The sequence below is a fragment of the Pristis pectinata genome, chromosome 2 (assembly GCF_009764475.1).
Source record: "Pristis pectinata isolate sPriPec2 chromosome 2, sPriPec2.1.pri, whole genome shotgun sequence".
Lineage (NCBI taxonomy): Eukaryota > Metazoa > Chordata > Chondrichthyes > Rhinopristiformes > Pristidae > Pristis > Pristis pectinata.
Window position 1 is genome coordinate 65162524 of NC_067406.1, and position 144179 is coordinate 65306702.

Consider the following 144179-nt stretch of genomic DNA (forward strand, 5'->3'; position numbering starts at 1 on the left):
ATAACCCATTTATTCTTACTCTCTCTTTTTGTTAGTTAGCCAATATCCCACCTGTGTGAATATATCGCCCCATACTCAAATCCTTTTACCTTATGAAGTAAGCTTTTAGTTTGCACCTTTTTGAATGTCTTCTGGAAGTCCAAATATACCACATCTACTAGTTCCACTTTATCCATTCTGATTGTTAAAGTCGCAAAAATCTTTAGCAAATCTATCAAACACAATTTCATGTTCATAGAACCATGTTGACTCTGTTTGATTATCTTATGATTGTTTTAAATGTCTTGCTATGATCTCCTCAACGCATTTCAGTATCTTCCTAAAAATAGATGTTAGGTTAGCCAGCCTAGAGTTGCCTATTTCCAATCCTCTAGGGCCTTACCAGAATCCAGGAAATTTTGGTAGATTACAACCAAGACATCTACCAGGTCTGCCACCACTGGAGGCCATCAGGTCTGGGGGATGCATTGGCCTTTAGAGCCATTGGTTTGCCTTGTATTTCTTCTCTAGTGACATAAATTGTTTTAGGTTCCTCCTCCCTATAGCCCCTTGTTTATTTATTATTATTATTATTATTACTGGGATGGTTTTAGTGTTTTCAATGAAGACTAATCCAATGTAATTATTTAGAATTTCTGCCATTTTTCTACTTCCAACTATTAATTCCCCAGTCTCATCCCCTAAGGTTCCCAAGCTTGCTTTAGCTAATCTTTTCCTTTTCAACAGTGCATGACAATGTTTTTTCTTATTTACTATATCAACTTAATTTCACCTCTTCTTTTGGGCTTTCCCTTTTATTTTAGTAAAAGAGGATAATTTGTTTTATAGCTGCTGATATTTTTAGAAATATTCCATACTCTTTCAATAGCTCAACATTCTTGGTGAAGATTTTCCGAAACGGGGCTTAATAGCAGGATGTAGTCCTTGATCATTATGTGCAATAACATTTATACTGACAGACAGAATTCCAGAATTTATCTGTTGTGGAATCATTTGAGAAGAAAGTATATTTGCATAAACAGACTAAGTTACTTACTTCAAAGATATGTTCCTCTAACACAATTTCCTGATCTATCTGTTGTTGGATTTGTTTGAAGATTTGATCTATCAGCAGCTTACCTTTCTAAGCAACTTTTCTATTTTATGGTTAGTCTCTCTGCATGTATTCATTAATCCAGTCATGAAAGTTATCCTTTAATCACACATGGGAGGTGTCTTCCCAGTCATCCTGCTGTTTCTCTTGGAACCACTTTTGCTCTTTGATGTGTTAAACAGGTTATTAACACTTTGTTCTCAAGGGTGTCCAGTATATGCACTGCTTTTTATTTCTGTTGTATACAGTGAAGGACTGTACACACATTATAATTCCAATTTGAGCAGGGTAGCTTTTTCACTTTGTTAATAATTTCCAAGGGAAGACATCATTTTTTTTCACTGTCGGTTACAAGCAAGTACAGAGGTAGGGAATGGAGGAAATTGAGAAAAGAGCAAAGCGGAAGGACTGTGAAAGGCTGGAAAAATAAATAATAGGAGGTATGATGGAGCAAGGTTGAAATTGATGGTTATGGGATAAATTTAGAAGAGGTGAAAATGGGAATGACAAAATCATTGAATGAAATTGGAGCTTAAACACTGAGTCTGAAAGGCTTTAGCTACCTAATCAAAAGATGAAGTGCCATTCCTGAGACTTCATTGGGTCAGTGCAAGAGATTGAGGTCAGAGGGCCCAGAATGGGCGTGGTATGACAAGTTAAAATGGCAGTGAACGGGAAGCTCTGGGGCACACTTAAAGTCTGAGTAGACATTGTTCAAGGTGATCAACCAAATAACATTTGATCTCCTCAATGTAGAATATTTCACATTGTGAGTAGTGAAAACTGTACTAAACAGAAAGAAGTAAAAGTAATTTGTTGATTCAACTGGACAGAAGGAGACTGTTAAACCCATTGGGTCCTCATTTCCCAGTCACCTTCTCTGTCGCACACTTCAATTCCCCTTATTCTTTTTGCCAATTGCCTACAGTAATGGGTAATTACAATAGCCAATTAACCTAACAGGTAGGTCTTTGGAATGTGGGAAGGAACCAGAGCACTCAGTTGAAGGGAAGAAGGTGCAAACTTCACAAAGACAACACTCAAGGTCATGATTGAACTTAGATCCCTGGAGATGTGAGGCAGCAACACTAAATACTGAAGTTTCCTGCTACCTGAAAGAGTGTTTGACCCCTGGACTTTGGGGATGACTGAACTGTTCAGTGAATTGTCCTTTTGGAGTGCTGGGAAGGGAATTATGATCAGCTGAAATACAATCCTTTGTATCCATCCTCAGTTCTAGATATCTCCAAGATATCTGGCATTCCTCAAACAACTGCTCTCAACAAGTTCCACTCAATGCTCTCTTCAGCAGCTCTGGGGACACTCTCAAAGCTGGCCTGGCTGCAGCTCCACTTAATCCTTCTCCTTATATAGTACTTCAACAAATTCTTTCTCCTTCCCTTCTTTTTCTGTACTTCAACAAATTCTTTCTCCTTCCCTTCTTTTTCTATCTACTTTAAACCCTAGCACTTTTTCCAATCTCACCCTGCACCATGCCTTCACTGTCCTCTGATCCTCAGTTTCTGGCTGTAAACTATCAGTCCCCAGCAAAGCCTCCCCTGTTATCCCTCACCACAGTGGATGCTACGCTTGGCACAACACTGTGCTCCTCTTCCACTGCTTTCACCTGACCACCAGATCTTCGGACAGATCTTGGCAAGGTAGAGAACACAGTTTTGCACCAAGCCTCATATTCACTGAGGGAGGAGATGAGAGGAAAAAGCTGACGTTCTGCTGAGGATTAACAGAAAGTGAAAAACGTAATAAAGGATGGATTGGAAGGAGTGCTGGGATTCAGAATAAATTGGAAGGAGAAAAAGGAATTTAGAGTGTGTCCATGTCCCGGAGTTGTAAAAGCTTACAATCCTTTGCACCCAAAAAGGAAGAAGAAAGCGATTTCTTCATATCTTTGTCCTATTTTGCCCCTCCTTGTCCACTCCCTTTCCCCATTTACATGCCTCTTTTGAAGTCTTCTGCCTTTTTAACCATTTCCATTATCCTGACACTAACTCTCTTTCACTCTTGAGATTCAATCCCTCTGTACCTCTGACTGCTCTGGATGGCCTGAAAGTCTATGCCTTTTACTTGAAAGGAGTACTATCAAGTCCCCTTCCACCATCACCCACTGGCTGAACTCAATCTCTCGCTGAAGTAATGGGTTGCTTTTGGAATTCATATGAGTTCTAGGCATGTCTCTTTTGTGGAATAAGGAATGTATCATCCCTCTCAGACCTCCTTCCTCATCTCCTTTGCCAGTAATGTATTGGTTATTGGTTCCAGACCTTCCTCTCACCTCAAACTCCAAATTTCATAAACTCCTCCCTCCCCCCACAATATGTTCCATTTTTAATATTTTTTTCACCTCTTCCTCTATCTCCATTACTGGGGATAGATTAATGACCAGAATTCACTCTAAACCAACTGACTCCCATAAACCACTGTAATTCCATTTTCTCCCACTCTGCTTCCTGCCAGTACTCTGTATTACTCTCTCAGTTTTTCTGTATGAGGGGGACTGTTCTAATGATGTATGGTAGCTGGATTGCTCTCACATAAAACCATTATGGACCTAATGTGTTGAATGTTTTTTCTTCCATGCTATAATGATTCTGTGGTTCTGTGATTCCTAATTCAGCAACCTTTGCATCCTAGCCCAATTCATCAACACTTCTTAAAACTAAATGGTTCTTGTAATGTCTTTTCCAAAATATTACATTATATTGTGCCCAACTCCATTCTATAATAACCTAACACCAGAAAGGAGTTTATCCTTCAAGATGACAGATGTTAGTTACATTTAGCACAAGAGATTCCCTGCTCAGCAGCAGGTACAGGTTCAAGCTAAATTGATATTGCTGCTGGACTGACACGACCTGTCAATGTTCATTTTCATTCATTTTAAATAATATTTTCTTCCTCAGTACATAGGTTTGGAGGGAAGACTCAGATTCAAACTCAGACACTTCTTTTCTTCCAAAATAAAGTTTATTTTATTCTCTAAATGTCAGATTTCTCCCTTCCCAAGTGTTTGAACTGCAACTTGTTTTATCTGAAACAAATTACACCAAGGTTGGATTTTCTGTCACTGTAGTAGATCATCCACTTAAAGTCAAAGTCAATGCCCGATATTTGATTACGTTAAGCCAAATTGTGCTTAGTACAGATTGAAGCACAGTTAATCTGATACAAGAAAATTAAAAAAAAACACAGCTGTCTGTGGAAGGGGTTAACAGTTCTGTATTGAAAAAGAATAGATTCTGATGTCATCAGTCAGTATTGCTTTAATCACTTCTCATAGCTCTCAAGGCTATTTTAAAAGAATTGTCAGACTAAAAACAACCAAAATCCACTTTACTTTTTCAATGTCTTTGTGAATTTTTATTTTTGGGGGCTGATGCTAGTGGATGCTAGAATATAGGCTACGAATTGCCCTTCACCCCTAACAGTGAAGCTACTGAAAGTGAATTGGAGTACATTGGATGGCAGATCTGTTTAAAGCTGGCAGCAAAAGGTAATTTCCACTCCATTTTACCTTCAAGATTTACACAAACACAATTACCTTCAGATATAATGTTCAGCTCTCCTTTTCTTCTAATCTTCAAAACATGAGCCATGAAGGCACAGAGATGTGAACACATATTTATCTGTCACTAGGAATTAAAGTCTGCTAAAAGGGCAGAAATAATTTGGAAGAGCATGATAACTCTAAAAAAAAATTCTGTGGCATAATCCAGCTGCAAGTTATCTCTAGACCTCCACATCCTTCAATCATTCCCCTTTTAAATCCTGGGTAACTGTTTTGATCACAGTCAATTGCATGATCAAACGGTTGCTTTCAGTATGATAACGGCTATCAGATTCCAACGCTATTAAATGATAAATAATCAGAATCTAGTTAAATCATTGAGACCTTGGCATAGATGAGAAATTCAAAACTCTTATTCTTAGGTCCAGAACTAGAGACATTAAAATGATGTAGAATAACAAGAATTTCACCATTGCCAAAATAAATGTTTAATTTTCACAATTTAAAGGGGCTAATTAACTTCAAAAACTACAATTTTGTTCAGAAATATTTTAAATATGACTCAAGACAGAATAGGTGTTTCAAAACTGCATGTTTACAGAAAGATAACGGTGTTTGATGCCTTTCATTTTTTTCCTTTCTTGTATATTTTTTGAAATGACAGTGGAAAAATACTTGATTGAAGAAAAAGTTAGCCTTCATCTTCAGAACTGGTGTTGAAAAAGGAGACACAGCTGTGTGGAAATTAAGTCTGTTTGCAGATTGCATGTTGAAGAGCAGCATTTAGATGAAGAACAAGGCAGGGAAAAGAATAGATTCCTTAGAAACTCCAGAGGTAATAGTATGAGGATGGGTTATGTGGACACCAGTTCTAACTGTAGCGAGATCAGTAAAATATAGCACCATGAGGGTAAAGCCATAGGGCTGGGCAACAGAGAGAAGGCAAATAATTGGAGATCTCTTTAAATAGCTCTGGTGAGGTATTCTTTCTATGGCTGAATTTATTTTAAGGGAAGATATTAACTTGAGTGTGCATCTCTACTTTGGATAGCACGTATTACATCAGCCATCATAATCTGTCCATTCTACATATTTCCACTGGCAATTAACAGCTGGTATGATGTGCCATAAATGCACACACCCACACTGGCTGCAATAATGGAACTAATCTGGCACCTGTCACTCACAAGTAGCGGCTAGTTCTGTTTTGTGGAAGTTTTTCAGTTTTCAACAGTCTGTCTCCCGAAAGAGCCAGTCTCAATGTTTCTTATTCTATGTCTAGTATTCCTGTAAATAATTGCATAGGTTTCTTTGTACCTGGCATTTTGAATTTTAAAATCACCTTGCAGTAAAAATCATTTGCCTACTTATGAAAGGATTTTAAAATTCTCAGTACTGCTTAGTTTTTAATGCAATTTTTGCATGTTGGTTTTGCTGGCAAGGCCAACATTTATTTCCTGTTCCTTATTGTTCTTCTTTAAGTGTGAACTAGACTCAGGTTATGATACAATTGAAACAGCTAGGCCAGTTTAGAAGGCAGATAAATGTCAACCACATTGCTGTGGATCTGGAGTCACATGTAGTTTGGACCAGGTAAGGATAGCAAATTTAACCCCATCAAGAACATTAGTGAAGCAGGTGGATTTTTACTGCAACCAGGTAATTTCATGGTCACAATTACTGAGTTCAATTTTTTTTCACAATTACAGATATTCTTAATTTTAAAAAATATAAATTTCACTGCTGCTATCATGGGATTGTTAGTCTATTCCTAAAACTACCACTGCATACCACATATGTTTAGTGATAAGGTTTTAAACTAAATTTCTTCATGGTGTACACAAAACTGCATGAAAGTATTCTTACCCCATTGGATCCCATTAAATTTCTTTTTAAATATTTAAGGCCTTGTTCTATCAAATGTGTATCTGTGTACTTAAAATTTCTCTACACATTTAAAGTTTAGTCGCTTAGTGTTGTTCCTTCCAAAATGGTTTATTTTACATTTCTTTGCCTTTTAGTTAATCTAACATCAATCTACTCAATGAAAAACAGATAATTCTGAAAATACTCAGAAGGTCAGGCAGTACCTATGAAAAGAAATACAGAGTTAATGTTTCAGGTCAATAAGCTTTCATCAATCTGAAACATTAACTCTCTTTTCCTTTCCACAAATGCTGCCTGGACTACTAATTGTTTCCAGCATTTCCTGTTTTTATTTCACATCTCCACCTTCTGCCGTGTTTTGCTTTTCAGCCTACTTAAAGTACTTGCCCAGTTATGTGGTCCTGAAGTTGGTTACAGTCCTACTTTGCAGTTTACTGCATTTGTGCCACTTATTTGGTGTTGTACTCCATCTCCTTAGTTGAGTCTATTTTCTACTTAGTAAGCAGAGCAAGAGTCTTAACATTTGGGACACCTCTGTTTACTTTCCTCCATTCATGAAATAACCATGAATCACTGCCCTGTTTTTTTTATTCAACATTAGCTCCACAGTATAAAAAAACCAGAAATGCTGGAAACACTCAGCAGGTCAGACAGCATTAGTAAAAAGAGAAACAGAGTTAATATTTTAGGTTGAAGACCCTTCCTCCTAACTGCTTTTGTTTCTCTTTCTTCAGATGTTGCCTGACCTGTTGAGTGCTTATTGCATTTTCTGGATATACTTCAGATTTTCAGCATTTGCAGTGTTTTGAATTACGTTTGATCCATGGTGCTATGTTCACTTTAATACCATACTAGTTAATTTTATCAATGGCCTTCCTCAGCAATAATTTCCTTTCCAAAATTCATACCGATATTAACCAATATTGGTGGAATTGGTTGTTATTTAATTATATTGCAATAGTCTCTCTCATTTCTTTCAAGAACTCTTAAGTTTGAGAGACATGATCCTCCTTTTGTAAATCCATGTTGGCTATTCCTGAGTAATCTGTATACAAGTGACTCTATTCTAGTTTCAGAGGAGGGTGTTTTGAAAAGTATGAAGAACCTAGAACTGGATTACAGGGAATGAATAGATAACCAATTTTAGGAGCACATAGCCAGCTAAGTAGACAAGTGGACAGTGCCCTAGGTATTTTCAGTATCCATCAGAAGAAAGATAAAGTCATAATACTGCAAATGCTGGAAATCAGAACTAAAAACAAAAGAATGCTGTAAACATTCATCAGGTCTAGCAGCATCTATGGAGAGATAAACAGTGCAGGTGAAAACAGAAATTATTTACAAAATGGATAGATTCAGAGTTGGAGTCCTTTTGGAAAGATGAGTTCATATGAACTAAATGACCTTCCTGCTTCATGTTCATGCTGTGTTGTCTATGAAGCACCTTGAAGATATTTCTGGTGCTCAGTGCTGCCAAAGTCCATGACATGGATATCCAAAGTTATAAATCAAGGAAATTCAAATGTAATTGTCAGTAATTGCTAATGAACATATCAGTACTTATAGCAATTAGCAGTCTGTCTATTATTTCCTTGATCAAATGAACATATGCAACCAATTTGTTAGTGTGCTCACCAAATATAGTATTTTTACTTCCTATCTTAAATCAAATAATAATTTGAAGCTTGCTTCAGTCCAGTTCTGTCATTTAAACATGCTGAACCACATTAAAATGTTACTACCCATGCTAATTAAAGAATATTTATATGCATGTTGTAATGTAAAAATTACATCTTTGGCTAAGAGGTATTTAAAGCAGTTTATCAGTAATGTTCCTTTAACAGAAGCACAACAAATCTTCAGTGTAATGGATTGTGAACCACAGTCATATTGGAAGTCCCACCCCACTCAGCTCTGATTTGCAGAAAGGCTCATTGCTATAATTTATAGAAAGGATCTGCAATCCCTATGGTTACTTTCCCTGTCTATTAACATTTGTCTGTACAGTTCCGGTTGCTGGCTGGTTTGGATTGTTCTACAGCAGTAGAGTCAGGGATTTTCCACCAATACTGTTTCTGCGATGGGTTCAGAGAAACATTATTTTTCCATCTTTTTCCTTTGTACACCTTTTTGCTTCAAATTATATCTCTCTGTCTTGGTGGTGTTTGTTTTGAGAGCCTGGTAAGTGCTTGGTCAAAGATGTATTGCAATTGTGCTCGACAAAGGGAGCTTGCCTTTTTTTTGCTTAGTACACTGCTTGCACACCAATTGAATTTTGTAAATGCATGCAGCAGTGTCCTTGAAAGCTGTTTCAGGATAATTGCTATAAGATTTGCAATATTGCATTTATATTTAGCCTCCATATGTAAATTGATTCATAGCTGAAATGGTTGCCTGTTCTTCTATGTTAATATTCATTTATATTATCAAACATGGCACTAAATTGCTCATAATACCATACTGTAATATATACTAATATAATTTTATACTGCCATCCATGAATTGCCTTTTGAAATGCTTTAACTTTCACTCTTCTGCGAGATATATGCTACAGTTATTTGATGAATTTCGATCTTGATTAATGGATACTATGCAATGTTGCTACTCTATACTGATTGTTTTAATTAAAACTGAATCTTTGAACTGCATTTTAAGGTTTGCTTTAAAGCATTTATCAGAACAGCAATTTTCTGCATTTTCTCCACTGCAGTGGTTGATGCAGGTGTTTAAAGTTTGCTCCACTAGATGACATTTACTCCTATGCCTACAAATGATATTTGCAATACATGGTGTTAATACCTCCACTCTATGGTTGGTTGGGGAGTACCTTACATTTTGAATTGCTGAAATTATCATATATAATTTGGCCTGGTTAAGTAAAAGACAAAACGGTAGTGATCTCAAGACCTAATTCATTTTAAATCATTCACTGAGGTATTGTACCTTTTTTGAGCATGTCAGATGTTGCCTCACTTCTGCTAAAGAGAGCAGCCATCCTGAAAGTTCATTTATTGAAATTAATATCTACTTGTGTACATGTCAGGTTTCATTGGTTGTTCCTGTCACACTCTGCGCATTGAATGCAAACTCTCCTGCTTCATTACTCCTGTAAATCTTTTCAAAAAGAAAAAGGAAATGTAAAGCTTTTCTGATTCAGCATCATAAATTTGGATGGAGCTACAATTACTCTCTTACTGATCTCAGGAGTTAACAAGCTGTTGCAATTGTCAGCCTTTGTCTGTTCAGGCCATACTTAAACAGTGACCAACCTCAACCAAATATTTTTAAACTATGGTATCTGGGTTGTGACATCAAAGCTTCATTCTGTCACCATTTTCTTTTCTTTAGAATGTCTCCTCAATCCCTCTGCTCAAACATCTCCTCTTTAGACTAAGACACCGCTCTGTTTCTGAGACCACCACAGTGCTTACCTCCCACCATCACCCAATATATATGTCCAAACCTTCACTGCCTGTTATGTTACCCTGCTCTGCCCTGATTGCTCATCCTTGCTGAACAGTGTGCCTGGTAATCCCCAACACCTGAAGTTTAAAACTCCCCTCACTGTGCTTTTGTCCCTTCAAGGCCTGATACATTCAAGTATTTTGTAACTATTAATACTCTTAAAACTCTCCAATTATTTGATTCTTGCCACATGCGCCACCCATTTAAAGGAAATAAAAAATGCAAGGCTCTTAAATCCTGATAAAGAAGTATCTTGATTTTGAAATTGTTATCCTTCTTTTCCCCTCCCCATCCCTGTGATCTCTTCCAGCTCTTTTGGGAGACTATCATTTCTAGTTTCACGTTCATCCTTGAATTCAGTTGGCAATCATGTCTTAAGCTGCAAAGACCCAAAGGAATGGTATTCCCTCCCTAAGCCTCTCTTCCTTCTCTTTCAGGACCTGAACTTGCATGTTTATTCGATCCTTGTAATCTTCTATTGCTCTACTCGATCATCATCCAATAAACAGCTCAATGACATGAGAAATGAGAACCAATATGGCTCATGCAATGGACCTGGTGGCTGAATATTCTGCTCAATTATGAAGTCATATTCATAGAGTCATACTGCACAGAAACAGGTCCTTTGGCCCACTATGTTTATGCCTACCATTTATACTATTCCCATTTACCAGCACTTGGTCCGTAGCCTACTATGCCTTGGTGATTCAAGTGGTCATCCAGATGCTTCTTAAGTATTATGAGAACCTGCTCCCCCACCTTCTCAGGCAGTGCATTCTGGATTCCAAACACCCTCTGGGTGAAAAGATTCTTCTTCAGATTCCCTCTAAACCTTTCACTCTTCACCTATGCCATCTCATCTTAGACTCCTCTGCCATGGGGAAAAGATTCTTGCTAACTACTCTTTTTATGCCTCTCGTGATTTTGTCTATTTCTATCAGGTCCCTCTTCAGCCTCCTTTGTTATCATGTGGTGTTATTGGGCACACGATTCAGCTGCTATCTTTGTTTCTTTATAACTGGCAAATCACCAGCTCTACTCTTATTGTTTATTGGCAACTCATTGGTTGGTAGGCTGGGAAATGGCAAAGTATGATCATAAGTAAGGAAGTGCCATTTGACTCTTTCACTCCCTGAATTTTAGGACTGGCATTCAGCTAATTAGTAAATTCCATCCCTTAACTCCACCACCTTTAGAGTTTCCTCACTGCCCTTCTCCACTGTTTCTGACCAAAGTCTAATAACTCTGTCTAATCTATGTATCTGTCCATATTCTGATTTTGCACATGTAAAGATCCTCGGGATATCTTTCAATATTAAATGCAAGCTGCTTTAAAGGCAGGAGCATAGTTCTATCCAGGATGTCCCATGTAAGCAGATGAACTGAACCAAATTGCAGACTGCAAGTGAGAGAACTTCTGCATATGCAGGAAACTGGCATAGAATGGGCATATTATCGCTGAATCCTGTGCCTAAATGGTGCAAGGTGGGCGAGATAAGTTAATGTTTGAACCACATTTGATTATGATTGGCAAAAAATCAGTGCTACTTTTGCTCCTTAATTCGTGCAGTGGGAAATTGAAAGTCAGTGGTGCCATTCAAAGGAGGCACACTCATGCTTTTGAATCATGTCCTTAGCCATTCTTATAAAGAGAAGATGGTTACTAGGAGACGTTCCTCCAGCAGTTGCACGTCTCTGCAATCTGACCTGCTGCTCTTCCTCCTCATGTTCTTCCAGTCTAGGAACTCCCAACGCAGTCAAACGCATCTCCACAAATTTTGAACTCAGTTAGATCAGTGAACATGAGCAGAAATTGGCCTGACATTCTGCCAGCAGTCTAATAAAATAACTAGGAGCTGTCTGAATACAGTTGAGGTCCATTCAAATAGGAATATCCTTGTTCTTTATAACTGCCAGCAAGGATTATGGGAGTTTTTAAATGTGAACAAATGCAATGATTTTAAATACTAATTAAGGAATGTCTTAATTTAGAAAAGATCATCCTTGTACCCCCTCCCCACTTCTGTAATTTCCTCCAGCTCTATTGAGAGACTATTGTATCTGGGTTAATTTTCATCATTGAATTCAGTCGCTCTATCATTGCTGCAAAGACTCTAAGGTATGGAATTCCATCCCTAAGCCTCTCTGCCTCCTCTTTCAGGACTGGAACTTGAATGTTTATTAGACCCTTGCTGTTGTTAAATTGTGTGGGAGGGGTTGTGAAAGTGCCTGTGTAGGAAGTGCAAATTACAGCCGTGATGTTCTGGAGTGTATAGTCATAGACTATACATTCCAGCACAGGCTCTTCAGCCCAACTTATCCATACTAACCAAGATGCCCGTCTAAGCTAGTCCCATTTGCTCATCCAAGGCACTTTTTCCTTGGACAGTGTTGATCTGCTTGAGTTTTGTTGGAGCTGAACTCATTCGGACAAGTGGATAAACACTCCATCACTCTTGAGTCTTGTTTATGATGGGAAGGCACTGGAACATCAGGAACAGGAGTTAGGGCAGGGCGTGGTGGGCTGTGATTGAGGATCCCTAGCTCTAATCTATTCTTTTAGCCTCAGCATAGAGAAGTTTCTGGTCAATGGAAATCCCAAGGATATTGATGCTAGAACAGTAATAGAACATAGAACATAGAACACTACAGCACAGTACAGGCCCTTTGGCCCACAATGTTGTGCCAACATTTTATCCTGCTCTAAGATCTATCTAGCCCTTCCCTCCCACATAGCTCCCCATTTCACTATCATTTATGTGTCTATCTAGGAGTCTCTTAAATGTCCCTAATGTATCTGCCCCCACAGCCTCTGTGGGCAGTGTGTTCCATGCAACCACCACTCTCTGTGTAAAAAAAACCTACCCCTGACATTCCCCTTATACCTTCCTCCATCACCTTAAAATTATGTCCCTTCGTGTTAGCCATTGTCACCCTGGGAAAACGTCTATGACTGTCCACTCAATCTGTACCTCTTATCATCTTGTACACCTCTATCAAGTCACCTCTCATCCTCCTTCTCTCCAAAGGTAATGTTGAGTATCAAGGGTAGATGATTAAACTGTATCACTTTAGAGATTCTTACTTATTGCTATTCAGAAGGCGGCTGTTCAGCCCATCAGATATATCCTGGCTCTTAGCAGAGCATTCCGATCAGTCACATTGATTCTCTTATTTCTCTGTAACCCAACAATTTATTTGTCTGTCCACTTCTTATTGATTCTTTTGGCATTTGCCAAAGACGGGGTTAGTTTACAGTCTGCAATTAGCATAACAATGCATCCTTAGAGTGTGGGAAAAACTGGAGCACCCAAGGGAAACCCAGGGATTCACAGAGAGAATGGTCAAACTCCACACAGAATATGAGGTGAGGATCAAACCCTGGTCACTGGAGCTGTGGGGCAGTAGCACTAATTATTGCACCACTGCAATATCATTGTTTGTGATTTGTCTGGTGTGAATGTTCCTTACCAGTAATGTTGAAGCCTCAATGTTGTCCAGGTCATACTGCGTGAAACAGGCACTGATTTATTACCTGATGACTGGCAAATGGAAGAGCAGACAGAAAGCAGGAGCAAACATCCTCAACTCTGACCTTATTATGGAGGAACATCATGAAAAAAATGGCTCAAGATGGTTGGACCCAGGACACTGCCTTGAACTCTGGCAATGATGTCTGACCCTGAGATGATTGGCATCCATCTTCCTTTGTGATAGATATTTGATGAAAGATGCATTTCCTTCAATGGAAGTGCAGATATTGTTCAGAATTTCCATGGTAAAAGGTCCATTGTAGTCTAGTATGTTCACACTAAGAATCCTCAGCTGCTCCCCTTGCAGCATCCAACTGTACCTAACATATTTCAAAGTTATAATCCTTTTAGTCATTCAGAAATCCATTTTGCATTTTGATTACTTATTGTGTAAAGAACTTCCCAGTTAAGTAAATCTAGAGTATGTATTTTAGGTTTGTGGGTTGAATGGAGAAATATTTATCTTAAACGACAAAAGCACTCGGGCGTATAAGTTTAAATAGTAGCAGATTGTATTGCTGTTACTCAGTAGTGGTGAAATAGTTCTGTATGGATAAGGATCATAAATCTTCTGGTCTCCAATACTCTGAGCAAAATGGTGCAAGTGGCTAAAACTGTGCTGTTTCTCTGTGGTTTTCACTAACATTATGGGATGAGACTTAAAGAATCTCGTGATACTTCAGGACTATTGTAATCAAAAGTATGAAGAATATCAAACAACTCTACATGTGTTCTATGCACTTGGGAGTTAGTATTGTGTGTCAGTTCGGTTACACTAAGGAACTTGTAAATGAGACAAAAACTAGCCATTGTAAAAATATATTTTTGTTGATATTGCAGATTTATTCTCCACTAGACAATGGAATATTACATGGTTTTAAAATAATGTGATGTGTAGTAGACTGCAGTCATGCATTCCAGACAAAATCAAAGTACCAGCATGAAGTACTGAGGGTTTAATCATACATGTTCTGCACAATTGCTATTGTTTGTAAGGAAAAAGATATGAGAACAAAGGTAAAATGGTAGTAAGCATGTCTTTGGATGCCACCATATTTTGACAACGCTATGTAAAATGTTGAAATTGTTTCCAAGTTGGTATTCACCCAAATTATTATTTTAAATTAATCCAATTTGAATAATTTAAAGTTCAGAATTTCATCAGCTGCTAAATGGTGAATTAAATGATGATCACTACAGTGTAATATGTTTGACCTCACCAAACATTACACAACAATACAAACAATGAGCATCAAGTGATGGAGTGCTCCTGTATAAATATTAAGGTGGACTTCTTAGTGATAGTGTAGCAGATAGTGTGACACTATTACAGCGCCAGTGACTCAGGTTCAATTCCAGCCACTGTCTGTAAGGAGTTTGTATGTTCTCCTCATATCTGTGTGGGTTTCCTCTGGGTACTCTGGTTTCTTCCCACATTCCAAAGACGTATGGGTTAGGAAGTTGTGGGCATGCTATGTTGGCGCCAGAAGCATGGCGACACTTGCGGGCTGCCCCCCAGAAGACTCTACACAAAAGATGCATTTCACTGTGTGTTTTGATGTACATTGGACTAATAAAGACATCTTCTCTTCTTCATCTTCTCTTATATTGGTGCCCTCTGGACATCCAATGGCTGCAATGCACCTCACTGCAGTGGAATGGAGCAGCTGCTTCATCTCTCCTGCCTTGGGTCTTTTGCAGAAGCACTTTAACATTTTTAGGATTTTTGGATATTTTGCAGCTAACTGTATATTAAAATAAGGGAGGTTTATCTTGGGATTATGTCCTCATTAGTCTATCCCAGGATTTCAAGGGTCTTCCTTCCTTCCTTGCATTTGTGCCTGTAGTACTAGGTGCACCTCAGTACCAAGCCATGGCTGAACCCTGTCTGTAAGCATTAGGCATGTACAGGAGGACATCTGCAAGCCTTGAGGCCTTCTGACTGCTGCAGAGCAGCGTGCATCAGCAGAATCTCCATCTTGTCCCTGGGATGTCTGCAGACATTCCTCCCCAATACTGGGATGACCAATGATTTTTTCTGCTTCGAAATGAAGCAAAAGGTCGTGAGTTATCCATTTTCCCTCATTAAGTTATGACTTCTGGGCCTGTAGCTACTGCAGATACAAGCCCAAGAGCAAATAGTAAGGAAGCCCCTTGAAATCCTGGGGCAGGCTAATGAGGATAGAATCCCAAGGGAAAAGAATTGGCATTATTTTCTTTTTAGTGTCTTCAGAATCAGAATCAGATTTATTATCACTGACATATGACATGAAATTTGTTTTTTGTGGTAGCAATACAGTGCTAAGACATAAAAATCTATAGATTACAAAAATAAATAAACAGCGCAAAAAAAATAAATAATGAGGTAGGGTCCATGGATCGTTCATAAATCTGATGGCGGAGGGGAAGAAGCTCTTCCTGAATCATTGAATGTGGGTCTTCAGGCTTCTGTACCTCCTCCTCAATCATAGTAATGAGAAGACGGCATGTCCTGGATGGTGAGGGTCCTTAATGATGGATGCTGCCTTCTTGAGGCACCACCTCTTGAAGATGTCCTCAATGGTGGGGAGGGTTGTGCCGTGATGGAGCTGGCTGAGTCTATAACCTTCTGCAACCTCTTGCGATCCTGTGCATTGGAGCCTCCATACCAGAGTGTGACGCAACCAGTCAGAATGCTCTCCACCATATATCTATAGAAATTTGCAAGATTCTTTGGTGACATACCAAATCTCCTCAAACTCCTAATGAAGTAGAGTCTCTGGTATGCCTTCTTCGTGATTGTGTCAGTATGTTGGGCCCATGATAGATCCTCTGAGATGTTGTTGCCCAAGAACCTGAATCTACTCACCCTTTCCACCGCTGACCCCTCAATGAGGACTGGTGTGTGTTCTCCCGACTTCTCCTTCCTTAAGTTCACAATCAGTTCCCTGGTCTTTCTGATGCTGAGTGCAAGGTTGCTGTTGCGACACCACTCAACCAGCTGATCTATCTCACTCCTGTAAACCTCCTCATTACCATCTGAAATTCTACCAACAACAGTGGTGTGATCAGTGAATTTATAGATGGCATTTTAGCTGAGCTTATTCACATAGTCATGGGTGTAGAGAGAGTAGAGTGGTGGGCTAAGCACACATCCTTGAGGTGCACCTGTGTTGATATTTAGAGAGGAGATGTTATTGCTGATCTGCACTGACTGTGGTCAATAAGGAAGTTGAGGACCCAGAGGGATGTACAGAGGCCCAGGATTTGAAGCTTTGTTATTAGTACTGAGGGAATGATGGTGTTGAACACCGAGCTGTAATCAATAAACAGTAGCCTGACATATGTCTTGCAGTTGTCTTGATTGGGGGGTGGGGGGAGGGGTGGGTGGATGATTCCCTGAGCAGAAAGAGCAGGGGAAACTTCCTGTATTTTAATATACTATGAGTTGTCAGATATTCCAACATTCTAAAACTGCTGAAGTACTGTTACTGATAAGTTGGCTGTGCAGAAACACTTATTGTTCCTTTTTAAAATAATTGCTCCTTGCAAGTAACATTGTCAATGCTGTTCATTGGCTCATGTAGCAGCAGTGGCCTAGCTATCAAGAGTAATTAGTGCTGTCTAAAGTCAGTATTTACCTCTGAAAGGGAACGTACAATGTGGTTGCAAGAACGCTGATGGCTTATTTTGAAAGGCAAATCTCCAGTGAGCTACTTTGAGGAATGCCAAACCATGCATTCCTCAAAGTAACTCACTGGAGAGACCAAGCACAAAGATTTTTGACAATCTACTGGAAATATGGAGAAAGGTCCTGAATGTGCAAAGTAGCCAGAAGATCTTCTAACACGCTTAGGGGGCAAACGGAGAAAGGGATGGAAGCCAATGGCAGGAATATTACTCATTGAACGTGGATGTGATCCAAGAAGATGACTAATGAAATGACAAGGTGAAAGACTTGATCTTCAAGGGAAGATCCAATCAACATATTATAGCATTGGCCTCAACAATCCTGAATTCATCATGTCCACTTAACTCACTTATGAACAATCTCATTCCATCTGCACTTAACCTTGCCATTTGCATGCATTTCATCAACTTCACACACTCGGCACCACTGCAAACCACACTTACTGCCGCTGCAACTCACATACATGCGAGTCAAAAAACTGCAGATGCTGGAAATCTGAAATAAAAACAGAAAAGGCTGGGAACATTCGGCAGGTCGGGCAACATCTGTGGACAGAGAAAAAGAGTTAATGTTTCAACTGGGAATGAGAGAAATCAAGTTAATTTAAGGTTGCAGAAAGGGCAGAGAAAGGATAGATAGGACAAAGGGAATATTTTTAATAGGGTGGCCCCAGCGGTGCCATTGGGGGATAATCATTTGATGAAGTCATCCAGCTGATCAGATAATGAGGGAAGTTAGAGAGAGAAAGTGTGAGAGAGAGAGAAAACCACAAACAAATGATATAGAGAGCTTAGTAACATGGTGTCATGACAACAACCTTTCCCTCAATGTCAGCAAAACAAAAGAGCTGGTCATTGACTTCAGGAAGGAGGGCAGTGCAGACGATCCTGTCTACGTCAATGGTACTGAGGTCAAGAAGGTTGAGACCAAGTTCCTGGGAGTGAACATCACCAATAGTCTGTCCTGGTCCAACCATATAGATACCACGGCCACAAAAGCTCACCAGTACCTCTACTTCCCAGGAGGCTAAAGAAATTTGGCATGTCCTGGTCAACCCTCACCAATTTCTATCGATACACCATAGAAAGCATCCTCTCCGGGTGCATCATGGCTTGGTATGGCAACTGCTCTACCCGTGACTGCAAGAAATTGCAGAGAGTTGTGGATAAGCTCAGAACATTATGGAAACCAGCCTCCCCTCTGTGGACTCTGTCTACACTTCTTGCTGCCTCGGTAAAGCAGCCAGTATAATCAAAGACCCCATCCACCCCAGACATTCTCTCTTCTCCCCTCTCTTATCGGGCAGAAGATACAAAAGCCTGAAAGCACGCACCACCTGGCTCAAGGACAGCCTCTATCCCTATTCTGCTGTTATAAGACTATTGAATGGTTCCCTAGTATGATAAAATGGACTCTTGACCTCACAATCTACCTCATTATCACCTTGCACCTTATTGTCTACCTGCACTACACTTTCTCTGTAGCTGTTACACTTTATTCTGCTCTTGTTTTACTGTGTACTACCTCAATGCACTGTACGAATGGTATGTAAAACATGTTCTTCGCTGTACCTCAGTACATGTGACAATAATAAACCAATTCCAATTCCAAAGGAGTATAATAACTGTGAAATAAGGGCAGGTTGAGAGAACTTTCTCTCTAATTTCTCTTATTTCATAGCATTTAAATTCTTTTGTTTGCATTTTCTCTGTCTTTCTGTCTGTCTCTCTTCATCAGCAGCTTAACCCCATGGCAATCCTGGCCTCACTCTTTGCCTTTTCCATCTATCTCCCACCCTCTCTGTAACTTAAAACTAATTTGCTTTCCCTCTCTCGTCCAGTTCTGATAGAGCCATTACTCTATTTCTTTTTCCACAGATGCTGCCCGATCTGCTGAGACTTTCCTGCGCTAACTTTTTTTAATTTGAGCTCGCACATATCGCTGGTTACTCAAGCATAATAGCCACATTGCTGAACAGATTGTGTGACGTATCCTGAAACACTTCACTCCTTTGTGCTGGAAATATCACTGCACAATTGGAAGCAGCATGAAAGAACAAGAGAACAATGAACAAATCTGAATACTTAACCCCATGGAGGGGGAACTGTTGGCTATTGAGAGAAGGTCATCACTGAGGACCTGGCCTCTGGCAGAGTTTGCATGCATAGGTGATGAAGGTGTCCATGCATCTAATCCACCATCTGTCTTCCTATTTCCACTCATTCCACAATCTCTTCTGGCTCACATGTGCGCATGAAAACACTTCAAAGTGCTTTCTTTGCCTCACCACAACCCAAGTCTTGTCTAGTTTTCTTTTCCGATGTAGCAGAACCGTACCCAGCCTAGACAGTGAAGGAAGAGGAAGAAGAGTGAAAGTGCGGAAATGTCTTGTGAAGTTTCTTTTCATTCATTTATGGATGAAAGCATTATTGATAGGACCTAGGTATATTGCTTATCCTTGAGAAGGTGGAAGTGAGCTGTTGTATTCCTTTGGTGAAGATAATCTGGCAGTGTTCTGAAATGGGGACTTATAGTATTTACAACTAGTGACAGTGAAGGCACGATGATATATTTCCAAGTTAGGATAATGTGTGACTTGGTGAGCAATTTGCAGGTGGTGGTATTCTATGTACCTGTCATCTTTCTAGGTGGTAGAAGTTGCAAATTTAGGAGATTTTTTTTTACTGAGTAAGCTTTGGTCAGTTGATTAAATCTATTTTGTGTGTGGTAAACACTGCAGCCAAGACTGAGGATTGAATACTAATCAAGTGGGCAACTTTGTCTTGGATGGTGTTGAATTTCTTAGGTGTTGGAGCTGTACTCATTCAAGAAAGTGACATGTGCATCATAAATGAAAGAAAGCAATTGGGGAGTTAGGAGGGGTATCACTCACTGCAGGAGACCAACCTCTGGCTGCTTGTAGACACCTTATTTATGTGGCTTTGTTGCAAGAACTTTACATCACTTATTAGCCCATGTGTGAATGTTGTTTAGGTCTTGCGCTGTGTAGATAGGAACTGGTTCATTTGTTGAGGATTGCAAATGGAATTGAACATTGTGTGATCATCACTGAACTTCTAACATTATGATGTAAAGAAGGTTAATGACGAAGTCGCTGATGGTTGGGACTGGGCTCTGCCCTGAGGTACTCCTGCAGCAATGTCCTGGGGCTGAGATGCTTGACTTCCAACAACCACAACCAACTTCTCTTGTGTAAGGCATGTCTCCAACCATTGAAGCTTATTGCTCCTTGATTCCCACTGATTTTAATTTTACAAAGACTTGATACTTGGTCAACTGCTGCATTGGCACTGTAGGTAGTCAGAACTTTGCCTCAGAACTTCACTCCTTGATTTATAGTTTTTGACAAAGATTGCGTTGATATCTGGCATTAAGTGATCCTGGTGAACCCAAGTTGGGCAATGGTGAGCAGGTTGAGTAAAGGCCATTTGATAGGATTGTTGATAATTTCTTCTATCACTTTGTTAATGACTGAGTATACTGACTGGGCAGTGAGCAACTTGTCTGGATTTGTGTCATTTGTTGTGGTCAGAATATACTTGGGTAATATTCCCTATTACTAGATATGCTGTATATGTTGGTGCTATACCTGTACTGGAAGATGGGTGTGTAGCTAGTTCTGGAGCACAGGTCTTCAGCAGTACAGATGGATGTTGAAAGGGTTCCAACCTATGCTGTGTCGATATACAGCTACTTCTTGAAATTACACAGCATGAGCTGACTTTCCCACACTTTATAACATAGGGTTCCATTCAGCCTATCAAGTCACAGAAGAAAATACCATTAGTGTGTCAAACAAAGGGAATAAAGAACAAAATGACTGGGTTTGGAGTGGGAAAGAGGCTGCATTGGTATAGAATGGAGATAGCGTTCTGGAGGATGTGATAGAGATTTGATTGCATTGGAGAAGGGGCCAAGAGAAATCCTGTCAGGTGCTATTGTACTGATCTTTGTGCTCTTGTGAGGTTATCGAGGAGGTGGGAAAACATGCTGTGACTCTTTTGGGCATCTGAATAGATTGGCCATGCCAGCAGGTAATCAGGAGGCAATTATTAATAAGGACCTGAAGATAAGATGCCTGGACCTTCACAATGCTTCTTACTTTGCTGATTTAAAATGAGCCCTCAAAAGTCAAAATCATCCCCTTAAATACGAAGTGAGCATTTGAGGCATTCAGAGGAGATCCACTGAATGTTTGACTAAAACTGAATGCAGTTGACTGAATAATTTGTGCTAATCAGAGGAACCATGAGTGGAATGAGCTCAAGCTGAGTTGCCCAGAAGCTAAAATGATCTTATTTGGGAGCCGACTTTACAAATTCACATTCTTCCTTTGGGAGTGCACATTTGGAAAATAGTTCCAGATATTAATGGGTCTTACTGATATTTCTCAAAATCCTGAAGACCTCATTATCTCCCAGCCTCATTTTCCTGAAATGTACTCCAAGCTGTTGTGAGCTACTTCAGAAATGACAATTTATTGAAGTGAATGTTAGGTGCCAAGAGTCTTGCATTATGTCTCTACAATGGTGCATAAAGCTCATTGTGATCTGGAAACAATCAGGGTATGAGACACAGATGTTTATTTTAGTCCTCAGAGCTGTCAGATGAACACTTTATGCAAACACATTGTAGGAGAAATAAGGGTCAGTGCTAAGTTTTCTGACGTGATTGTGAGGGAATGTCTCATATCCAATTAAGCTGTACATTCACAAATACAACAGAGCCTCTCTGGAGGATGAACTTCCTTTATACTTAGCTAAATTTATGGCCAGTCAAGTGTGTCCAAGTAAAAACTCAAATTAGTGTGGTAATATTTAGCTTCTTTTATTTCCTGATGTTCTAGATCACAATGTTAAAGAATTAAAATGTAGTGTCTGAGAGAAACTGAAGAGCAATTGTTTTTTTGTTCTCACTCTATTGAAGCTGGAAGAAGGTGGCAGTGAAGGAGGGGCATAAGGTGGGCTACTCATGATGTTGTTCATCCCTGGCATTGCCTTGTCACACTATTTGAAGAATCCAATGGCTAAAAGACTTTTGAGCTATTAAATGGACAATGATTGCTTAACTGGATTCATAACAATGAAGGTTATCAGTGAAGAAAATAAGAATCATAGTAGTGCAAAATCAAAGTTGAACCAATAAGATAAGATAAGACATTTATATATTAGTCACACGTACATCAAAACACACAGTGAAATGCGTCTTTTTGTGTTACTGAGAATGTGCTGGGGGGAAGCCCGCAAGTGTCGCCACTCTTCCAGCACCGACACTCTTCCAGCACTGCTCCTAACTTGTACGTCTTTGGAATGTGGGAGGAAACCAGAGGAAACTCACGCAGACACGGGGAGGATGTACAAACTCCTTACAGACAGTGGCGAGAATTGAACCCGAGTTGCCAGCGCTATAATAGCATTACGCTAACTGCTACACTACCGTGGAAATTGTAAATGGTTGATATGTAAAGGGATTTCTGTCTTCTTAAAATGAGTAAATTGCAAAGCGCTAACATGCAGATACAGCAAGGTATGTTAGCCTTTATTGTAAGATGTTGGAGGATAAAGATATAAGGTTTCTTTGGTGAGATGGGTGTCCAATGAGGAGAAAGCATTTGTGTGTACTCTCTAAAGTTTGGAAGAGTGAATGTGATCTTACTGATATTCACACAATTCTTTCTGGGCTTGCTGGTGAATCCTGATGGGCTGACTCACCTGGCAGGAGATCCACAGCCTGGAGTCATAGTTTGAGGATTATGTGTGGCCATTTAGCTCTGAACTCAGGAGATTTCTTACTCAGAGCATTGCAAATCCATGAGATTCTCCATCCCAGAGGGTAATGGATGCTCAGTAGTTGAGTGTAGCTGAGAAGGAAAGCAGTTTTGGATAACTTGGAAAATTAAGGGTGTGAGGGATAGGTCAGGAGGATGTAGGGGGTTAGGTCAGGAGGATGGAGCTAAGGTAGGGAATCATCCATAAGTTACTCTGAAGGAGCAGATTTTAGGTGCCACATGGCCAACTCCTACTCATATTTCTTATTTACCTAGAAGGGTCGTGCCTGAATCAGATATGCAGAATTTGACCCACAAGTGATCTGTTAGGTGAAAGCTTTCTTGTTTAATCTATTGTATATGAGAATAAGGGTATTATTAAGAAATGAGGCAACCACATTGTGTGATCTTCACTCACTGTAGGTTGATAGTTACTGTCTTCAATAAAAAATATTCGGTTTGTAGATCTGCCACTGTCTAATTGCCTTGGCTTGCAGCAAAACAAAGAAACCCTCATCACTTTATCAGCATTGAGTTTGGGATGTTGCTGCTTAAGAGTCCAATTTATTGTTTTGGGCTTCTTTAAGAGTAATACATAAAACTTTCTCCTTTGCATACAGCAAGTTTACCATCTAACAGAAGCCTTTGTTAGGTGTTATATCCATCAGCTGGGCTGTCCACTCTATCTTTTCACAAGCCTGAAAATATAAAGAGTGGACCAGCCCAGCTGACAGATGATGGAAAAAGTGGAATAATGGAAATACTCCTGCATCAACATCCTGGTCTCATCTGTGTTTCCCAATGTGTCCAAAGAGTGCTGGTTCCTAACAGGGTAGAGGGAGCAGCAAACCTGTCAGACTTCTGCATGTGCATTCTTTTGCTGGAACATTTGTTACATATGCATGGATTTTTAGTCAAGGAATTGGCAGAATGTACAAGCCACAGATTATTTGCAACTCCTTTTATAAGTCAATATACCTCCTCTAACTTGGTAAGTGTCTCCCACTCCCTCCAATTCATTTTTTTCTGGAACTTCAGCCATTTTGCATTTACTTTCTGAATCCAGTGTCTATTTAGAAGAGTAGGAACATCACTGTTGATACCTTAATCATTCCATTTTGAACATCCTCTCAAAAAGCTACTTCACACACTGCTTACCTAATAGGTACTGCTTTCTTTTCTTCATCTAATTGCTCATCCCTGGCTAGGTGTTACTTTCAACTGCTTCAAAACTCTTGAGTTTCAAAAACAATTTACCAAATGGTACAGAAATATCTAAGGACTTCAAGTCATCTGAAAAAATTAAAGAATGGTCACAATGGATTTTCTGTAACTCTCTTGTTTGCTTTTTTCCTTAATCCTTAACATACATTTACCTCATAACTCTGTTTCTGAGAATTAATGTTGTTTAACCAGCAGTATTGTAATATCTCCATGATCAATTTTGCATGGTTTTCCAGTCATAAACTTTATGGCTGATAAAAACTCCAGGGATATTTCAATACCATTAGTCATTTAAATACCTCTTCCAAGGTCTTCGCATGCCTCTTGTTGCACTTTTCCAAGTGTTACTTTGCAATTAATTGTTCTTTAATGTATTATCATCTTTTCATTTAACTGTTTTAAATATTAAAGTCAAAGTATGCCCCTGCATTAAAATTCAAATGCTTTTCTTAACAAACACTTTACAGTGACTGTATCCTTAATTCAAGACCCTCTTTATGAATTCTACATTTCGAGCTATAAAAATCACAAACAAATTGTTCTTGAAAAACTCATGCAGTGATGAAAGTAGCTAAGTAATTTAACTGACATTTTAAAACAAAAAAGAAATGAATTGCATTGTCGCAATAACTGTTGCATTTTATATTGTGGCCAAATAATTGATGCTTACATTGAAATTGCCTGTTGAAAGTAAACATGCTCACTGTGTATGATAGTGGGGATTATATATTTCTTCAAGCATCTCTCTTGATGCTTCCTCAATGTTAGTAACATTTCTTAATGGAAACTGGAATGTATTTCTCCCCTGGCAACATAAGTATCTATGGGAAAATATTTCCTTCATTGCCATTTCAGGTCTAGTGCGGATGAACTGGATCTTTGAAATGCAGCCACTTGTCTGAATCCTATGTGTAATTATTGTTTCTGTTATGCGGTCACATTCTTTCAAAGGCAGGTTCTGCTTTGCAGAAATCAAATGGCATTTTCTGTAGGCAGAACTGCAGGCATTAATTGGTGAGCTGGGGCTTTGTGTTCACCCAAACATCTCAGCATTGACCTGTGGTAAGTTGTTCGGGGAGAATATTATTTGAATGTTGTGGTTGGGCTGTTGACAAGGCTTGTAGCTGTGCAGAGAAAGGCAACCCAATGTGGTCAAATAATAATGACCGGAATTGCTTGCAGGATTCAAAGTGGTAATCTCTAAAAAGTTCTAGTTCAATCACACTGAAGCTGAAGTAGGAAAGAAGGAAATATATCTCCACAGATGCTTGTGTTGCATAGTTCTAGTTGTTTTGACAAAGGATTCTTTGACCTGATAAGGTTAATTCTGTTTCTCTATCCACAGTTGTTGTCTGACTTGTTGAGAATTTCCAGCATTATCAGTATTTTTTTTATTTCAGAATTCCAGCATCTGTAGTTTTGTTTTCTCCAATCTCATCCAGCTGTTACTATCACCTCTTATGAAGTTCTGGGCTCTATGGTTTGAATTCTTTCTGGATTTCTTGTCCCTAGCTCCACTCCTGCATGAGTGGTAAAGTAGAAATTCCAACTCTTAGCTCCAGCATCAGTTTGAAACCTGACTCAAAGGGAAGTGAGCATGTAAAGACCTTAGCTGGTGGAAAGATAGTGGCAGGGTTGCAAATAGATCACATCACTTCTCTGCTGCTTAGTAATTTCACAATGTTTACAAGCTAAGACTAAGAGATGATTGGAGGATCTGGAAAGCCACTGGGGCATCTTGATAAATGTATTGAATGCTTTCCAGTGCTTGGAGAAGATGGATACAACTCTGTGAACTTTCAGGATTTGTGGGTGGGGGTGTTGGGGTAGTCTTTGGGTGCATGGCAACACAGTGCTGCAGAGCTCTTAAGATTCTACTATGTGATGGGATAGTGTGAGCAGTGTAACGGCTGGCTGGAATTAATTCTAATGAGAGGGCTAGAGGTGCAAAAGAAATGCACTTCTATTTGACAAAGAGTGAGGGGAAATTTCTTGGAATCCTTCCTGTCTTTCAGCCTGCAGACAACACTATCAAAGCCACTTGATGCAGTCAGTTTTCTAATTGTTGTTTGCAGGATCTTGCTGTGTACTGCTGCTTTTCCTCATGTTACCAGGATGACTTCAAAGGTGCTTCACTGATTGTGAGGCTCTTTAAGATTTCACAAGGGCATGAAATGATATTATACTAATGTTGGTCTATTCTTTAATTGCTTGGTGCTCCCTTGATTGCGTAATGCACTTAGCCAGTGCTTTAGATGTAATGTGATGTCTGTCTTTCTGTATGTTGATTAATTGCACAATCCCGATTCACTAAGACATGGTGGCTTTTCTAATGAATAGGAAATTCCCTTAAGTTCTCATTCTTAAAGGAGTATTGTTTTTGTAAACCTAATATTTACTGTTGGCATATTACAGGGTGAATATGATTGAATATTTAATGCATTTATACGATATTCTTTTGAATATGATCTTGATAAATGGATTAACGCCTTGGCTAAAGTGTTGGAAGAGTAATGTCATAGAGTGTTAGCATTTGCTTACTAATCTCAACTACTAATCTAATTTCAGCTCTTGACTTCCTTATAGCAATATCCCCTTTATTACTCAGTGGACTTGATTTTAATTTCTGGCCAGCAGTTTGAGAGACTGCACTTTCAGATTGCCCTGCCGGCAAAAAAGAGACTGGCCTCTTTATTGGAACCCATGAGCTGTTTGTCCTAAATGGGTATTTGATACCCTTTAATGTCATGTGGATGGTGCAATACCAGACAGTTTGGAGGGTACAACAAATAGTTGAGGGGGATAAGGGTCTCAATGATTTGGATAAACTGGTTGGTGGGCAGAGCCTGTTGTGGTCAAAACCAAGACTCAGGCAGCAAAAGCTGACATCTGTTGGCTCAACCATCCACTCCCCCGGGAGAAGCATTGCTAATGTATTGGGAGCTAGAGTATTAGCAGAAGACTGCATAAAGAAGACTGTGCATATAGCAAAAGGAACAGCATGACCCAAATGCAGGTAGCCAATGATCTTCGGACAATGGAAGATCTACCCCATTATAATTTTCTAAAGGCTTTAATATTGGATTTCAGCTTTTCCTTACAACTGATACCATTCATGGCTTCATTCATTTATGATGTGCTAGTAGTGCTGAGACCATTATTTATTGCATTTGAGAAGTTGGTAGTCATGCAGCTTTTCGAAATTTTGCAGTTTATATGATGAAGATAATCCCACTGTTCAGGAATTTAATCCAGCAATGATGGAGATTTTCAAGCCAGGATGTTGTGTCACTTGGAAGGAAACATGCAGTGCTGGTTTCCCCATCTACCACCTTGTCATATACAGTGCAATTAGTGAGTTTCAGGGGGTGCTATTGATGAAGCAAAGTGATTTGTTGCAATGAATTGTGTAAATGGCATACACTGCAGGTTTGTTCCACCAATGCTGGAAGAAATCAATGGTTAGAGTAGTGGATGGGGTGCCAATCAAATGAGCTGTTTTGTCTTTGATGATATTGAATTTAGGATTATAGAATTGAAGAGAACCACTTTGCCTATCAAGTCTAGTTCTGGTCCCAGAAGGGCAATCCCATCACCATCATCACATCCCCTACCACTAAGATTTTCACATAGAGGATTCCTCTGCAACCTCCCCGGAACAATCATATATTTATTATGGTCTTATGGTTACTTTTATTGTGGTTTCACACAATTGAGTAACTTGCGAGGCCATTTCAGATATCATTTATGGATCAACCACATTGTTGTTGGTCCACAGCCACAAAGAGACCAGACCAGTTAAGGAAGGCAGATTTACTTTCCAAAGGGGATTAGTGAATCAGATGAGTTTTTAAAGACAATCCGGTGGTTTCATTGTAACCATTGTAGGTACAAACCTCTTGTTGCAGATTTAGTTAATTAACTAAATTTAAATTTAATTTTTTTTTCTCTGTGAACAGGAATGGTCCAATTCTATTTTTCTGCACTGAAAAACAATAAGAACACAAAATGCTGGAAATACTCAGCAGGTCAGGCCGCATCTGCGGGAAGAGAAATAGAGCTAACATTTCAGCATTTTTAGTTTTTATTTTAGATTTCCGGCATCTGCAAATTTTTTGATTTTCCACAATAAAACACTTCTGTTAATGTGTTGGAAAGGTTGTTCTCATTCCCAGGAGATAAAACCAAGGATTAACCACTTTGTACATTCACTAGGTAGATGACACCAAAATCCAACCTAAATACAGAAATTGACTATACAAGACAATGTTTCTACATTATGGAGCACAGGGAAATTATCTGGTACACCAGTACAAGCGAGGTGATTGTGAGATAAGGTATAATGTGAAGGCAGTATGCACAGAAAAGAAACACAACGTGTTTTGTTGGCAAGCTTTGTATGGATAAAGTTATAAATATCCTATGCAAAGAGAGAAAATACAATGTAAGACATCTCGTTGAGCTGGGCCCACTGCCTGGAATCACTGCCTATGGTCTTATTCCACTCGCGCTTGCCTGGGTTGAGTGTGAAGGATTGACCTTGCTGACTCACTGAACCTGGGAGCTGGGCTGTGAGGGGTAGCAAAGCGTCAGCAGTGAGTAGCTCTCAGGTCGCGAACTTCTGATGCGTGTCCCCCAAAAGATCCAGACAGCCTTTGTCTGCGGTCAGTGCTGGGGGTGGAGCCTACTCTTTTGTCAAAGCCTATGGGTGCTGCCATGTCTTTTATATTTTCGTGTCATACGAAAACAATGGAAAATTATGTAAATCATTTTTAAAAAGTTAAAATTATTGAAAAATAATTCAAAACACATGCATGTCAATAGAAAAATATAATTAAAAAATCATTTATATTTCTTTTTAAGAATCTCCATCCAAATGAAGGGGAACTCTGATCCCATGCAGGGTTCAAGTTGACACAGGATTGGGGGAGGTGGAATTCCCAGCTTGGTACTGGGGAAAGCCAGCAAGACTGGGCTCCCCTGTGTGACTCATAAAACATAGAACAGTACGGCACAGGAACAGGCCCTTCAGCCCACTATTTTGTGTTGAAATAATTAAAATAGTAATGATATAGTAACACCTAACTAAACTAGACCCTTCTGCCTACACAAGGTCTGTATCCTAAAATTCTCTGTATATTCATTCACCTATCTAATAACCTCTTAAATGCCCGCATTGTATTTGCCTCCATCACCACCCTATGGCTGCCCATTCCAGGCACCCACCATTCACTGCATAAAAAAACTTGCCCCACACATCTCCTTTGAACTTACCCCTTCTCACCTTAAATGCCTACTCCCTACGTGGGAAAGGCCCAACACTTTGCTAAATAATGTAATTTCTGGAGTGGGAAGAAGAATCAGAATCAGAATCAGGTTTATTATCACTGACATATGTCGTCAAATTTGTTGTTTTGCGGCAGCAGTACAGTGCAAGACATAAAAACTACCTAAGTTACAAGTATATAGTGCGAAAGAAGAATAACAAGGTAGTCTTCCTGGGTTCATGGACTGTCTAAAAAGAAGGTCCACTACTTTTAAACTGTTATTTTTAATATACAAAGAATTGTGTATCGTCCGGAGAAGGCATAAAATGAATATAAATATGGCCAAAGACCTCTATTGGATGTAAGGACTGCAAAGATGTAATGCTATATTTTGAAACTGGTACAATATTTTAACTATTAAAATCTCAACTTATTGCCTTAGCAAACTAAGTGTTGCTAAAGCACAGTGTCCACCTGCCCATCACCCACACACCCCTCCCACTGCTTCCCCTCCCCCACTGCTCCCATCTGCTCTCTCCACCTCCCTCACTTGATTCCATGCTCCACCTTCCTATCCTATCAGACTCCATCATCTTCAGCCCTTTGTTACTTCCACCTATCACCTCCCAGCTTCTGGCGCCATCCCCTCCTCCGTATGCCTATCACCCCTCCTCACCTGTATGCCTAGATCTTGATCCACCCCTTCCCCCCATCTTTTTATACTGGCTATCTCCCCTCTGTCTTTCAGTCCAGATGAAGGTTCTTGACCCAAAACATCAACTGTCCATTTCGCTACATAAGTGCTGCCTGACCCGTTGAATTCCTCCAGCAGACTTGTGTGTCGCGAGAGCACAGATTGAATGTAGAAATATGCCCTATCATGGCCAACTTTAACATACCATTCTCATTAAAATATGGCTGCATGTATTCAAAATTTGCCAGCAAAGATATGAGATGGCAAGAGAAACCCATTGTCTTACTTCCCTGCTGATGACAGTCAAAGTGGAAATAGAGCTGTCTCAGGTTCTTGTGAAGGCAGTGACCCTCAAAGCTACTCCATAGTTACAACCTGTCACTGGCTATGCCAACAAAATTCTGCACAGTATCTGTAAGTCTCTCTGCAACAGATGGCACAGCTTGGATTTCGGTTCTCCAGCTGAGAGCCAACAAAGGCAGTTCCTCACGCCAGGTAGATGCGCCAGAGGCTTCAGATGGACATTTTGTGGATTGCTGGCTGGTAGGCCAATTAGAGAATGTTGGCATGCCTTTCTTCATGCAGCGCCATTAAAGCGGGACATATTGTGATTTTGTTGTTTCCAAGAAATCATCCAGCATGACAGCTACGCTTTTGTGTTTCAGTGCTGGCAGTATGAGCCCTGTCCTTCCAGCCTCCTTTGGGAATTAAAGGCTTGGCATTGCTCTAAACCCAACCATGTAACAGGAGGTATGCTCAGCTCTGTTTGTGACTGTGGGTGTGCATATATATGTAGGTGAGGAGAGAAGACATATCATCTGCATGTCACTCCAGTCTTCCTGTTCTCCCAAATACGTCAGATAGTAATGTGGTTGGGGAGGGGTAGGCAGGGATCAAGGGGAATGGCTGGTGCAGAAGAAGGGAATCCCCATTGATTCCTGTATTAGTATAAGTAGAGTAATTTATAGTAAGAAAATGAAAAGAGAAAATAAACAGATTAATATTTTTGAAGCTTTCCTTGTGGATAAAAATTCCAAGCAGCCATGGTTCAGAAAGCATATGTGTTTATTCAATATTTGTTTCTAAAGAAATTATACATGATAGTAAGCCTCAAAAAGGCTGCATTTGAAATCCTTTAATTTCCATCAAGGGAAATTCTTCTGGTGAACAAATGGTGGTTGTCTTATATGACAGTTAATTTGCCTCAAAGGCTGATCACAGTCAGTGTTTGACATTAGGAAGGTGTTGCTGGCATGAACATATCAATTGGATTTATTTTAACATTTCTGTAGCTGTAATTGTGGGATTGTCAGAGTCTGGAAGTTAATTAGGGAGTAGGCGTAGATTAGTAATGAGTTTTACTTAATTTTAAAAAGCATACACTGAGATTCCTACAGACAAGATTTTATTATTGTGCCCAGCTATAAAGTTTCATGCAGACTATTGGCGTTTTTATGTTTAGGTTTTTGTGTCCAATTATTTTCTGGTGCTGGAAGTGGATTTCTGACTGGCTGCAGCCTCTTTGCCACTGTGGGGAATCAATGGGAATTTGCACCATCCAGCAGAATATAGAGAAATGTGAAAGTGACATGAATAACCTAAAAGATTAGAATAGATTGCAAACCTAGCTTGGAGCTAGTGGCCTAAAAACATGTTGACATTGTGCATGTACTGGGTGCTGAAGTGTTCATTTTGATGGACAGTATGCAAGATGGAAGTATCCTACCTACCTTATCGGTTAAGGCTCCAGTATAACTGTATGGAAATAGGAGACGTAATGCCTTTCTGAGGCTAAAAATGGTCTATAAGGCTGCAACAGCTGTCATAATCATGACTACATATTCCTTAACTTTGGCCCTTCAAGATGCTAAAAAAAATTTACCTGAATGAGGAGCTATAGATCATAGCAGGTGATTTTACTTAGAATCCTCCCAGTTGTGACCCCTCTCCTGATTGGTCTCTCCACCTTAAGCAACCTCCTCTTGTAATTATTTTACCAATTGCCTCACCACCCTCATAGGAATATCCCTTTGGGTTCTTTGGCAGATAGCTAGTCAGATGCAACCTTTAGCAAAAGGGAGATGAAGCTCGTTGCTGGCTGACTGGTTGCCAGTCTATAGCTTGCTGGTAGGATGCTGATGAGGGGGAGGGCCAGTTTTGGGTGAGTCTTCGGCCTGTAATTGGATATCAACAATTTTCTCTCCGGCTGTATTTGACAAAGGTTAACCTTTTGTGCTTGTTTTTGCAAATCATATTTTCATGTACTTTAGCATTTAATTTAATGATTGCATTGTATTATGAATCATAGTTCCAATGTGGAATGCAAACCTATTTAGCAGGGACAGAATAATCACATGGGCTAAAAGTGAATGGATTAATAGATGAACTCCATGAGGCAAGTTTTCAGAATCCACAGCCAGTAATAAAGTCTCTGTGTCAGAAGTGTGTGTCTGGAAATCCAGACCTCTAATGTACTTGCCAACTATTTTAGCGAGGAATACTTTTCAAAGGTTAGATGAGTTACTTCCATATGAAAGAGGAAGAAAGAACAATTTGGATTGTAAAGTATCTCAGGATGTTCCAAAGTGTTTTACAGCTGTTTTTATGGATGAAACATGACAGCCAATTTGCACTTGGTAAATTCCCACAGACAGCAATAGTTGGATCATCTGCTTTAGCGATTTTGCTTGAGGGATAAATATTGAGGACAATTGATTTGCTCATTTAAATTAACCTATATCACATTCAATGATGACACTGGTATAGCAGCTGGGGACAGAGTGGCTAGTTCATGAATCCCTGGGGCACAACTCTCTAGATCATCTTTCAATAGGTCAGAAAGCACTTATGTATTAAATTATCAGGATGCATCAGAGCTTGGTATGACAACTGCTCTGCCCAAGACTTCAAGAAATCATCACGCAAACTAGCCTCCTCTCCATTGACTCTGTCTGTACTTCCCGCTGCCTTGGGAAAACAGCCAACGTAATCAAGGACTCCTCCCACTCTAGTCATTCTCTCTTCTCCCCTCTCCCCTCTCCTGTCGAGCAGAAGAAAAGCCTGAGAACACGAAACACCAGACTCGAGGACAGATTCTATCCCATTATTAACAGACTCTTGAAATGACCTCTCATACGCTAAAATTGAACTCTTGATCTCCCAGTCTACTTTGTCGTGTCCCTTACACTTTATTTGTCTACCTGCACTGTACTTTCTCTGTAATTGCAACACTATCTTCTCCATTCTGTTTTCTTTTTGCTACCTCGATGTAATTATGTATGGCATAATTTGTCCGGATGGCACACAAAACAAATGTTTTTCACTTTATCTCTATACATGTGACAATAAAGAACCAATACCAATTTAAATCCCTTTGACAGAGTATTTCAGCTTGGCTGATGAACGTACATAATGAATGGAAAATCCAACACGATGCTTGCCTTTTCCCAGTGTGAGTAAAACAATACTGCCCGTACTTGCACACTATTTAGCTACATCAAGATGCTTGTCTGGATCTTAAGAAATATCACTGATATTTTAATAACAGGACCATTGAAATGAGTGGATTTATTAATATAGCAGCATTTTCAATGCATTGTCAAACAATGAGGGAGAACCTTTACCCATTGAATGAAAAGCAGCCTGCTCAGTTCCATGATAGTAGAATTTAGCCTACATTTATAAGGTTGCTTATTGGCTCCAAACTTCAACAGGAGGCCTACATTGTGAGTAGTTATCTTCGGTTAAAGCTAGATTACTTTGCTTAAAGTAATTCCACACCTCTTGTGGTTTTATGACCTCAGAAACAATGAAGAATAGGAGATAGCACTGATTCTGGGACCTTGGACACTATATTCAAGGCCTAAATGGAGGAGAGGGAAAGAGAAAATATCCAGGGTCCTGGGCAGTCTTCTAGAAGGCAGTGGGAACAAACAACCTCCGAGGCTAGTGCCAAGAAACAAGTCCCGAAGACCTGGATGCAGATCACTGACTTCACACGAATAGTCAAGGAAATGAACATAGCTTGAAATGATTTTTCTACTAACTAATTTTAGTATTGGGCAATGATCAATTGGGCCTTTGGGTTTTAAGAAGAATATCTGCCAGAATCTAGAGGTGCCATTCTTAAGTATTGACATAAGACTGCATTGATATTAACAAGGCAGATTGTTACTTTAACCAATGGCCCAAGGTGGGAAACCATTGCAGTTTTCCTACTAGCTGAATTGAAGCCAGTAGAAGCCCAAAGCCATACATTCTAAAACGTATTAATTTTTACTCCTCCTGATTCCAAAAAGAATGTTTGTTCTTTTGGTCCTCAGCATCCATCTCTAATATCCTATTTTTACCTACTGGTCATCATTTACTCCTACGTGGATGCACATGAGACCAGGAAGTTAGACTGACCAAGCTTCACAGTGCCTAGATCAGGGAGATTTGAGGCTTGTTCTGGCCTTCGATCGTCAGATTCCCACCAGCTTGATTCCTGACCCAAGTGTAAGGCAGGGCAATGGAGTAATTGTTGATTCATATATCACCAGCATGAACTCTACCATCTGTAGGATGCCCATCCTTGACTTGGGTAGTTATTCTGTTTCATTCTGCTTATTAAACAGATGTAAGGATACAATCTAGAATTCCCTGTGTATGACATAGTGCAAGATGAGGATAAAATATCAGTTCTACTTGAATGCCGGGGACAATTCTCACTCAAGTCATTCAATTCCCATCTTATATTTTGATTTACCTTCTAATGTACTTTGGTGGGGATATCACATGCTTCAGGCTGGAACTTGACCTATGGTGGGCAGGCATATAAAATATCTGTGCATATATTTCCAGAGGCAGTGATTTACTTGCAAGTTGAAACACTTAGGCAATTGACATGTTGAGTCTTGTTTCTGCAGACTTAATGTTCCAGACATTTGGTGACAGTTTTATATTGCTATGAAGCATGCACATCGCATGATGTCCCTATCCAATCAGAATTACAGTATGAACACACATATAGGTACACAGAAACAGCATATTCGTGCTTAATGATACACAGACTATCCCTTTTCAGCTGGATGAAATGACATAAAATTGTCCACTATTATGTGAGAAAGCATTTCAGAACTTGAGCATTATCGAGTTTGGTCACGACTCCGTAGGACTGCTGACAAGCAAAGCAGTCAGTTGTAAACATTTTAAGTGTTGACTTGATGAATACATTGCACTTTTAGATTTTGTTCTTGTCCTTGCATGTGTTTTGCAAATCATTATATGCAGTGACAAATCCAGAAATGTAGGTGTTATTCTCCTCTATTGGCATTTTTGCCCGATTTAGACATGTTAACATTTACTGGCTTCTGCCTGATACTCGCTTATTATTTACAGCTTCTTTTAACACAGTTCCCTGGTTCTCTTAAACTTCAGGGTAGCTGCTAAAATTGTGTCTATCAGTCCTCTAACCAGATGCACTTTGCTCTGTGGTGTCCTAAGCTACAAAGAGTTCTGCTGACATTTCACTCAAGTCACCAACCAGCAATCCCACCTCCCTAGAATGCAGTTGCTTTTGCTGTCCCCTCACTTGTACTTAAAGCCTTTTACTTCAAAGCACAAGTACGTACACGGCAGTTTCCAATGGTAATATTTGTACAGTGACATTTTCCACACTTGACTTCTTGATGCTGATTAGCATCTGCAAAATGTCACTTTATGCAATTTGATCAATCACTCTGAGGAAAGCTGCAACTATTCACTTTGCAAAAAACAGAAGTTTTTTGTCTTTGGTACTAATAAGAAAAACAGAGGTCCAGTTTTGATGTAACCAAGGTAATTGCAATATACTTTCCATAATTGTCATTTCTAAAACTCTGATTTCCATTTAGAAATTCATACGTAAATAGCAAATATGAATACTAGTAACATGTAAACCATTACGATAAATTAAAATTATTAATTTAAATTTAAATTTAAAACCATAGAACCATAGAACCATACAGCACAAAACAGGCCCTTCGGCCCACCATGTCGTGCCGTCCATCAGACCACCCTCACACTACCTAACCCCTTCCTCCCGCATATCCCTCTATCTCACGTTCCTCCATATGCCTATCCAACAAGCTCTTGAACCTGTTCAATGTATCTGCCTCCACCACCACCCCAGGCAGTGCATTCCATGCACCAACCACTCTTTGGGTGAAAAACCTCCCTCTGACATCTCCCCTGAACCTCCCACCCATAACCTTAAAGCCATGACCTCTCGTCTTGAGCATTGTAAATTTTATTTACAGCATGGTAACAGGCCCTTCCGGCCTAACGCGTCTGCTCCGCCCATTTTAAACCCCAAATTAACCTACCCCTACGTCTTTAGAATGTGGGAGGAAACCGGAGCACCCAGCGGAAACCCACGCAGACACGGGAGAATGTACAAACCCTTTACAGACAGTGACGGGAATCGAACCCCGATTGCTGGCGCTGTAATAACGTCGTGCTAACCACTACGCTACCGTGCTGATTATAATTTATAATCAATTATAGAAATCATAATTTATATCACAATCAACTTTACCTACAGCTCCTTTATATAATCTTAAAGTTTCTTTATACATTAATCTTATAAAAATTGCACATGAAGTTATAAAGATCTGATTACTCTGCCTAATAATGTGAATTCAGAAATGTTCACTGTAACTCTCCCTCCTAAATTCTCAGAGTGATCTCTATGAATAAATAAACTTCTTTGAATATGTTGGAATTATAAATGTCTACTATTTTGATATTGAAAAGTCCTGTTTTGATGGTTTCATTCTACACTTGTGATTTAGACTCAAGCAATGGTTCAGATTGACTGACCAGATTTCAAAGACCCAACAATAGCACCATTGTAGCCTCCATCCTGTGGGACTCGGCTGGATGAATGGACAGCTTAGATGGCTGCAGTCTTGCCCTTTCTGATGTTGCTGCCTGGCCACAGGTTACCCCTGTGGAGGGAGGAGAGTACACATGCCAGAAGGCTGTCGGGCACATCTTTAATTGCACAGTTCAGGCTCCATCAGTATCATTGTGACCAGACTACAACTTTAACTTGACATTGTGCAGAAAAAAAACTATTGTGGCTTCCCTACCACATACTTAATGCCAGAGAAATTAATGCCAGAGAAGGCCAAGATAGGCTAGGTAATATTATATGTATTTTTAGTGAATATTTAGAGCAAATGTGTTTCTCTGGCCCCCAGAAAACTTGATTTGCTTTTGCCCAAGGATTTCCTTTCAGAAACTTGCCTGATTTTCCTCTTCTAAGTAACCCACCTCTGACTCCTGCCACCCACTGGCTGTCAACTATCACAAATCCCATTCCCTTACACCAGCTGCGTGAAGCTTTCCACAGCGTATAGGACAGGGATTGATGAGGCATGGGTGTTAAGTCTCGCCTTCCATTGGCTGTGGGATTTACAGACAGCTTCAACACACTTATCCACCCCCTCACCTTATGCACAAAACCTAGTGGCAGTTAAAATTGGCTGTGTTATGAAGAGTACAAATGGGTTGCTGGCTGCTAAATACCTCAGCAGCAATCTTCACCGTTCCCTAACTCAGTTAATTGTTAGATGATATGTACTAGACAGCTGAAAGGACTGTGCAAAAACCTTTCGCACTTTCTCTTAAATGCAAGAATAACTGAGGTGGACCTGCATTAACTGCAGAATTCAAACCAAAAATATGTTGCATGGCTTAATCAAATACCATTTTTAATTACTTAAAGTGTAAGCAGCTGATGAATTGACTTGTCAAATTGAGCAGAATGGACATGGTACAATTGTAAGGAGCTGTGAACCAAATTGACTTCCATTTGCTTAATCCAGAGAGATGCAGACAGTTTTGGTGCAGCATGTATGATCCTGATTTTGATGGATGTGCCCTGTACAGGAAATGGCATTTCCTTTCTCCTTCTATGCATGCAGAGCTCGGCTTTGCAGTAATGTGTTCCTGCATCAATTTCTCCATTGCAGACCCTAGATCACTGAGGTTTTCACTTTGTGGATCATTGCCTTGTCACGGATGGAAATCCTTAATTGTGTTACATTTAACCTTGGTCCTGCCCACAACAGGAACAACAAATTAATTTGCCAGGTGGAGATTAAACTGTCTCACTATTCTTCATGTATTTTATGTCCTTGTACAAGAGAAATATGTGAAAGATTGCTAGAAATGCCGTCATGTTCTGAGCTGCTTTGAGCAGCTTCCTACTCCAAGCTATTAGTGGTAGCTTCCTTATCATTTTCAATTGAATCTGATGAAACGCCATGAAGGCCTGTTCCTATTCCCATATTTGTTTACATCATAGAAGTGGGCCATTTGACTCATCAAGTCCATGCTGACTCACAGCACAATCCTGTTCCCCACCAATTTTCCCCAGAACGTAGTTCCCCTGCATTCCTCTCAAGTTCCCCAAGATTCTACCACTCACTTTCTCACTAGGGGAACTTTACCAATTAACCTAGCAACCCACACGTCTTTAGGATGTGGGAGGAAACCGGAGCACCTGGGTAAAACCCATACAGTCACTGGGAGAATGGATAAATTCTACACAGACAGCCCCAGAGGTCAGGACTGAACCCAGGTCACTAGAGCTGTGAGGCTGCACCACTGTGCCTTTAAAATAAACCTATGTCATATTACAATAAGTAGACCAATTGCTAATGAGTAAGTTTGACAGAAAGTCATGAGTGGATTTTCTGATTATTTGTTCTCACCTACAGAAAAAATACATTTATTTTTTTGAATTCAAGTCATCAAACAGTTCAGAATTTTCTTTCATTAATTCATGCAGGCTTATGGGGAAACAAGTAGAAATTAAGTGGTGACACTACTGTCTGACCTCAATACTCCACTCCCCACCTATATAAAGACAGATACTTCTGTCCTCAATGCTTACAATCTACATATAAATAGTGGCACAGAAACAGAACCTGCCTCCAATATAAAATGGGACCTGAAACACTGGGGATCTCTATGCTGTAGCTGCTGGTGGTCTTACTATCTTCATATGGTTGAGGGACAGGACGATTTGGTTTATATCAAATAAATTCTAAGCATGAGTTTAATGCAAGATAGGTGTTGGGCAAAGCAGCAGGTGATCTGTCTACCTCCCCAGGAGTGCGAGGCCCGGATTCCATTACTAGATTCAGACACTGTTTCCCATCTGCAGCCAGTGGGAATGATGTCAAGGCTGGTGAGAGATGTCAAATTAGCAGGGATGTCAGGTGCTGTTAGGGATGCATGGAAATAGCTGCAGATATCCAAGTGAAGAATAGAGAGAAGAGGAACTCAAAAGAAATCTGCATTCTGGGAACGAAGCCCTGAGCAGAGAGTCACAACACGTCCTTCCAGGGCCAGGAAAAGCCACAGAGATAACACAGGAATACAAGCAACCTGTGCTCAGGTCTGACCTATCCCCAGCTTTTAGTGGCAAGCTCCAGGTCATGTAGTCTCCAATTAAAATGTTCTACGAATATGATGATGTCAACAGGACACCTGAAATTAGAGATCTGCGGATGCATGTGCCCATCTTATTCTTGAATACAGACACTTTAAGAGAAGAGGGACTTTTTTTTTCTATTTTTAGTGCCACCATCTCTGACAAACCCAGGGGAGAGCCCAGTGTGAGAAAGCTGGCAGGAGGCACCAAAACTTCACCAGGTCACTGTGCTGGAAAATAGGAGTCCAGCCCGCCACTATCTCAACAAGAAGGGAAGAATTAGCCTTTAGTACCTTCCTGTTTCCTGGTTCCCATCTCAATCCCCCACCCAAACTGGCCACATTGGGTGGTGGGCTCAAAAATCCCCCTGCTTTCCCTCCACACAACACCCCCACCCCCAACAACCTCTTATCCTGCAATCCTGTCCCTCTTAAAGTGTCTGTATTCAAGATTAAGATGGGCACATGCATCCGCAGATCTCTAATTTCAGGTGTCCTGTTGACATCATCATATTTGTAGAACATTTTAATTGGAGACTACATGACCTGGAGCTTGCCACTAAAAGCTGGGGATAGGTCAGACCTGAGCACAGGTTGCTTGTATTCCTGTGTTATCTCTGTGGCTTTTCCTGGCCCTGGAAGGACGTGTTGTGACTCTCTGCTCAGGGCTTCGTTCCCAGAATGCAGATTTCTTTTGAGTTCCTCTTCTCGCTATTCTTCACTTGGATATCTGCAGCTATTTCCATGCATCCCTAACAGCACCTGACATCCCTGCTAATTTGACATCTCTCACCAGCCTTGACATCATTCCCACTGGCTGCAGATGGGAAACAGTGTCTGAATCTAGTAATGGAATCCGGGCCTCGCACTCCTGGGGAGGTGGGCAGATCACCTGCTGCTTTGCCCAACGCCTATCTTGCATTAAAATTATGCTGAGAATTTATTTGATATAAACCAGATCGTCCTGTCCCTTGACCATGTGAAGCCAGTAAGGCCACCAGCAGTTACAGCACAGAGATCCCCAGTTTTTCAGGTCCCATGTTATACTGTAGATTCAGAGAAAGCTTTTTCAGCAAAATTATTTCTTCAACACTAAAACCAATATAGCATTCTAACTGGCAATAAAAATGAAGCATTCAGTAATAATTAGACTTAATCAGTAAACAAAAAAAATCAATAACAATTATAGATGTAAATTTTTGTACATTTGGTGCAGTAATTACACAGAGTTAAAACAAGGCTGTTGTGAGCGGATCATGTAACAGCAATCTAGCAGTGCTTAATTGTTTCAAATGGTTATCACTGCAGCGTTATGATGGGTCTTTGCTGTTCTGTCCTTGGAGGCATATTGCACTGACAATACTGAGTGTTTTGATTGTGATGCAGCCACTGTTTATCAAAGGCTGCTGATTGTTGCTTGATGATCATAAGGTGACCCTTCCAAGTAAAAAGAAATTGAGGCATTTATTAATCTGGAGATATTAAAAAGAGAACTTGAATATTAAAATCAGCATTTCAGATCTTCTGGTAAGAGTACTGTACCTACTGATCAGAGAGGTAAGAAATAAGAGAACCATGTTGGGTGGAAGCACCCACCTCTCACTCAGTTTCAGCTGACTGTTGTCAGAAGTAAACGCTTGGAAGCTGCTCTTGAGCAAAGTGCGTGACCACCTCACGAAGGATCTGATTTCAATGTAAATTTATTTTTGTACCTATTAACCATCTCTCATTCTGGGAGTTGAAACTTGGAGCTAACTTCTTTATAATCGGCAGGATTATGGCAGTGAATGTGCGAACGTTTGAGCAGTGAGGGACACGGTTCCTGGCTGCTTTCCCCCGTCACTTGCAAATGACGGCACAGTTTGTGGAGCTCAGGAGTGCAACTGATCTCCCTGGTGCCCATCTCAATGTGGAAGGATGAACTCGGCCTTGGGAAGCAGCATTTCAAGTTCTGGGCAACCTCCAATTGGTTGAGTGCTTTGAAACAGTCTCTTCTCTCTCTGTCTCTCTCTGTCTCTCTGTCTGTCTGTCCATCTGTCTCTGTCTCTGTCTCTGTCTCTGTCTCTCTCTCTCTCTCTCTCTCTCTCTCTATTATATATATTAGTAGAAAACTTTGGGCTCAGTTATGCTCAGGATGCTTTTTTCCCTTTGAGGTCCTTCACTAGCACTTCTGTTTCTGTCTTGCTCTCTTCGTTGCAGCAGCAGCCAGAACTCTTTAAGAGGGAGTGGGGTTCAAGGCACATTCAGAGGGGTGACTGGAGGATCTATCACTCCAAAGATATCTATCTCCCCACCGAGGAGATTCCTGGCCTTGACTTCTCATACCAGTTTTGCAATGTTGGAGCAGAAGCCTTTTAGTGTTATTGAATTTCTTTAGCTACGTTTTAACCATGCAATTACTCTTTCTCTCTTGTAGAAAACAAAACAGTGAATAGAGGATATTTATACATGAATTATGTGCTTCATTTTAATCTCAGTCACTTACAGAATGTGGTCAGCATGTTAAACTGACTGGAATTACCCATCATCTCTGTTCTGAGTTGGAAGAGCATTTTTATTGCACTAAAATGCTAACAACCTGCTATCAGGTGGTTTGGAAATCCCAATAGTGGAGCATTTGGCTCACAGGGTGCTGATTCCTGTCCTCCCCTCAATATACCAGGGCCTGGAGTATCTGCTTCTCAACACATTGTGGCCTGGGGTTCCCACACTCCCATCGGCACACCAGGGCCATGTGTTTCTGTGTCCTCTCTAACATGCTGGGCCCAGAGTTCCCACATTCCCTTCAACACACTTAGTGACACAGCAACCTAACGTTAAGTGCAAAGTCCTGAAATTCTGTATCTCTGCTTCTTTTTCCACAGATGTTGCCTGACCTGCTGAGTGTTTCCAGGATGTTTAGTTATTAATACAGATTTCCAGCAACTGCAAGTTTTGATTTTCATCTGTTCTGCAGAAATGTTCAATGAATCAAGATTTGGATTGCAAAATTGCAGGGAATCCAGGCCATGGCCAATGTACTATCAATTACATTAATTCCTCATGCTTACTGAAGCCATTGAATGCAGATCACATTGCCTCAAAATTTTTAAAATTATTTTTTCTTCATCAAATAACATGTCCTGTGCCAAGTGGATTGAAGCCCAACAATCCAATAATGCATGCCCTGCACTGGGCTGCCAAAGGCTGTTCATCAAATGGACAAGTGCAAAAGTGCTTTAGAAGTTTATTCTTGCAAGAGAGTCTGGTAATGAATAAAATAAGCACCAGATGATTGAATGCAAGCATGAATGCACATATATACTAATCTGTGAGGAAAAGAAATGACTGAAGGTGGGAGTAGTTAATGAAGACATTGATGTGGGGCTAACATTTACAAGTTGCTTTTCTGGAAGTGCAGACTGCCATAAATGATAATCTTTCCATTGCCCACAGAGTAACTGTAGCATTGCAAAGTAGACTGCTGGTTCTATGTTCCCATGGTTAAAATGTCACATAAACTTGCAGCTTCCAGTCACTTCTTTTCTCATGTGGTGCCACGCATTAGATGATCCAGATTCAAGGTCAGCCAGCAGACCACAATTCACATGGTATCACTATCAGCTTCCACAAGTAGTATATGAGAGGTGACTTGTGTATGTTTTACTTGCTTCAGAATCCTGGGAAATAATTCTGAATTAATGCACAAGTCTAGTCTCAAGTGAATAGTGTGTACAGTTCTGATCACCATACAATCAGAAAAACATGCAGACACCGGAGAGAATATAGCAAAGGGAATTAAACTGATGCAAAAATGATACAAAACCTAAGGTGTCCTATGTAAATTCAGGGTTGCACTGTGCTATAAGGGCACTGTAGTTTAGTTCTAGGACCAGCAACCAAAGACCTATTTATTCGATTCAGAGATGTGAATGCCACCATGACAGCTAGGACATGTCAAGTAATTAAATAAGTCAGGGGTTTAAAAAAAGTTAGTGCCTGGTAATGATGATCATGAAACCACTGGATATTCATTAAAAGCAGATTTGGTTCACAACTATGAAATTTAGCCAACGGTCAACGTTTCGGGTCAGGACCCTTCCTGAAGAACAGCACAGTACAGTACAGGCCCTTCGGCCCACACTGTTGTGCCGACATTTTATCCTGCTCTAAGCTGTTTCTCACCCTTCCCTCCCACATAGCCCTCCATTTTTCTATCATTCATGTGTCTATCTAAGAGTTTCTTAAATGCCCCTAATGTATCTGTGCCCCTGGCTAGAAATTGAGAAATCCATTGGATCTGACAGCCGGCATCCTAATGTCCCAAGGAGGGGCTATTGTCCTAAAAGAGATATTTAATGCTCCAAGGTTGCCTAGATTTTACAATAGTTCCAGAAAATTGGAATATAGCAACAGTAACACCGATATTTAAGGAAGAAGAGGGAAAATAGGCAACTATCTGCCAGTAGAAAAAATGCTGGAAACCATTAGTAAGAAAATATGCCCAGGTTTTTCAGAGAAATATCAAAATTTTCCTGCATAATCGCTGACATTTCCCCACATAATTGAGAGCAACTTTGTGATTTCAACATGAACTCAGAAGATCCAAGGCTGAGGTTAGTAATTTGCCACTATCTGTATCATCATGCATTTATGTTGGACTCTTCATCATGGAGAGTCCAGCTATTGGAGCCTAAATTTGTGGTCACTCCCCATCAGTTCTTGGTATGGCCCCCCCAACCTGATAGCATTACAGACAATGTGCAGGGTGTCACGGTGAAGGACTAAGCTGTCACTTTACGACAATTTCTGCTTTTTTCTGGATTGCTCCAGCTAAGTACAAAATTTATTTGGAAGTCAACAACAGCAGCATGGTAATAGGCAATGAGAAAAGTACAATGTGATTTGACAGAGACAACATGGTTTTAGGAAAGGGAAACCTTGATTGCCAAATCTAGTGAAAGTATTTTGGGAATTTAACCAGCAAGCTGATAAGGATGAACCAATGGATGCAGTATATAAAACAGTATAGGAAAAGGTTCCACACAAACAAGGACTCATTTAGATTGGAGGTGATCTATATCATGAATAGGTCAGTTAAGGCTGTTAGTGACGGGTGTCATGCTGATCAGTAAGGTGTCTCAACATTTTGTTAAGAAAATTGATGAGTTAGGTGAAAGGACAGTGTGTGACATTTCCAAGTTTGCTGACATTACAGAGCTGTGTGGGAAAGTAAACTATGAGATATCTGCAAGGGGGGTATAAGATTAAGATAAGATATCTTTATTAGTCACATGTACATTGAAACAAACAGTGAAATACATCTTTGCGTAGAGTGTTCTGGGGGCAACCTGCAAGTGTTGCCATGCTTCCGGCGCCAACATAGCGTGCCCACAACTTCCTAACCTGTACCTCTTTGGAATGTGGGAGGAAACCGGAGCACCTGGAGGAAACCCACGCAGACACGGGGAGAACGTACAAACTCCTTACAGACAGTGGCCGTAATTGAACCCAGGCTCGCTGGCGCTGTAATAGCGTTACACTAACCGCTACACTACCATGTCTGCCCAAATATAGCAAATGGAGAAAAATGTTAGAAAATGTGAAGTTATTCATTTTGATGGAAAGAATAAAAAGGCAGAATACTTTTTAAATGGTGAGGAACTAATAAATCTTGATTTACAGTCAGCCATGTTCATATTGGTTCATAAAATATAAAAAGTAAATGCAGATATGGCAGTTAATTAAATGGTGTGTGGGTCTTTATTATAAGGGGATTACTGTATAAGGATAAAGAAGTCTTACTGCAACTATACAGGGCTTTGGTGAGATCACACTGAGAATACTTACTCCTATTTTGATTTCCATACCTAACAAAGGGTATAGCCCTGCAAGAAATATAGTATAGGTTTACTAGATTTTCAATTAGAATGAGGGGTTGTCCTATGAGGAAAGATTGATAGGATTGCCTTCAATTCAGAAAAATGAAAGACGATCCCTTTAAAATACACTTGATACTGAAACTTGGAGAATCTAGAACTACAGGTCAAAGTCTCAGGATAAAAGGTCAGATATTTAGGAATGAAATGAAGGGAAATTTCTCCCCTCAGATCGTAACTCTTTAGAATACAAAGGGGTGTGGAGGTTTGGAGTATATTCAAGACCAAGATCAATACATTTTTTGGTACTGAAGGAATGAAGGGAAAAGAGGGACAGGATGGAAAATGGACTAAGTGAAGGATCAAGATTAATCATCTTTAATGGAATGTTTAATGTTACGACGAAGAGTAGAATGGAAGCAAAAACATACTTCGTGCATCCATCCCTTCCCTTTCATTCTCTTTACTGAACTTGGAAACAGGGAGATCTCAATACCATGCATTCAAAACTCTTCTTTTGCTACTTGTCAGTCACGACAGCTACTCAGTTAAATGATAGTGGTGCTATACGTTCTCATGTTGCTATATTGGTTATTCATAAGAATTCATGGTATAAGCCCCTTGAGTTTTATTAGGTTAGCAGCATGAGTTAAGTTAACCTATAACAGGGGGATTCAGAGACCATCTAATAAATAGTTCATTGCTCACTCTTGACCAAAAGCCTGTGGGCTGTGCTAAACAAGTGCCTGCCTCTCACAGCATGGCTTTGCTATGTGATAGGGCATTTCTTTGTGCAAGTGCTGTGACAGAGTATATTAAGCTTCTTGTCAGCACACAATATATTGCTGCAGTAGGTGAAAGTCACCAGGAGGCTAAAGGGGTAGAATACTAGCAGAGCATCGAGGAAATATTCAATAAACTTTATTGCTAACTGCAGTAATAATGCAGAGTATAAAGTGTTATACCAGGACACAATGGGTCATCTATTCACCTTATTGTAATCCACTGACCTACAGAGGTTAAAAAGCTGCTTGCTGCTATCACAACACTGTAAATTTACACTCTATTCCCTGTGCACACTGTGATAGGAAGCAAACCATTTAACTATTCTAATGTTTGGAAATAGTTACCTTCATTTTGCTGTGAGTATGCAAATAGCAAAGAGGAGTAATAGTGTCAAGAATAAATAAGGGCATATTAAGTAATATCAACACAGATGGAGAGAAAGACAATGCAGTGATGTGCTTTGTTTAAATAACAATGATGGTGCAGCATTATCAATCAGATCCTGATGTACAAATAGGTTCACATACCCTGGAGATACCCATGACGTATCCTCACCTTCTTCCTCTTTCATTTTTTGCCGCTCTTCCTCTTTGAACTTTGTGAATAGGCCTCTGTCAGCTGCAAAAATGTACAACAAACACCAGAACAGAGATGAAGGGATGTGTCTCTAACCGGGGAAAAGAATATAGTAGGAATGCTCTGGAGTTGCTGTTAGGGCCATGGCTTTTCTTGTTATGTACAAGTTACTTCCACTTGAGAGCATTTTTCGGTTTGTAGGTGATACAAAACCTAGCAACATTATAAATCATGAACAAGATATGAACAGACCTTCAAAGGCTACAGACAAACTAGTGATAAGGACAGATGAATGGCTGATGCACTTCCATGCAAATAAATGTGGAGTGCTGCCTACCGAGAGAGACAACATGAAGTGGCAGTACAATCTAAATGGTACTATTTTGAGAACTGAAGAGAAGATACACAAGCAGGGAGATCTAGAAGTGCAGTTCACAAATCTTTCATGAGCAGCTTGAAAAAAAGAAATTTGCTGGCAGGAGAGCAGAAAAGTGGGTCTAATTGGGCAGTGCTTTCAAAGAGATGACACTGGCACAATGTGTTGAATGACCTGTTTCTGCCGTTGCATTATTCTATGATTCAATTTTTGGAAAGTTTCTTCATGAATAAAAGCCTTTTCTTAGTATGTTGTCCAGTTCTTACTGGGACCTGATAGATTTTGAAATTTTGGGGCTTTGAATAAATAATGGTAACAAGATTATTGTTAATTTTTTTTTTCTATTTTTCATTTATTGCTTCTTAAGTTTATTTTTAATGTACCATCTTTGTGTTTAGTGCAAACAAAGTAGATGAGGAAGATTATGAGGACACAATGTTAAATAGAACATGGGTCCTGGCACCAAGAGTCCATGAAAGTGATGTGACCAATATTCTGAACAACTTACTGAAAGGATATGACAACAAACTTCGACCAGATATAGGAGGTAAGCTTTTTTTGTTACAACTTATTGCACATTTTATAAACTAATGAAAGTAATTTGTCAGTGCAGATAACTTATTTGAGAGCTCAGTGGAGTAGCATTTATTTTTTAAAAGATGGAAAATTGTAAACTTATTCACTGGGGTAACATTATGGTTTATTTTGGAAAGACCTAGGAAATGAAGTAAAGGAGAAACAGAACATTCTATACAAAAGCAAACATTTTGAAAGTATGACATAAATTAAAAATGATTGGAAATAGTTGGCATGACGGGCATCACCTGAGATAGAGAAAATGAGTTTAAGTCTGAGGAAACTGAAATAAATCAGCATCATTAAAAATAAAAATATTGGAGAATTTGAAAGGACTGAAAGTCACTAAATCCCTGGGACCTGATAACCTGCATCACAAGGTTTTGAAGGAAGTGACTACGGAGATAACAGATGTACTGTTGTAATTCCATTAATTCTGGAACAGCTTCCATGGATTGGAAAGGAGCAAATGAAGCCTCACTCTTTAAAGAAGTGGGAGGAATGGAAAAATGAGGAACTACAGACAAGTTAGCTTGACATCAGCAGGAGGAAGAATGCTAGAATCTGTAATGAAAGTAATAATACCACACTTAGAAAATAATAGTAGGATTCAGCAGAGCCAACATAGATTTACGAAATGAATGTCATGTTTGACAATTCCATTAGCTCTTATTTGGAGTTACAATTAGCAGAATAGATAATAAGGAATTAGTGGATATGGTGTACTTGGACTTTCAGAGATCTTTCATAAGGTGCCACAAAAGAATGATTAAATAAAATTAGAGCACATGGGCTGGGGGTAATATACTGGCATTGATTGAGAACTGATTAAAGGATATAAACTGTTGAAATAAATGGGACATTTTCAGTTTGAAAGGGCATAACCAGTGAGGTGCGACAGTAATTGGCGCTGGAGGCGTTGCTATTCACAATTTATGTCAATGATTTGCTTGAAGGGACCATGTGCCATATGTAAAATGGAGACACTACACCACCTCCCAACCAGTATCTTGTAAGGACACCATTCCTTTCTATTAGTTTCTCCCTCTTGACTGCATCAGTTCACAAAATGAGGCTTTCCATTGCAGGATGTCTGAAATATCCTCCAGGAAATGTGGCTTCCCCTTTACTCTGGTTGACGGAGCCCTCACTCGCATTTCCTCCATTTCCCAGACTTCTGCTCTCAACCACCAGCCTGGCACCCCCAGGCAACACAGAGACAGAGATCCTTTGGTCCTCACCTTTCACCCCACACCCTCAGCATCCAGTATATCAACCTTCGTCATTTCCACCAGCTACAACATGATCCCGCTGCCAGTCACATCTTCCCCTCCCCACGTCTTCTGCTTTCTGCAGGGACCACTCTCTCCACTGACTTCCTGACTTGTTCATCCCTCCCCAACCACCCCTCCCCATTCCCTGGCACTTTCCCCTGCAAATGTAGGAGGTGCAACACTTGTCCCTACACCTTCTCCCTCACCACCATCCAGGGACCCAAACAGCCCTTCCAAGTCAGGCAAAGGTTCACATGTACCTCATCCAACTTCGTCTACTGCATTCGGCGCTTTCAATGTGGCCTGCGCGCCATTGGTGAGACTAAGCATAGGCTAGGCGACTGTTTCGTGAAATGCACCACCTTCATGCTGTTGTCTAATTAAGATGATTACAACATGCAGCCCGAGGAAGAGTGACTGCAATCACTAAGCAGGGAGCCCAAAATTGTGTTCACTAAATAAAACTGCATCTCTCAAAGTGTGGAGGCAGCATGGCAGCAGGTGGTGGCAGATTTCAGAGAATGTTCTTACTAAGGCACAGATGTCTCAGGCACTGCTTCTTGTTGAGGTTCAGGAGGAGAATGTCGCTTGCTGAACACCCTGGGTGGAGGTAGCCTCCTGTTCAATCTTCAGCTCTTCTCTCATCTGGCAATTTGTATGCCTTCTGTTCATTCTCCCAATCACACTTTACTCAAGGGGGAATGTTGATTAATCTGCTCGTGCCTGCGAGCAACTGATTTGTGTGGAAGCTTGAAATCAGAACAAGATCCTTTAGTACCTATCCACCACTCCCTGTGGACATTAACAACTTATAGAAGACTAAGTGCTGCTACAATTGCAGCAAAAGGAAGTAGAAATCAATCAAGAACCAACCTAAGAGAGGTTGATGGTCTCTTGAAATAGAGCCGGTTGAAAGGTTGTAGGATTTACCGTACAGTAGCTATTTAGTATCTCCAAAGCAAATAGCAGAGATAGAGCTATCAACAGAATGTCCTTTAAAGAAGGTAGTAAACTGTCCACTTTTTCAGGAAACATGGTTTCCCCTCTACCATGGTTGATAGAGCCCTCACTTGCATTTCCCATTTTCTCCATTTCCCATTCTTCTGCTCTCAGTCCTCGTCACCTTAAACCAGACAGAACAGAGGTAGAGTCTCCATTGTTCCTCGCCTTTCATCCTACCTTCGCATCCAGCACTTTATCTTTCATTTCTGCCAGCTGTAAAAGGATCCCACCACCGGTCACATCTTCCCCTCCTCACCTTTTTCTGTTTTACACTCTCTCCATGACTCATCCTCCTCACCCACACCTTCCCCGCATTTTCCCTGGCATTTTCCTCTGCAAACAGGAGGTGTAACACTTGTCCCCTCACCACCTCACTCACCACCATCCAGGCACCTAAACAGCCCTTCCAGATCATGCAGAGATTCAAATGCACCTCCTCCAACCTTGCCTGCTGCATTCAGTGCTCTCGATGTGGTTTCCTCTACATCAGCGAGACCAAGCGTAAATTAGACAACCGTTTCGTGGAACACCAGCACTCAGTCCGCAATGGCCACACTGAGCTCCTAGTTGTGTGCTATTTCAATTTCCCTTCCCATTCCCACACTGACCTGACTGTCCTCAGCCTTCTTCACTGCCAGGGTGAGGCCAACGGCAAACTACAAGGACAGCACCTCATATTCCACCTGGGTAGTCTACAACCTGACGGTATGAACATTGAATTTTCCAACTGCAGGCAACCCACACTCCCTGTGTTCCTTTCTCTCTCCTTCTGATCCACCCAGATTTTCCCCTTCCCCACCTGGGTCTATCTGCCCATCATCCTTCCCTTATCTGCTTTCATTTATCAGCTTCCTTACTTATCAGATTCCAGCATGTAGCCCCTTGTGTCTCCACATCACCTTCCAGGCCCTGTCTCTAGTTCCACCCTCTTCTCCCCCACACTGTTCCATCTACCCCCTTTTTTCCTTCTCTTTCCTTACCAGCAGCTGTCTCCCAACTCCACCCCTCTACCTCCCCCATTTGGCTTCTTCTGTCCATCATTCCCCTCCTCACATGGTTCCACCTATCACTTGCCTACCCCGGCCTCACCCCTTCCTCTCACCCCTCTTTACTAGTTATCTTCCTCTACACTCTCAGTCCTGATGCAGGGACTTGACCTGAGACCTTGACTTTCCCTTTAGCTCCACAGATGCTGCTCAACCCTCTGAGTTCCTCCAGCAGTTTGTTATTTTGCTCTAGTTTCCAGCATCTGCAGTCTCCTGTGTCTCCAAACTCTCAACAATGGCAGTATCTGGTACAATAAAGCATCAAAAGTCATATCTAGTACTCAGTTCTTGAAGGTATACTTACACTTACATACACTAATTTCCCTCTTAAAACAAAGTCTGTTACTTTCCCTTGCAGATCTATTGACCTCATGGTGGCCTCTGCAGGTGCATCTGGAGTCTTCCCTAGTATAAAGAAACATCTGGTTTAGTTACTGATAACACAATAAACTTGTTCCCTTGCTGGCAGACACCAAGATAGTCAGCATTTCGAATCTATGACTCTCAAAGAAAGCCCCCAGTACTTTTTATGTATTTGAATGTATATTCTTTGTTGTTAAAGAGTCATTCAGCCATACATCATGGAAATGGACCCTTTGGCCCACTATATCTATGGTGACCATTGAGTACGCCTACATACTAATCCTGTTGTCCAGCACTTTGTCCGTAGCCTTCAATGCTTTGGCAATTCAAGTGTCAAGTTGCAGCCTCCACCATCGGTTTCAAGTCGCTGCTTCCTCCACAACCCCCTCAGGTAGTGCATTCCAGATTCCAACCATCCCCAAGGTGAAAAAATCCTTCATCAGATCCTTTCTAAATTTCCCACCCATTACCTTAAAATTATGCCGAGTAGTGTCATATACCTCTGCTACGGGGGCAAATTTCTTAGTACCTATGTTGTCCATGCTCTTCATAATTTTGCACATCTCTATCACTTACCCCTCAACCTCCTCTCTCCAAGGAAAGCAAACCCAGCCTATCCAGTCTCTGCTCCTAACTGAAGCACTCCAACCCAGGCAACACCCTGATGAATCTCCTCTGCATCTTCTCCAGTGTGATCACACCTTTCCTATGGTGTGACAACCAGACAAGCACACAGTTCTCCAGCTGTGGCTTTTATAAAGTTGTACTATGACTTCCCTGCTCTTATATTTTATGCCATAGCTATTTTAAACTTGTATCCTGTGTGTTTTCTTATTCACCTCATTTATCTATGTTGCCATTTTTAGGGATCTTAGGACGAGTGAATTGAGGTCTTTTTGTTGCACAGTTCTTCCAAGGACCCTGCAATTCACTTTGAATGTCCTCACCTTATTAGTTCTTCTGAAAATACGTAATCTCACACTTTATCAGGATTATGTTCTAGCTGCCATTGCCATCTCACCAATTCATCAATATTGCCCTGTAACATCAGACCAGCCTCACTGAATTCAAGCTCAGTTCTGATCATGTTCTCATTCACCATCCTGCAGCAACTGCACTGTTCGTGCCTCTATAATCACATGACATGCTCTTGATTACTTTAGCAAGCAATACTTTGAATAAAGTGCTGGCTAACTCAGGGAAAGTCTCCCCTTCAACTACTTTCAGCCCAATCGTCACATTCCTCATCAGATGGATTGTTGTTAAATTTCATTCCGTACACATTCATCACTGCCTTCACCTTGATCATCACAGCGTCTGGTATGGAGACAGCTGCCTCTACTCACTGCTCTCTCATCCTGGGTTATAATTTCTCCCACTCTCTTAGTTATTTTATCGTAGCTATTGAACTTTCCATAACTATTTTGTTGGAACTGCAGGTTGTATCCCAAGTCTAACTGAAGACTCCTAGGTGCCACTTCCTCTATAAATATATGCATGTACATCTGATATCATTTTGGAATCAAAATGACAAACGCAATGCTCAAGAAATGTATGCTTCCAATAGACATTTTGTGCTTTCACTTATTCCCAGCCCCTGTTTTAAGCTTCCAGACTCCTCCCCTACACCCCACTATGACTTCAGGCTCTGACCAGTCCTGATTCTCCTCTTTACTCACCAGGCCTTGTTTGGCCCCACGGTCTATAACCACTGGCCCATCCTCCTCATCTACCCCCTTGAACCCTGGCTCAGTCCTGGCTGACACATTATAATTCCAAAAATATATGTCTGAAATTTGCACCTGGGGGTTCTAGACTAAAGCAATCATTAGCACCTCACAGCAATACCAGCGTAGCAATTCATTGCACTTGAATCTGGGAGACTGAGCATGGCCATGTTGAAGCAACCAAGTCAGAACTTCGTAAGGGAGTTTCTGTAGCTAAGAACAAATGAGTTGAAACATGATGGAGTTATGCAGGGTTAGATAGGTTAAAACAGGCAAACATGGTGACATGATATGTGGTCAGTAGCTCCTCTCAAGTTACAAAGAGTAGTAAGGTTACAAAGAAGTTTGCTCTGTTTTTAGACAGTTCCAGGGAGATGGGTGATGCTGGTGGCCAGGGAGCAGAGTGTGGCATCTTCTGAAGACAATGGCTTCAGCTGCGAATTTTTCATGGGACCGAATTTCTACCCATCCAGTAGTGGATGTTAGACAAGCACTGTGACAACTTCGAGGCAGTGGAGGTTTCAAGGCATGTGTTGATAAGGTTGATGTGGGCATTGTGGAAAATGACACTGTGTTTTGGATGATAGTGACAGCAGCAAGATATCCAGCAATGAGTGATGATTGAAGAATGTATTCTAATTTGTGTTGGGTTAACAGGAACAGAACAGAGATAATAAGAGAATTTTTCTCAACTTGTTTACAAGACTTTAGGCTAGATCATGCTCTAACCCCGCCCCCCCCCCCCCCCCGAGAACTAGGCTATGACCACTTCGACCCTCCAATCACCCTGACACCCAACTTCTGAAGCAATAGATTGAATAATTAAACAAGAAATTATTGAAGAAATTGAAATATAATTGAAAACAACATAAATACTACAAAAACGTTAAAGTAAATTGAAATAATTTAAGCACTTATCTTTTCCCACAGGGTTGGTGTTGGAGTTAAATGGATAAACTACGATTATATTCCTTTTAATTTAGAAGATTGTGGGATGATTTGATCAGTTTCCATGGTATTAAGTGGAATAGTCATGGTATTGGAAGAGAACTAATTTCCCAACTTGGGGAGGCTAGGATTTTTTACAGGGATGTGGGGTGAAGAGATGTTTAAAACTTAGTGTCAAGTTCATCAGGAATGCCTGGGAAACATTTCTGTTTGAAGGGTGATGCCGGTGGCCAGGGAGCAGAGTGTGAGGGATCTTCTGAAGACAATGGCTTCAGCTGCCAATTTTTCCATGGTATTAAGTTTCTGTGGTATTAAGGGGAATAGTCATGGTATTGGATGGTGATAGTCATGGTGATTGAAATTTGGAACACCTTTCCCAAGTAGTAACTGATGCCAGGACAATTTTTTATTTTAAATCTGAGATTAATATGGTAGTGTTAAATAAACGTATTGGGAGGCATGTGGGGAAGATGCCCATATGGAATTAGGTGACAGGTTAACCAAGATCAGATTGAATGGTGGACCAGATTTGAGGAGTTAAATGGTCTAATCCTGTTCCTATATAGCAATGTGGTCAATCATTATGGACATTGACTTCCTTGGTTGCAGAATGATGACAGATGTTCATTAAGTTATGTTTAATTGTAATGGATGATCATATTCAAACAGTTTATCTATTTTAGTAAAAGTAGTTAATAAGATTTTGCCAAAACCTAGATTTTTGATTAGTCAGCTGTACTAACTGTACTTCATCTGCAGTTCCATATGAGAATATTCACCTATGGATGTACAGAGCAGCAGGTTTTTCATTGTTAAAGAGAATGTGTTAACATCTTATGGATAATAGTGTTGTTAAAAGTGCCAATTAAAAACATCAAATTAGAGTTAAATATCCGAGCGATCCTATTGTTCCTTTGCATTTTTATCGGATCTATCTTACCCAGAACTGCTGCTTAAAAGAAAGCAAATTTTTTGTGCCCAGATTATAATTAAAAATAAGAATAAATTAAATGTTTACTTGTGAAACTACTTAACAAAATAGACACAATTTATTACAGCACACAATTTCACCAGAAGTTTTTGATGAACATGATTTTGTCTTGTTAAAAAGAGAAAATAATCTTTCAAAAGAGATTAAAAAAAAGCTTTTTAATTAATTAATGTGTTATACTTCTGCCATGATCACAATTGGAAATGTGGTAAATTTACAGTGAGGCCAACAATGATTGAAAGTGACATCTATGTGAACAGCATTGGACCAGTCGATGCGATTAATATGGTGAGTCAATCAGTTCATGTCAGTTGTATGTTTTTGATTGTGTTCCAGTATTACATTTTTCTAGCTTTGTTGTTTAATTATTTGTGATATACTAGGTGATGGCTATAACTTAGTTTTGCTCATTAAGTTAGGATTCGGGTCACTAAGTTCATTCAATTTTACCGACTGAAATGTTCCCATACTGCAAGGAATATAACAGATGCTGGAGAGAAGGCAAAATTGTCAGATCATTGTACTGATTGTCTTTGGTTTAAAGTGAGCTTTCTCCTAGCATCTTTTTCAGCCATTTAAGACTGTTTATAACAGTTGTATCCCCATGATATTACAGACAGAAGCCACACATAAACACAATGTATTGAGGAAAAGCCACTTAATCTATAGTTTTTCTTTTGTTTATTGGTTAGTTCCAAGAGCCAGACAATATCAGCTGATTTTCAGAATTCTGATGGGCCTTAAATATTGTGAGCCAAACCTAAACCAAGCATTGAGACATTATTGGTGGGTCACATTAAGAACTCTAATCCTTAATGTTTCAGTTTTTTGATTATCAATCAGAATGCATGGGTTCATTAAAAAGGAAAAAGGTTATTAGATTGAATTTCATTGTGGAGTAAGACCTCATCCTTCCTTATTCCTCTTGTTCATGCAGATAAGTTTTCCAACATTTTTAACAGGGAAAATAGAAATAAGTATTTAAACATCAACCGTTTTAGATTTACCCATCTACAATGAACAAACTACGAAAAAAAAATGCTTTTCCAACTTACTTAACTCAAATAAATTGATGATCAGAATTTTGGCTGATTTGGCCAGCCTAATGGCATCGAAAGTTAGACTGATGAAGTGCAACCTTGGGATTTGCAGGCATTCTATACAGTCATTCTTTACTGAGGTAGTGCTATTACAACAGTGACAATTTTATTCCTATGGCAGACTAAAATTATATACACTTCTCCGAAGTGAAACTCACAAACAGTACCAATTTCTATATATTGCTCTGTGATTAGGGTAAAAGTGTTCAGAATTTTAATTTTTGTTTTGATACGTGGTTTGTGCTGGGAAGGCCAGCATTTATAGTTCATCCCTAATTGTTCTTGAGTAGATTGTGGTGAGCCTCCTACTTGAATTGATGTAGTCCTTCTAGCGAAGATACAAAGATACCCCTACAATGCTATTGGGGAGTGGATTCCGCAATTTAGATTCAGCAACAGTGAAGAAATGGTGATGTATCATATATCTCAGGATGGTGTGCAACTTAAAGGGGAACCTACAGGTGGTGGTGTTTCCATGTCCCTCTGCCTTTGTACTTGTTGGTAGAGGTTGTGAATTAGGGAGGTGCTATCAGAGTAGCCTAGGTGATTAACTGGAGTGTAATCTGTAGACAATACACACTGCAGCCATGGTACCCTGATGGTCAGGGGAATGAATGTTTAGAGTGGTGAATGGAGTTCCTAAGAAGCAGGCAGCAACGTCCTGGATGATGTTGAGTTTCTGAGTATTGATAGAGTTGCACTGGTGAGGTAAGTGGAGTATATTCCATCATGCTCCTCCGTTGTACCTTTTATATGGTGGAAAGGAGGTGAGTCACTTGCCAGAGGGTACCGGGCCTTAGACTTCAAAGTCAAAGTCAAAGTCGAGTTTATTGTCATATGCACACGTACATGTTTGCACAGGTGCAATGAAAAACTTACTTGCGGCAGCATCAGAGGCACATAACATCATACAAGCAGCATTCACAAGAAAAGCATAAATTAAGCATAAATTATACACAATTTTTACAAGAAAGAACACACTTAGAACAAAAAAAAATGTCAATTTTTTGTATTATTTATTGTCCTGTTCGTGTAGCCACAGTATTTATGCTGAGTTTCTAATTAATGGTGATCCCTGGTGTGTTGATGGTCGGCGACCCACTAATGATGATACCATTAGATATTAACAGTAGGTGATTAGATTCTTCCTTATAGGAGATGGTCATTGCCTGGCATTCTGATGGCACAAATGTTACTCATTACTTATCAGCCATGCCTGAATGTTGTTCAGATATGGGCTGCTTTATTTTTGAGATGTTATGAATGGAATTGAACATTGTGCAAATATCAGCAAACAAAACCACTTCTGATCTTATGATGGGAGGAAGATCATTAATGAAGCAGCTGAAGATCATTGGGTCTAGGACACTGTCCTAATGAACATCTGCAGCCATATCAGAGGGATAACTAACCCTCATCATCTTTCTTTGTGTGACATCTGACTCTAACTATTCGACCTTTATTCTATTGATGCCCATTGACTTCAGTTTTCCCAGGGCTCCATGATGTCACACTTGTTCAAATGCTGCCATGCTGTCAAGGGAGATTACTCTCACCTCACTCCTGGAATTCAGTGCATTGGTCTCTGTTCAGACAATGACAGTGGTGAGGTCTGGGGCTGAGCAGAAGCCCAAACTGGAAATCAGTGAGCAGTTTTCTGAAGACTTGATAGTGCTGCTTCATCACCTTTCATCACTTGCTGAAGGCTTGAGAGTAAACAAGTTGGGTGGTGATTAGTCAGACTGGATTTGTCTTGTTTTGTGAAGAAGACATACCGAACAGTTCTGCATATAGTTGGGTAGATGCCAGTGTTGTAACAGTACTGGAGCAGCTTGGCTGTAGGTGTGGATATTCAGGAGCCCTGGTCTTCAGTACCTCAGCTGGAATGTTTTCTGGTCCCATTGCCCTTGCTTTCTGCTGGTTCCCCATAGCTTGTGGGGTGAATTGAATTGGCTGCAAACTGTCCTTTGTGACAGTAGAAACCTCAGGAGGAAGCTGAGTTGATCATCAATGCAACTCTTTTGGATAAATATATTCCAAAATCTGATTTGGTTTTGGTTCGACAACAGCAGAGGAACTACAATTTGCTAAAATGGTCTGGCAGTTTTCATACTGCAGCCATTAATAATCATTCTAACTTTTCTCTAGGAATTAATTGGGTAATTTTCAATAATTGGACGGAACATGAAATCATTTTGTCGGAACGCTTTTAGCTGACATAACATTCAATGACAAGGTCGGTCAAAGGAAAATAGAATAGTTCAAAGAATCATCCTTATTCTTCTGCTCGTGCCTGTGAGGTTTTTCCACTCATGCGTGTGTGGTTTTTCCACTCATGTGTATGAAGCTGTTCTAAACAAAGCACAAGCATATCATCATACAGCAGCTAGAATGATCCCCTGACAGTAACTAAGTCTGTTGCTGCTCTGAGTGCCTCTCTTGGAATTCCACTGAGAATGAAGCTCAGACCACTAATGCCATATTTGTAGAAATGTTTGCTGTAAGTTTCATAATGCCATCTATTGGTATGTGTCTCAGTTTGAAAACTGAATTGTCAAGGTTTTATCATGCACTGTATAATTAATTGCAAGGTATTAGTTGAATTATTCTAGTGTACCAGAGGGATCTGTACTGTATTGTTTTAGTTTTAAAGCAAGAGCTCTGACACTGAATCAATTTGATAATGCTTTCAGTTTTTACAAACTCTAATGAGAGGGCAATGAAAATTAATTTAAATGTATTATAAAATCCCAAAATAATACCACAAATGCCTTCACGAAAATCTTCTGAACAATTATGCATATTACAAAGTGTTACTTGGGTTGGTGGGGTTGAAGAGATTTTTGTTTGTTTAGTGTTGTCAAAATGAACCCTGAGAAGCATTTTTTTGTTGTTCGTTTACAAGAAGATGGTGTTACTGACAAAGTCAGCATATTTTTCTCAGCCCTAGTTCACCGTAAAATAGTTGTAGTGAAACACCTTCAAGAACTAATCCAGTCTTTTGGTGATGATACTCACACAGTGCTTGTTGGATAGGGAGTTCCAGTAATTAGACCAACAACAGTTTACCTCCAGATAAAGCTATTCTATGGTATGGAAACAACTTAAAGATTTTGCCATTCCCAAGCACCAGCTTTCTTAATCCCTCCAACTGTTAGAGATTTAGGATTTATAAGATACTGTTGAAGATGCCTCAGTGAGATGCTGCAGTGCATTATGTGGATAAGACACACTGCGGTCACGTTGTGCTGTTGGTGAATGGAGGAAACAGTTAGTGCTAACCTTTGGGTGCTAACCGAGAGAGCTACTTGGCTTTAGATGGTAATAAAAACAGAATATACTGGAAAAACTCAGCAGGTCGGGCAGCAGTCAAACTCAGCAGGGGAAACAGTCAACAGTTCAGATCTGCAACCCCACATCAGAACCGAATGCCCATGATATTCCTATAGCCTGATCTGCTGAATTTTTCTAGCATTTTCTGTTTTTATTTCAGATTTCCAGCATCTGCAGTTTTCTCTGATTTTGCTTTGGATGGTATTTAGTTTCTTGAATGTTGTTATGACTGAACTCATCCAGAGATTTCCAAATGGTGGAAAGTGTTTATATGTTAGAAGGTGAATTCTTCACTGCAGGATACCCAATATCTAGTTTGCTGTTGCAGGTAGAGTATTTATGTGATGTTTCAGTCAAGAATGCTGGAAATTCAGGGTGGAATTCAGGTTTCAGGGTGGAAATGTCAAATACTAGACGGAGGACATAGATTTAAGGTGAGAGAGGGAAATCTTAATGGGGTTGTGCGAGCTAAGTGTTTTACACAGAGAGTGGTAGGCACCTGGAATGCGCTGTCAGGGGATGTGGTAGGAGCAGATACAATGGGAATGTTTAAGAGACATTTAGACAGACTCATGGACAGGCAGGGAATAGAGGGATATGGACCATGTGGTCAGGTGGGATTGGTTAGATTGGCATCATGGTCAGCACAGACATAGTGGGCTGAAGGGCCTCTCCTTGTGCTGTACTGTTCTATGTTCTAATTGGACAACTTAGAAGAATAAAGAACTATTAGTACTTAACTCAAAAAAGATCTGAAATAGCAAGCTTAACAAAGATTAAGATTCTGAAGTTTGCTAAAGGGGCTGGAGCGAAAGGAATAAATGTGTTTTTTTCTTCCAAGGATTAGTTATAAAAACCAGTTAAGAATCCTGTTACACTGCAGTAGGAGGGCATACTGAAAGCAATGAGATGCGTGATTGGATTGAAGAGAGCCTGCAGGAATATCATCAGCACTACATTACCAGTAGTTATGTCATCTTTGCACAGAATGTTTTTGCTGCAGGGATATTCCAAGTGCCTTAGAAATCCACCATTTTGTCATTATTCAAATCATTATACAAGTATCAGAAGCCTTGTCTTGCCACTAATTTGGCCATACAAACTGAAGTCCTGGGCAGCATGTAGTTAACAAACAGGATAGCCAAAGGTGGAAAAACTCAGGGGTCAATGTCTTCCAATATGACTTATGTTTCAATACTACAATTTGTCTGTTGGACTTGGTTCAGACCATCAAGACCTTGGATCATTTTTCCATTTTAAAGGACTATATATGTTATAATAACATATTTCCCGTTTCAGATTGCAGTTAGCTTTGTTCTGGCTGTAGAAAGCTGAATGTATTCTACCTGATGTAGTTTTGAACAATTGCATTTTCTTTTGCATGTTGAAAGAATGAAATTGTAATGCACATTAAAATTGATTAAAATGAGCCAAGGTAGATAAGGTGCAGGATTTGATGCATATTTCATTTGTATGTTGTGAACTTCAGTATGCCGAATCACAGAGTACTCTATTATTCACTGTAACTTAAGAAGGAATAACACTGATGGGTAGCTGAATAGCGACTAGCCAGATGGCGAGGGTAGAGATGGCCCACACTCTTCCTGTAACCAAACTTAATGTGTATGCAGGATTTTAAGAGACCTGCTTTGTTGGAATTACATTGAGTTCTTTACTTTCAGAAGTTGCATCCATTGTAACCAGCACAGATGGCAAAGGACATCTTCTGATGTGTGTGCCAACTTGTTGCATCTGTTCTATTATACACTTCCCACACTGTTCTATGTGAGCACAGAGCAGTGGGATGTCAAAGATCCGGTCCCTCATTCCTCTCACATTGTTATCTGCAACCATTATAAAAATGAGTTGAAACATGCCATGAGCACTTCTTGAAGGTTACGTCTCAAAACCTCCATCGCAGCTGTTAGAACTCTCACAAGAGAATATAAAAGTATGTTTTAATGATCCACGGTCTCTTGGTCTGACTGTTTGCTTGTAAGGCACATGATTCTCTATCAGGGCAACAATTGTGCTCCACTAATTCTCTATGTGATACCCTTTATAAGTGCCACGTCAACCATGACATTCCCCCTTGCTGCATCATCTATATCTTCCTTTGCAGTTCAGCTGCTGCAAAGCAGGCTATGCAATCAGGATTCTGCCTGAACAGTGGGCAGTATAAAGCACATTACAGCTTGGGATAATCTCTGATTCAGTCTCGTTCCCAGACAGGAACCAGGCAGGAATGGTTCATGTAGTCTGAGTCAAAAATAATGATCCCTACAGAACAGTGTAAATGGATTCCATGCCTAGACATTGGACTTCAGTTAAATGCTGTTCCATCCCTGAAGTGACAAGGCTCTTGATGTCTGCAGCTGGTAAATTCAGGACTGCAGAGACACAGACTGCGAATAACACATTTCATGCCCTCAGTTTGTGAAAGTTGCAAGATACATTTTTTGATGTGACTACTGAAGCTGAGTCAACTAGTATTTTATTTTGTTGAAACGCCCATGAAGATCTTAATCTCTGGTCTGCACAATTGAAAGAGCTCTTGGGTGCAGTTCCACAAACTCTACCTGAACTTTCTGTTCCTATATGCTTTATACTTCAATGAAATCTAACTTCCGAACCTGCCGACTTACCTTTCTCAAATAAATTTAGAAATCGCAACCATCCATGTTTGATATTGAGTCCTTGGAACTTGAAAATTCATCTCCATAAAGAGCAACTGACTTGGGAGAAAAGTCACCAGGCACAGATCAGACTTACAATTTTATTTAATTTTCTGTGAAAAATCCTTTCATTTTCCTATGCTTTCTGTCTTAAGTGTAAGGGGCATGATAAAGAAGTTTGCAGATGAGAAAAATTGATTGCTTGTTTAAAATGGAAGAGGAAAGTTTTCAATTTTAGGTATAGGTGGTTGAGTTAGTTGGCTAGAGAAATTGCAAATGGAATATGATCATAAGAAAATTGAGGTAATGTATCAGGAGAGCTGCAACAAAGCGAGTGAATGCAATAAAAGCAGAAAATGCTGGAAACCAGAAAAAACAGTTAATGTTTCGTCAGAACTGGGGAAGAGAAAAAGATAAATTACTTTTAATTTGCAGAGAAGATGGGGGAAGGATGGGTAGAGCAAAGGGAATATCTCTGATAGGGTGAGATCAATTGGGTTAATGGGGCAGTTACAAGCACATTATGTTTCTTTGCCTGTGTAATGTGTTGCAATGGCCCCCATTAATCCACTCTCCAGTGGCTGAAGCAAGATGAGTGAAGGGCAATTAACTTTCAGTGAGGAAGAGTATGAACGGTTTTGAAGGACGCCTCAAGCAGGTTCAGCTCATGAAGATTGTCATCATCCTCCATCTGCGCTATAATGAGATCCCCACCGAAGGATCTATCACAGCCTGAAATCTGGAGCAGACTGGGGCCAAGCATGGTACTGATATTGCACCAACTTGGGCTTTTTGCTCAAGTTCACCACCTCACCTCCAAATGTTGCCCCTGGAATGGAGAGCGGGGAACTCCCAACTTTCTCTGTCATAACTCTAGAACCAAATCGCCCCAACATGTAATTGAGTACAGTACGCGGATGATGCCTGTCAGCTCCAAACCGTCTTTTACTGAAGTATAGGAGAGTATGGACCTTATGCTAAATATACAGAAGGCTAAGATCCTTCACCAGTTTTCCCACTGCCACATCCAATATCCATAATAATATTCCTACTCAAGCTCTTGTATCACAGGAGCCATAGCTCAGTGAAATGCACCACTAATGCCAATGTACTAGCATCATGATTTGGCTGCCTCTGGAAAAGGGTTTTAGAAGATCAAGAACTCAAACACAGCACAAATCTCACTGTCTTCCTTGCCGTCCTGTATATTTCTGAGACTTGGATCACCTACTACAGGCACTTCAAAGACCAAGAGAAGAACCATCAACATTGCTGCTGTAAAATCTTCCAAATCCATTGGTAGGTTCAGTGAACTTGTATCAATGTTGCATCCCAGTACAACATCCCCAGCATCAAAACTGTGATCACACTCAATCAGTGGGCTGGCTACATCACTCGCATGCTGATAATGCAGTCCTGAAATAAGCACCAAAATGTTTCAAGGACATCCTTGAAGTTCTAGTGGAACAATGTTGTGATTGTACTAACTCATGGAATCCCTGGCCTGAGAATGCACAGACTGGCAGAGAAGCATTTGGGAAGGTGACAATCACATTGAGTCTCTGTGGCAGGAGCATGTGGAGGGCAGAGCAAGCAGTGGAAAGTGCATGCTGTAATCCAATCAATCCACGCACCCACTGCATGGAGCTTCAGATGTCCCACATATAGCAGATCCTGCAGGTCCCATAGAAGACCTCAGAACCTGCAGAAATGGAGTGGAAACAGGTCATCTTTGACACGAAGAGATTGCCTAAAGAAAAAGAAAAGCTGGGATGACGTACCTACATGACTGGAATGTTAGGTGACTGGGTGACAGATGGTGCAATAAACAGTGTCTGAGGCTCTTGCTGCAGTTGCTGTTAAAGTTACGTTTACGGACCATATCTACATGTGAGGTGCTGTTGAACCTTTTATAGCATTGCATCCATGTTGCGAGGCCAGGACTCCAGGCATGTTCACTACAGGCACTGTAGTGTAGCGCTTAGCGTGACGCTATAACAGTGCCAGCGACCCGGGTTCAATTCCGGCCGCCATCTGTAAGGAGTTTGTATGCTCTCCCCGTGTCTGCGTGGGTTTCCTCCGGGTGCTCCGGTTTCCTCCCACATTCCATACAGGTTAGGAAGTTGTGGGTATGCTATGTTGACGCCGGAAGCGTGGTGACACTTGTGGGCTGCCCCCAGAACACTTTGCACAAAAAGAAGCATTTCACTGTGTGTTTCGATGTACATGTGAATAATAAAAGATATCTTGTCTTGTCTTGCCTTGTCCTCCTAAAACCCCCGAAGGATGTGATTGGAAACCCTCCTGGTGCTTTGCCAATCTAAGGCATCTCTCCTCCGCACTAGTTGCTCCACAAAGGCAACATCAGGAGATCCCAGAGTCCAGCCTCTGTAATATTCAGTGTACCCTCAAGTCAAAATGAATTCCAGAAGGCCCACCGGCAACTGCTGCTGCTACAGTGCATTTCCCCTTTAAGAGATTCCAGCTGATTTAATATAGCACAGGCTATTTTTTTAAGTGGTGAATGAGGCAAGTTAATCACACATCTCGGTACCCACATCTATTTCAGGGGTCCTCAACTGAGCTCTTTTTTTAACCAAGCCTTTTCCAAAATTGTTCTGCTGCATGTGCTGGTAGTTTTTAGTTCAGAATGACTCAGTATTTGATCTCAGTCCTTACCATCTCCTCCCGTCTCCTAACCTCGGGACGTCCATGTCCTACGTTCAGCACCTTTGCAGTGATTCAATGAAATCAGAAGCACGGTAGCACTGATGATGGTCAGGCACTTCATCACCATTCCATTTTAATTACATTTTTCAGGGTACTTTCATGCAATACCCTGGGGGAAAATGGATCAAAGCACCACTGTGAATAAAATGAACACATCCCTTTCACCATTTGCATTCATACAATTTTTTTTAAAGAACCATCACCTTTTCACATAAGTTCTTATGTGAAAAACACACCAATTCAATTCAATTCAATTCAATTCAATTCAAGTCAATTCCATTCAATTCCAGTTCAAAGTTTGTCAAGCCTTTTCTCTTCCTTTGCCTGTCATAAAAACATGGTGATATTTTGCTAGAAGATGGCATTAAGTGATGATGCTGCTTGGAGATGTTAATTGATTAAAAGTTGTTAATAATCAATAAAACCCTTGTGGCATTATTACAATATGTAAAATATATACACAAAATTATTATAACTATTGTACCCCTGCTATGAAATTTTATTTGTTGGTAATAGGTGGATTAACTGCTATTGACCAGTGGAATCCAAGGACCAATTTGTCTTTCAAGAGAATTGTACATTGCATTGGCAATATACACTGTACTGTACTTGTCTCTCTAATTGCTATCCTGGGGAAATCCAGTTTCAGGAGATTGAAAACTAGTGCAATCATTGCAACCAACAAATAAAACTATTTCCATTTAATGGGATACATGTCTGTCTTTGTAAATACTGAATTCTGAATAACAGTAAAGTTCCTGGAGACATCAGAAATAACTGCAGGGGACATTATTACAGCTCAGCTGTAGAGTCTCCAAACCCTGAAAATTGATGGGTGTCTCTGGGGCATTGTTTCCTTTCTGGCAGAAACATTTAAAACACTCTGCTCCAGTCATCCATGTATGCTTTCACTTGCCTCAATGTTTAAACATTTATAGATCAGAGATTTTCAACCTGCCACCTATTGAGAACTGAATGCATGATCTGAAAATGGTCTGAGAAGTACACCAATTAGCATAAAAAACAGATTAATTATTTACATATAATTTATTATCCTGACCTTCAGTTGTCTCATGTGCTTGTTGCAGGGTCAAATTTAACAACTTATTAAGGAGCAGGAAGGGAAATAGAACAGGTAGACAGGATTGTTTGAGACATTTGCATGTTGCCACCACAAGTGAAATCACAGAGAATTAATTAACAGGACACGTGTTGTGAATCCCTGCTTTTTTGCTTCAAATCTCACAAATAATCTATAAACAAACAGTACCCATTTACAAATCCACTGTGATGATTGGTGAATTAAATTTATATAGCTACGCTATGCTAATTCTATCACACACAGATGCATGCATTCACAAACATTTTATTTGAAGAAGATTCATTCTAGCTTGAACTCTGGCCATGTTTAATTGCTCCTGGGTTTGGTAATTGGTTTATTATTGTCACATATACTTAGATACAGTGAAAAGCTTTTGTTTGCATGCCATCCAGACAAATCATTCCAAACAAGTACATCAAGGTAGTACTAAAGGAAAGCAATAACAGAATGTAGAATATAGTGTTACAGTTGCAGAGAAAGTACATTGCAGGTAGACAAATAAGGTGCCATGACGAGATAGATTGAGAGATCAGAAGTTCATCTTTATTGTACAAGATGTCAATTCAACAGTCTTATAACAGTAGAATAGAAGTTGTCCTTGAGCATGGTGGTATGTGTTCTCAGGGTTTTGTATCTTCCACCTGATGGAAGGGGGGAGAAGAGAAAAAAACTGGGGATTTTAACAAAACATTATGATTTATCTTTGCACCTCAGTTTATAGGTGCAAACTTAATGATTACTTTGTGAAAATCCCATTCAGATTAATCACCAACAAGATTTTCCATTTGCTCCTTGAAATACATTTTTTTAAACATACTTTTCGGAATACTGGGGTGGCACTATGGCACAGCGGATAGAGCTGTTGCCTCACAGCTCCAACTAGCTGGGTTCAATCCTGACCTCTGGTGCGATCTGTGTGGAGTTTGCACATTCTCATTGTGAACTCATAAATTTCCTCAAGTGCTCCTGTTTCCTCCGACATTCCCAATGACATGCAATTGGTAGTTTAATTAGCTGCTGTAAACTTCCCCTAGAGTGTAGATGAATGGTTGGTTGAATCTGGGGGTGGGGGGGGTGTGTGTGTGGAGGGGTGTGGTGCAGAGGGAGGTGATAGGAATATGCAGTGAATAAAATGGGTTTAACGTAAATGGGTGCTCGATGGTTGGCATTTGGGCCAAAAGGCCTGTTTCCATGCAGTATGGCACTATGATTCCATAATACTTCAGTTCAGATACTTGCAAGTTAGGTTCAAAGCTGGAAGAAAATTTGCATGAAAGACATTCACAATTGGCCACTGTTAATTGCCCCCAATGCATAGGTGAGTGATGAAATCTGAGGGTTGTTGAGGCAATGTGGGGAAAATTAAATGGGATCAGTGTGAGATTGGTATAGATGGGTGGTAGGATTGGTAAGGGGTGTTGGATGGTCAGTGTGGACTCAGTAGTCTGAAGGGCCTGTTTCCTTGCTGTATGACTCTATGATACTTGTTGTGAAATGCAGGTGTTGCTGATCCTCTATGAATATCTGGAAAAATTGCTAAGCACAGAAAATCTTTCAGTGGTGAAACTTATTTACTGATTACTCAAAGCAAATACAGTTTAAAGTGTGATAATAAAGGATGCTCCATGAACTGGCATGTTCAATGAAAATTTCTACTTATTTTTTCAGGAATATACAATTGACATATTTTTTGCACAGTCCTGGTATGATAGCCGACTGAAATTTAATGGTACAATGAAAGTTCTCATGCTAAATAGCAACATGGTTGGGAAAATCTGGATCCCGGACACCTTTTTCCGAAACTCAAGGAAGTCAGATGCTCATTGGATAACAACACCCAATCGATTACTGCGAATTGAGAATGATGGCAAAATATTGTATACTCTGAGGTAAGGCAAGCGGGTGAAACTTTCAGTTGCTGGGGTCCATCTCATTACCTAAAAATGCTCCCTTTCCATTTCCAGATAAAAATGTAGATCTCATGACTGACAAGGTTTTGAAAACAGTGATGCGTCATTTTGGTTGTAAACTGGTGCCAACTGAGAGCTGTGCTGAATCTGTTAGAAGTCATTTGACTGCGGTTTTACAAACACCCTGTTCAAGACACTATGCATGCACTAAATCGCTTGCCAAAAACATCAGTTTTAATGGTTTCTTTTATTCAATGCCTTTCAATTGGGAATTAATGCAAACGATATCATCCTAATTTCATTCCTGAAATGTATTCTGGATAGCAGACAGAAACATAAAAATCCTTAAAATGCAATGCATGATACAAGATTTACAGGAAGCTTTAAAAGAAATGCCATTGATTTGTGTGTTTTTTTTTTGGTTTGAGTTCTTGTGGATGCTGAAATGTTGGCTGTTTTAAACTCTGCAAGTCTACAATCAGCATACATGTAAAACAACAAAGTCAATGACTTCTAACAGGAAGTGTTCATTATTTCCTAGGATGCAGCAGTTATTTTGTGAGTTGGGAGAAAAGATAGATGACTACTTTTTAAAGAATATATGTTTGTTTATTCAGTTCATGAGTAGCAGCTGCCTTAAGTGACCTGTATGGAATTTTGTTTCAAAGATTGATAATCTCTTTAAATAGAAACTGGCAATCAGTATACGGCAGCATTGATGATCCATTTTTTGCATACATTAAAGATTTTAATTAAGTATCTGATGGTCAGTGTTTTCAGAATAACGTAGTGAGGAAATTAGAATGCTAAAGCACTACTTGCAAGGCTTGTTTACCTGGCCCTGAGCTAGATGCCCGTGAAAAGAAGCTCAGTATAAAGAATGTTTCTGGGCCAGAATCTGTTTGGACATGTATTCATGGGTCCATCCGCACTGGTGTATTAATCCTGGTGGTTTGGAAAATAATTTGAAGGAAGTATCAAAACTCAAAGATATGCACCAAGAATATTGTGAATATTGAACAGTGCACCAGAGAAGGCCACATCAATATATACATCGGTTGCACATTAATGCAAGGATCCTTAGTCAAACTAAAGATAACAGGGATAGAGGAAAAACATTTCAGTTGTCAAAGTCACAGCTGTCACAGAGCCTGTTTGCTGTGTTTATTGCAAGCCAATATCTCAGCCCCAGTATGTCAGTGTTGGTGTTTCTCAGGGCAACATCCTTGGCCCAGTTAGCTTCATGCATTTCATGGATAACATTTCTTTTATTACAAGGTCAGAAATAAAGCCATTTGCTCTTTTGTTCCATTTGCTATTTTTCATGCAATGACCATCTCCAACTAACAGAAGCTTTCAAATACTTTAATGTGGTGCTTGGTGGTGCATTGCAGACTAAGTTCATTTTTATTCTCCCCATGTAAAAGCAGGGCTTTGTATATCATTGTTCACAATGGCAAGAGTGAAATGTGCTTATACACTCATAAATGTCCTTTTCCTACTGTTCATTGATAAGGAGCTATAGGCCCACGGCAGAAATCAGAATCACAGTGCATCAAAGCACCCAGCGCTGGTAAATACAAACTAATATCCTGGAATTTACAGGGATTGAGGGGAATAAGGAAGAAAGATAATTGCCAACAGAACCAGAGACAACAGAACGAACAATTTTTTACACAAGAGAATCAGATTCAGAATGCAACGCCTGATAGGGTGGTGAGTGTGAATTCAAACTGGAATGGGATAAATATTTGAAGAATTCCAAGAAAATAGGGAAAGAGCACAGAAGTAAGGCTAACTGGATTTCCCTTGAAATGATCCAGTGTGCAAAGTGACTCTGCCTGACATTGACTTGTTGACTCTTCTGTGATGAGCAAGGGTGGGAGATAGAAAGATTGTTAAAGTCAGGATCCATGCTGCCTTATTTACTTCTTTGGGTCTAGAACATTCAGTCTTTCTGTATTTGAAAAAAAATCTTTTTGTCGTACAAGGATCACAGGGATGAAGCCTTCAGCCGTTTATTTATAATATAAGGAATGGAGAACCAGTTATTTTGAGTAGAGTTTGCATATTTGGGGCACTACTGTTATTGCTCACTCCACTGACCAATGCATGGGCTCATGTTGCAGAATCTATTGAGGAAAGTTAGCAAAATTAAAACATGCAATCCACAAAAAGTGCTGGAGGACCGATGAAGGGTCTCGGCCCGAAATGTTGACTGTTTATTTCCCTCCATGGATGCTGCCTGACCTGCTGAGTTCTTTCAGCACTTTTTGTGCATTGCTTCAGATTCCAGCATCTGCAGAATTTTTTGTGTCATAAAATTCAAATGTGGACAGGTTCAGAACCCTTCTAAATATGTGCTCTTAGTGCCTAAGAGGTGAATGCTGTGGTGGATATAAGTTTGGCACATGCCACTAGTGGTTAGCAGAAAATGGCTGATGAATACATAGTCAGGTTGAAGACACTTCCAGGCATTTTTAGGTCAGGACCTGTGTGTTTATTTAATTTATGGACTGGCAAGTGAGAGAATTCAGGGGAAACTTTTTTAACCACTGGATGTAATGTTCACTGTTAGTGCAGTAAGGTGGCATTGAGATAAATGACAAGGCATGATCTTATTGAATGGTGAAGCAGGCATGAGGAGATGAGTGGCAAATTCCAGCTTCCATTCCTTATGATCCTATGTTTCACGGAGCATGCAAAAGAGCCAGCAGGATGGAGATGGTGCTTAAAAATATGAGGCAGTTTCACCCATAGCCCAATTCTGAGGTGCAAACAAGGAACACACCCAGAGGATGGTAATGGTAGTGTGGTTTTCTCCATCTTCACTGCCAAGTCACGTGGATACTACAGGTGGGTTCAGCTGAAGCCACATCAGTGCCAAAGGTGGAGGTCATGTGCACAGAAAAAGGTGGAAGATCTTGCCATAGATTTTATCGGAGTCATCTGGCCTCAGTATGATTGTTCAGTGATGCAAATGTCACAGGGCAGGGCATGTTGGACAGGAGTGCAAGTCCTTGAAGAAAGTAACTACCAGCAAAGACAGCAGTCCTTGTTTAACAGAAAAGCAAGGGGGTAAGGGTATAGAAGGGTCCTGCTGGGATGCTGTACATACTGTGGAATTGGATAAGCAAGAGATGGAAACAGAAATACTGAATGATATCTGTTTCACATCAGAGGAGAGTGATCAGGATAGTGCATTGAAGGCCACCCTATTGATTGAAAAACAACAATGAGAATGCATATTGATGCTGTTGCAAGGCAGTCAGTGTTTGTCCAGGATGTATATTGGAAATACCTGAATCACTTTCTTTTGAGACAGAGCAAAATGGGGCTTTGTACCTATTTAGAAGGGGCTGTATAAGTTATGGGAGTGCTGAACTACTTGGTTGTAATAGGGATAGGTAGGTCCAGTTACCTATAATAGTTAAAGGAACATGCACAAGCGATCATAGAACATAGAACATTACAGCATAGGACAGGCCCTTCGGCCCATGATGTTGTGTCGACATTTTATCCTGCTCTAAGATCAATCTAACCCTTCCCTCCCACATAAACCCCATTTCTCTAACTTTTATGTATCTCTCTAAGAGTCTCTTAAATGTCCCTAATGTATCTGCCCCCACAACATGTGCAGGCAGTGCGTTCCACGCACCCACCACTTTCCATGTAAAAAACTTACCCCTGACATCCCCCTTATATCTTCCTCCAATCACCTTAAAATTGTGTCCCCTCATGTCAGCCATTGTCGCCCTGGGAAAAAGTCTCTGACTGTCCACTCGATCTATGCCTCTTATCATCTTGTACACCTCTATCAAGTTACCTCTCATCCTCCTGATGAAGGGAAAAGCCCTAGCTCACTCAACCTATCCTCATAAGGCATGCTCTCCAATCAAGGCAGCATCCTGGTAAATCTCCTCTGCACCCTCTCTAAAGCCTCCATATCCTCCCTATAATGAGGCAACTAGAACGGAATACAATACTCCAAGTGTGGTCTAACCAGAGTTCTACAGAGCTGCAAGATTACCTCATGGCTCTTGAAAATACCCTGACTAATGAAGGCCAAAACACCATACACCTTCTTAACAACCCTATGGACCTGCATGGTAACCTTGAGGGATCTATGGATGTGGACCCCAAGATCCCTCTGTTCCTCTACACTGCTAAGAGTCCTGCCATTAACCTTGCATTCTGCCTTCAAATTTGATCTCCCGAAGGTTATCACTTCACACTTTTCCAGGTTGAACTCCATCTGCCACTTCTCAGCCCTGGTCTGCATTCTATCAATATCCTGATGTAATCTTAACAACCTTCTACACTATCCACAACACCACCAACCTTTGTATCATCAGCAAACTTACTAACCCACCCTTCCACATCCTCATCCAAGTCAGTTATAAAGGAATCACAACGAGCAGGGGTCCCAGAACAGATCTTTGCAGAACACCACTGGTCACCGACCTCCGGGCAGAATACGTTCCATCTACCACCACCCTCTGTCTTCTATGAGTGAGCCAATCCTGACTGGCCCTGGTGACTTATCTATCCTAATGTTTTTCAATAGTCCCAGCACATCCTCTTTCCTCACTTCAACATGCCCTAGCATATCAGCCTGTCATACGCCATCCTCACAAATATCAAGGTCTCTCTCACTGGTGAATACTGAAGCAAAGTATTCATTAAAGACCTCCCCTACCTCTTCCGACTCCAGGCACATATTTCCTCTTTTATCCCTGATCAGTCCTACCCTCACCCTAGTCATCCTCTTATTCTTCACATATGTATAGAACGCCTCGGGGTTTTCCTTAATCCTACTCGCCAAGGACTTCTCATGCCCCCTTCTAGCTCTCCTAAATCCATTCTTAAGCTCCCTCCTGGCTATCTTGTAACTCTCCAGAGCCCTGTCTGATCAATGCTTTCTAAACCTCAGGTAACCTTCGTTCTTCCTCTTGACAAGATGTTCTACGTCTCTCATCAGCCATGGTTCCTTCACTCTACCATCCTTACCATGCTTCAATGGGACAAACCTATCCAGAACCCCATGCAAGTATTCCTTAAACAATCTCCACATTTCTGCATGCACTTCACAAAGAACATCTGTTCCCAATTTACGCTCACAAGTTCCTGCCTAATAGCATCATAATTTCCCCTCCCCCAGTTAAATACTTTCCCATATCGGCTGCTCTTATCCCTCTCCAAGGCTATGGTAAAGGTCAAGGAGCTATGGTCACTATCCCCAAAATGCTCTCCCACCGAGAGATCTGAAACCTGATCAGGCTCGTTGCCTAGTACCAGGTCCAGTATGGCCTCTCCTCTAGTCAGCCTGTCCATATACTGTGTCAGGAATCCTTCCTGGACACACCTAACAAACTCTGCCCCATCTATCCCCTTTACACTAAGGAAGTGCCAATCAATATTAGGGAAGTTGAAATCATCCATGATGACAACCCTATTATTTTTGCACTTCTCCAAAATCCGCCTCCCGATGTGCTCTTCAGTGTCTCTGCTGCTATTGGTTGGGGGGGGGGGGGGTGGTCTGTAGAATACTCCTAATAACGTGATCGCTCCCTTCCTGTTTCTGACTTTCCACCCACACTGACTCAGTGGAGGATCCCTCCAGGACATCCTCCCTTTCTACAGCTGTGACACTGTCCCTGATCAGCAAAGCCACTCCCCCACCTCTTTTACCTCTGTCCCTGTCCCTTTTGAAACATCTAAACCCCGGAATATCCAGCAGCCAATCCTGCTCTTGCGACGTTAGAGTTCCACGTATTTATCCACGCTCTAAGTTCATCACCCTTGTTCCTGATACTTCTCTTTCTTTTTTTTCTTTTTTTTTAAACCCTACCAGCTACTAACTAACAGTACCACGGCACTCAAGAAAATCTCAAAGACTACCTCCTGATACTTCTCGCATTAAAGTAGAGACACTTCAGCCCATCCAACTGACTGCAATTTTGCCCTTTCAAATGCCTATCCTTCCTCACAGTCTTTCTACACTCTGTATCTACTTGTACACTAAATGCACCAATCTCTGACCTATCCCTCTGGTTCACATCCCCCTGCTAAACTAGTTTAAACCCTCACCAACAGTTCTAGCAAACCTGCCCACAAGAATATTGCTCCCCCTCCGGTTCAGGTGTAACCCATCCCTTTTGTACAGATCATACCTCCCCCAGAAGAGATCCCAATGATCAACAAATCTGAAACTCTGCCCCCTGCACCAATTCCTTAGCCACGCATTCACCTGCCAAATCATCCTATTCTTACCCTCACTGGTGCATGGTGCAGGTAGCAATCCAGAGATTACTACCATTGAGATCCTGCTTTTCAGCTTCCTACCTAACTCCCTATTTTGCCCCTTCAGGATCCTCATCTCTTTTCCTACCTATGTCATTGGTACTGATATGTACCATGACCCCTGGCTGTTCACCCTCCCCCTTCAGAATGCTGTGGACCCGATCCGAGACATCTCTGACCCTGGCATCCGGGAGGTAACATACCATCCAGGAGTCTCTTTCATGTCCACAGAATCTCCTGTCTGCCCCCCTTACTATGGAATCCCCTATCACTACCGCTCTCCTCTTCTACGCCCCTTATCTTCTGCACCACATGACCTGGCTCAGTGCCAGAGCCCTGGTCACTGGAGCTATCTCCTGGTAGGTTGTCCCCCCCAACAGTATCCAAAGCGGTATACCTGTTATTGAGGGTTCAGCCACAGGGGTACTCTGCACTTCCTGCTTATTCTCTGTCCTTCTCCTGACAGTCACCCAGCTACCTTCCTCCTGCAGCTTAGGAGTGACTGCCTCCCTGTAGCTCTTATCTATGAACTCCTTGTTATCCCGTAGGAGCCGAAGGTCATCCAGCTACAGCTCCAGTTCCCTAACACAGTCTGTAAGGAGCTGCAGCTGGATGCACCTCATGCAGATGTAGTTATCAGGGAAACTGGAGGTCTTCTGTAACTCCCACATTTCACAAGCTGAACACATGAAAATAGATTGGATTATCACTTGGACTGTTGCATTGTGTGCTTGAGAGAATCATAGTGTAGGACAGATTGGGGTTTACTTATACTTCAGGGTGCACTGGCCCTGCCCAGACAAACCACTGGTCAGATGGGCTTGTGAAAGACTTGCAAGTCTATACTTTACGATCACTGGTTGTACAACACAAGTTGCAGCTTCAATTAACTAGTAATGGAAAACAGGAAATCAATGGCTACCATTCACTACCTGGACTGCAAGAGGAAGGTTGATCCCTTCACAGAGGCAGTGAACATCTCAAAGTACAGATAATGATGTGCTGGTGCTATTGGAGGTGGGACTGATGACACATGAAGCTTGGGCAGCACAGAGAGTTGAAGACCAGACCTTCCATAGAAGAAGTAAACCAGACACTGGGTCAAAACATACAAAGGTTGTATGCTAGGGAGATCGAGTAAAGATGAAGTGATACAGAGTCAAGGGATGTGGAGAATGCAAAACAAGATGGGCAAAGTTTATAGCTTATTCCTATAATCACCCCAGTTTTATCCTATCAGTGATATCACCCCCCTCCCCCACATTCCAGCATCTGTAGAATCTTTTGTGTATTAGCTCAGCAAGCTTCTTTTGTTTCCTTCCCAGTTCTGATGCAGGGGCGTCAAACTGAAACGATAGCTCTGTTTCTTTTCCCAGAGGTGCAGCCTGACCTGCTGAAGTATTTCCAGCATTTTCTGTTTTTATTTTAAGACAGCCCAAGAAATGGATTTGTAATCAGATTTGTCAATATCAACCGTAAATGTACCTAAAGTGACATCAAGAGAATATTGAGTATTCTTCCAGAATGACAAATTTGCAGTGTTCATTGTTGACTGAGGACACATCTATTTCACTGTGGGTCAAGAAATAAAACTGGTATTGCATTATGATAACAGCAAGACCCTAGGGTAGAAGGTATTTATTTCAGAAGTGCCTACAGAGGCCATTGTGAGGTTGAGAAACAGGTCTGCAAAGCAAAGCAGAAAGCTGGACAGAGAATTAGACCATCATTTGATGTTTTAGATTGAAGGATAGCCCATTATGAGCAGCTCAAATCCAGAGCATCATTTAGAGAGTGATTTAATATTTTCATAGCCATAGGAGTATTTCGTATTCCTCAATAGCAAGCGATTTAGAGGAAGAGTCCGTAATTAGTTTGGAGAGCATAGGACCTAGTTCGCCGGAGTTTCAAGGCAAGGGCTATGTCACCACGTGGATCCATTGAGAAAGTGGAAGACAAGGGCTTAGCATGGTGATGGTGGTGGTGGTGGTGGTGGGTGCTGTGGGGGGAGGATTGTTTGCTGTGTTGAGGTTATTTGAAATTGCATGAACACTAGGGAGAAGGTCAATGTCTACAAGACTTTTGTTGCTTACAGAATTGTTGAATGGCTTGGGTACGCACAGATTGAGTTGGTTGCTCCAAGAGAGGTGCATATTGCAATGTTGACACAGTTCAAAAGCTCCATTGGGAGATATCACAGTCAGTATGGATTTACCGATATCAGCCCAATACAGCATAAGCGGAGTGCAGCAAGGCAGATTAAAAGCAGTTGTGGCAGAGTTGAAACCTCGGGATATGATACAGAAAGGTAAAGTTAGAAGACCTGACCTTACGATTTCGAAAATGGCAACAGGAAACAGAAAAATCCAGTATCTACAGGAAGAATGGTGGTCAGGTGAAAGATTCTGTGGAAACTGAGGGGCAGAGATGAAGAGCCTTAAACAGATTAACATATGTAGAAACTGAGTTTACAGTATCCAATTAATCATAAAATACAACATATGAATACCCACCGTATTGTTAAGAGTTATTAGCCTTGTGTTAAGCTTAATCTTAACTGTTGAAATTAAGAATACTATGTATTCATGGTTATGAAGAATAATGTTAAGGATTGCAGAACAGGATGTGAGGTCAGATGTCTATGAAGCTTATCAGGAAAAGTGGTCCACTTGAACTATTAGTACCTGGAGTGGAAGCTTTCAAAATGTTAAGTTAGAGCTTATGGCGAACAGCTTGCAGTTGACAAGACTGAGTGAATTCATCTTTGGTTAAATTTATAACTGTGTATATGTTTCTCCAGAAATAATTAGTTAATTGTATAATTAGCAATCTGATAGGAAATTTTACATTTATAAATAGTCAATAGTTTGCAGGGTATTATACTTCCTTTTGAAGGGAAAACAATGTAACATGTCTGCGTCTGAGGGCATTTTGAAGAAATACTGTAAATATACTACGGGGGATGACTTTTGGTCTTTGTTGTACCAGCCACTGCTGATAATTGAAGGCTGATTGCCTTTAATAAAAAAAAATGTTGGTAGCTGTACTCTGTTATGTATTTTCACAAACAGCAAAACTAAAAATTACATACATTATAAATATGAATTCAAGGGAGATGGCACTAGAAACAGGAACAGGCACAATAATTTAAAGTTACCAGGTTTTATAAATAATGTAAGATTTCATTATTTATAATGGTTTAGGGGATTATTTGAGGAGGGGAGCATGTCCCCCTTACCGTGCTTTCTGCATGCCCGTGTCCAGAGCATAGGCACGTGCTGAGGAGGTAATAACATGGTAGAAAAATAGCTTTTAGAGACAGATTCAGAAGGAAGGATACCCCTGGAATTTAAACAATGAGAGCTGCTGGCATTCATGCAGGAGCATCACTGTTTATTGCTTTTCAGACAGAACAACACAGTCACCAGCATCTTGAGATAAGCTGACTCAGATCTAAAGACAAATTGTGACCTTTCCAGCCTCTGTCGCATAAGGAGTGGTGTATTTCTCCATTCCTTCATTAGCAGGATAGCTTGGAAATAATTTTCTCCGATCTTTTATCATTCATTCCTTTAACTACCCATTAAAATCGACTTGGCTGATCAACACTCAAGTTAAGATCTATTCCAGTGTTTGAGGCCCAGGCCATTCATGCAGTTAAAAATCATAGATACCAGTAATCATGAATTATTAAACAGTGACCTCCATAAGCATGTGTGTGAGAGGCATTGAAGATTCAGATCAAATTAGCAGGAGTTCATGGTGAATGCAAAATAACTGTTTACCCATCATATGAAATTCACTCAAGTAGCACATAAAACTCTTGCACTATGCAAGAGAATTTCTTAGTCCATGAGTTTCTGGAAAAAAGTTGTTCCACTGTTTCATCTGCCTAGCTAGTGATACATTGCACATTAATTCCATTTCATTCCATTCATTACTTATAGAAGGAGATTGAAAAAGCAGTGGCAAATTTGCTTCTTGATGGGAGGCCTTGGCTGTCAACAAGGCATATCTTAATTGAAGGTGTGGGTTCCTTACAAGAGCTAATAAGATCACCTAATGTGTGTTGCAATGCATTGTCCTACTGGTGTACAATTTCCAAAGGATTCTGCTGTTGCAACTTCAACAGATTGTTTGCATTGGGACATCCTTAGAGGTCAGCCATTTTTCAGACTGCTGTTCCCTCCAACCAATTTTCCACAATATCTGACATTGCCATCAACTGTGAGTAAATATATTGGCATTTATGTGGAATAAACATTACCACCACAGTATCTGCACACAGATATTCATAAATAACATTTTCAATAATGTTTACATATTATTAAAATTCTGATCTACAAAGTTGACCACTTTGTTTTTCTTTTTTTGTTTGCTGCATTAGATTAACCATCAATGCTGAATGTTACCTCCAGCTTCATGATTTTCCTATGGATCATCATTCTTGCCCGTTGGAATTCTCGAGTTGTAAGTGTTATGTAATTTAAGGCTTTGCTTCCAATACAAAATAATTTGAGACATAAGTGATGCTGTAATAATGCCATATTACTAGGTGGGTGTTTAAAGTGATCGATAAACCATTAACAACCGTAAATCATAGCCTAAATTAATTTGATAGTACTTTGCAGCCTTGTTGTTGATTCTTCATACCACCGTCGGTCAAATGCAGCTTGGTTATTTTAATGTTTCCTTCACTATCATGTCTTTGCTTGTGTCAAAATAGTTTATTTAATCTAATAATTCCCACATTGTACTGTGGTGAGAAAAATGAAGAACAGGGTTATTTCTGACAGTTGTTTTAGAATAGTGCAAACAAAGCTATCGTTATTCCTTACCATGATTTTCAACAAATTCTTTCAATTTCTTCAAAATTATTTTGAACTTAATGGATAAATTTGATTTTTTTTCCATTGTTACATACTATATAAAATTACTTTGGTTTCTGAAAAGCTAAATGTATCATGTAGAAATACTTACATTTGGACAATCAAAAGTTTCTTTATTTTAACCACATCAATCCAATTATTACATTCAATCAGTAGAATAAAAGAAATCTTGCATGGTTTCTGACAAATAGATTATAAACATGACTCCATGTTACTGTAGTTAGTCAATAATTCTAACATGCACAATTTAAAAAGACATTTGTGAGCAATGTCTAATCTTCAACAATTAATTCTGATATTTTATGCCCATAATGGAACTCATCTGTTACATATTCTGTTTAAAAAAAAGGAAAGGTAGGTAGAGTTAAAATAGAAATCCAGATGTATGCACATAAGTCAAGTCAAGTCAAAATATACTTTACTGTCATTCACCTATATGCTATAAAAACACATGGAGGTACGAAATGTCATTTCCCCCAGACTCACACAACAGAGGACATACATAGAACAGAAGACATACAATAAACGCAGACAAAAAAACTTTGCAAGTACAAATAGAGCAAAAAACGGTATATACCGAATACAAAATTAGTGCAGGGTTAGTGCAAAATCGAGTTGGATGAAGAAAATACAGAATTCAGTGTGTTGCACTAACTGTGCAAACATATTCAGCAGCTGCTAAAGTTCTTATCCACCATTGTGCAAACCAGGGCTTTTGACGCAGCATTTGTCTGAAACTGCCTCCAGGGTATTCAGGAGCCTGACAGCCTGGGGAAAAAACTGTTGTACAGTCTAGTAGTTCTGGCACGGATGCTCCGGTACCGCTTGCCAGATGGCAGTGGGACAAATAGATTGTGGGAGGGATGAGAAGGGTCATCTATGATTCTGCAGACCCTACGTGTGCATCGTGTGTTGTAGATATCCAGGATGGAGGGAAGAGGTACTCCAATGATCTTTCCAGCTGTACTCGCAATTCTCTGCAAAGTCTTACAGTCAGAGATGTTACAGTTACTGTACCAGGCAGAGATGCAGCTGGTCAGGACACTCTCAATAGTACTCCTGTAGAATGTGGTGAGGGTGGGGGAGGGCAGGTTTGCTCTCCTTAGCCTCTGTAAAAAATGGAGATGTTTCTGTGCCTTCTTGGCAAGGGAGGAGGTGTTGGTTGACCAGGACAAGTCATCTGCTCTATGTATTCCCAAGAACTTATAACAGCTGACTCTCTGTACAATGATGCCATAGATGTACAGGCGTGAGTGGTCAGCCTGGGCCTTTCTAAAATCCACAATCATCTCCCTTGTTTTGTCCACGTTCAAGGAGAGATTGTTGACTGAGCAGGTATCCAGGTATATGAGTTTAAATTGCAGCACAGTAACCCGGGCACATAAATTTTGTCAATTAGTTAAAACTGGATTAAAAAACTTGCATCAATAATGGAACTGCTAAATTGCATCTACCGAACAATACGGAAAATTGCACAATTATGTCCTGTTCATAAAAAATGACAAATTCAATCCAGTAAATACCACCTAATCTGTCAACTCTCATTCATCAATGAAGTGATGGAAAGTGTCATTGACATGTATTCTCCAATAACCCTCCCACCGAGGTCCAATTTAAGTTTCACCAGGGCCACATGGCTCCAGACCTCACCACAGCCTTGCTCAAAGCATAGCCCAACAAGCTGAATTCCAGAAGTGAGGTAGAAGAGGCTTTAAGGTCAGAAATAAGGATGTTTGCTGATAATTCCATAATATTCAATTTCATTTGCAACTCCTTAGCAAACAAAGCTACCCATGCCTGCATGCAGGAAGTGCTAGACAACATTTGGGCATGCACTGATATGTGGTAACTAATATTCATGCTATACAAGTAAAAGAAAATGATATTTCTAAAGGAGAAAGTCTAACAACCTACACTTGGCATTCAATTCCATTGCCATCTTTAAAACCATTACCATCAACATCCTGGAGGTCATCATTAGCCAGAAATTCAACTGAACCAGCAACTAACCTCTGTGGCTACAGGAGCTCAGATGCTGGATATCATATGGCAAGTGACTCACCTCCTCTCTCCTCAAGACCCTTCACCTGACTTGTGAGTCAGTGGTATTATGGAATACTCTCCACTCGTCTGCACGAGTGCAGTTCCATCAACACTGAAGGAGCGTAACACCATCCAGAATAAAGTAGCCCACTTGATTGGCATCCCATTCACCAGCCTAAACATTCACTCTCTCCAGTACACACACACTGTGGTTGCAGCGTGTGCCATTTACAAAATGCACTACATTTATTATCTAGGCTATTTTGAAAGCAGCTCTCAAATCTACAACCCGTATCATCAAAGAGGACAAAATCTTTAGGAGGAGTTACAGAATTGTACAACATAGAACCAGGCCCTTCCACTCACCACATCTATGCGGACTAGCATGCCTATTCACACTAATCCTTCTTGCATGCATTAATTCCATATCCCTCTCTGCCTTGCTCATTCAAGTACCTGTCCAGATGCCTGTTGTTATTGTTCCTACCTCAATCACCTCCTCAGCAGCACATTTCAGATACCAACTACTCTTTGTGTGAAAAATTTACCCCTTAGATCCCCTTTAAACCTCCTCCCTCTCACCTTAAACTTATGCCTTTTAGTTTTATACACCCCTAACATGGGAAGCAGACTCGATCTTTTCCTCTCATAATTTAACCTCTATCCTGTCACCTCTCAGCCTCCTTTGTTCCAGGGAAAACAGACCTAGCCTATCCTGTCTGTCCTTATAATTCAAGCCCTCCAATCCAGGCAACATCCTTGTGAATCTTTTTTGCATCTTCTCTGGCTTAAACACATCCTTCCTTGTAGTATGGTGACCTGAACTGCACCCAATACTGCAAGTGTGGCCTCACCAACATTTTGTACAGCTGTAGCATGACGTCCCAAATCTTGTACCCGTTACCTCAGCCAGTGAAGGCAAGCATGCCATATGCCTTCTTCACCACCCTGTCTACCTGTGTGGCCACCTTCAGGGAAATATGTACTTGTACCCCACAGTCTCTCTGTTTTACAGCACTCCCAAGGGCCCTGACATTCACTGTGTTTGTCCTGCCCTGCTTTAACTTCCTACAATATATCACTTTGTACTTGTCTGCCATTCCCTTGCCCACTTTCCCAGTTGATCTTTATCCTGTTTTAAACTTAAGTGACCTTCTTCACTGTCCATTATACCACCAATTTTGGATTCACCTGCAAACTTATTAATCATGCCACCTATATCCTCACCTAAATCATTACTATATATGACAAACAATGGAGGACCCAGCATCAATCCATGCGGCATACCACTAGTCATGGGCTTCCAATCCATCTCTACTGTACTCTGCCTCCTACCACCAAGCCAATTGTATATCCCATTGGCCAGCTCATCCTGGATCCCATGTGTTCTAACCTGCCAGACAAATCTACCATTCGGGACTTTGTCAAAGGTCTTGCTGAAGTCTATGTAGACAACGTCAACTATCCAGCCTTTTTCAATCCTCTTGGTCATCACTTTGAAAAACTCAATAATATTCAAGAGACATGATTTCCCTCACTCAGATCCACAACGGCTATCCCTAATCAGTCTTTCCCTTTCCAAATGCAAATAAATCCTGTCCCTCAGAATCCCTTCCAATAACTTTCCCATTACTGATGTAAGGCTCACCGGCCTGTAGTATCCCCATTTATTCCTGCTGCTCTTCTTAAATAAAGGCACAACATTAGCTATCCTTCAGTCCTGGTACCTCATCTGTGTCTAACGGAGAGAGAAAAATCTCTGTCAGGGCCCAGCAATCTCGTCACTTGTCTCCTATTCTAGGTCATGCCCTAGGGAAAGAAGGGAAGCTTATGTCTGGAGCCCAACGTCCCTGAAACTTGCTTCCTTCTTTTTCCTGACCAGACCCTTAATATCTCTTGTTAACCAAGGTTCCCTTATTTCAGCCTTGCATTTCACTCTAACAGGGGCATGATGTAACTCTTCTTATCTCACTTTTAAAAGCCCCCACTAGCTAGATGTCCACCTGCAAACAGCTTCTCCCAATCAATTTTTGAGAGTTTATGTCTAATGTCTTTGAAGTTTGCCTTCCCCTAATTTAGAGCTTTAACTTGACGACCAGTCCTATCTTTTTCCATGACTACCTTGAATTATGGTCACTGGTCCCAAAGTGCTCCTGCACTGACATGTCATCCATTTTCCCAGCCTTATTTCCTTAGGGGAGGTTGAGTGCAGCCCCTTCTCTGGGGGGGGGGGGGGGGGGGTCACCTACCTAGTGCTTCAGAAAACTTTCCAGGACACACTTACCAAATTCTGCAAGGCAGTCCCAGTCAATATTAAAATCGCTATTGCAACCCTATTATTCTTAGACCTAAGTATGATTTACGTACATATTTGCTTCTCTAATTCCCACTGACTATTGGGGGGGCCATAGTATAATCCCATCAAAGCGATCACTCCTTTCTTGTTTCTAATTTCTAAGGTATATGGGAACACTTGCAGATGCCTCTCAACCACCACCACCCCAAAACCTCACAAGTCACAAACCGTCCTTCATCCCTGCTGGGTCTAAGTCATGGAACCCCTTCCTCAACAGCTGCGCAGTGGTACCTTCACCAGAAGGACCACTTTGGTTCAAAGCAGTGGCTCACTATCTTTCTTTCAAAGGCAATTAGGGATGGGCAATAAATGCTGGCTTTGCCCGTGAAGCTCAGATCTCAAATAAAAAGGATAAATGGAAAAACATCCATTTGATTAATTAATCCCCTTTTTGATAAGAATCCAGGAACTCGTGAGCTGACAACCATAAGCAAATAACTACACCACATCTACGGTGGTGGTTCAAGGCGGCTAAGCATCACTCCGTCAAGGAAAGTTAAGGATGAGCATTATGTGTTCATTCATGGGATGTGAACTTTGCTGGTGAAGCTGGCATTTATTCCCTATCTCATTGCTATCCTAAATATAGAGGGCAGTTTGGAGTCAACCATATTGATGGGACTAGAGTCACATGTAGCATAAACAGGGTAAAGATGGCAGATTTCCTTTCCTGAAGAACAGTAATGAATAAGCTGGGTTTTTACGATAATCCAGTAACTTTGCAGTCACATTTACTGATACTAATTTCTATTCCAAACGCTTATTCAATTACTTGGAGTTAATTCCCCATTCTGGGATTCATACTCATGCCTTGGGATCATTAGTTCAGGTCTCTGACTACAAGTCTTGTAACCTAATCATCACTCCATTGTATCGCCACTCCACTCCAAAGTGTCGACATTGAAAGCCATCCCAAGGAAGAATAATAAAAACGCAATTCCATAATCAGTGTTACCCTGCTATTACCCTGGCAATGATGGTCGATGTTCTATTAACTTCATGAAAAAAATGTCAGGCAAGCTTTTTTTTGAGTACAAAGGAAAAGCATGTTTCATTTTTATCATGATAATCTTATATCCTAAGACACTCTTCTACCGTTTGATACCATTATGTCACATCAGCATTACATAATTTGTTATCTTTGGCACTCGCTGAGGGTTGAGGATAACTTACTTCCATTCCAGTTGTGTGGGTTCTGAGGTGGCTGAGCCTGACAGACTGTGCCATAGGTGATACAGGTGGTGCTTGAGGGGGAGCAGGTATACAGGAAGTTAGGGGTGATGTGTGTTCCTTTCACAGTCTGTGAAATGTTTCTGCACGTTCATTGTTGAGGTACTATGCCCCTTCCTGGTTGCTTGTTCTTCTTTTTAAGGAGTCATGGGCTTGGAAGGGGCAAGAGTTACAAAGAGATTTTAAGAATGTCCTTGAAATTTTTTTTCATCTCCCTGGAAATCTCCTCGCATGTTGGAGGTCGGTGTACAGTGCTTGTTTTGCGAATCAGGAATCAGAAGGGCAGATGATAAGGCCTGCCCATCAGAGCTGGTTGAGTTCAGTGCAGTGGTAATCTTTCATTAAATGAAGTAATTTGGAGTCATAGAGTTATATTGCAACTCATCCATGACAACCAAGGTGACTTCCTGAGCTAGTTCCATTTACCTGCATTTGGACCATATCCCTCTAAACCTTTCCAATCCATGAATCTTGTCCAAGCATCTTTTAAGCATTATGACTGTACCTGCCTCTATCATTTCCTCTGGCAGCCCATTCTATATGCCTACCATGTTCCGTGTGAAAAACTTGCCCCTCAGATCCCCTTTAAATCTTTCCCCTCTCACCTACCTCTTACTTGATTACAATAGCCCAGACCTGCCGTAGTACTGACTGAAGTGTTTATACCAACAGATAAAGAATTTCCCTGATCCATACTGAGTGTCTGGGGTTGGTTTATAACTTTGGACTTTCTGGCAGTTCTCAGTGGCTGCATTGTCTCTGTGTTCTGCAAGCAATGTCCAGCAATTAGGAGTTGGCCAATTTTTTTGTTATTTGTTCTTATTGTATTTAGAATAATCCAAGTAAAAAGTGTCAAGTGGATCTTGTGTGATCTACTCACTGGTGGAAGAGAAACTTTCACTGCTCTCCCCTCAAGTTATACCTGGGAGCTAACAAACCCTTAGCAGAAAATCTGGGTTCATGAAGCCCAGTGGTTTTGAAATTGAATTTTGTAATCACTGTGAGTTAACTCCTTTATATTTCTCAAGGATTTCTTTTCCAGATGGGTATCCAAAAAATGAAATTGAGTATCGCTGGAAGCACAATTCAGTTGAGGTTGCTGACCAGAGACATTGGAGACTATACCAGTTTGCATTTGTTGGATTAAGAAACATCACTGAAGTAATGCATACACAGTCTGGTAAGGGGAAAAAAAAGTGCAGTAATGCTTCTGTAAAACTGTTATCTCAGAGCTTTTACTTCAACAAAGAGCAGAATTGGGCAGGTTGTTAAACCAATGTTACACACAATCCTGTCATCTTTCTTTTATTTGGATGTTATTATTTTTTTCCCATTGATTGAGGTCTCAAACAAAGGATGTTTTGAACCTATCTCCAGAGAAACAGAGAGTTTTAAAGCAAGTACAATAGCTCCATTACTTCCAGTCATAAGGAAAGACGGGATGGTGGGGTGAAATTGTTGCCTAACTTTTCTTTCCATTAACGTTAATGGAAAGCCAAACCGGGACAGGCAGAGATTGAGCATGGAATCCTCTGCTGCCTGCTTTGTTCCTGCACTGAAATTAAAAGTTCCTCTAAACTTGGGACAGTCAGGGACTTTCATGACAATTTAATAGTTTCTTGGTTACCATTATAGAGATTAGCTTTGTATTTCAGCTTTATATAATAACTTGAATTCAAATTCTCTGGCTGTCATGTGAGATTCATCTTCATATGTCCAGATTACTACAACAATTCAAGCTGATCAGATGACTAGACAGTTTAAGTCTCATTGGGAAAATGGCATTTTATTTTACAGGAAGGATACCATTATGCAAATTAAATAATACCTGCTTACTTTGTGACACTGATAGCAAATCCCAGTGGCCAGTAATGCACAGGTCTTTCTGTCTGTTGTGCAACGTATTTTACCAGATCTCTGGTGAGCTTCTAATGAAGATGTCCTCAACCATGATTAAAATAACAGCATGTCAATCTCACTCTCTGACAGTGGGCCTCTGGATAGTGACCCTATGGATCAAAAATGGCAGTAAAATTGTAGAGTAGTCATTTTATTTCATTTAACTTAGTGTTACGTTTGTAACCTTACTGACTGAAAGAAGGAAATGGGTAAAAATCAGAAAACCAGGTTTCAAGCTTGTTTAAATATTGACTAATTGACAGACAAGTTGTCTAAAGGGCCCGTCAAGATCAGAAACAGAAATAAATGTATAACTTGCGTTGAAGAATATGTGAACATAAATCATCTTCAGGAAGCTATTTTAATTTTTATTGTTAAGAGTACTCTTAACCACAATCTGGAATATCTAGTGTAAAAGAGCAATGGCCTAATGTTTGGGGCTTCCAGTGCAATGGCAAGAATGCACCAGTCAACCCATGGACTGTTAACCTCATTAAATTCAATGAGACTCCAGTATGAAATGGCCCAGAATTTGCATTTGCATCAGTCTCGAAATGACCAATGTTCACAGCTATTGTTGCGTAAAGTTGGCAGGAATGCCTGGTATTGACAATAATGCAGTTACAAATGGAAATTGCAAGTTATAACCTGTTACTATGCTCTTCCACAGAATGGGCTATACTATACTCACAAACGCAATCAACACATAAATTGTGCTCTGAGATTGCACAATATAACATTAGTTCTTGTAGCTAGTAATTCCGTTTTAAATGTTAACTTCAGTTATAATTACTACTGAACCTTTCTGTCCCAATTAACTGATTTCACTCAATATTTATTTCTCCAGTATTTCTTTATGACATAAAAAGAGAGCATTTCAGCCCAATGAGTCTCCAATTTTTTCCCCACTAATTTTCCCTGTAACCAATTCTCCCTACATTACTATCAACTGCACCCATATTCTACCAGTCTTGTGACAATTTACAGACATGAATTAACCTTCCAACGTCGCAGCTTTGGAATGTGGGAGGAAACGGGAGCACCCAGAGGAAACCCACATGGCCACCTGGAGAACCTGCAAACTCCACACACACATTACTGGTGGTCAGCAACTTTGCTGGTGCGCCTCTGTGTTGCCTTGTTCCCTCAGAAGAACATCTCAAAGTCATAAAAAAATCTTTTAAAATGTATTTATGATTTTTCAGGTGTTCCCCTAATCATATGTGTGCATCATAATCTTTATTTTATCATGCTGTACAAAGATTAAAGTGGAAATTACATTCCCTGCTGTCTTGTTTTACTGTTTGTGTGAATCCCTCAGTTAAATTAAATTTCCTGCATTGTTGCAGGAAATTGCTGATACCCAATATATGTTGCCACATTCAAAGTCACATTGGAATAGTGAAACTCAGTCCTCCTGTCCCTGCTAAATCTATGAGCAACTGCTTTTGGATCACCAGCAAACACCATTCCTTCATCACTGAGTGCAAAATCTGGGTCATTACTTATTGAGGATGATTTCATTTTAGGGCTATGTTAGGAAGTCTGTGCTCTAATCAGCTTCCATAGATTTAAAAAAAACAGTCTCCTCATCAGCCGATTTATATAGAAGATCTCCTGGCATCATTAGATTCTGAAAAACTGCAAATGCAGCTTATCATGTGGTTGAGAAAACTGCAATCAATTTTAATGAGAAAGTGGTCAAGTAAATATTGGAAAAACAATTCCTATTTATTGACTCATCTTAAACAAGGTGTTATTCTAATTAACTGGAATGTGATTTAATCTTTCTCTTTACAGGAGATTATGTCATAATGACAATATTCTTTGATCTAAGTAGAAGAATGGGGTACTTCACTATTCAGACCTACATACCTTGCTCACTTACAGTTGTCTTGTCATGGGTTTCATTCTGGATCAATAAAGAGGCTGTGCCAGCAAGAACATCATTAGGTATGCTGGTTTCAAATAGATTTCTGTTTTTTTTTAGTGTCAAAATGTTGAACTATTTTTTAAAGGAGCTGATTTACATTAATTTCTTCGTTAAAACTGACCACAAGAAATTGTTCAAAATGATGCAGGCAAAGTTCAAGCCAATGTCTAGTATCCTTTCATCTATGGCAGTCTGCTGCACTATCTGTATTTAAGCATTTATGGTGAATGAAAGGTGACTTCTGGATGTCAAAGTGTATCTGCTACTTACAGGACTTTTGTCTATTTTTCAGTCCACAATTGCGAGGGTATTGTGTAAATATTGATTGTCCCACTGTTACTTGATCCACTAAAGCACAAGGTGCTTCACTGTACATAACCCCTGAGGGCATCAAAATAGAACTAAGTGGTAAGAAGTTAAGAAGCAGGACCTCGAGCGTAGTGATCTCCCAGTGCCACGTGCTCGTGAGGTCAGAAATAGAAAGATAGGCCAAATGAATGTGTGGCTGAGGAGCTGGTGTAAGGTGAAGAGATTCAGGTTTTTGGATCATTGGGATCTCTTCTGGGGTAGAGGCGACCTGTACAATAGGGATGGGTTGCACTTGAACCACAGAAGGACCAATATCCTTGCAGGGAAAATTGCTGGTGCTACAAGGGAGGGTTTAAACTAGATTGGCAAGGGGGTGGGACTCTGAGCAGGAGCAAGTCATGGGATAAAGCAGTAGCCAGCGAGAGCATGTTTGGTAATCAGGATAGCAAGGGGCACAGTAAAGGCAGGGAAAGGAATACCCAGTTAAACTGCATTTATTTCCATGCACGAGGTTTAACAGGTATGGCGGATGAGCTCAGAGTGTGGATTGGCTCTGAGGACTGGGATGTTACAGCCATAACAGAAACATGACTGAGAGAAGGGCAAGACTGGCAGCTCAACATTCCAGGATACAGATGCTACAGGCGTGACGGAGGTACAGGTTAGCGAGGAGGGGGTGTTGCCTTTTTGATAAGGGAGAATGTAACAGCAGTACTTAGAGATGACATTCTTGGAGGATTGTCCAGTGAGGCCATATGGGTAGAACTGTCGTCCCGAAATTAATTTTCCCCTTCTGTCCACTGTAAGTAACACAGTGTCACGAGGTCAATTCGAACAAATACCCTTATTAGCAGTGCACCGCTAGGAGAATTCTCTTCGGCACTCACTAAGAGTCGCTTCCTGAGTTCTCCCCGCACAAAGGGCAGACAGACATTTATACAGGAATTGTCACGCACATCCCATGCAAACGGCGCCACGAGTTTCGGTCAAGCTATAGAGATCCCGAGACAGCTATCACACCTCTTGTCTTAGTATAATTCAGTTATAATCAAGGCATTCAAAGGCAGGTATCACCCTTCATTGTTCAGACCAAGCCTTCACCTCGATGTTAATTACACCCGGTATCGCCACCGTCTGACATATCGGAATGGTCCGTTACCCGAAACAAAGGCAGTTAACATACTTAACATTCCAACCTAACTAGTGGGTCAGCAGCTTGCTAGTCCTTGCTAGAGAAATATAAATGCATATATATATATATATATATATTGTTTACCAGTTATAGGTATGGTTGCAATTCTTAACCCTTCACTTCCTCAGAACTAGGAATGAGAAGGGAACGTCACCCTAGTGGGGCTGTATTATAGACCACCTAATAGTCAGCGGGAACTTGAGGAGCAGGTGTGTAGAGAAATTGCTCACAGTTGTAAGAATAATAGGGTTGTATTGGTGGGAGATGTCATGATTGACAAATCTTTTAGAATTCTTTGAAGAGGTAACCAAAAGGGTAGATGAGGGTAAAGCAGTGGATGGTGTCTATTTGGAATTTAGCAAGGCCTTTAACAAGTTCCCACATGGTCTAGAAGGTTAGGTCCCATTGAATCCAGGGAGTGCTAGTTGGGTGGATTCAAAAAAGGCTCGGAGGTAGGAAGCAGAGGGTGGTGGTTGAAGGTTCTTTCTCGGAATGGAAACCGGTGACTCGTAGAGTGCCTCAGGAGTTGGTGTTGGGACCTTTGTTACTCGTTATTTATACAAATGATTTGAATGTGAATGCACAAGGCTTGATCAGCAGGTTTGCAGACGACATGAAATTAGGAGGTATTGTTCACAGTGAAGAAGGTTATCGTAGATTACAGGGGGATCTTGATCAGTTAAGGAAGTGGGTCGAGGAGTGGCAAATGGATTTCAATACAGATATGTGTGAAGTGATACATTTTGGAAAGTCAAATCAGAGTAGGACTTGTACTATGAATGGGTAGGGCACAAGGGAATGTAATGGAATAGAGGGACCTAGGAGTACAAGTGCAGAGTTCTTTGAAAGTGGCATCACAGGTAGACAAGGTGGTGAAAAAGGTGTTTAGCACACTGGCCTTCATCAGTCAGGGAACTGAGTATAGGAGTTGGGACATTATGTTGCAGTTGTATAAGTCGTTGTTGAAGCTGCACTTGGAGTACTGTGTAGAGTTTTGGTCACCCTGTTATAGGAAAGAAGTGGTTACACTGGAGAGAGTGCAGAAAAGATTTATGAGGATGTTGCCAGGACTAGAGGGCCTGAGTTATAGGGAGAGGTTGGCCAGGCTAGGTCTTTATTCCATGGAATGTAGGAGAATGAGGGGCGACCTTATAGAAATGTCTAAAATTATGTGAGGCATAGATAAGGTGGATGGTAACAGTCTTTTCCCCAGGGTAGGGGGTTCCAAAACTAGGGGACATAGACATTGGGTGAGAGGGGAAAGATTTAAAAGTAACCTGAGGGGCAACTTTTTCATTGCAAAGGGTGGTGAGTATATGGAATAAGCTGCCAGAAGAAGTGGTTGAGGCAGGTACAATAGTATCATTTAAGAAGCTCTTGTATAGGTACATGGAAGGGAGGGGCTTAGAGAGATATGGGCCAAATGCAGGAAATTGGGACTAGCTAGGTGGACAACATGGTCGGTATGGATCCGTTGGGCTGAAGGGCCTGTATCCCTGCTGTATTGCTCTATGACTCTAAGTGAACATGCCAGTTGGGTCAAGGTGTAGAGGCAGATATTTTAGGCAATCCTTTGGAATAGACAGGATATGTTCCAATGAGACAGAAGGATTTCAAAAGCAGGGCACACCATCCATGCTTAAAAAATACATTAAAAATTGTACTAAGGAGAAAGCTTACCATTGCACAAAGTCAGGCGGCAAGTCAGAAGACTGAACAGAGTAGAGAAAAACAGCAAAGAATGACAAAAAGTTTAACAAGGAAGGAAAAAATTAAAATATGACGTAAAGGTAATCAGAAACATTAAAACAGATAACTAAGTGTTTTTATAGACTATGGAAAAAGATGAGTTTACGAAGTGGTCCTATAGAAAGTGAGCAGGGAATTAATGAAAAACAAGGTGATGGCAGGTGAATTAACTGGGTATTTTGCATCAGTCTTCATTACAGTGGATACACAGTGCATTCCAGAAATAGGCATAAATCGGGAATTGAAAGGTCAGGAGGAATTCAGGAAAAGTCTAATCATGAGGGCAGTGGTACTGAGCAAATTGTTGGAGCTGAGAGCTGACAAGTCTCTGACTTCTGATAGACTTCATCCTAGGAAGTGGCCAGTATGATAGTTGATGTGTTGGTTTTAATTCACTAGATTCAGGGGAAGCTTCCATTAGATTGTAAGGTGGAGAACGTTACTCCTATATTCAAAAGGGGAGACAGACAGAAAGCAGGAAACTGCGGCAGGTTAATTAAATATCTGTCATAGGGAAAATGTTAGAAGCTATTACTGAGCATGTTGTAGAAAGTCACTGAGAAAAATTCAAGGTAATCAGCCAAAGTCAACATGTTTTGTGAAAGGGAAATCATGTTTAATCATTTTAATGGAGTCTTCTGGAGAAATAACACTGTGGATAAAGGGGAGCCGTAGATGTACTAAGATTTTCAGAAAACTTTTGATAAGGTATTGCATCGAAGGTTTTTGCAAAAAAATAAAAACTCACAATGTAGGAAGTAACATACCAGCCTGGATAGACGACTAGTTTGCTAACAGGAAAAAGAGAATGGACATAAATGTTTTATTTTCCTGTTGGCAAGATGGAGCAAATGGTGTATCACAGGGGTTGGAATTGGAGCCTCAACTTTTTAACTGTTTATCTCAATGACTTGGACCAAGGCACTGAAGATACGGTTACTAAATTTGCTGATGATTCAAAGATGAATAAGAAAATGAGTTGTGGAGGGGACATAAGGAAGTCAAAAGGGGATATTAACTGGTTAAGTGAATGGGCAAAGATCTGCAAATGGGGTGTGATGTGGGAAAATGTGAATTTGTCCATGTTGAGGAAAAATACAAATGAAGCTTATAACCTGAAGGATGAGAGATTGCAGAGTTCTGAGATGTAAAGGGATCTGTGAGAGCTAGTCCTTGATTCACAAAAGGCAAGTATGAAGATATATTTAAGGAAAAGGAAAACTAACAGAATGTTATTGTGAAATTCTAGGGGAATAGAACATAAAAGTAGGGTGGTTATGCTTCAATTAAGCATAACCATGGGTAAGGTAACATTTGGAGTACCTTGGTTTCCATCTTTAAGGAGGGATGTTATGCTTGGGAGCAGTTCAATGAAGGTTTACTAGAGTAATGCCTGGCATGGGCTGGTTGTCCTATGAGGAAAATTTAGAGAACCTAAGTTTGCATCTGCCTGAGTTTCAATGGACTTGATTGAAACAAGAAGTTGTACTTAAGGGATCTTGACAGGGTGGATGTGAAGAGGAGCTCTTGTCTAATGCTAAAATCTAGAAATACATGGTTGCTGCTTAAAAATAAGGGGCCACCCTTTTGAGACAGATGAGACAGAATATTCTCTCACGGAGGGTTCTGAACCTTTGAGATTCTCTTCCTCAAAGGAAAGCAAAAGCAGAGTCTTTGAATATTTGTAAGGCAAGGGTTGATGGATACTTGTTAAGCAGGGGGTTGAAGGTTACTGTGGATAGATGGGAATGAGGAATTCAGGTGGCAATTTAAATATAAGTCATTTTGGGGATCTGGACATTGTTGGCAAGGCAGGTAAGATAAGGATTTCTTTATTAGTCACATGTACATTGAAATGCACAGTGAAATGCATCTTTTGTGGAGAGTGTTCTGGGGGCAGCCCACAAGTGTGGTTATGCTTCCGGCGCCAACATAGCATGCCCACAACTTCCTAACCCGTACGCCTTTGGAATGTGGGAGGAAACCGGAGCACCTGGAGGAAACCGACGCGAAGACAGGGAGAACGTACAAACTCCTTACAGACAGCAGCCAGAATTGAACCCAGGTCGCTGGCGTTGTAAAGTGTTATGCTAATTGTTACACTACCATGCCTCTATCCCTAACCATCCATGGCAATTTGGAAATTAAGGATGGACACTAGATGCTGACCTTGCCAGTGATATCCAGATTCTGATAATAGAGAAATAATCTCTTTGAATATTAGGTTTCTAGGACTTTTGCTTAGGATTTCTATCACAAGATCACAAGATTACAAGACAAGGGAGCAGAAGCAGGCCATTTGGCCCATCGAGTCTGCTCCAAGGAAAAGGGAAAAGAAATGGGGAATGGGGAAAAAACTATTCTAATCCCAATTTCCGGCCTTATCCCCATATCCCTTGATATCCTGACTATTTAGATATCTATCTATCTCCTTCTTGAATGCCCCCACTGATCTGGCCTCCACTGCTATATGTGTCAAGGAGTTCCACAAATTCACCACCCTCTGGCTAAAGAAATTTCTCCTCATCTCTGTTTTGAAACTGTACCCTCTAATTCTAAGATTATGTCCTCTGGTCCTGGACTCACCCACTAAGGGAAACAGCCTAGCCACATCTACTATGTCCTTTCCTATCAACGTTTTAAATGTCGCTATGAGGTCCCCTCTCATTCTTCTGTACTCCAGTGAGTACAGTCCAAGAGCCGACAAACACTCATCATACGTAAGCCCTTTCATTCCTGGAATCATCCTCGTAAATCTCCTCTGAAGCCTCTCCAACTTCAGCACATCCTTCCTAAGATGTGGGGCCCAAAACTGCGCACAATATTCCAAATGAGGCCTCACTAGTGCCCCGTAGAGCCTCATCAACACTTCCTTACTTTTATACACTATACCTCTTGAAATGAATGCCAACATAGCATTCGCTTTCTTTACCACCGATCCGACCTGGTGGTTAACCTTTAAGGTATCCTGCACAGGTACCCCCAAGTCCCTTTGTACTTCCGTACTTTGAATTTTCTCTCCTTCTAGATAATAATCTGCCCGCTTATTTCTGCTTCCAAAGTGTACAACTTCACATTTCTCAACATTGAATCTCATCTGCCATTTCCTTGCCCATTCTCGTAAACTGTCTAGGTCCCTCTGCAACCTTCCTATCTCCTCAATACTCCCTACTCCTCCACCTATCTTGGTGTCATCCACAAACTTAGCCATGAAACCATTTATTCCATTATCCAAATCATTGATGTACAAGGTAAAAAGGAGCAGTCCCAACACCGACCCCTGTGGCACACCACTAGTAACCGGTAACCAACCAGAACGAGATCCTTTTATTTCCACTCTTTGCTTCCTGCCAACCAGCCAATGCTCCTCCCATTCTGCTATCCTACCCGTAATTCCATGACCTCTCATCTTATTAATCAGTCTCTTGTGAGGCATCTTATCGAAGGCCTTTTGAAAGTCTAAATACACAACATCTACCGCCTCTCCCTTATCCACCCTACCTGTGATTTCTTCAAAAAAACTCCAATAGGTTGGTCAGGCAGGATTTTCCCTTCACAAAACCATGTTGGCTAGGACCTATCTTGCCTTGCGCCTCTAGGTATTCCGTAACCCCATCCTTGAGGATAGATTCCAATAATTTTCCCACCACTGATGTCAGACTAATAGATCTGTAATTTCCTTTATGCTGCCTCCCACCTTTCTTATACAGCGGAACTACATTTGCGACCCTCCAGTCCTCTGGAACCATGCTGGAATCTATCGATTCCTGGAAAATTATCGCCGATGCCTCCACTATCTCTAAAGCCACCTCCTTCAGAACCCAGGGATGCACCTCATCCGGTCCGGGAGACTTATCAGTCTTCAGCCCACTTAGTTTTCCTAGCACCTTCTCCCTAGTAATCTTAACTGAACTCAGTTCCATTTCGTGAGACTCCTGACTAACCGGCACATTGCTGATGTCCTCCACGGTGAAGACCGATGCAAAATATTCATTCAATTCCTCTGTCATCTCTCTATTGTCCATTACAATACCTCCTGCACCGTTATCAATTGGTTCTATATCAACCCGTGTCTCTCTTTTACTCCTTATGTATTTAAAAAAACCCTTAGTATCCTTCCAAATGTTATCCGCCAACTTCCTTTCATAATTCATCTTTTCTTTCCTAATGACCTTCTTAGTTTCTCTCTGCAGGTTTTTAAAAGCTTCCCAGTCTTCTGTTTTCCCACTAATTTTTGCTTCTTTGTACGCCGCCCCTTTTGCTTTTATTTTAGCCTTCACCTCTCTCGTTATCCACATTTGTGCCTTTTTTCCATTCAAAACCTTCTTTTTTCTTGGAATATATCTATCCTGCATTTTCCTTATTTCCTGTAGAAATTCCTTCCATTTCTCCTCCGCCGTCCCTACAGCTAGCTTACTCTTCCAATCAATTTGGGCCAACTCTTCTCTCATACCACTGTAATTTCCTTTGTTCCACTGAAATATCGATACACCAATTATCAGCTTCTCCTTCTCAAATTTGAAACTGAACTCAATCATATTGTGATCATTAGTTCCCAGTGGTTCCTTTATCTTTAGTTCCCTAATCACCTCCGGTTCATTACACAGCGCCCAATCCAAAACAGCCGATCCCCTGGTGGGATCTTCAACAAGTTGCTCCAGAAAAACGTCCCTTAGACATTCCACAAACTCACTCTCCTGAGTTCTACCGCCTTGCTGGATTTCCCAGTCCACCTTCATGTTAAAATCCCCCATAATTATCTTCACCTTGTCACTCTGGCATGCTTTTTCTATCTCAAACTGCAACTTATCGTCCACTTCCTGACTGCTATTAGGGGGCCTATATATAACTGCTACTATTGTCCTTTTACCCTTGCTATTTCTTAGCTCCACCCATAAGGATTCCACCTCCTCCGACCCAATGTCCTTCCTTTCTATTGATTTTATATCACTACTAACCATCATGGCCACACCTCCCCCTCTGCCTACCCACCTATCCTTCCTACACACTGTGTACCCCTGGACATTCAGTTCCCAATCACATCCATCATAAAGCCATGACTCGGTGATTGCCACAATGTCGTATCCTTAAAACCTTTTGTATCCACCTCCTCCTACAATGCCTTCCTTAAAAAAAACTACATTCTCGATTTTGGCCCCAAATGCTTATACCATCTTCGTGGTCTCTGTGTCTACTTTTTAGTTCTCAACATTTTTCCATGTGATAAATGAATGCAAGTTATTATAGTGCCTATTCTGAAGCCTCTTAATATTAGTGGAAGGTATCTTTTTCAGGACAAGATTTCTATTGTATGCAATGTTGGGGATTGTGTACTTCTGTTGGGCAACCTCCCAGTCTCCCTAGAAAGTGGAGAGGGATTATTGGTGCAGGACTGTTGGAGCAGACATGGAAACCAATCACAGGGCAGTACAATGCTGTTGCCACAAAGCTCCAGCAACCTGGACTTGATACCAACCTTTTGTAGTGTCTGTGTGAAGTTTGCATGTTCTCCCTGTGGCTGTATGGGTTTTCCCTGGGTGTTCTGTTTTTCTCCCACATCTCATAGATGAACTGGTAGATTAATTGGCAGCTTTAAATTGCCCCAAATGTACAGAGTGGCAGGAAAATCAGGGCGAGTGATGGACATTTGAAAGACAATAGGTTACAGGTAAATAAATGGAGTTTGATGGTTGATGGGAACCAAATAAATGGATTTGATGGGAATGCTCTGAGAACCAACATAAATTCAACGGACTGAAGAACCTCCGATTGTTGAAAAATTTGAAAAAAATATGCTTTGGGGTGCCACTTAAGTACAAACTGGTAAAACAGACATGCTTTTTTTCCTCGAAGTGTTTCGTCTATTTTCTGTCAGAGCCTATGCATTGCTGCTGTCAGTGAACCATTGAACAGATTACTCCACTGCCAGGAATAACTTTTACTGTCTGAATTTTATAGTCTTACATATGTGACATATGGGTCTCACTTTCATCTTACAACATGTCCACGATATATGGTGTTCCGTATGCAGAAATGCCCAGTTGGCAGGAAACAGAAATGTTGTAAATAAAAGAGGGAGATGGTGGGAAACATCCTTCAGCTCCGATTCACCATAGTTCCACCAAAGATTAACACTGAACAATATGGAGCGGCCGGGGAATCCCAGCACTTATTGTTAGTTTGCTCTCCAGAGCACCATTCTGATGCCTAAATTAGAATCAGGAGCAATTTTAACTTGCGATAAACATTTAAACATTTTAAGATTAAGAAGCTGAAATCGAGTTCTCTCTATTACTTCTGAACAGATGATCACAATTTTTTTTTGGAGTGATTGCAGATTTTGGCTTTAGTACTGTTGAAAGCAATTCTCTTTTATTTATATGGCACACTGCATGACTTCACGAGGCACCAGAGTGTTTACAGTGAATATACTGCTTATTGTTTTGTAGTTGTAGGAATCTCAAGATGCCTCAATTTATTGCCTTTGGTAGAAGAGTTTTGTCATTAGCTGGGCAGTTTTTTTAGTGTAACGTATTGTGTGAGTGTGGCAGGGAAAATTGACTGTGTCCAGCTCAGATGCCCTCAGTTACATCTCCAGCTGACGGCCATTGCAGTCGTGGATGATAGCTCAGAGTTCACATTCTTGTGTTTCTCATTGTTAACTGGGATTATTAGTTAGCAATTAATCTGCAGCAGGAGGATATGAGACAACCAACAAACAACATTGAAAATATTTGAATGGATTTTGTTTTCTGATTTAGTGCCAGCATGTTTTGCAAAGTGAATGCAAAAGCTTTGTGTACTCTACAGAATTAATAATATTTTCCATGTTTTGCAGGTATTACTACAGTTCTAACTATGACAACACTCAGTACAATTTCCAGAAAATCACTGCCGAAGGTGTCCTATGTGACTGCCATGGATCTCTTTGTGTCTGTTTGTTTTCTGTTTGTCTTCGCCGCCCTCATGGAGTATGGAACCCTACATTATTTTGGCAGCAATAGAAAAAACACCAAAAAGAAGAAGCAGCAATCCAAACCAGCAGTAAGTTATTCTTTTCACAGAGAAAAACATGTGTTATTATTGACTTTCAATAAGATATCGAATTTTGAAATTTTACATAAAGCAAGAGAGAAATTAAAGTTAGATAAGTAGCTCTCTAGTCATAGATAACATTCATTTCTCAAGCAACCCATTCTTCTTCTTGCACCTGCCCAGGAAAGTCATTGATCCCTCTGCTGGCAAGCACAATGGTATTGGTGATAGCAGGATCAGCAATCAGAAAGACTCACAGTTTCAAGATATGGATGTTCTTGCTGTGACCCAAACAGACCATTAAAGTAGAAATTGGAGTTCATTCTCTTTCAGTGAACTAAATATGTACTACATTCAGGGCACTCTCCTATCTCCTGAAACACATTGTGAAATTGGCCAAATATTTGTGAAAAATCCTGCTATGGCACTTAGCACACAAACTAAGACAAGGCATCTCCTGTGTGACTGGGTAATCCCTCTTCCTCCTCCCCCAAATCAGCTCCAAATCCAATGCAAAATGAAAGCTGATCGAGGGGCCAGAGATCGCTGGTATAGGTCACAAGTGATTCAAAACTAGCAATGGTGAAGGGAGTTCCTATCGCTTACTTAATATTACACAGGCTATTAAAGAGTGAGGCTGGAAGATTCTGTGTGACAATGTAGGCCCTTTAATTGCAGTCTCATTCCCAAACCCATCATGTTGTGAATTTTTTTTTGTGTGAGTTAATCATAAAATTTGTGGGTTTTTTTCTTGAAACTTACACTTTCTGCTGGCAGTGGGATTTGGTGTGCATCACTTCTGCCTGTTTCTTACAACAATGGCAATGCTTAAGTACTTTATTAATAGTGAGGACACGAGGGCACTCCCTGGTTTGTTTACGCTCACTTCCAAAACTGATGGCTGCAAGTTGTTCAGACTTACTTTCCTCAAGTCCCTGCAACCTGTAGCTGGAGTATTGCTAGAACCCTAACTGATTAGAGGAGTGGTGAAAAGAGAGTAGATTTGTATGATTCAATCATGTCATTTATTTGACAGTTCTGGATGAAGTAGCAATGGACTCCACATGATCCCAATGTTATCAATCCTTGCTATAATCTCTGTCCCAAATCAATGACTGTATTCCTCTCCCTGGCAAATTCTGAGATTGAACTTGGTGCTTATTTTTGACCCTAAGATGAACTTTGGACTACATAGTCACATCATGAGAAAGATCACCTATCTTCATCTTTATAGTGTCATCCAACTCCATTCCTCCTTAGCATACCATCTGCAGAAACCCTCATCAAGGCCTTGTTTACCTGTAGACATAGAAATTCCAATGCACTTATGGTGAAACTCCCATTTTCTATCTCTCCGTGAAAGTAAAGCCATTAAATTGTTTGCAGCCTGTGTCCTATTATGCATCGTACATTTCACATATTGCCCTTAGTCAGATGTTTGCATTGGCTCCTATCATTCAACCAATTGTACCTTTGCAGCCTCTTTGAATGAGCTGTCCAACTTAGTTCTACATCTTAACTTCTTCCCTATCATCCCAATAAAATGGCATTAGTATAAAGGGGTTCCTGATTGTCAGCGCAAGTCATTTTCTGTGTTACGTGACTCTATAATTCTAATTTTACAGATCTCCAAATGACCTTATTGAAGTTTCTATTTGGATTGTTCCAAATCTTAATGATCTCCTGTGTTCAAAAGAAAATACAACAAAATTCAAAGATTTGTGAACAAATATTCCCAAGAATTTTGCTCTGTCCCCTTCACTCAAAATAGATTAGTGACATATATGAAATTTACCTTGTTTGAAAATTAAATGCAAGCAACCAATTTTTATGCATCTGCAGTCTCTTGTGCAACCAAGTTTTATGATGCACAGTGTGAAAAATCAGAAAGTATGTAATTAATATCTCCTAATTTTATGCCTGAAAGAATATGTGAAGACATATTTGGATTGGTTAAAAATATAAACCCTGTATCAAATGTAATAATCAATTCCTAAATCAGATTGAGAGATATGCAAATACTTATTTCCCCTTCAAAGTCTCTTTAAAAATTACGGCATATGACAACACATTGTAATACGAACAATGCTGAAGCGCAGCAGGCAGAGTTGTGTATTAAGCCATGCTCTTGTGTGAGTTGTTGAGGCCAGGACAAAGATTTCTCCTGAGGGATTGGGAGAAAAGTGAAGGGGAAGATGTTCAGACACTTTATTTCAGAGTAGCTCTAGGAGGAGTCTGACACCAATCCATGCATGTTCTTCTCCCCCAAATGTGACCATTGATGCAGCAACAGCTGAAAAGAACAACTTAGGAACTCTCCCCAATGATGGCTAAGATGGTCTAAAACCCCACATTTATCTCCAGCATGGAGAGAGCTCCAGGCCCTATCCTCTGGTCGAGTATGGTGGGGAGAATGTCTCCCCTCATGAGTGTAGCTGGAACCAGGGGTCACGTCCACAGAACACCAGGGCGCCTACTTCAGACAGAGAGGAGGGGGGATTTATAGAGTCGTACAGCACACAAACGGGCCGTTCGGCCCAACTGGTCCATGCCGACAAGTATTCCCATCTAGACTGGTCCTGTTTGCCTGCGTTTGGCCCATATCCCTCTGAACGTTTCCTGTCTATGTACCTGCCTGATCCTGGGGAGCGTTCCCATGATCATGGGCACTGACTGGGCCTCACACGTTTGGAGAGAGGGGAGTGTGGGAAGCTGGGATAGGCAGATACTAGGGACATTTAAGAGACTCTGAGATAGACACGTGAATTATAGAAAAATAGGGAGCTATATGGGAGGGAAGGGTTAGATAGAGCAGGATAAAATGTCGACCCAACATTGTGGGCCAAAGGGCCTGTACTGTGCTGTAATGTTCTATGTTCCATGTTCTATGATTTTCAATTTCACTGACCTGAAAACCTTTGTTATTTACCTGCAATACAACCAGGTTTTAGTTATGTGTTTCCCCACCTAAACTGTGCTTTAGAAAGTACATCCCACCTCTTTCTTCACACTCCTTTAATTGTCTAAACAAATTGATATTTTCTAAGTGCCCTCATTTAAAATAAATCCCAGCACTTTCCCTGTTACTGTTTTCGGTCATTTTCGAATTGGCAACTAATAACCAATGGAGTGCTACATGGATCAGTGCCAAGGCATCAACTACTTATACTGTATGTTAATGACTTGGTTGAAGGAACTTAAGATACAGTAGACAAATGTGCTGATGATACAAAAATATATGGGTTTGCAAGTTGTGAGGAGGACACAAAGGGTCTGCAAACAGGTATAGAAGGGTAAGTGAATGGGCAAGAACGTGACAGATGGCATGTGGGAATATGTGAGTTTATCTACTTTGAAAGGAAGAATGAAAAGGCAAAATATTATTGAAATGGAGCAAGATTACAAAATGTTGTGGTGCAAATGGACCTAATGGTCCTAGCATATGAAACACAATGTGTTGGCATGCAGGTACAGCAAGTAATTAGGAAGAAAAATGGAATTTTTTTTATTGCAAGGGATGTGGGAAAGTTTTGATATAAATTTAGAGGACACTGGTGAAATTGCATCTGTTTTTGTACAGTTTTGTTCTCCACATTTAAGGAAGGATATACTTGTATTGGAAGCAACACTGAAAAGGTTCATGCAGTAGTTTCCTGAAATGAAGAGTGGCAAATGAGATTATACCATACTTATTGGCATATAGAAGAATGAGAAGTGATGGCATTGAAATATATAAGATTCTGAGAGGGATTGGCAGGGTGGATGCTGCGAGGAAATCTTTCTCTAATAGAGGTGCCCATTGAAGACGGGGATGAGGAGGAATTTCTTTTCTCAGAGGTTTTTGAATCACTAAAATTGTCTGCCCTGTGGAAGCAGAGTCATGGCGAGAAAGCAGGAAAGCGTAGTAGAGGCCATGATTCAGAATCAGGTTTATTATCACCGACATATGTCATGAAATTTGTTGTTTTGTGGCAGCAGTACAATGCAAGACATAAAAATTACTATGTTACCAATAAATAAATTAATTAATTAATGCAAAAGAGAAATAACGAGGTAGAATTCATGGGTTCATGGACCGTTCAGAAATCTAATGGCGGAGGGGAAGAAGCTGTTCCTCAAGCATTGAGTGTGGGTCTCCAGGTTTCTGTACCTCACCCTTGATGGTAGTAATGAGAGGAGGGCATGTCCCAGATGGTGAGGGTTCTTAATGATGGATGCTGCCAACTTGAGGCACCGCCTCTTGAAGATGTCCTTGATGGTGGGGAGGGTTGTGCCTGTGATGGAGCTGGCTGAGTCTACAACCCTCTGCTGTCTCTTTCGACCCTGCACATTGGAGCCTCCACACCAGGCGGTGATGCAACCAGTCAGAATGCTCTTCACTGTGCATCTGTGGAAATTTGCAAGAGTCTTTGGTGATATACCAAATCTCCTCAAACTCTTAATGAAGTAGAGCCGCTGGCATGCCTTCTTCGTGATTGCATCCATGTGTTGGGCTCAGGATAGATCCTCTGAGATGTTGATGCCCAGGAACTGTTGAGGACCTATTGACCTATTCCTGCTCCTGTTTCTTATGTTCATTGTTCAGAGCAGGCACGGGGATTTACCTACATCACAGCCTTTTCAAATAGCAATGACATTTAATTTTATTCCTTACCTCCCTAACAATCTCCTGCCATGAGTGTCTGTTGACCTCCTTGCAAAAAGAACATTCCTCTTGTGGTCCAGCAATGACCCCTTGGGAGCACACACTCCTTCCACTGGTTCCCCTCCCCCCAATATTCCTACCTGCTCAGCCACGTCTCTTATTTGATTCCATTCTCCACCTTCCTCTTCTATCATAATTCCATTATCTGCAAACCTTTATTGCCTCCACTTATCATCTTCCAGTCTTTGTCGCTATTTCCTCTCTTCCCTCCTCCATCTGCCTATCACCCCTCCCCACCTGGATCCATCAATCAGTTGCTAGCTCTTGCTACACCTTATACTGACTTTCTCCCCTATATCTTTCAATCCAGATGAAGGATCTTGACCTGAAATGTCGACTGTCCATTTCCCTCCACAGGCGCTGCCTGACCCATTGAGTTCCTCCAGCATCTTATTTGTTGCTTTGGGAGCACTTACTCGTTCATGTTTGACCTCTTGTGGGCACTCTTCCATTCTTTTGGAATCATTACAGTATCTAATCATTAAGCAGAAAATTCCCCTTGTTGCTGAAAGATTGCAACTTGTATTGTTTTTGAGGGCAAAGTGCTGAGATCATCCCTGCTAGGCTCAATGCCAGCAGCCACAAGAACTTGCAATAGATTAAATAGATGTGATGGAAAGGTCACACCATGATTACAAGGGAAAGCATAATTACACAAAGCTGTTCTGAGAACTTTACAATTGATAATCCCAGTGTTAGTGAAATGTTGAAAAACTATTTTAGTGACATTCAAAAGTGTTTTAACTCCATTAAACTGTAGTAAAGCAATTCATATATCATGTAATCCCATTGGTCATTTTAATAAAGGTCAGCAGAGTGGACTGGTGAGAAAGTGGCTAATGGTTTAAATTGGTAATGTTAAACAGCAGAACAGAAAGGACTGGCAAATGAACAAAAAAGAGATAGTTACAGAGTTAAACATTCTACAGAAATGATTCAAAGGCAAAATTAAAAAAATTAAAACAAGTGCCAAATATTTCATAGAATCATAGAAAGTACAGCACAATACAGGTCCTTCGGCCCACAATGTTGTGCCGACCTTTAAACCTCACCTAAGACTATCTAATACCTTCCTCCCACATATCCCTCTATTTTAAATTCCTCCATATGCTTATCTAGCAATCTCTTGAATTTGACCAATGTACCTGCCTCCACCGCCACCCCAGGCAGCGCATTCCATGCCCCAACCACTCTCTGGGTAAAAAACTTCCCTCTGTTATCTCCCTTGAACTTCCCACCCATTACTTTAAAGCCATGCCTTCTTGTATTGAGCATTGGTGCCCCGGGAAAGAGACGCTGGCTGTCTACTCTATCTATTCCTCTTAATATTTTGCACACCTCTATGTCTCCTCTCATCCTCCTTCTCTCTAAAGAGTAAAGCACTAGCTCCCTTAGTCTCTCCTCATAATGCATACTCTCTAAACCAGGCAGCATCATAAACTACATAACTACATTTATGTAGTTTAAGCTGTTTTTGCCCTCAGAAATTGAAGTCCCTAATGACTTCAGCAAATTACCACAACTAATATAAATAAATAAAACTTTCCCACAAATTTGTCTGTCATGTTTGCAACCCATGGTTGTAAAGGTCATCCCATCATTTAGGTAGGGCTTTATCTATGAATAAATGATTGGGACTGATGCCAGGTGACCTGCAAGTTATGTCAGCATCTGCAATTCAAATATGTACAGGTCCTCTTCCAAGTATATATTAACTCTTTAGAATTCAAAGCCTTGATAAAATAAAAATAATATCAATTAATACAACTTTTTTTGATGTATTTGCAGAAATCACCTGCTATTAATGTCCGCCCAGGATCAACATTAATTCAGGTGAACAACATTGCACATCTACAAGAACATGATGACTACGGCTATGAGTGCTTGGATGGCAAAGACTGTAGCAGTTTCTTCTGCTGCTTCGAGGAATGCCGTACAGGAGCCTGGAGGCAGGGGCGAATACATATCCGTATTACCAAAATTGATTCCTACTCTAGAATATTCTTCCCTACAGCATTTGGTCTGTTCAACCTGGTTTATTGGATCGCATATCTTTACCTATAAAAATAACATTCAGTGGCATAAGAAGAGGATGAATAAATCAGCAGTGGTAGAATTTTAGCCTATACATTGTTTGATTGTGTTGGTCATAAAAATGAAATATTATTTAACACTTTCAGAAAAAGAAAAATAATGTGAAAAAAATCAATTTTTATCATTATTATGTTTGAATTAGTTGACATGCTGCCAAGTGTGCAGCTTACCTTGAATTCTTGTGCCATATACAGTACATACATCATGCACATTTTCAAATATTGATATTTTTCAAGATGTACATTTGATAAAATACAAACATTTATATTCATTTTAACACATGCATCTTTGTCATATGGCAGACAGCTAATTGATAGGTGACCCGCATTGCACCTTGGGCAGTATCAACACAAATCAGTTATCAAGAACAAATCTGCAGAAAATCCAATCACTCATTCTCAAAAGAACATTAAGTTTTGAATACAAAATGGAATTAAATCTAATCTAAACTGGATCACAAAATGTTATCTGCTTTCAAGCCCATTTTCTGCTCATTTTATTTACTGTGGTTTATGAAAAAATATGGTGTTTTGACCAGAACTATAAAAGCAACTATCCTCTCAAACTGAAACTTTTTCTGTAGTGTGCGGGGATGTGTACTGATGATGCATTGTCGTATTAGTAATCCTGCTCAGTAGCCAGAACCAAAAATTCAGTCTAATTTATGTAATTTCTGATAAAGTATTCACACAAGATATATAAAATTCAACATAGCAGCTAATTTAGATCATTAATAAATACATCTGTGATGTTATCATGATTTTCTGATCATGTTTGCATTTCATAAAGACTAAGTGCACTTAACATCAATGTGATCTTGGTCAGCAAGTTGTGATATGATACAAAGGCAGCAGCCATTTTAAGGTGCTGTGATTCTTAAAGGAATATACATCCCACAAGCAGCAATTTTTTTCTTAGCTCAGAGAGACACTGTCAGTCTTTTATTAGGGTGACTTCATAATTCAATTTGCTTTTGCAGTTTGTATCAATATAAAGCTGTTTCAACTTTGTATGAATGCAAACTGTGTATTATAGATCGCCAATAAAGATGTTAGGTTTTATAACGTAATAATTTCCTCCAGTCTATCAGCATTGGAAAATCCCATATATAAACTGCACAAGAGGAACTGCACTACATGTTATCCACCCATGCTCTAACCCATTCTATGGCTGGTAACAAAAAAGGCTGAGCTGCAGTTGAAAATAATGATTTAATTTTGAAATGGAAAAAAAACATACGGAAAAATTAAATATCTTCAATTATTACCATAACCTCAACAGAAGAACAATATCTAGAAGTTCAGTACAAAATTGACATTGACTTTTTATATTTAATAAGAGTCCCAGTGTTGCCCATTTCTGATTATCAAATTAAAGGAAGCAAGCAATAATAAATTTAAAACATGTTTTCTTTTGGTGTAAGTGTACCCACATTAGTGTGATGAATGCAAATGTTTTAACTGTTAGCCAAAATACCCAGATTAAATAATATTACATTTATATAGTCCCATTTGGTATTTAAACTCAATATAAAATCCAACAAATTAAGCTACTGACCTTTCATAATCGTTAATGTAGACATTTCAACCAACATGCAATATATGATGAGCTTTGACAATAGGATGAATGTCATTAGAATTTTATACAACAAATGTTATATTTTACTATACAAGTTTTATCATCAGCTTTTTAGTTTCTTCCAACTTTCATCTTCTTCGCCTGAGCATTCATAACATCAGAAAACAGTATGAGTTATTTTAGAGAGCATTAAATGAAAATGACATCAGATTAAAGAGTGCTGCCAGTTCACTTTTATTCACAGTGTTCCCAATCTACCCATTGCTAAACTTACCATAAAGCAGAATACATCTTGACTATATGCACCATACTTCAGCATATGAAATCATAAGTTCTCCACTAAAATAAGCAAAGTAAGAGGAACCTAAACCCCAATCATAGAAATAGAAAGACAGACTTAGCTCTCCTTTTAACTTTATAAAGTTAACTAGTTACTCACGGCACACATTGGTATTCTATTCTTCCAGCAAAATGACTGATTAAGGAATTCTTTCTGCTCAAGCTGAAAAGGGGACAGTTAACTATTGATAATTACTGGCTAAAGTGCAGCTGAGAGCATTTGCACCCTCAATCCTATTTTGAAGTTGTAGTGGTGATTGATCTTAGATGCATAACCTCCCCCATAATATAGTGATTGTTTTGGTCTTGTTCCCAGCTACCTGGTATGCAGCAGCTGAGATGCCCAGTACATGTGGGGTAATTTGCAAAGAGGAAGCTTCAGGAAGAGGATATTGATTGATTTCTTACTGTTTTATTCATGCCAGTTCAGGGATAAGGTTGTAGCTCATCTGGTTATAATGTGAAGTCTCAATGTATTCGTGCTCAACTGATTGGCATGTCCTATAGAAAGGGGGGATACAACGAAAAAGGATGTGTGTTTCCTAAATTTGGAATTGTAGAACTCAGACAGCTTTTTTTGAGTCTCCTGAAACTCAATAGGGAATGATTTAGTACCTGCCTAATTGACAGTGAAATATTTATGTTCATCAAACTACTCATAGATACTGAGATCCTGGATGCTCAAACATGTTGTCTGCACATCTCAAAACAAGAGTCAGTTTGTAGAGGGCCACAGGGCAGGTAAGAGAAATTTGAATGTGGCTGTAGCAGAGTGAGGCTCCTTGAAGAAAGCAAGGCAGGCAGTATTTTGCCTGAAGGTGATGATCAATATTATTTTGTGATTGGATTATCTGAAGTGTTGGGTCTGTCTGCATCTCAGCTCATTTGCAAGCAAACTACTGCATATCAGCAGATCAGTTTCATCTTGAGCTAGCTGTGTTCATTTGGCAGATGTGATTCCATCTAATTCTCTTCTGATTCTGGCTGCACAATGATGGAATTATTGTACATTTCAAGTGATTCTTCCAGGTGATACTGCTCTGGAAGTTATCTGATAGTTATCTTTCAGATGGCTACCTCCTTTTATTAGCAAGGCCTGTGACATCAAAATCCTTGGACTTATTAACCAAGAAAAGACTAAACTGGGTCATCAGGAAGCAGGTGTCCTTATTTCCTGCACATTGTATCTAAAGTTCTCACTTTGGTAGCTTCCATTTTACATTAAAGTTGCACATCTATTCCAGACTGATTTCAATGCATAGATGTAGAAATACCTGCTTAATCCATTTAATTTTAATGCCCAACAGGATAAACTAATTTGCAGACAATAGGTTTCCACAAACAGCTGAAAGTTGGGGGCTGAGGGTAGTCACACAAAATGTGAGTACTTCAAGAGTTAAAATTCAAACATTGTGACAGCAATAATTCCTAAGCTGTAAGCAATTATCATCTATAAGTATAGTGAATTCATTACAATTGAGCAGGAAATTCCTTTAAGATAGCTGAATTGTTTTTTTTCCCCTTAGTCTGTGAATGTAACTGGCTCTTCTGCAATGGATTAAACTCTAATAGAAGGTAAGAAATGTGTAAATTTCACAAAGATTTTTGTTAAGTCAGTATATCGGTACTTTGAAAGTTGCAAAGACACATCAAAAGTATGATACATCTAAATTCTCAGGATCATTGGAATACTGAATTGCTCCACCTAATGAATATCATAAAACTGAGAATCTGCTGTCTTTCATAATACTTAGAATTAGCTATTTTAAGGAAAACAACTTTATGAAGTATAATTAATAGTAATGTTCTGAAAAAGCTGAAAACAACCTTTGTTCTCAATATGTTAAGAAATGTCTGATCAATTTTCTTAACACTTTTAATTTGATTTTCCACAAACAGTAATATCTTCATATCATTAAGATGTTGTACTGCTCAGCTAAGTCGAGATCAATTATCAATGAAGATAATGATCCTTAAAAGACAACCAAGTGTGCTACCACACTTAAAGTGAGATACATAATTAGCCTGTACAAATCCTAAAGAGGGAATGATGAAGTCATTCATCTGATTAATTCCAAGAAAGTAAGAGGATATTAAAAGGAAATTGTAAACAAAACATTAAAACACTGATTGGAGGACTAAGCAAAAGACTTAGAATCTGAGGATCAGCTGAAAAATTAACAAAATCTTCCAACCTTTTAGAGAAGAGGTGAACACCATAATAGATGCAAACAGTCCCAAAACCAGGAATGAATATAAGTCTTATGACTAATTACTTCATTGAAAAAGGCCTGAATATTTTGCCTTCCCAAAGATATCCCAAGCAAAATATGCCAGAAAAAGAAATCGGAGATCAATGAACAAGTGAAAAGCAGATATATCCCTTTATAAATGCTTTTTAATTCACAGCGAAGGGAAAAGTAATGATGAGATTTATAAAGCACTGATAATCATTTTGTGAAAATCCATAGACACTAGGGAAGTATTGGTAGATTGGAATTTGATGCCTGTAATTAGAAAAGCTGACAAAATGGAGAGAACACCTGACCCATGAATAGTATATTGTTTCAAGGGAAGTAATAGAACTGATTTTTGGGGACTAAAGTGGAATCATTTGTGAAACAGTAATTTGGTTGAAGGAGTTGGCATTTATTTGAAAGGGGAAGATACTATCTAATATATGTAAGAAATTCACAGCATGAAGGTACTGTAACTAATCTCACATGGTATTGACTTGCAAAACACAATTGATAAAATTGCAGTGAAATGCTATCAATAAAACTCAAAAGAAGACCCTGTAAAATATACACAACAGGTTTAAAGAGCAGGAAGCAGTGTGATTGCCCCATAGTTGTCTGAGTGGAATTATGTGAATAGAAGAAGAAAAATGTAGTACCTTCTGGTATGTTGTATTCTTGATACAATGAATAAAAGAAAAGCAAAAGCAAGGCCAACCTGGGCTTCCGAACTGAAAAAAATAGTGTTGAGGTGAAAATTACAAGTTTTGCTGTTTTTGTTCACTTCAGTCAGTTATTGCAATTGTCATAGTGTATTCTTGCTTGTGGAAGCTTCTCGAGTCAACACACAATCCAATGGCATCCTTGGTGATCACATTCAGTTTCACATTATAGACCTTGTTCACAAATGGACAAGGTCTGCAGTTTTGATAGTCAGATTCATAACTGTTCTTCCTAATAAGTACGATTTAACTAAATGACAAAACATATGGTTTTGTGAGTGTGCACCTAATTGTGACATACCCATTACAACAATTAAAGTTGGATTATTTAAAGGCATTTCAAATATCCTGGAAAAAAAATAAAAACCAATAAAATTTCAGATTTAATTCTCACCTTCATATTATTTAAGAATGAAGTAAAAGTAGTTTTACAATCAACAAGCATTACATTGCCACCTTTGGAAAATGCTACCTGAAATGTTTTAATGAGTGCTGGGTGGAATGGTAAATGTTTCCCATATCTATCCAGATAATTTGAACCAGTGAAATCCATTCTCATGCTTTATTATCTATGCATTCCAATTCTACTATTTTACTACGATCTTAACTATCTAGTTGTGGTTATCATTAAAATGGTCAACAGATATTCAGTAATTTTACATTGTAATTGATGTTCTGTGTTTCTATTTGATATCTGCATTGTACTCTGTCTTGTTGCATGACCTATCTGTAAAATGTAACTGTTAGTTTACTGATTCTCTCAAAGGGGAATGCTATTGTCTAATGATTTAGGAATGTTTGACCAAAAATGATGCTGCATCGACTTTTTTTAAAGGAAAGCCTAACCTAACTATTATTAGAAAATATGTAGTACTCTTACCTTATGTGTGTGTCTATATGTATTTTTTTTGCCTCCTATGAGGGTTGTTTTAAAACAAGGGTTGCAAACAACTGGTGGACTGCTGAATTGCTAAGTGAACTGAATAGAAATTTAACCAATATATATTGTTACAAAGCAGCAATATTAATATGTCCATACTGATATGGGTCATTTGGCAGAATTCTTTCATCTCCAGCTGTGCTTCCTAATTTTCCTATGTCCATGGCATGAATGCCTGCATTTATATTGGAATGTTGGATGGTTCACAGCACATGCCACTGAAATTTCCTTCCAGAGAGGAAATTTTCAAGGATCTATGCTCAAATGATCCAGGAGAAACTCTCCTGTAGTTTGAGATGACCTTGCAGTACGTGCTGAAGGGAGTGCTACAATTGCACTGTGTGTAGGAGAAGAATGAAGTTTGGTTCTAGAAGAAGCAAAGAATTCTATAGCAATATTGGTAGAGCAGAGGGTTCTGCTAGTGTCTTGGCCAACATCCCTCACTTCAGCAACATCAAAAACAAATTGGCTAGTTATTCATCTGTTGTTTGTAAGATTTTACTTTGTTCATCTCGCAGAATGACAGTACAGGGTGTAAGTTTGAGTTCTGTTGTATGCAATGAAAGTGCAATATGATGGTCCACACATGTCAAACTCCATTTCTGAAATTTGGTTCTATTGAAGTCAATGCAGCTGTGTTTCAGAAGTGTTCAACGGGGCTACATAATGGGTCAGATTATGTTACATCCAATCCTCTGTCCACAGTCACCAACCCCCATCACCCACCACCAACCACCCCCAGGCTAATCTTGTAGCCGTGTATACTTGCTACAGTACTCAAGAAATGAATCATGCTGAAGGCCTTTCTGCTGTTGTGGAGGGGGCCAAGTGGCAGCTTGGGCTCAGGTGGCCGATCCTTAGGCCCCGCCCCTGCTGCACTCCATTGGTCATTCATTCAGGAGAAACTCACTGCCATCAGAGACATCTTTCACTTTTTTAAATGTTTCTGATATTCAGAGACACAGAAATAAATTTAAAGTGAATTAAAATAATCAAAAATATATTTTAAAAAATAAAAATTAATACATTTAGTTAAAACACAGTAGAATCCTGTGAATTAATTAAAACATATATACACAGTAAAATAACAAAAATAAGCAAAATACTTAACCTAAACTTACCTTTTAACTTGCCTTTTAAATGAAAGTCATTAACCCAATGAAATGAATGGGGTGGTATTAGCCATGTTTGGCGAGAGTCTGATGGTTCAGCCATCGAGTATATCTAGACCCTCCGCTCAGTATGTTCCGATGCCACACTGGGTTCATTGCTGAGTCCAGGGGTGGAGCAGGTAATCAGATGCACTGCTATCTGACCTCCAGTGAGTTCCCTACTCCTGTGCTGCAGTGATCAGATGCAAAGGTGGAAAACACATTGAACAAAGGAAATAGATTGGCAGTGGTTCACTGTGAACAATGATCCACCCCAATGCATTTACTGCATCCTATAGTGAATGAATTTCTATATTCTGATTTTGAAATATTTTTGTTATAAATAGCTGGCTTTATGTTGAAAGACATGATATCATGGTCTCTGTAAATGCAGGCTTACTCTATATAAATTAATATGTTGTCTTGTTTAGTCATAACAATAATCCAACAGTGCCAGTGGTCAGACTTTGACTATATTTCTCAAATAGATGACTAATAAGTTTATGAAATCTTAATTCAACAACAATTTAATCATAATATTGTTCCCTCAAAATGAAAAGGATTATAACATTCCACACTTGCACCATTACTCTAATTATTGCATTTATATTCTAGAAAATATTTTCAATAAAGAAATATTAATGCAAGTTAAAATCAGACTCCCCCTGAATTTGAAATTATTTTAATTTTACTATAGCACTCATTCCTGTTGGAGAGAACACTGTAAATGCGGTGTGATGATTGCCATTGGGTACGGCATTAAAAATATCATATGTATAAAGTCAATCACAATCCTGACTCATCCATGTTTCCAGACTTATGCATTATTTTAAAAAATTACATTTTGCTTCTTTTTAAATAAATGTTAACAAGAAGTTTTCTCTTCTTGCTAAAGGTTTCATTTCATTCCAGTCTGGAAGCTCCACTCCAATTGGATAATTCTGCCACTTCTCCTTGATTCTTCACTACTTGACATTTCTTCCCCACACAAACCCTCTGGAACATGTGATAAATTTAACACCGATCTTAAGTAAAATTCATGAAACTCTGTTCTCTCTTATTTCTGAAAACTATGAAAATTAAATTGTGTTTTCAATTGCACCCTAAGGAAGGTCAATGTATGGTACTCATGGGAAAAAGTTCAGGAAGCTGCTTTGCATGTATTTTAATGCAGTTTTTAAAAAAACTTATCAGTCAATTATGAGGTCATTTGTTGGTCTACCTGACATAAAGAGCTACTGCCCTCCATTACTAGAGAAATCTATAGAAAGCCTGGCCTTCATTCTGTTATTTATAGTAATTCATTATTTGTATGCTGCAGTGCATTGCAATAAAATATCAGAGACAGCCTCATTGCTTTCTAGTTCAGACGTGACATTAGTTTTACAGGGAAAGATGGGAAATTACATTTTTACCAGTTACTGATGTAAAATTGTCTTTAGTGAAAGCTGAGGCAAGTCTTTCTTGTTGTCCCTCTTGGCTAAAATGGTGTCTGCCACAGAAAGACAGAATTGAGGAAAACTGAAAATGTAAACCCTCCTAAAAAGATATGTGGATTTAAGATTAATTATGACATTAAATTAATTTTATTATTCTGTATAGTGGATTAAGAAAATAAAGCTTTGTTTTACACCAATCTATAGTGAATATCATAATGTCAGTCGAAACATAAAGTCTACAGAGTCCTATTCTAGCTCCGATAAGGCAGTGATATTTGATCTTACACTAATCAGAAATACGGAGAAGTTATATGACAATGTGAATGCAAATAATAGATATATAGTCTCACTACAGCCATAAAAAAAAACAGTCGGATAATGTTAATCACTTAAGTAACACCTAATAATTGTGAAAACCGTTGTGAAATAGTTCAGTTGTAATCTTGTTTTAATGTTAATTTTAATGAATACCATTGACGATACAAGTCAACCACAGAGACTACAGACGTAATACCTTTTCACAGAAAGATGGTTGCAAATGTCTCTGACACCCTCTCCTCAATGTTGATACTTCTGTTAGCATTCACCCAGTGATCTTTTTAGAGAGTGAAACTATTCACAAAGTGGTTTTACCTCAGAGCTTTTATGTATAAAAATATTATTGTATGTAATACCTTTCTTAAAAAAAACGAACATGATTTTAAAAAATTTTTGCAAACTCATCACAAAATGGCTGATCTTCCAGTCAGGGCTATCATCTTTAGCAGTTTTCCGTAACTCAGGTGTCGAAGGGTAAAGGTTTGTCGTCGGGCCTTGATTCCCAGCACTGCCGTTGTTTGGTTTGAGCAAACTGAGGAACCTGCTGCAGAGGTTCAGGATCAGGATTTCTTGCATCAGCTTGCTCTAGAGCCTTGAAACACTGAAGATGTAAGGCTTGATTAGAAGGCCATATGTGGTGAGCTTGAAACAAAAAACAATTCAAATAGAATATAATTTCATATCATACTGATAACTGTGTGAAAATATAGTTAGCATTTACTCTTCTCCAGCACTATCCTTTCAAGTCATTTTAACTTCATGTGATTCCATAATTGTTACAGGCTCCCTGGCTCATTTTTAAAATATGAAACACTCTGTGGTAGTTATTTATTTCTTTGCTATTTTGTAGCAAAAGTCTAAACTCAAATATTAAGATTGAAATTAATGTTTTGCTACTAATTACAAATGGATGAATTGGCTGTGTTTTCTGTGACATAACCGTCTCTATAATATATAATTTATAGGGTTCTCAAAGATCCTGCAGTAGTTACTGTATTATGATAGATCTAACTTTGAAATGTGGATAATGAAATATGTAGTGGGTTTTCATCTTCATTGTGTCTATAGCTCATTCTACATTTCATTTTAATAATATGCAAACAATGAATTTGTTAGTTTACCATTGGTTCTTCTTGGCATAGGATACAGCAGGCTCTGCCTGTGAGGGATGCCTTGATGGTGTGTGTTGCTCACTGTTATTTGATTTGCCCAGTATTAATGGTAATGTGTATGCCCTAGTTTTGGATTTCTCTTTAAATTTCAATCCATTTTGTGATTTACATAAAAGTCCCAAAATACATCAGAAACTAATATAAATCTTACATCGATGCTCCATTTTATTTAAATAGTAGAATTTAAGTCACATGCCATTGTTATGAGCATCAACATCAATAACTTTGCACCTTTAACATAGGAACATGTCCTGAATTCTCCAATATTGACAAAATTTGATCACATAAAAGAATATGAGAACAAAATATAGATTTAAGAAGTATTGTTAAATGATAAAATACAGATTTAGGGAGGGAATTCTAGAGCATGGGTGCTTGGAATCTTAAGACACCGCTGCCAATGATAGACAGTTGGGGACTGGATGGGCAACAGAGGCCAGAATTGGAGGCAGAGGGAGCTCTCAGAGACTGGTGTAGCTACATTAAAAAAGTAGGGAAGATTAAGGTAATGAATGGATTGAACAGTTGTGTTTACCCATGATTATTAGATGCATATCAAGCCTCATAACTTTGCTATTATGAACGTGTATACCAATGCCAACAGAAGTAAAGTGTTTAGTGGGCACCTGTATATCAGGCATCCTACTCTTTCCCACACACTTTACCCTAACCAGAAACCAGGCACACTGCAAAGTCAGCCAAATTCTGTCTGTTGATGGATCGACTTCCACACTTATAGATTTACTGTATGGTCAATAGGGCAACCAAACAGCAAACCTCTCCCAAAGGACCTCCACAAACACAATTGTTTATTCTCTATCAGTTAGTTTGAACAATTGTGTGAACATTTTGAATTGCTGCACCAGAAATCAATGCTAGATGTTGAGATGAGTGTCAGACTGAAGAGTCATTAATGAGCATCATAGGTCTGAACCAGATGAGATAGAATAATTAATTCAATGGAAAGCAGATACAAAGCAAGAAAGAGGCAAGGGAAGAAAGAATGGTTTAAAGAGAAGGAGATATCAAAGATAAAAATAAGAATTTATTTCCAAAAGGTTTTTAAATCACCAACAAATAATTAAGCATGAAAAAATGAAATTCAGTATTTGTCAAGGATTGCTTTTGGCAGCAACTAAAACATAATAAAATGGTCACTAAGATTGCACTTGACAAGGCTAAATTTTTGTGGCAAGTTTAGTCTGTGTCTATAATGTCATTAGAGGAATGCCACCACAGTTAATACATTTGAAACTTGAGTCGGACTCGAGGTGTCACTTTTGCAAAGCTTGTTGCGGATTGGTAGATCTCACACAGCAGCTTCAAGATGTTCAAGGTTAAGTGTACATCTGCACTTGTTGGATGTTACAATATGATTAGCTCATAAAAAGTAGTGAGCACTGTGGGCCTCAGTAAAACCGGGGCCTTGCTTTTTTTAAGGTAATTGTGACTTACTGTTACACAGATTTTTATTTCATTTCCACAGATATGTGGCACTATGTGTTCCATAGTAGATACTTGTATGAACCCAATAATTTTCTCCAGAGAATATTTTGAATCTGGAGGTTACTGTTGTGTTGGGTAGTTGAGGCAAATGACATACGGGACAGGTAGATAATTACTGAGGAAGAGAAGAAGAAAGGAATAAGAAAGATATGCCAATAGGGTGAGATAAAAAAGGATCAAGAATGAGGTCCATATGAAGCAAAGATACTAGCATTGACTTGTTGGGCTGAATGTAATTTTATTTAATTCTGTGAATAACGTTGGACATAGTTTTGATATTCATTTATTGCATTGCCCAAAACTGGTCAGTATAATAAAGAACACAGACAATGACATATAGTTGCAATATTATAATATTCATCACAGGACCTCCTAAAACAAATCTTGAGGCTAATATTCTGACAAAGCAATTTTGGTAAATTATTGCTTCATGTCATAATTCTGTCATTCAGTTAAAATTTGGATTTAAATTGTGGTTAAAACACTACCTGAAATAAAAGCACCTTTTAATTATGTTTGATAAAGCAGCAGAAGATGGATATAACTTAAAGTGATTAAATTGGCAGCAATCCTTGTATTTACTTGCAATGTTATTATCAACTTTGCTGTCTGCTTTTTACAGTGTTATCATGCCATGACAATATCCACCCTGACACCATGGATCCCAATCATAACCTTGAATGTTATCCTGCTGTAATTGTGTCTGTAAAAAAACATTGACATTCGTTTCTACAGTAAATGTAGCATTTCCAGAAAGTCTAAATTTAAATATGGTGAAAAAGGAAATGCAGTGACTTCATTCTTGTGGCAATTGCATGTGAAATTTAATGTTATGTGTTGTCTTCTTTAGCGTACCTATGTATTCTAATCTGCTGAAATCTAACTGGTTACACTGTGAATAATAACAAACTGGTGCCTGCAAACCTTGCTTCTATGTATAATAACAGCTGCGGAATCCAATATTGTTTAGTTAAGTATTTTACGGGTAAACAATATTGCATGAAAGAGGAATGATGACACCGGCTGAAGTTATGTTTGATCAGGGCTGAACAGTACTATAAGAAAACTTGTAAACATAATGCAGATCCATGCACAAAGTGCTGGAAGACGTTTGTTGCATGTACATTTTATTTCAAACCCTGGTATTAAAACAAGCTGATTTACTATTTGCAATTGATCCCTGGTTTATTGTGTAGGCAAAGTTGTTCATTTTAATCTGTGATAGTGAATAAAAAACATCCATATTCATGTTGGCTGGGCATTTTTAAAATGGAAAACAATTATTTTAAATTAAAGTTTGGATCGGTAATGCATTTTTTCATCTGATGGCTATGGAGGAACATTGTGGAACATTCAATCTGTTTGTGGCTTTAGGAACCCATTATCAAGTATTAGTAACATTAGTATTGATCTGCAGCCAACTGAGAAATAAAAGATGTCCACAAATATTTGTTTTGTTAGTATTAATGCTAAGTTATACAGTTAAGATTAGTTTACACTAATTATAAACATATATATCCTGTATACCAAAAGAATCCAGTCAATCTTAATAGAATGGTAGGCAGTGTGAATTCACCAAAGTTCAAGTCTATTCTTCTTTAATAGTCCAATAATTTACTCAAGTTAAGACCATCAGTTGGAAACTAAAAATGAATAATGTTGCTATAATTACATTTGCAATCTTTTTTTTAGAGAAAGAGTAGGAGGACAAAAGCAAGTAGCAATGGAAAACAAGAACTATTTGAATCAGTTCCCATTCCTAGGCACACTAAATCTCAGATGTGAAATCACTACTGCCTCCAAGAGCTGACCTGTGTCACATATCACTTTGATAGGGACCTATTGTCATTGAGTTGAGATTTCTACTTGACATAAATATGAGCATCATCTCACAAGAACCACAGCAGCTGAAGAAAGTCTATAGTACCTTTCACATCTTAGTGATATCTCCTGAGTGCTTTAAAAGCAGCTTGGACTTCTATAGCACCTCACGCAACCCTTATGGATGTCCTGCAACTAATGAAATAGTTCTGTAGCTCAGCAGCCAATATGTTAACTGCAAGCTCCTGCAAACAGCAATATGATGATGTGTTTTGCTATGTTTCAATAATATTTATTGAGAATTACATATAGGCTTGGACAATGTGGATAACTCTGCTGCTTTCCTTCATAATAATGCCACAGGAAGACGCATCTGGGTGTAGAAATCTCCAAACATCTAAAATTCCCGATTCAACTAATAAGGATTTAATAAAAACAGCAGATTTGTTTGGAAGTGCAGGATTTGACACAGATCTATCCATCGAAGGGTTTAAACAGCAATTAAAATCTCCACCCATGATCAAAGTGTATTCATTTAAGTTAGGAAAGAATGCAAACAAATGTTTAAAAAATTCAGGATGATATACATTGGGTGCATAAACATTAACCATAACAACTTTTTTTTATTATGAAGTAAACTAGTAATTAATAAAAATCTACCATTTGGGTCTGATATTGTCTCATGGTGAACAAACGAAATTGAGGAGTCTATAAAAATAGAGACTCCTTTCACCTTTGCTTGTGAATTTGAATGAAACTGTTGACCCCTCCAAAATCTAAAAAAACGTTGATTATCTTCCCTCCTGATATGAATCTCTTGGGCAAAAATGATCTGAACATTTAATCTGTGTAAAACTCCTTCAGTGCTCACCTAGAAACTGGCCTAGGATTTACACCCAAACTATGGGAATGGGACTTGAACACAGAACCTTCTATTTAGATGAGAGAGAACATTCCCTCTAATCCATGTGTCAGGTCAAGGCAAATGGCCAACAACACCTTCCCATGGCAATGTAAATACTGGTTGGCATGACCTAGCTCAGAGCAGAGTGCTCGCTCTGGGGGTTTGGTGTCTGGCAAGAGGATGATGTGGCCTGGCATTGACACTCCCACCCAGTGAAAACAAAATCTCTGTGCTAACACAGTGTTTGCTATTTTGGAAAATCAGGAACTCAAAGCCAACACCAAACTCAGCCTTCCTGTCAGAGACATTGACTTATTGCAGTAGGCACCCAAAACTCCTGAAGAAGTGCCAACAACCTGCCTCTGCAAAATATTGTAATGAGATTTTGTACTGAGAGAGAATGCTCATGTTGATTTACCAACCTTCCCAGTGGATTTGGAAGATTTTCCAGAGGCAAGTTGTAGACACTTCTCCAGGACTTCCAGGTGCCTAAGTAAGAAGTCAGTGTCTCTGACAGGAGGGCTGAGTTTGGTCCTGAATTTTCAAAATAGCAAACACTCTGTGGATGCTTTGGTGTCAGTGGTGGATTTCACCATCAATGTCTGCCTTCATTGAGAGCTGCCTCTTGATATATGGGAAATGATTCACAGTGAACAAGGCATTGTCATGGATTGTGATTGTTGGGGGAGGGGAGGTTTGAATGCTGAGGGCAATTCGATTAAGGATCTTAGTCTTCTGGATGTTTAACACAAGGCACATCCTGTCAGAAGTTTCACTAAAAATGGTTATGTTCTCGGCCTCCAATTATTACCATATCGAAGTGCTGCCTGTGTTCACTCCTTGCACAGTGGATAAGATTACTCTGGATTTTTCTTGGTGTCGTCACTCAGTGAAGATCTTGCCCATTGTGTCTGTAGACAGACAACATTCATACCACAATTTTGAGAGCAGATCCTTGGTTACTGGGAGGAGGCTGTTGAGGAGGATCCTTGCAATGACTTTCCCTCTGGCAAGCAGCAGGGAGATTTCTCTTTAATTACAGTAATTAGATTTCTCCCTCTTTGTTGAAGATGGTCACAATTACATTGTCCCCGAGATCCCCTGGTATGCTCTCCCCTTCTCGGAAAGCCACACCAGAAATATTGCCTGCAGGGATTTTGTGTGTAACAGAGACCTTGTTTTTTTAGCTAATGAGTGGCCTTCTTGCTGGGCTGAAGTGATGCCAGAATGGTTGTGTTCCCTGCTGTGGAATGGATTCAAAGGCACTCATTCAAGGATGGTCTTCGTCCAGTGGGTCTTCAAAGTGCTTCTTCTAACAGATGTTGATTGAATCACTATCCTTGATGAGCTCTCTTCATTTCTCGGCTCTTGGCAGGGTGGGTCCTTGGATGTTTGGGCCACAGGTGGTCTTGAGAGTGCTGAAGAATCTACATGGCATGGTTGTCAGTTAGTGGTTAGGTCTCCTACACTCTTTTCACCTACCATCTGTTCTTTAGGTCACAAGTATTTTGTTGGATCTCAGCTTTTAGATGACTGTACTTCTGTTATTTTTGCCTTGAGCTATGTGGGTGCTTCCAGTCCAAGAAGATACTGTGTTTACTATCTGTTAGTCCTAGGTCTCCTGCTCATTGTCACCAAACAATTTTGGTGTTTACAGGTAAATAATCCAAGAGTCTTGTATACAGTGCTAATTATGGTATGGTCAGATTAGTTCAGAGACATTGACTTAGTAACGATTTATTTGAGTGCTTCTGTATTGATTTTCCTGTGGTAGCATTTCTATTACGTCTTTGGTTTGGGGCCAGGTTGATTCAAACACCAAAATAGTTTAGATGATGGTTGAGCTAGCAGTTGTTACCTCCTATTATAAGATAACATATCTTTATTAGTCACATGTGCATCGAAACACACAGTAAAGTACATCTTTTTGCATAGAGTGTTCTGGGGGCAGCCACTCTTCCGGCGCCAACATAGCATGCCCACAACTTCCTAACCCGTATGTCTTTGGAATGTGGGAGGAAACTGCAGAACCCGGAGGAAACCTATGCAGACACGGGGAGAATGTACAAACTCCTTTCAGACAGAGGCCGACTCGAACCTGGGTTGCTGGCACTGTAATAGCGTTATGCTAACCACTACAGTGATGCTGATATCCTTATGGTCTTTCACTTGGGTGAAGACTTAATATAACAAGTGGCATTGCCTAGATTTGGGTGTCATCATGAGGTTTTGTATTTGTCTCTCCAATGAAACACAATTTTGATTCTGACAAAACAGTGTTCTGAACATTTTGTCAATTGGAATTAGAACATAGAACACTACAGCACGGTACAGGACCTTTGGCCCACAATGTTGTGCCGACATTTTATCCTGCTCTAAGATCTATCCAACCCTTCCCTCCCTTATCTGCCAGTCGCAACTCCCCAGAAGTTTGTGTCCTTCCCAGTTCTGGCAAGTAGGATCATCCCATCTCCTATCAGAATTCAGATATGGGACTACTCAAGGCTGAAGTGGAATTTCTCTTTAGCTTCATCTCTTGCTTCCAGGGTCAGTGCATATGTGCTGATGACAGTAGCATGCATAATGGCTAATGACCATGGCGTACCTATTCTCTGTTGGTTCATGAGGTATTTGTTTATCTTCTCAGGGTAAATAAGTGTTGCAATTAGCAGGTGAATCACCATTCATCAGCAACAGACCTCTCCATTCTCTGAAAAAGTTGAATGCCTTGTTTAGTGGCTATCTAAATATATTCCAAAAGTGCATGTTCTCAAAAAGACTGGGCTGACATTTCTAAGGCTTTCAACATGTCAAAAGCACCATCTCTGATGTCCTGTCTATGAGGAAATCATTCAGCTTCTAAATCACAAGGCTGAGCCTGTCACATTGACTGATATGCTCTGCTGATGTGCTGTGCTTGTTGTGAGTTACTGTATTTGAGATTTTACAGCAGTTGTTTATGACTCTGATTGCCATCAGCGTTGACAGGAGTAACAATAGGAATACCGGTCATAGTTATGAGCGCCTGACCTTCATCCCATCTCATGCATAGGGACGTTGTTCATTACTTTACATTTGAATGAGTAAATGCCAGTTGTCAGGACCAGTTAAAATAGATGAACCAGCTGAGCAGCTAATTTGTCAGACAAGACTTTGAGAAGCCGAGTAACCAAGCTCTGAGAAGATGTTTAGCTTTCTTTTGCTTGATCTTGATCCAGCTGATTGAGTTGATTCATTTTAATAGAAATACCTCTATTTGACCTTAAATTTCAAGTAATCTTGTGACAGTGCAATTCTGAAACCTTGGAACAGTACAAACTGGGCTGCTGTCCTTCTCAAGAGGAACAGTTTGGAGGGACAATTGAGAAGTTTTTTTTTGCACTCCTTTCATGACTCAGCGGTTTAAACTAGTGAGATGATAATACAACAGGCAGTGCTGTCAAAATTGCTGTGATGGTTGCAGAGATCTGAGGACTAGTCCCGACCTGGTATCACAGTGCTGAATAAGACAGTTATTTTGCACAGCCACTGTCTGGAGCTTGCACACAAATTTCAAAAATAAGGGCCAAACATGCCATAGATGTGCTTGTTGTGGAAGGGGTCGATAATGGGTTGTGATTGTTGTGGGGGGAATTGATGTAGACAGTGTTTGCTTTTTGCCTTAACATGTAGCATTCAGTCCAGTAGCTTTTAGAAGTTCCCTTTGGGAGGGTTACTTTGAAATAATGTTTATATCCTTTCAGAGGTCAGCATTCTTCATGTCAGTGACCCTGGGAAAAAAGCAGTCGGTTCAGACTGGTCTTCATAGGTCTTTGCCCTAATCAGAAAAATTATGCAGGAAATAGGGTATCCTACACTGGCCATGCATGGGGCAACCAATTTCCCCATTTAAATATAGATGTCCCAGGCCCAATTCAGTACAGGACTGTGAAGGCATGTCCAAAGTCCATTTCTTACATCTGCGATTTTTGTTTATTTTGACCTTAACATGCAGACCCAAATTTGTCAGAAATGCAAGTTAAGGCTATAAAACACATGTGACAAGCACAGTGTTGCTGACTCGTTTCATCTGTACAATGCCATGGTTACTAATTCCTGCCTTGAGTCCTGCTTCAAAACCTTGGTGCATGACTGAGCCTTAAGCTCATGTATGAGCACAGAAATAATGTCTGCCTGTTCAGGTAGATGTTAAATATCCTATAAGGATTTGATGCAGAATAGTGAATTCACGTAGTGCCTTTTTCAACATTCCTCCCTTCATCAACATCACCAAATATATTGGTCATGTATCTTATTGTTGAATATGGGGTGTTCACATCCCTGAATCTTACTGAGCTTAATGGGTCAAATATGCAGATGAGCTCCACTGGTAGCTGATATTCCCACTGTGTATAACTGGAGCAACCAAAGAATCAAAGGCTACACATGATATCATGGCTACACTCAGCAGCTAGAGGATGACATCAATATGTCAATCAACTATTCAAGTGTCTAAGATCAGCAATGTATGACCCAACTCAGCAAACTCAGATATTATTGTTTATGTCAAAAGCTGTGCTCTGCCAGAGCTACAGATCCAAATGCAGAGTGCCCATTCACAAAAGGGACTCATTGATTTGAAAATCCAAGGAAGGAGAGACAGCACACTTCACTTAAGCTCAAGGTTATATTATCTCTAAACATTACCAATTATATTCAAAACCACCACCTTCTCAGGAGCATTTAGGGATAGGCAAGGGATGTTGGGCATACAGGGGATGCACAAGTCCTGGAAAATGAATAACTAATAGACACCGAACTATTCTAATCTATCAGTTACCAAGATAATTAAGCTTAGTATAATTTCAACAGCTATAGTGAGGTCAGACATCAACTGGTGCTATGAATAACCCATGCTACCCATTAATGTTGCATAACTGAAATACCTGTATGATCCATGACTCATTGTTGATTATTATTTTCTATGAATAATTTGTTTTTCAAATTGCTTGATATACTTGACAGCATCTAGTCCTAGTCCAACTAAATGGTGCAACTTTAAAGTGAGTGCAGATGGGAAGACACGCACAAATCTCTAAAGGTGGTAGGACAAGCTGAGAAGAATTCATATGAAATCATTGACTTTCTATATTAGTGCATAGACGAAGCAGGGAAAATAGACCAAACTTTTATAAAACATTGGTTGGGGCAGTGTTAAAGTGTTGCTGTAAGGGGAACCTTATTTAAGAAAGAAAGTTGCAGTCTCAGAAGGTGAATAGAAAAATTATTGGTATGGTACCAGGCATCAGAGAGTTCAGTTAGATTAGAGAAAATGGAAATGTTTACATTGGGTCAGAGAAGGGGTGAATGGAGATTTAATAAAAGTGTTCAACACATCAGCATGATGAAAGATTTTGATGGAATAAATGAAAAGAAAGTGCTTCCACTGGCAGTAGGGTCTGTATTGAAAAGTTACAGCTTTAAAGTAATTGTCAAAGGAGCCAGAGGCAAAAGAAGAAAACATTTTTATGTGGCAAGTTATTGCCTTCTGAGATATATCACCTGAAAGAATTCTGGAAGATTCAATAGTATGAGAAATTCCGTTGTAACTTTCAAGAAGGAATTTGATAATGAATGTTCAGGAAAAATATTGATAAGATCAGATATCTTTATCAGTCACATGTACATTGAATCACACAGTGAAATGCATCTTTTTGCATAGAGTGTTCTGGGGGCAGCCCACAAGTGTCGCCACACTTCCGGCGTCAGCATAGCATGCCCACAATTTCCTAACCTGTACGTCTTTGGAATGTGGGAGGAAACCGGAGCACCCGAAGGAAACTCATGCAGACAAGGGGAGAATGTACAATTCCTTACGGACATCAGTGGGAATTGTACCCGGGTCGCTAGCGCTGTAATAGCGTTACGCTAACTGCTACACTACCGTGCCTGCTATAGGGACGGAAAGGACAATTGGAGTAATTGGATTGTCTTTTCAATGAATTGGTACAGGTGTAATGGACTGAATGGTATCCTCCTCTGATGACAGATTTCTGTTCTGGCTTTTAAGTACTTAGGTAGCAGTTTTGAAGTTTAAATCGTGATTTTGTAACCGGTAAATATATATTAGTGCAGGGCACTTTAGATGACTTCTTGTAGGTTTGAAAGGAAAATGTTAGCTCAGTAGGTTACATGTCACTTTGTAGAGGGCAAGTAACTTCACACTCAATCTGAAAATTGGTTAATATAAAACAGTTCAGAAAGTTACATTAGTTGTCACTTCCTCTTGCACCTGAACAGAGCAGTAAAGCCCCAGCCAGCCCTTTTAGAGCTAAGTGAGAAAGATGCTAAGATTGCATCTGCTTCCTTGGCAAGTATTTGTGAGGATTGTGTCAAGTCTGACAAATTTACAGACAGTAGGAGCTACAACAAATAGTTAAACCACCTGTGGTATGAGCCTTATGTTCAGAATATATTTTTTGTCTTCTTGTGTTGAGAAATACTGCAGTCCAGTTCCTGTATTAATACTAAATCGATGTAGAATCATAGAACAGTTACAGCATGGGAGATGTCCATTCGCCTGGTCGGGTCCTCACCAACTCTAAGCAAGAGTTGACCAGTGTGGTCCACACCAGTAACCCTTCCCCATACCCCTGTAAATGTTCTCCTTTCAGATACCTATCCAGCTCCATTTTGAATACTTCAATTGAATCTGCCTCCACCACTTCCCTTTGCAATGTTTTCCAGACCCAAACCATTCACTGTGTCACTCACTGGGTCACTTTTGCTTCCTTTGCCACTCACCCACTTTCTATATTCTCTAGTTCTTGACCCCTTTGCTAATGGGAACAGCTTCTCTTTACCTACACCATTAAACATCTCTACTGGATCTCCTTTCAGTGCCCTCTTTTCTGAGGAGATAAGCCCACATAGACTCAATGGGTCACAATGCCTCCTTTTATGTCGTAAGTGAATATGACACTTGAGCTTCTTCAGTCTATCCAATAACCAACATTCCTCATCCCTAGAATAATGTTTGTAAATCTGTCCTGTGCACCACCCCCCCAAAGCCTTCAAACTTTCCATAATATGTGATACCAAAATTGGATACAGTTGTGTCTCAACCATTATTTTATAAAGGTTCATCATGACTTCCTTACTCTTGTATGCTTCTATGAGTGAAGTTCAGGATCCAGTGCTTTATTAAATACTTTCTGAGCCTGACATTCAGCCCTGATTCTTCCAATAGACAATGCAAAGTACCCTCGATCTCTGCTTCTTATCCCTTTTAGAATTGGATCCTCCAGTTTATACTGCCTCTTCCTATTCTCTGAAATGTATCAGAATCAGATTTATTATCACTGTCTTATATGATGTGAAATTAGTTGTTTTGCAGCAGCAGTACAATGTAAAGACATAAAATTACTATAAATCACAAAATAAATAAGTAGTGCAATAAAAGGAATAATGAGGTAGTCTTCATGGGTTCAGGGACTGTTCAGAAATCTGATGGCAGAGGGGAAGAAACTGTTCCTGAATCATTGAATGTGGGTCTTCAGGCTCCTGTACCTCCTTCCCGATGGTAGTAACGAGAAGAGGGCATGTCCTGGATGGTTAGGGTCCTTAGTGATGGATGCCGCATTCCTGAGGCACTGCTTCTTGAAAGATGTCCTCGTTGGTGGGGAGGGTTGTGCCCATGATGGGGCTGGCTGAGTCTCTTCAGCCTCTTGCGATCCTGTTCATTGGACCCTCCATACCAGGCTGTGATTGCAACCAGTCAAAATGCTCTTCACTGTACATCTATAGAAATTTGCAAGAGTCTTTGGTGACATACCAAATCTCCTCAAACTCCTAAAGAAGTAGAGCTGCCGTGGTGCTGCCTTCATATTGCATCAACATGTTGGGCCCAAGATAGATCCTTCGAGATGTTGGCACCCAGGAACTTGAAGCTGCTCATCCTTTCCACCACTGACCCCCCCCTATGAGGACTGGGGTGTGTTCTCTGACTTCCCCTTCCTGAAATCCACAATTAATTCCTTGGTCTTGCTGATGTTGAGTGCAAGTTTGTTGTGTCACCCCTCAACCAGCTGACCTACCTCACTCCTGTACGCCTTCTCGTTGCCATCTGAGATTTTACCAACAACAGTGGTGTCATCTGTGAATTTATAGATGGTGTTTGAGCTGTGCTTTAGCCATACAGTCATAGGTGTAGATAGAGTAGAGCAGTGGGCTAAGCACACATCCTTGAGGTGTGCCTGTGTTGATTGTCAGCAGGGAGGAGATGTTACTAGCAATCCACACTGACTGTGGTCTCCCGATGAGGAAATTGAGGATCCAGTTGCAGAGGGAGGTACAAAGGCCAGGTTTAGAAGTTGGTGATTAATACTGCGGGGATGATGGTATTGAACGCATAATTCTCAGCCTTAAATTTCATCTGCTACCTGCCTGCCCGTTCCACCAGCTTGTCAATATCTCCTTGAAGTTTATTATTATCCTGCCCACAGTTCACTGCTCTCTAAGTTTTGTGTCATAAGATAAGATTTCTTTATTAGTCACATGTACATCGAAACACACAGTGAAATGCATGTTTTGCGTAGAGTGCTCTGGGGGCAGCCTGCAAGTGTCACCACGCTTCTGGCACCAACATAGCACGCCCACGACTTCCTAACACGTACGTCTTTGAAATGTGGGAGGAAACCCACGCATACACAGGGAGAACGTACAAACTCCTTGTAGACGGCAGCCGGAATTGAACCCGGGTCTCTGGTGCTGTAATAACGTTACTCTAACCCCTACACTACTACTGTGCCTGCCCCTACACTACTGTGCCTGCCCCCTGCACTACCGTGCCTGCCTTTGGAAATCTGCAACCTTGGAAATGGTGCCCTATACACCCAAGTACAAACCATTAATACATATTAAGAAAACAATGGTTTTGATATGAACCTTGTGGAACTCTACTGTACACTTCGAACCCATCTGTCAAACATTTCACAACTACCCTGTTAGCCAATTTTCTACTCCTGATGTTACAGCCCCTTTCATTCCATGTCTGTCAGTCTTGATGACTAGCCTATTATGTGACACCTCATCAAATATCTTTCAGTAAACCATACATACCACATCAATCACATTTCCCTCATCAACGCTCCTAATCAAAGTGCTCTATCAAATTAGTCAGGGACAATTTGCCATTAGCAAATCCATGCTGGCTTTCTCTAACCAATCCACATTTGTCCATAGAGTCATAGACCAATACAGCACGGATACAGGCCCTTTGGCCCATTGAGTCCATGTTGACCACAGTGCCCACCCAGCTAGTCCCAATTTCCTGTGTTCGGCCCATCCAAGCCCCACCCCTCTGTGTACCTATACAAGTGCTTCTTAAATGACACTATTGTACCTACCTCAACCACTTCCTCTGGCGGCTCATTCCATATACTTACTACCCTCTGGGTGAAGAAGTTGCCCCTCAGGTCCCTTTTAAATATATCCCCTTTCACCCGAAATATATGCTGCCAAGTTTTGGACTCCCCTATCCTGGGGAAAAGACTGTTACCACCATCATATCTATGCTTCTCATAATTTTAAACATTTCTATAAGGTCACCCTTCATTCTCCTTGCGTTCCAAGGAATAAAAACCTAGCCTGGCCAACCTCTCCCTACAAGTCAGGCTTTTAGTCCTGACAACATCCTTGTAAATCTTTTGGACATAGAACAGTACAGCACAGTACGGGCCCTTTGATCCATGATGTTGTGCTGACCTATATAAACACCTACTCCATGATCAATCTAACCCTTCCCTCCTACACAGCCCATAACCCTCCATTTTTCATACTTCCATGTGCCTATCTAAGAGTCTTTTAAATGTCCCTATTGTATCAGCCTCTACCACCACCCCCAGTAGTGTATTCTGGGCACCCACCATCTCAGTGTGGAAAAAAAAACCTACCTCTGACATCTCCCCTAAACTTTCCTCCTTGGACCTTAAACTGATGTCCTCTGGTATTGGCCATTGCTGTTCTGGGCAAAAGGTGCTGGCTGTCCACTCTATCTATGCCCCACATAATCTTATACCCCTCCATCAAGTCGCCTCTCATCCTGCCTTGCTCCAAAGAGAAAAGCCCTAGCTCACTCAACCTTTCCTCATAAGACCTGTCCCCTAATCCAGGCAGCATCCTGGTAAATCTTCTCTGCACCCTCTCTAAAGCTTCCACATCCTTCCTATAATGAGGTGACCAGAACTGAACACAATACTCCTAGTGTGGATTAACTAGAGTTTTACAGTGCTGTAATGTTACCTCGCGGCTCTTGAACTCAATTCTCTGACCAATGAAGGCCAGCACACCATACGCCTTCTTTACCACCCTAACAACTTACGTGACAACTTTGAGGGACCTATGGACTTGGACCCCAAGATTCCTCTGTTCCTCCACACTGCTAAGAATCCTGCCATTAACCTTATACTCCAAGTTCGCTCTTCCAAAGTGTATCACTTCACACTTTTCCGGATTGAACTCAATCTGCCACTTCTCCGCCCAACCCTACATTTTGTCTTTATCCCATTGTAACCTACAGCAACCTTCTACATTATCCATAACACCATCAACCTTCGTGTCATGTGCAAATTTACTAACCCACTCTTCCACTTCCTCATCCAACTCATTTATAAAAATCGCCAAAAGTGGGGGTCCCAGAACATATACCTGCAGAACACCACTAGTCACTAACATCCAGGCAGAATACTCTCCATCTACTACTACCTTCTGCCTTCTGTGGGCAAGCCAATTCCGAATCCACACAGCCAAGTTTCCATGGATCCCATGCCTCATGACTTTCTGGATGACCCTACTATGGGGAACCTTGTCAAACACCTTACCAAAGTCCATATACACCACATCCACCACTCTACCTTCATCAATTTGTTTCATCACCTCCTCCAAAAACTCATTTAGGCTCGTGAGACATGACTTGCACCTCACAAAGCCATGCTGACTTTTCTGCACTCTCTCCTGTTTAACCATGTCTTTCCTATAACAGGGTAACTAAAACTGTACACAGTACTCCAAGTGTGGCCTCACCAACAACTTATACAACTGCAACATCATGCCCCAACTCCTATACTCAGTGCCCTGACTGATGAAGGCCAGTGTGCTAAACGTCTTTTTCTCCATCCTGTCTGCTTGTGACGCCGCTTTGAACAGACTGTGTATTTTTAGTCCTAGGTCCCTCTTTTCCATTACACACCCTAGTGCCCTACCGTTCATAGTGTAAGTCCTACTCTGGTTTGTCTTTCCAAAATGTATCACCTCACACTTACCTGTATTGAAATCCATGTGCCAATCCTCGGCCCACTTCCCTAACTGATCAAGATCCCACTGTAATCTATGATAACTTTCTTCACTATCAACAACACCTGCTAATTTTGTGTCATCTGCAAACTTACTAATCAACCCTTGCGCATTCGCATCCAAATCATTTATATAAATAAAAAATTACAAGGGTCCCAACACTGACCCCTGCAGCACGCCACTAGTCACCGGCCTCCATTCCAAGAAACAACCTTCAACCACCACACTCTGCTTCCTACCTCCGAGCCAATTTTGAATCCACCTCGATTCTGAGTCCACATGTCTGCTACATTTCTCCAGAGGCAACTGCATTCCTAAACCTTTTACCCATATTGCACACCAACCCCCTGCTGCCCTGCACCCCGCCCCCCCCCAGCCCACTAAAGGTTGAGCTGGATCACTCTCTACCCAAACCTAGTCCTAGACCTGAATCCATATAATCTTTCCACATGGTACCTTTGGTCCCTGCATTCTTATTGTCTCGGTAGTTTGGCAGCACAGCTGGTAGAGTTGTTTCCTCATAACTTTAGTGACATGAGGTCAATCCCAACCTCTAATGATGTCTGTGTGGAGTTGCATGTCTTCCCTTTGACTCCATGGGTTTCACCCAAGTGCTCTGAATTTCCTTCCACATCTCCAAAGACCTGTTTGGTTCTTAGGTTAACTAGCTATTGTAAATTGTCCTGAGCGTAAGTGGCTGGTAGAACAGATGGAATGGATTCAGGTTAATAGATTACAGGGAAGATTGGTGGGAGAATGGTATTGCTTTGTGAGCTGGCATAGACTTGATGGGCTGAAGGGTCTTCTTCTACATAATAAGGAAGTATGTAATATAGAATGGGTTATGAGTTGCAACTAAATAAGTCCCTGCCTACAAAATGCTCTGATAACATTGTGACACCTCATGCTTTCATAAGGCTTTTACCCTGTCCCCAGATATCCTTAACGATGAGAGAGATATTGAAATCATTAAAATTTAATAAAAATGTGAGAAGTCACCAAAACACACATTCAACTGATGTAAATTAATTAAAAAGCCTTAATATTAATTAAGATAAAACAAGACACTTACCTTTACTATCAGCCGGTGATTCCATTCAAAAGGTCCACCAAAATGGCTGCTGTAAAACTGACGAGCTGAATACAAAGTGATCAGGAACAGAGCGAGAGTTTGGAAACATCCTCATCCGACCTCCAGCGAGTTCTGTGCTTCCATGCAGCTGTCTGCAAGTGTAGAAGTCAGGAAGGTGATGATGCACACATACCATTTAGCTGGAAGTGCTCTAACTATCAGTGCGGTTCAGCCCAATGTGGTCCCAAAGTCACATAGAAATATTGTCCGTATTGGTGAAATATAAAAAGGGGAACAACTGGGGTGAGAAACCATATCCTCATCCAAACAATGTATAGCTTGGCTCACATATTCTCAGGCTAGGAGCATTTTTACCCTGTTTGTGTGCTTTCTGTTTTAGTTTTCTAGTTATGGTCCTGCCCAACCCTCCTTGGGATGAATGAATTCTGTATCAGTGCATTAAAAATGTTTGATGTAGAAGGATTCATGATTGATGGATTTATAATCTAAAAAAGGTAAATATTAATGACATTTAGTTTAATACACATTCAGGCCAATGAGATAATTCCATCACTTAAAGTTACCTGGAGACTTTGGCCCAACTTGTCCACGGTTGTCTCCATGCCAACCAAGGTGCCTTCCTGAGCAGGTCCAACTTGCCTGCATTTGGCTCTTATCCCTAAAAACCTTTCCTATATATGAACCTGTCCAAATGTCTTTTAAACATTGTATTTGTACCTGCCTCTACCATTTCCTTGTTCCATACATGCACCACCCTCTGTGTGAAAAACCTCCCCTCTGGTCCCTTTTAAATCTTTCCCCTTCCATTTTAAACCCATGTTTTAGACTCCCCGACCCTGGGAAAATGACTGTGGCCATTGACCTTATTTATGACCTTCATGATTTTATATACCTCTAGAAGATTATCCCTCAGGCTTCTTCACTCCAGAGAAACAGTCCTAGCCTATCCAGTCTCTTATAACTCAAGCTTTCCAGTCCCAGCAACATTCTTGTGAATCTTTTCTTCATCCCCTTCGTAACCACATCTGTACTATAGTATGGCGACCAGAACTGCTCACAATATTCTGGTTGTGGTCTCACCAACATCTTGTACAGCTGTAATATGACATCCCAGCTCTTGTACTCAATGCCCCATCTGATGAAGGCAAGCATGCCATTGATTTCTTCACCACCTTATGTACCTGTGTCATCATTTTCAGGGAACAATGTACTTGTATTCCTTGGTCTCTCTGTTCTACAACATAATCCAGAGCCATGTCATTAACTGTGTATGTCCTGCCCTTGTTTAACTTAAAATAAGATATCTTTATTAGTCACATGTACATTGAAACAAAAATGAAATGCATCTTTGCATAGAGTGTTCTGGAGGCAGCCTGCAAGTGTCGCCACACTTCCGATGCCAACATAGCATGCCCATGACTTCCTAACCCATACGCCTTTAGAATGTGGAAGGAAACCGAAGCACCTGGAGGAAATCCACGCAGACACGGGGAGAAGGTACAAACTCCTTATAGAGGCTGGAATTGAACCCGGGTCACTGGCGCTGTAATAACGTTACACTAACCGCTACACTACCGTGTCTGCCCCAAAATGCATCTCTTCATACTTTGTCTGAGTTGAATTCCATCTGCCAGTCCTTTGCCACTTTCCCAGTTGATCAATATCCTGTTGTAACCTCAGGCAGAATTCTTCACTGTCCACCACATCACCAATTTTGCTGCCATCCACAGACTTACTAATCATGCCACCTACATTCTCACCCAAATTGTTAATAGATATGACAAACAACGGTGGACCCAGCGCTGATCCCTGTGGCACACCACTGGTCACAGGCCTCGGATCTGAAAATCAACCCTCCACTACCACCCTCTGATTCCTTCCACCAAGCCAATCTTGTATCCAATTGGTTAGCTCACCCTGGATCCCATGTGATCTAATTTTCTAGACCAATCTACCATGCAGGACCTATCAAAAGCCTTTGCTAAAGTCCATGCAGATGACTTCTATAGCCCTGCCCTGATCAATACTCTTGGTAACCTCTTCAAAAAAATTCAGATTTATGAGACATAATTTCCCATGCACAAAGCTATTCTGACTATTCCTAATCAGTCCTTGCCTTTCCAAATACAGGTAGATCCTGTCTCTCAGAATCCCCTGCAGTAGTTTTCTCACCACTGATGTAAGACTCACTGGCCTGTACTTCATTGGCTTGTCCTTGCAACCCTTCTTAAATAAAGGCACAACATAATCTATCCCCCAGTCTTCCAGTACATCACCTGTGGCTATGCAAGATGCAAATATCTCTGCCAGGGCTCCAGCAATTTCTTCCCTTGGTCCCACAATATCCTAGGATACACATGGGCAGGCCCTGGGAATTTATCCACCTTTATGTGTCTCAAGACTGCCAGCACCACCTCTCTCATACTATTGATATGTTACTGGACATCAGTGTTCTCTTCCCTGAATTCCCTAACTTTGATGACCTTCTCTGTGGTTAGTACAGATGAAAAGTATTCACTTAAGACCTCACCCATCTCCTGTAGCTCCACACATAGACGACCACACTGATCATTAAGTGCACCTATTCTCTCTATTGTTACCTTTTTGCTCTTAACATACTGAAAGAATCTTTTGGGATTCTCCTTTACCTTATCTGCCAAGGATATTTCACATCCCCTTTTTGCCCTCCTGCTTTCCTTGTTAACTGTATTCCTACATCCTCAAGGGATTTGCTTGATCCTGACCTGTGCCTCCTTTTTCCTGACCAGAGTCTCAATATTCCTCGTTGGCCAGGGTTTCCTAATCCTGCTAACCTTGCCCTTCACTCTAACAGGAACACGTTGACCCTGAAACCTCTCCATCTCACTTTTAAGAGGCCCCCCGCTTGTCAGATGTCCCTTTACCTGCTAACAGCCTCTCCCAATTAACCTTTGCCAGTTCCTGTGTAATAACATCAAAGTTAGTCTTGCCCTGATTTAGGACTTTAACTTGTGGGCCAGTCCTATCTGTTTCCATGACTATTTTAAAAGTGGACAATGATCTGCCATCGAACATCAGACCACTGTGGACTTCCATCTGACTGGTGGCTGTGAGGTGGTACAATACAGTAAAGCTGCTGTTCCTGCAAAGTCTGCATTGGAAACACTCTCTCTATGAACTTCCACCCTGCCCTCAAATTCACTAGGACCACTTCTGACACCTCTCTCCCCTATTCTGTATCTCTCCGTCTCCATCTCAGGGGACAAGCTATCTACTGACATTTACCATAAACCCACTAACTTCCACAGTTAGCTTGACTACACATCCTCCACCCTCTCTCTTGTAAGGATGTCGTCCCTTTCTCTCAGTTTCTTCATCTCTGGCACATCTGCGCTCAATCTGAGGCTTTCCACTCCAGGACATTTGAAATGACCCCCTCCTACAGGAAATGTGGCTTCCCCCCATTGTGGTCAATGGAGCTCTCACTTATTGTTACAGCTCCTCCCTCATCGCCATCTAGGGATCCAAGCACTCCTTCCAAGTCAGACAAAGATTCACATGCACCACCTCAACCTTGTCTACTTCATTCAGTGCTCTTGATGTGGCCTCCTTTACATCAGGGAGGCCAAGTATAGACTAAGTAACCATTTTGTGGAAAATTTATGTTCTTTCCGCAATGGCCACCCTGAGCTCTTGGTTGCATGCCATTTCAACCCATTCCCTTCCCACACGGATCTGTCCATCCTCAACCATCTTCACTGCCAAGCATAGGCCAAAAGCAAACTAGAAGAACAGCTCTTCATATTCCGCCTGGATAGTCTACAACCTAATGGTATGAACACTGGATTTTCCAACTTCAGGTAACCTGAACTCCCTGTGCTCCGTTCTCTCTCTTTCTGGTCACCACCCCCCCCCCCCCCCCCCCATAACCCTCATTTCCCTCAACCACCTGGATCCATCTGTCCATCATCCCTCCCTTATCTGGTTCCATTTATCACCTTCCTTGCTTAACAGATTCCAGCATCCGCAGCCTCTTGTCTCCACTTATCACCTTCCAGCCTCTACCTCCACTATACCTTCCCCCCCCACTGGGCTCCATCTGCCCCCATTTTTTCTCTTTTTCCCTCTTTCCTTATCTACTGGATTATCCCCCATCTCCACACCTCACCTTCCGCCACCTGGCGCTATCTGTCCATCAGCCTCGCCTCACCTGGTTCCACCTGCAAGCCCCTGCCTCATATCTCTGTCTGTCTCTGTCCCTGTCCCTGTCTCTATCTCTCTCTCTGTCTCTATCTCTCTCTCTGTCTCTATCTCTCTCTCTGTCTCTGTCTCTCTCTCTGTCTCTGTCTGTCTGTCTGTCTGTCTCTGTCTGTCTCTCTCTCTCTGTCTGTCTCTCTCTCTCTCCCCATGTCTCTCTCTCTCTCTCTCCATTCTCTCTCTCTCTCTCTCCATCTCTCCATCTCTCTCTCTCAACTCTATGTACTGGTTATCTCCCCTGTACATTCTCAGTCCTGATGCAGGGTCTCGACCTGAATCATCGACCATCCTTTTGCCACCAGTGATGCTGCTCGACCTATTGAGTTCCTCCAGCAGTTTATTTCTTGCTCCAGATTCCAGCATCTGCAGTCTCTTGTGTCTCCAACCCTCAGGGATCTGTACTTTTCCAGTTCTAATCTCTCGCCTGTTCCAATTGGTGGCTGCACTACAGCCAACTAGTCTCTAGGTTCTGAAATTCTCTCCAAACCTTACTGCCTCTCCCCTCCCTTTATTTGCTCCTTTAAATAGCTTCTCAAAACCAATTTCTTAAATCAGGCATTAAGTCATCTGCATTATCGTCTTTTCCTGTGGGTTGGTGTGAAATCTTGAATGCTAATGCAGCTGCAAAGTTCCTCAGAATGCTTTACTTTGCTAAATGGAAGTTGTTCTTATTGGTGTTGTAGATTAGCCAGAACCATAGTCAACAAGACTGTCAAAAACAAAACATTACAATGGCAAACAAAGGTCAGAGGCAATGACTTCTGAATCCAGCAATGACACTGGAAGGAAAATGAATGCTAATTAGAGAGTTGACTAACTGCTAAATGTTCTTTATACTGCTGTGGTTCCAAAATAAATCAGCATTGAGCAAACCAACAATTGGATTGTTTAAAACTTAAAACTAACTCAGCAAGTATTGCAACAAATGGTGTTGGAGTATTTCCTCTTTGGCAATATTGTGTTTACTTTAACCTGCTAACTCTGGTACAAACAGGAAAATATCTCAGCAAATGTGAACGTTTGACAAATGTTTCCATCACTTTTTAATGGGATAATCATTGTGGTGCTGAGACTCTAATGACAAGTCCTCTTAAGCAAATTGATATGTATAGTTCGTGGGCAACATTGTAAATTGTTTCTCAAAGTGAAATAAGCTAATAAGAATAACAGTTGAGTCATCTGAAACCAAAACCATTCTAGTTATTTCCTCCCATTCTCCCCTGTGAAAGATTTCCATGGTTGCCATCAAGAGAAGGGGTTGAATAAGTACTTGGGGCCCAGTAAGTGTATTGTACCTGGAACAGCATGTAGATGGGTAGTGTTTGGTGGACCAAAGAATGAAGAATATCACAGAGTGAAATCATTGAGATGGAAATCAAATGCTGTCCCTCTACTTTTTCTCCCTCTCCAGTCAAAAATATCATATACTTTGTTTTGAAGTTGATATCCAACAACTTTTCGATAAATGTAATCAAAAATCAAGGCTGACTCCCTTCCCCAATGTTCTTCACTCTATTAAGTTTCCAGTTCTCATTATTGTAGTTGTCCCCTAATTGCCTTACAGTCTGGCACACTAGGCTTTGAATATTTGAAGCTGATGAGTTGCTCTTGAGAAAAGTACACGGATTTTGAGGTTTCAAACCATCAGAGTTTATTATATTGCATGCTTACTACCTAATGGATCTTTGGATTTGATGTGTTTAAAATGCGCTTCTGCCTGATTTTTGAACAAAGACCATATAGCAAATAACAACTAAAACAACTTTCACTTGTATACCTATTTTAATATCCCAAAACAACTCGTGTTGTTTCACAGGAACATTATCAAACAAAAATTGACTCTGGGCCAAGATGAATTTAAGATAGATAAGGTGGTGAAGAGGGTATACAGAATGCTTATCTTCGTTAGTTGTGGCATAGAATATAAGATTGTGGAGGTTATGGACAACTTTATAAAACTTTGGTTAAACCACAACCGGAATATTATGTACAGTTCTGGTCAGCATACTGTAGGAAGGATATGATTGCACTGGAGAGAGCGCAAGGATGATTTACTAGGATGTTGCCTGTGACAAACTGTTTCAGTTATAAGGAGAGACTGGATAGGCTGGGTTTTCTTCCCTTTGAGTGGAGGAACCTGAGGGGTCTTGATAGGTTAAGATAATAGGAAACTTTTCCCCATAACAGAGGAATCTATAACCCAAAGGCATAGGTTTATGGTAAGGGGTACGAGGTTTAGAGGGAGAATTTTTTCACCCGGAGGGTGGTTGGAATCTGGAGCTCATTTCTTGAGTGGAAGGTGGAGGCAGGCACTCTCACAACACTAAAGAAGTATCTGGATGGGCACTTGAATTGCCAAGGCATTGAAGGCTACAGATGAAATGCTGGTAAATGGGATTAGTACAGATGGGTACTTGATGGTTGGCATGGAAAGGCCTAGTTCTGTACTGTATGTCTGTATGACTCTATGAGAGTGAACAAAAGCTTAGTCATGGACTTATGTTCTAAGGAGCAACAAAGGAGAAAAGAGAGATAAGAGAGCTTGAAAATTAGAAATAAAAAGAGAAATAAAACCAGGGCTTAAGGTCTTGATAATTGAAGGAATGATTGGCAATACTGGCACAAATTTGTGGATGATCAAGAGTCAATTTAGAGGAGAGCTTGAAACACATATTGGACCCTGAGTGTATCCCTTGTCTCTCAGGAACTACTGAAAACAGCAGTAGGAAGGTGTAAGATCATAGCAGGATTTGAAAATAAAAATGAAAATTTTTAAATCAAGATATTGCTTAACTGGGAGTGAATATAGGTCATCGAGCACAGTGGTGACAGGTGAATGGGTCATAGTGTGAGCTGAGATCAGGCAGCAGAGTTTTCGATCATCTCAATATACTGGAGAACCAATCAATGGAGACCAAGCAGGCTGCATTGGAATAGTTCAGTCTGGAGGCCTAGAAACAGAAATGTAGGGCAGCATTTTTGTTCTTCACTCTCAGTCTCAATTTACATGGAGTTTTAAACATGAATTGCAATTCCATCAGCATCTTTAAATCAACAAATCCTCGCTGCATCACTGTTCCCATCTAACCTGATTCTGTTGTTGGTAGTGTTGGAATTACCTTGAACACAAATTAAGAATAGAAGACCCAATTAAATCAACATCCCAAACTATATTTATATACCTATTAAGAACAAAAGCACACAAACATCAAGAGCTTTATGCATACTCTGTGTTCTACTTGACTGCCCGTCATAGAGTTTCCATTCAGACCACCCTACGATGCCTGTAGCCAAGATGGTGGGCAGCTGCTCATTTGTAGTGAAAGAGGATGAAGATGACCTTTAAGGATTCCTTGAGCAGCTCTGGATGTAGATGATCTGGAGTCTGACAGCATAATTTTTCAATGAGTGGCAGCCTTCTGGGCTGCTGATCATCAGGCAAAAACATCATAATTGCAGTCTTCCTGAGAGAATATGGCCAATCCAAGCTCTGTAAATCCATTGCTTTTTCCCAAGGATGGGATCTCTGCCGGAGCACATATTGCTGGAGCATGGCAGGGCCTAAAGTCATTTTGAACATTGGTATCTATAGCTCTTCTGATAGCAAACCAAGCTTGCATGATAATAGTCTGACAGTACACTGAACCAATCGTACATTATGTGGCTCTCTTCAATGCTGGAAACAGAGACATTGATCATGGAATAGATCTGTGTGGTGATCTAGAGTTGGCCACTGTTGAGAAAGACAGTTTCCCTCCACTCCCCCCACCACCTTGTCTCCACTCAACACTTGTGCATGTTTGGAGTGATGTGTGACCTTTGCTTCATCAAGTATGCAACTAGTGCCAGGCAGACATCATTTGCAGAAAAGGAATTTGCTCATGGAAGTAACTGGGCCAATTTCTCTGGATAGAATTTCACGTGAAGGTGATCAATGGTGTGATCTTCCACAGCCATTGCATGGTTTATGCTGTAGCGACTCACTGCACCGCATCGAACCGGCTCCCGACATTGCGACATCGTCAGAGGCCCCGATCCAAGATGGTGCGGGGCCCTCCTTTTCCCCATCATTGGGCTGGGAAAGCCTGCGTGCGGGAAGGTCAGGCGACCTGCGCGTGACGTCAGCGCGGGAACTGTAGCGTGGGAAGTTTTCGGGTATTAAAGGCGCACCACGCCTCTGTCGGCATTCGACCTCTGATTTCGAAACCAGCGACTCTGTTTCTTCATTTCATAGTGTGTAGCTAGCTGCTACATTGGTGACCCCGACGGGCCCAAATGTTTTTGGACCCACGATGTCTGCACAGCAAGAGGCCCAGTTCCAGGTTTGCCAGATCACCAGGGACGACACCAAGTACTATTACGTGGTGAGCGCCCTCGACCAAGACACCACAGCCCAGGTCGTGGATTTCATCCAGGCGCCCCCGGAGGAGGAGAAGTACGATAAGTTCAAGACCCTCCTTCTCGAGACTTTCGGCCTTTCCCGACACGAACGGGCCTCCCGCCTACTCCACCTCGATGGGTTGGGCGACAGACCCCCCTCCGCGCTCATGAATGAGATGTTGGGTCTGGCGGATGGACATAAACCCTGCTTGCTGTTTGAGCAGATCTTCCTGGAGCAGTTACCCCACGATATCCACCTGCTCCTGGCAGATGCCGATTTCAGCGAACCCCGGAAGGTGGCCGCCCGGGCGGATCTCCTTTGGCGGGCGATAAAGGAGAGCGGGGTGTCTGTCGAGGGTGTTGCCACGCCACGTACCTAGCGGCCCAGCAGGCCAGACCCAGCAATCAACCGCACCCCACCCGCCACCAGGTCTGAGACACCAACCGACCAATGGTGTTTCTACCACCAGCGGTGGGGCGCTGACGCCCGCAGATGCCGGCCACCATGCAGATTTCCGGGAAACGCCAGAGCCAGCCACTGCTGATGGCTACCTGGATAGCCTCTTGCATGCATGGGACAGGTGTTCCGGACGTCAGTTCCTAGTGGACACCAGAGCCGAAGTCAGCGTCATGCCTCCCAATGGCCGCGAGACTTGCAACTGCACACCAGGACCCGCCCTCAGAGCCGCCAACGGCAGCGCCATTCGGACCTTTGGCATCCGGTTGGTACACCTCCAGTTCGGCACCTGCAACCTTACTTGGAGGTTCATCCTGGCCGCCATCGCGCAACCACTCCTTGGGGCAGACTTCCTTCGCGCCAACAGTCTGCTGGTTGACCTGCGGGGTAAGCGTTTGGTACATGCCAGGACCTTCCAAACATTCTTGTCGAGTGAGGCCAAGCTACCAGCCCCACACCTTGACTCTGTCACCAAGTCGACCAACGAGTTTGCCAGGGTCCTGGCAGAGTTCCCGTCCGTACTAACGCTCCAGTTCTCCACCACCTTGCCCAAGCACGGTATCCAGCATCACGTCCCCACCCAGGGCCCTCCCCTCCACGTCCGCACCTGGTGGCTACCCCCAGACGAGCTCCGCCTCGCGAAAGAGGAATTCAAAAAAATGGAGGAGCTGGGGATCACCCGCAGGTCGGACAGCCCATGGGCCTTTCCGCTACACATGGTCCCCAAGGCAGCCGGAGGCTGGCGACCCTGTGGCGATTACCGACGCCTCAACGACATTACTACCCTGGACTGGTACCCCATGCTGCACATTCAGGACTTTGCTGCCAACCTGCATGGGCGGTCCGTTTTTTCCAAGGTCGACCTCGTCTGCGGGTATCACCAGATCCTGGTGCATCCAGATGACATTCCAAAGACGGCGCTGATCACACCTTTTGGCCTCTTTGAATTCGTCCGGATGCCCTTTGGTCTCAAGAACGCTGCTCAGTCCTTCCAATGACTGATGGACGCGGTCGGGTGCAACCTTGACTTCGATTTCATATACCTCGATGACATCTTGATCACCAGCAATAGCCGCCAGGAACATTTCACGCACTTCAGCCAACTCTTTTCTCGCCTGAGGGATTTTGGCCTGACCGTCAACCCAGCCAAATGCCAATTCGGGCTGGAGACAATCGATTTCCTGGGTCATCAGATCGACAAACACGGTGCCCCGTCCCTGCCTGCGAAGGTCGACGCCATCCGCCATTTCGCCAGACCCACCTCCATCAAGGGCCTGCAGGAATTCCTGGGTATGGTAAACTTTTATCACCGGTTCATACCATCCGCAGCCCGCATCATGCACCCGTTGTTTGCTCTCCTGTCAGGCGGAAGCAAGGACATTGTTTGGTCGGAAGAGGCTCACACCGCGTTCATCGAAACCAAGCAGGCCTTGGCAGAGGCGGTCATGTTGGTGCATCCTCGCACGGATGTCCTGACTGCCCTCACGGTCGACGCCTCCAGTACAGCGGTCGGAGGCGTGCTAGAACAGCTTATTGAAGGGCGTTGGCAACCGCTGGCGTTCTTCAGCAGGCACCTTCGACCACCAGAGCTCAAATATAGCACCTTCGACCGCGAGGTGTTGGCATTGTACCTGGCCATCAGACACTTCCGTTAGTTCTTGGAGGGCAGGCAGTTTACAGCTTTCACCAACCACAAGCCGTTGACCTTCGCCTTCCACAAGGTTTCTGATCCCTGGTCAGCACGGCAGCAGCGGCACTTGTCGTACATCTCAGAGTTCACCACTGACGTCCGCCATCTGTCGGGGAAAAAGAACATGGTTGCAGATACACTGTCACGGCCCACCATCCAGGTTTTGTCCCGGGGGTGGATTTGGGCGCCTTAGCGAAGGCACGGCGAATGGACTTGGAGATGCCCAGCTCTCGCACCGCAATCTCGGTCCTGCAACTGCAAGACTTTCTGGTAGGCCCCATTGAGCGGACCCTGCTCTGCGATATCTCCACAGGAAGACCCCGCCCCATCGTCCCAGCTGCCTGGTGCCGACGGGTGTTTGATGCCATTCATGGCCTTGCACACCCATCCATCCTGACCACTGTCTGGATGGCGTCTGACAGGTTCGTCTGGCATGGCCTGCGTAAATATGTCTCCTAATGGGCCAGGTCCTGCACTCACTGCCAGACCTCGATAGTACAGCAGCACGTCAAGGCCCCCTTGCAGGATTTTCAGCCTACCCGCCGGAGGTTCGACCATATCCATGTCAACCTGGTCAGCCCCCTCCCAGTATCCCGAGGAGCGCGGTACCTCCTCAAGATTGTCGACTGTTTTACCCGCTGGCCTGAAGCCATTCCTCTCACAGATACCTCCACCCAGTCCTGCGCACAGGCCCTTTTGTCAACTTGGGTGGCCCGTCTCGGTGTCCCGGCACATATCACCTCAGACAGGGGAGCTCAATTCACCTCTGGCCTGTGGTCTGCCATCGCCGACTTGTGGGGTTCCCGGATCCACCTCATCACCGCCTATCACCCGCAATCCAATGCAATCCATCGCTACCTGAAGTCGGCACTCATGGCCCGCCTTAAGGGGCCCAACTGGGTAGACGAACTCCCCTGGGTCCTGCTGGGGATACGCACCGCGCCAAAAGAGGACCTGCATACCTCGTTCGTGGATATGGTCTACGGAATGCCCTTAGTCATCCCGGGAGAGTTCCTACCTGCCCCTCGGGGGCCAGAGGAAGGACCTGCCATGGTGCTCAACCGGCTGCACGAGCGGCTTGGAAGCCTGGCCCTGATTCCCACCTCGCAATACGGACAGGTCCCGACCCATATGCTGACTTCC

General features: G+C 40.8%; 1 protein-coding gene across 1 annotated transcript; it reads left to right on the top strand.

Annotated features, from left to right (window-relative positions):
• The first annotated feature begins 8565 nt into the window (after positions 1-8565).
• Positions 8566-107457, top strand: gabrg1 (gamma-aminobutyric acid type A receptor subunit gamma1). The gene is made up of 9 exons (XM_052032060.1): positions 8566-8687; positions 47607-47755; positions 55356-55423; positions 67744-67964; positions 78676-78758; positions 85849-85986; positions 88506-88658; positions 98727-98932; positions 105417-107457. The coding sequence occupies exons 1-9, from the start codon at positions 8587-8589 to the stop codon at positions 105690-105692; spliced, it is 1395 nt and encodes a 464-aa protein (XP_051888020.1). The 5' UTR covers positions 8566-8586; the 3' UTR covers positions 105693-107457.
• The last annotated feature ends 36722 nt before the right edge of the window (positions 107458-144179 follow it).

What these genes read in the sequence shown, in the direction of transcription:
- gabrg1 (XM_052032060.1), top strand. Translation starts at nt 8,587, where the DNA reads ATGGGTTCAGAGAAACATTATTTTTCCATCTTTTTCCTTTGTACACCT. An exon ending in CAGTCGATGCGATTAATATG is followed by an intron (nt 55,424 to 67,743) that starts GTGAGTCAATCA and finishes TTATTTTTTCAG; the next exon opens with GAATATACAATTGACATATT. An exon ending in CCCGTTGGAATTCTCGAGTT is followed by an intron (nt 78,759 to 85,848) that starts GTAAGTGTTATG and finishes TTTCTTTTCCAG; the next exon opens with ATGGGTATCCAAAAAATGAA.